General features: G+C 49.8%; 2 protein-coding genes and 1 non-coding gene across 3 annotated transcripts; 2 read left to right on the top strand and 1 right to left on the bottom strand.

Moving 5' to 3' along the window:
• Window positions 1–63,821: 63,821 nt before the first annotated feature.
• Window positions 63,822–134,413, bottom strand: LOC140904471 (uncharacterized). Its single transcript, XM_073326852.1, has 3 exons — window positions 133,904–134,413; window positions 85,382–85,473; window positions 63,822–64,350 (listed from the first exon to the last, which is right to left on the bottom strand). The coding sequence occupies exons 1-3, from the start codon at window positions 134,411–134,413 to the stop codon at window positions 63,822–63,824; spliced, it is 1,131 nt and encodes a 376-aa protein (XP_073182953.1).
• Window positions 100,727–101,773, top strand: LOC140904470 (uncharacterized). Its single transcript, XM_073326851.1, has one exon. The coding sequence runs from the start codon at window positions 100,727–100,729 to the stop codon at window positions 101,771–101,773; it is 1,047 nt and encodes a 348-aa protein (XP_073182952.1).
• On the top strand, window positions 107,798–107,869 carry TRNAA-UGC (transfer RNA alanine (anticodon UGC)). The gene has a single exon. It is a non-coding gene; the product is annotated as a tRNA-Ala (tRNA).
• Window positions 134,414–143,500: the final 9,087 nt, after the last annotated feature.

The following is a 143,500-nucleotide window of genomic DNA, read 5'->3' as shown; positions in this document are numbered from 1 at the left end:
AGTGGTGACTATGGGGCTTCCAGGGTGCTGCTTTGAGCACAGCCTGCCACCCCTGGGCTGACACTGCAATGGAGACGTCCCCGTAGAGTCCCTCTCTCCCGGGATAAAGATGGCAGCAGGGCTGGCCTGGGTCACCTGATGTGGGCTTCTGGAGCTCAAGCTGTGGGGCTGAAAAGTGGCGTGCAGATACTGGTGTTCCTGCTGAAGCCTGGGTTTGGAAACCCTCACCCCTCATGGGACCTCAGAGATTGAGCTCAAGCCCATCTGTCTCCACTGTCATTTTATAGCCCTGCAGCCCCAGCCCCAGAAGCCTGAGTCAGCTGCCCCGGGCTCTGAGACAGGTGCCCTGGGTGTTTTAATCGCTGTGGAGACATAACGTTGGGATATGTCTACAGTGCAATGAATCACCCATGGCTGGCTGGTGTCACATTAATCAGGGTCATGTGGCTTGGGCTGAAAAGTTGCAGTGTACAAATACAAAGAAACAAGAGCAAAAACCGGTTGCCTTTATAGCTAGATAGCTATAGATACATGGCAAATAGCAACAAGAATCAGCGTAGAGCTGGATCTAAAAAAATGAAAGATTAATCTTTGCTCTACGAATAATAACGACTGATAAATGGTAATATGAAAAAGGACCTGGAATTCCTTCATAATTTGACGGTTCTTGGAAGTTCCAGGCATATTGGCTAGAATTTTCGAGACACAGATTGTCAGAAAAACGTAACACGCTGAGTGCTCCACCTGAAACAACAGCAAATACTGTTGCCAAGATAGATAGATACATTGCAAAGAGCAACAAGAATCAATGTGGAGCTGAATCTGCAAAACGGAAAGATTAATCTTGCAATACAAATAATAATGTATTAATTATTAATTATTATTATGTCATAAAGGACCGTGAATTCCTTCATACTTTTATCATCCTCAGGATGTTGCTGTGAATTCAGAGACATGATCGTTTTCTGGAGCAGCCATTGCAGTTTCAAAAGGAAATGCAGGCAGAAAACAAAGCAGGGAGGGTTGTGATGGGGGCGCATGAAAGGAGAGGAGGCTTGTTCCTCTTGAGTTTTCTTTCAGTTTCTCTTGTGATCGTGATGGAGGAAGCGGAAGCTTAATTTGAGTTTGTCCCCACTCCCCTCCTTCTGTCGGCGGAGTGTGTCTTCACCAGGAGTGCTTCCACCGAATGAAGAGGGGCAGTGTGGGGGGGCTGAGAAACGGGGTTCTTCACTCTGCGCAGCTGCCCACTGGGAGCCCAGCTGCCCCCTGGGCTCTTGACTCCCCACCTCCTCCCTGGAGTGGGAGCCGGCCACCTGGGCTTCTTGCCTGCCTGCTCCCAGCCAGGAGTGGGGGCGGGGGCCAAGGGCTCAGGCTTCTCGGCTCCCTGCGCTGGGAGCCGGGAGCTTTCGTGCAGCAGCCCTGCGAGGAGCCAGGCAGGTGCAGCCCCGCTGGGATCAGGGAGCGGAGGGCAGCCATGAAGGGAGCCAGCCGGAAGCCATGACATTGGCAAGACAGCCAGCAGCCCCTGTGAGTAAGGCAGTGTCTACACAGACACTGGGTTGTCCTAAGGACCCCAACACAATCCCCGTGCCTCTTGAGGAGCTGGAGTTACTATGTGGGTGTAGCAGGGCACTTACATAGATGGGACAAGGCTGTAGCGTGCACCGTGAGGTAATTAGGACAACGTAAAATGCTGTCGGCGGGCCTAACTGTGTAGTGTAGCCCAGGTTTTAATCTCCTGCTGATGGGTTATATGCTGGGTGCCTTGTTTCCTTTGCTTAGGAGTTCTTGTTCTCACACCTATCTCCTCGCTTTCCATTCCAGTTCAGGGAAGGAGAGAATAACCAAGTCTTCAGGTATGAAAAGGCAAAACATTTCTACATGACCCTTCGCAGTCAGTGAAACCTGTGGTGGGAAACGTGCCCTTGATTTTACTGCATTTTGGTTTCTTGTCTTGTTGGTTGCTCCCGAGGAGCTGGCAGGGAAATGTCCATGGAGAAGTGGAGTGGATGTGAGGTTTCTTGCTTACGAGATTTGCCTGCGTTTTGGCCTCATTGTGAGAAGGGCAAATTGGATGAGACATTGCAGCTTTTCTGATGCCTGTCTGAGTTTGGAAAGTAAGTTCTTTGTTGTCCTGTTCTTCAAAGGGGAACTGAGGGAGCGGATATACACTGGCAGCTGAGAAAGCCTTAGAAGGGGACATCCAAAGCTGGGCACAACTGGTTTCTGCAATGGATTGTAGTGTAGTGTGGTGGTTATCAAGTTTGCTTCACACGCAAAATATCCCTGACTTAAAACTAGGCAAAAACAGTGCCTTTTCCCCCGACTGATCACTTTTGGTCTTCCTCCATTCCAAGTCCTTTGCTGAAATACACCCGTATTTCCCACACTTTTTGTTCCTTTTTCTTTCCTTTTACGATATTTTAGGGTTGTAATTTAATGGCCACACAATTTTGCTCATGAATTAAAGTTTAACACAACATTTGACAGCCTTTTCCCATGCCCTCCTTTCTGTCACTTACAGGAGTTTACTTATGGGAATATTCACTGATTTATTGCACCGAGCATTTCAAAGGAAAGGTCAGAATCATTTACCTTGGATTCACTTTCCTTACTTCTTTCTAATTCTTTCTCTCACATAGATGGGGAAATCGCTGTTGGAGCAATTTAGCTTACCACTCTCTCTTTCTAGACGGAAGCTGACACAATTTAAAACTTCCCAATTTGCAAATATCTATGCGAAAATATTTTCTAAACCAATGCAGAGATCCTGGGCAAGGCTAGGGGTGAGGCAGATTAATAATTGGCTGTTCTTTATTTTGGTGCTTGCTAATTGACCATTTGGAATTTTAATACAGGATGGCATTACAGTCAAAAGATAATCTCAACAGGTGGAGAAGAAATGGTTATACGGGCTAATAAATAATTTCTTGGTGTCACACCAAAAGTGATGCATTCCAGTGTGAAAGAAGAACTAATTCATGGCTTATGAGCATTTGCTATGTAGTTGTAGCCATGCAGGTCCCAGAAAAGCTTGTCTTTGTCCCCAACAGAAGCTGGCCCAGTCAAAGATATTATCTCACCCACCTGCGCGTTTGCTCGCCACACTACCTGAGACAAGCGGAAAGAGACTCAAAGCAGAGAAAAGGGAACAAAGAAGTTGAATTCCTAGCTGAAAAATGGGCCCTTTGTCAGCTGGAGGCAATCTCAGATGATTCTGGGACCTCTCGTGGCTATTGCTGGTTTTGAAAAAAGCCAGGTGTTATTTAGGCAATATCGCTTCTACTATATCCACTGAAGCAGATTTATGCTTCACGATTGCTGTATATCCAAAGAGATTCATTCAATTCAGCACACAAGTGAATAGAGATAGGCAGCTGGAGTCAGCCAGTTCGCCCCCATCTCAAAGTCTTTGGTTTTTAAAAAGGCCCCTTTTGGTGTTTATACAGGACAGGGCAGAAAACGGCCAGATAATAAGCTATTGGGGTGAAAGTTCTGAGGTTTTTTTTAATTTGCAGTGAAGACTGAATGGAGAATTGTGTCGAGAAGTTTCTTTCCCTGACTGAGGATGGAACCAAGGCAGCATCAAGGAGACTCCTAACCAGTAGACCAAGGGTACTCAACAGGTGTACCATGGGCCAACTCAAGACAGCCAGAAATTTTTAATGGACCCTGAAATCTTTTTAAAAATCATAATAATAAGTAAATAAAATTATTTTCTCTGGAGTCTGGACCTTGATCGTATCTTGACAGAGATTTTGGACCTTGACAAAAAATAGTTGACTATCCCTGCAGTAAACCATAAGGGGGGGGTAATGTAGGGATTTTTGGTTCAGCTCCTCTATGCTTTCTAAGGCTACTTGCTCTCCAGTTAAAGAAATCCATTCCAACCCTGATATTCTATGATTCTGTGAAATGGTCCATTCCCCATTTCAGAGGGGACAGGAACAGAGAGTGAAGGAACCCCTGTGCTCATAACCTGAGCTCAAGGAAAAGCATTGAAACAAGCTCGAATTATGATTTAGGTTCCTCCATCAGAATCCCAAGAGGAACACAAAAGAGGAACAATCCTCCTCTGCTTTCATTTACCCCACCGCATCCCTCTCCGCTTCTTCTTCTGCCTACCTAGTGGCTTGATTTCCTTTCAGAGTGGTAGCCGTGTTAGTCTGTATCAGCAAAAACAATGAGGAGGACTTGTGGCACTTTGGAGACTAACAAATTTATTTGGGTGTAATCTTTCCTGGGCTAAAACCCACTTCATCACATGCATGGAGTGGAAAATACAGCAGGAAGAGATATATACAGAGTCCATGAAAAGATGGGGGTTGCCTTAAAATCATAGAAGATCAGGGTTGGAAGGGACCTCAGGATGTCATCTAGTCCAACCCCCTGCTCAAAGCAGGACCAACCCCAACTAAATCATCCCAGCCAGGGCTTTGTCAAGTCCCCTGCCCTCTGACATGTCCTTTCACAGAATCACAGAGTTGGAAGGGACCTCAGGAGGTCATCTAGTCCAATCCACTGCTCAAGGCAGGACCAATCCCAAATTTTTGCCCCAGATCCCTAAATGGCCCCCTCAAGGATTGAACTCACAGAGAACTGTTTGAAATGGGCCACCCTGTTTACCACTACAAAAAGTGATTTTTCCTCCTACTGCTAATAGCCCATGACATGCTAACAAAGAAACAGCCGTGATTTAAAATCTCCACTCAGAAATGGTGAACAACAGCAGAACCCAAAGTAACTGAAGGAAGGGCGGATGATCACAGTTAGTTCAATTGTTTAAGTCAATATTGTCTCAGATGTTCTGTGGAGAGAATTCCACTGTAAGTGATTTTGTATTTTTGCAGGACATCAGACCCCCTGGGGAGAAGCTCCTCAAAGAAAATGTGGCCCCAGGAGTGTCAGAGAAGGGAATCACTCTTTGCCTTACAAGGTGGGTGAGGGAAACCTGCAGGGACTTAGATTCCTCCAGAGTCTGATGAAAGCATTGGTGGGGAAAGTCTGGGGAAGCCGAGTAGGACAAGGAGAGGTAAAAAGGGCTTGCAGCTCTTGTACAATCCCCATGCTCCCAGCAGAAGGGTCCAGGGGGTTCAGCACTTCGGCTGCTTGTTGAGGACACAGAATTCAGAAGATGGCAAAGCTCAGAGCCCCGTTACATGGAGTCAGAATGCAATCAGCTCACACCGAGGGAGAGCAAACTCCCTCCCTTGCTCTCTATGCCAAAGTTCCTGTCAGCTCAATGTCCAGGTCGGCTGCTGAGAGGGTTGCAATGGGGTGAATGAAGGCAGAGGAGGATTGTTCCTCCTGGGTTTTCTTTGTGTTGCTCTGTGATCCTAGTGGAGGAAGCTGACGCATCATTTGAGTTTGTTTCAGTGGCTTGGGTTGGGCTCAGGTTGTGACCCTGAGCACAGGGGTTCCTGCCCGCTCTGCTCTTAGCCGCTCAGGGAATGGACAAAGGAGCAGCTTCAGCAATTGGAGAGAAAATAGCCTAAGGAAGTGTAGCACAGCTGAGAAGAACAACAGCCCCATCTTCTCCCTGGTGGTCTAGTGGTTAGAATTTGGCGCTCTCACCACCACAGCCTGGGTTCAATTCCCAGTCAGGGAAAAGTGACTTTACAGCAAAACACCTTAATTTATTCTTCTCTTGCAATTTGAACAAATTGACGGTTTTTCCCTGACTCCCCCATCTTCTACGTGATCTTGGCAAGGGCTTTGGAGACCATATCAAAATCAAAGCTTCCCATTGACTAGGAGCAGAATGTGGGCATGTTTCCACTGTGTACTTCGTTGTCCACAAATAGACAGGTGCAAATTCTTGTTCCCCCTTGCTAGCTAGCCTAACCAATGTTGTAACAACAGTAATAGACACTCACGTTGACCCAAGATGTCAGTTTTCTTGCTGAAACAAAACCAAAAAATCATTTGGGGTCAACCAAATTCTTTCAGCAAATAAAATATTCACTCAAAAAACTTTCATCCCACTCTATATACCAATCTTTGGAAGTAACCATCTCAGCAAAACTGACCATTAGCCTCTTCCATTCCTGAGGGCTAGCTGCTGTCGTGTTCTAAGCATAGACGATGGGCCTTTCACCTGTTGGCCACTGGTTTCTACCTTGCTCAGGTAGCTACTGATGAAAGGCAATGTGGTTTAGTGGCAGACCTACTTCTATCCCTCTGTCCAACTAGGCGTGTTTGTTTCACACTGCTTGTAAAAATACAATCAATGCATTTTGTTGATACCTAAATCTGGGATCAAGATGAAACATTGTGATTGTAAGTCAATGAGAAAATCTCTGCTGAGTTCGACAGAAGGAAGGTTTTCTCATCAGGTTCTAGCACACGATAAAAGTTCTGAAGGTTCTTAGAGTTTCCAGACACATGGGCCAGAATTTTCAGAAGGTCTCACCCCCACCCCTAGAGCCAGATTTTCAGAAGAACTCAGCTCCCATTTGGGCAATAAACATTTTGGCCAGATTTTCAGAAAGGCTCAACACACTGAGGGCTGAGCTATTTTGGAAACAAAAGGTGGTAGAAGTTGTGGGTGCTGGTTGCTTGGCCGTCTGGCCCACCAGGCAGGAGTTTGAGGTTCAACATTACTTTCTCAGAATGGTAGCAATCATCTTTTATACCCTTAAAAAGGGAGCAGGGAGATGACATATAAAAATCGCTTGTGCTTTAGAAAGTCTCTAGAAGTTGAAAGAGATATGCCATCTCCACCTCCCTGGAAAGTTCACAACAAGTTAAAGAAAACTGTGATTGATAAGTGGCTTGACTAACAGTGACAGGCTGGCCGAGTGGTCTAACGTGTCAAACTCAAGGCTGTGTCTTTCCGTCATTTGTGTTCTGGGCTCCATATGCAGGTGGGCGTTCAAATCCCCTTCCTGACACAATCATTGCCTTCTACATGAGAAATAGACTCATTTCAACCTCTCCTGTAACATTACAACACCAACTGCTTCGCATTTCTATGCTAGAAATGGGAGGGAATTCAAAAGTGGTGCATTCAGGGCACCTAGTTGAGGTCACGGGTGGTCTAGTTATAAGCTAAGGTTGTTCAGTCCTGTCTGGGAGGGTAAGCTCTGGAGAACACGGATCATCTGAAGATTACTGAGGGGAAGCAGGAACATCTGATCCAGCCAGTGGAAGACAGCCATCTAGAATCCTAAGGAGATATTTTGGCATCTAGGGAGTGAGAAGTAAATCTCAGAACGGAGAGCTGAGGTGGTGCTGATGACTATTTCCTGCGGCTAAGGCTAAACGGGAGCGTGTACATCTAGGAACAAGGAATGTCAGCCACGTATACAGCAACAGTGGGATCTCAGCTAGGAGTCGAAAGGTCTTTTTATCTCTGTATTTGTTGTGCCCACTTCATCCAGTTCTGAGGTCCCCAGTTCAAGAAGGAGGATGAAACATTTGAGAGGAGAAAGAAGAGCCATGAGAAGGATGAAAGGCTTAAAACCCCCGCCTTGCTGTGATAGTCACAAAGAGCTCAGAAAAGGTTTAGGGGATGACGCTCTCACTCCCTAAGTACCTACATGGGGAACAATACTTACAAACAGGCTCTTCAATCTAACAGACAAATGTATAATGTGAGCCAATGGCTGGAAGTGAAGCTAGACATATTCAGATTGGAAATAAGGCATGCTTTCTGACAGGGAAGGGAATTAACCATTGAAAATCTTACCCAGAGTCCTGGTGGAGTCTCCATTCCTGGAAATTTTCAAATCAAAATTGGATCTATTTTTTTTTTAAACGGATCTGTTCTAGTTGAAAAGGAATTCTTCAGGGGCAGGTATCGGGCCCGTGCTAGACAAGAGGTCAGACTGGGTGTTTACGAAGACCCCTTGTGCTTTTAAAATATGGGAAACAAACCCTTAAATGACAAACGCTTTATTCTGTGAATCAAAAGGAAGTGCTTCCCCTGGCTCTTTTTCTCATTTTGTAAACAAGGGCTTGGAATTTCAACTCTCAGTGAAGCTTTGCCTTTAAACTGAATTAGGTGAATTTTCCAGCTCTTGATCCTCTGAGTCTAAGGAAGAATCCCTGAAAAGCAGGTGAGGTTTCAGTTCAGAATTTCATAGGTTAATTTGATGCCATCCAAGAGTGAACGCTTCGGTAGGGAACAAGTGAGAATTTGTTGACTGAGAAAAATTCCTGGTGAAAATTGGCAAAGCTGTGGATATTTTTAAACATTCCAGTGAATTTACACATGAAGATACAAACAGAGAGAGAAAGAGAAAATCACACACTGAACAACCCCTTGTAGGCATTAACAAAAATCAGACCCACACAGCACACAGAGAATCATAGAATCATAGAATATCAGGGTTGGAAGGGACCCCAGAAGGTCATCTAGTCCAACCCCCTGCTTGAAGCAGGACCAATTCCCAGTTAAATCATCCCAGCCAGGGCTTTGTCAAGCCTGACCTTAAAAACTTCTAAGGAAGGGGATTCCACCACCTCCCGAGGTAACCCATTCCAGTGTTTCACCACCCTCCTAGTGAAAAAGTTTTTCCTAATATGCAACCTAAACCTCCCCCACTGCAACTTGAGACCATTACTCCTTGTCCTGTCATGTGCTATCACTGAGAATAGTTTAGATCCATCCTCTTTGGATCCACCTTTCAGGTAGCTAAAAGCAGCTATCAAATCCCCCCTCATTCTTCTCTTCTGTAGACTAAACAATCCCAGTTCCCTCAGCCTCTGCTCATAGGTCATGTGTTCCAGTCCCCTAATCATTTTTGTTGCCCTTCGTTGGACTCTCTCCAATTTCTCCACATCCTTCTTGTAGCGTGGGGCCCAAAACTGGACACAGTACTCCAGATGAGGCCTCACCAATGTCGAATAGAGGGGAACGATCACGTCCCTCGATCTGCTGGCAATGCCCCTACTTATACAGCCCAAAATGCCATTGGCGTTCTTGGCAACAAGGGCACACTCTTGACTCATATCCAGCTTCTCGTCCACTGTCATCCCTAGGTCCTTCTCTGCAGAACTGCTGCCTAGCCATTCGGTCCCTAGTCTGTAGCGGTGCATTGGATTCTTCTGTCCTAAGTGCAGGACTCTGCACTTGTCCTCAGAAGTTGAACCTCCTCAGATTTCTTTTGGCCCAATCCTCCAATTTGTCTAGGTCCCTCTGTATCTACCACTCCTCCCAGTTTAGTGTCATCTGCAAACTTGCTGAAGGTGCAATCCACACCATCCTCCAGATCATTAATGAAGATATTGAACAAAACCGGCCCCAGGACCGACTCTTGGGGCAGTCCACTAGATACCGGCTGCCAACTAGACATGGAGCCATTGATCAGTAGACATATGTACATAAGGGAAAGCCACACAAAACATACAGAAAAAGCACACAAGACGAAAGCACAAAAACCACATACCAAAAGAATACGAAGCAAAAAACAATTTGCCTGCAAAAATCAGACACACGCACACAAAACTATGCAAGGCATCCACAGAAATCACACAGGACCCACATGCTCATCAACCTGACAGACAAAAACCACATGAACATATCGAAAGCCAGGCAGGGTTTGAGTCTCACAGCCAAGAGGGAGTGCAGGAAGGTGGTTTGGGGAGCAAAGGTTGAGGGGGAAGTCAGGGGCTCAAGAATCACAGGATGGGCAGTGCTCTGGGCTCTGCTTGATGCCTCCTGACACAGGGTGCAGGTGGAGAATGGAGCCTTGTAGATCTGTGGAATCTGTCCTGCACTCTGCAGAGGAAGAGAACCTGGGTGTCTTCTGAGCCGGAATTGTATTTTCCGACGGGCAAGATGAATGGCAGAAGCCATTGCTTAAAGAAAGCTGATGCTTGAACTCACAACCTCAGCATCTGAGTGGACCAGATCATACGTCTGAGGGAAGGCAGCAGAAGGAGACTGCGCCAATTGGAAGGCATGAGATGCACTGTGCTAGAGTTGGGGGTTCCACGACCACCGCTCCCAAGAGAAGGAGGCGGGTGGTGGTGGTCGGGACTCTCTCCTCAGGGAGACTGAGTCATCTATCTGCCATCCCAACCGGGAAAACCGAGAAGTCTGCTGCTTGTCAGGAGCTAAGATTCGTGATGTGACGGAGAGACTGCCGAGACTCATCAAGCCCTCGGATCGCTACCCCTTCCTGCTTCTCCACGTGGGCACCAATGATACTGCCAAGAATGACCTTGAGTGGATCACTGTGGACTACATGGCTCTGGGAAGAAGGATAAAGGAGTTTGAGGTGCAATTGGTCTTCTCGTCCATCCTCCCCGTGGAAGGAAAAGTCCAGGGTAGAGACCGTCGAATTGTAGAAGTCAACGAATGGCTACGCAGGTGGTGCCGGAGAGGCGGCTTTGGATTCTTTGACCATGGGATAGTGTTCCAAGAAGGAGGAGAGCTAGGAAGAGACGGGCTCCACCTTACGAAGAGAGGGAAGAGCATCTTCGCAAGCAGGCTGGCTAACCTAGTGAGGAGGGCTTTAAACTAGGTTCACTGGGGGAAGGAGACCACAGCCCTGAGGTAAGTGGGATACCAGGAGGAAGCACGAGCAGGAGTGCAGGAGAGAGGAGGGCTCCTGCCTCATACTGAGAAAGAGGGGCAATCAGCGGGTTACCTCAAGTGCCTATACATAAATGCACAAAGCCTGGGAAACAAGCAGGGAGAACTGGAAGTCCTGGCAAAGTCAAGGAATTATGATGTGATTGGAATAACAGAGACTTGGTGGGATAACTCACATGACTGGAGTACTGTCATGGATGGATATAAACTGTTCAGGAAGGACAGGGAGGCCAGAAAAAGTGGGGGAGTTGCACTGTATGTAAGGGAGCAGTATGACTGCTCAGAGCTCAAGTATGAAACTGCAGAAAAACCTGAGAGTCTCTGGATTAAGTTTAAGATTAAGTTTAGAAGCGTGAGCAACAAGGGTGATGCAGTGGTGGGAGTCTCCTATAGACCACCGGACCAGGGGGATGAGGTGGATGAGGCTTTCTTCTGGCAACTCGCAGAAGCTACAAGATGGCACGCCCTGGTTCTCATGGGGGACTTCAATCACCCCGATATCTGCTGGGAGAGCAATACAGCGGTGCACAGACAATCCAGGAAGTTTTTGGAAACTGTACGGGACAATTTCCTGGTGCAAGTGCTGGAGGAACCAACTAGGGGCAGAGCTCTTCTTGACCTGCTGCTCACAAACCGGGAAGAATTAGTAGGGGAAGCAAAAGTGGATGGGAACCTAGGAGGCAGTGGCCATGAGATGGTCGAGTTCAGGATCCTGACACAAGGAGGAAAGGAAAGCAGCAGAATACGGACCCTGGACTTCAGAAAAGCAGACTTTGACTCCTTCTGGGAACTGATGGGCAGGATCCCCTGGGAGAATAACATGAGGGGGAAAGGAGTCCAGGAGAGCTCGATGTACTTTACAGAATCCTTATTGTGGTTACAGGGACAAACCATCCCGATGTGTAGAAAGAATAGTAAATATGGCAGGCGACCAGCTTGGCTTAACAGTGAAATCCTTGCTGATCTTAAACACAAAAAAGAGGCTTACAAGAAGTGGAAGATTGGACAAATGACCAGGGATGAGTATAAATATATTGCTCGGGCATGTAGGAATGAAATCAAAAAGGCTAAATCACACCTGGAGTTGTAGCTAGCGAGAGATGTTAAGAGTAACAAGAAGGGTTTCTTCAGGTATGTTGGCAACAAGAAGAAAGCCAAGGAAAGTGTGGGCCCCTTACTGAATGAGGGAGGCAACCTAGTGACAGAGGAGGTGGAAAAAGCTAATGTACTCAATGATTTTTTTGCCTCTGTCTTCACGAGGTCAGCTCCCAGACCGCTGCACTGGGCAGCACAGCATGGGGCGGAGGTGGCAAGCCCTCTGTGGAGAAAGAAGTGGTTCGGGACTATTTAGAAAAGCTGGATGTGCACAAGTCCATGGGGCCGGATGCGTTGCATCCGAGAGTGCTAAAGGAATTGGTGGATGTGATTGCAGAGCCATTGGCCATTATCTTTGAAAACTCATGGCGAACGGGGGAAGTCCTGGATGACTGGAAAAAGGCTAATGTAGTGCCAATCTTTAAAAAAGGGAAGAAGAAGGATCCGGGGAACTACAGGCCAGTCAGCCTCACCTCAGTCCCCGGAAAAATCATGGCGCAGGTCCTCAAGGAATCAATTCTGAAGCACTTGGAGGAGAGGAAAGTGATCAGGAACAGTCAGCATGGATTCACCAAGGGAAAGTCATGCCTGACTAATCTAATTGCCTTTTATGATGAGATAACTGGTTCTGTGGATGAAGGGAAAGCATTAGACATGTTATTAATTGACTTTAGCAAAGCTTTTGACACGGTCTCCCACAGTATGCTTGTCAGCAAGTTAAAGAAGTATGAGCTGGATGGATGCACTACAAGGTGGGTAGAAAGTTGGCTAGATTGTCAGGCTCAACGGGTAGTGATCAATGGCTCCATGTCTAGTTAGCAGTCGGTATCTAGCGGAGTGCCCCAAGGGTCGGTCCTGGGGCCGGTTTTGTTCAATATCTTCATAAATGATCTGGAGGATGGTGTGGATTGCACCCTCAGCAAGTTTGCGGATGACACTAAACTGGGAGGAGAGGTAGATACACTGGAGGGTAGGGTAGGATACAAAGGGCCCTAGACAAATTGGAGGATTGGGCCAAAAGAAATCTGAGGAGGTTCAACAAAGGACAAGTGCAGAGTCCTGCACTTAGGATGGAAGAATCCAATGTACCGCTACAAACTAGGGACCGAATGGCTCGGCAGCAGTTCTGCAGAGAAGGACCTGGGGTGACAGTGGATGAGAAGCTGGATATGAGTCAACAGTGTGCCCTTGTTGCCAAGAAGGCCAATGGCATTTTGGGCTGTATAAGTAGGGGCATTGCCAGCAGATCGAGGGATGTGATCGTTCCCCTCTATTCGACACTGGTGAGGCCTCATCTGGAGTACTGTGTCCAGTTTTGGGCCCCACACTACAAGAAGGATGTGGAGAAATTGGAGAGAGTCCAGTGAAGGGCAACAAAAATGATTCGGGGTCTGGAACACATGTCTTATGAGGAGAGGCTGAGGGAACTGGGATTGTTTAGTCTACGGAAGAGAAGAATGAGGGGGGATGTCATAGCTGCTTTGAACTAAATGAAGGTGGATCCAAAAAGGACGGATCTAGACTATTCTCAGTGACAGCAGATGACAGGACAAGGAGTAATGGTGAAGTTGCAGTGGGGGAGATTTAGCTTGGATATTAGGAGAAACTTTTTCACTAGGAGGGTGGTGAAACACTGGAATGGGTTTCCTCGGGAGGTGGTGGAATCTCCTTCCTTAGAAGTTTTTAAGATCAGGCTTGACAAAGCCCTGGCTGGGATGATTTAGTTGGGGATTGGTCCTCCTTTGGGCAGGGGGTTGGACTAGATACCTCCTGAGGTCCCTTCCAACCCCGATATCCTAGGATTCTATGATCATTTGGCCAACAACATGTAGCAAAGCACCCAACTAAGTTGCATGAATGCTCTATAAGCCACTCCTCAATTATACAGAGACACCAGCATATCTCCCCAGCTCTCAGCCTTGCACCTCAGAAATGTACCATCTTACACGGCTCATGGCCTTCTCTTGAAAAGTGTAAGCTCATTAATTAGTTCGCCACTTCATCAAAAATAAAGGGGACATGCACCAGCCTTTGTCATGTGAGCAACTTTCCCAAACACTTTGGACAAACTCAGGAGTAAGTATAAAATATTAAAATAAGTTTATTAACTACAGAAAGTTAGATTTTAACTGAGTCTAACTGTTGGTCACAGAGGTCAAAAGTGGTTACATAACAAATGAAAATAGACTCCCAGTCTACACTCTAATTTGAATATACTAAGCAAGAATTGGATCAAACAGCTTTTCTCACTCACTGGTTGCTCCAGGCAATGTTGAGTTCTTAATACACAGACTGAATTCCCTCTCAGCCTGGGACCAATCTCCGCAGTTCAAATTCTGAGTCTTCCAGACAATCTTCCAGGTGTTGAGATTGGGGAAGATACAGGTCATGTGGGGGTGTCTTTGACTCTCATACATATTTTTTCTCCAGCTGCTAGGTAGATTCTTGCCGTGATGCTGGGGTTAGTTAGCCCCCAATATGGAGCAGCAGTTTGCCTCCTGCACCTTGTGGTAGGCGTGTCACAGCTCCTTTACTTTGACCCCGCACGGCAGTGTGTCCCTGTCATGGCCCCTTTCTATCATGCATCACGAAATCTGCGTGCGCACCTCAGGAGTTACACCACAGAAAGCTGCTTTCCTGTGCAGAAACTTGCCCGTGTAGACAAGGCCGCAGAGGGCTTACATAAGAACGCACGACAGGTCATAGACTGGGTCAGACCAATGGTCCGTCAAGCCCAGTGTGCTACCTGAGAGCGACCAGTGCCAGATGCATTGGATGGAAAGAACAGAACAGGCTTGTTGACCTGCAAGGTGAGGGTCTTTCACCTTTATATTTAACTTCATTGTTGTCAATTCCTACTTATCCTATATCTAACTACCCCTCCTCTGAGGTCTCTGGGCAAATCAGGTGTGAACCACTCCTTTGACACAGACGTGTCCCAATCCAGCTGAACTGAGGCAGAATTTGGGCCAATGTCAGTTTGGAAAAGGCCTGCTTCACCCAGCAGGTTTCTCAAAGTATCCGTTGCTGTGAACCGCATGTCGTGTGGATGTGCGAACTCGGAAGATAGCAAACATGAAAAAAAAAAACGCAAAGCCGGTTCTGAGGTTTCCAGAGCCAGGCCTGAGGGTTAAAGAGCTGTGCTCAAAAGGACAAGGGTCTCAACAGCTATAAAAAGAACTAGTTGCAAAAACAAAACAAAAATTACATGGAAAAAAAACAACCAAACAACAACCACCCAGAAAAGCTCCCATCACTCGCCCATCACCATTGTAGATCTTGACATCTCCTGCCTAATGTGACATCTTTGCTTTGCGAACAAGAGCCCTGGGGAACTCCTGCGAACTCCAAAGATAGCAAACATGAAAAAAAAACCGCAAAGCCGGTTCTGAGGTTTCCAGAGCCAGGCCTGAGGGTTAAAGAGCTGTGCTCAAAAGGACAAGGGTCTCAGCAGCTATAAAAAGAACTAGTTGCAAAAACAAAACAAAAATTACGTGGAAAAAAAACAACCAAACAACAACCACCCAGAAAAGCTCCCATCACTCGCCCATCACCATTGTAGATCTTGATATCTCCTGCCTAATGTGACATCTTTGCTTTGCGAACAAGAGCCCTGGGGAACTCCTGCAAACTCCAAAGATAGCAAACATGAAAAAAAAACCGCAAAGCCGGTTCTGAGGTTTCCAGAGCCAGGCCTGAGGGTTAAAGAGCTGTGCTCAAAAGGACAAGGGGGCTCAGCAGCTATAAAAAGAACTAGTTGCAAAAACAAAACAAAAATTACGTGGAAAAAAAACAACCAAACAACAACCACCCAGAAAAGCTCCCATCACTCGCCCATCACCATTGTAGATCTTGACATCTCCGGCCTAATGTGACATCTTTGCTTTGCGAACAAGAGCCCTGGGGAACTCTCTGGCTCACCTGTGTGGGTGGAAGGGGTCTCACACTACGTGGGAAGGCTGCATCATGAGAAAAACCACCTGTGCTCTACTTTCACACTTTCTAATCTTTCAGAGTAGCAGGAGGCGGAAAAGTGAGACACATGCATTAGACTCAAGAGCAAAACTAAGAGACCAAACCACAAACTCTGGACTCAGCATTCATGTATCCTGCAGTCTGAACTTGGAATCTGTTACATTCCCTCATTGGCTACCATCATTTAACCAACACGGAAGTGCTTCTTGTCCAGCAAGGCAGCCAGTTTGGGACCCATAGGCATGGCATGGCTCTGGAGGAATCAGCTGTTTCTCTCTGTGCTTCAGGAAACTTGGGATCCAAATGGTAAAAGACAGTTGTTCCCAGTTTCATCATGGCATCCCTTAGAAGTGTGAGCAATTCTAAAAACAGTTTACCTTGGCCACAGGTCACCATAGCGTCCATCTCTGGGGTGAAAATCAACCACTCGTACCTCTCATTTCTACCTGAGTTCTTGTCAAATCTTTGACCTTAGTTGTAGCAATTTTACACGGCTCTGGCGTAGAATTCGTCACCAACCACACGACATACCAGTAGCGATACTGAGGTAGAACTCCCCCAAATATGCCCTTTTGTTTCTTTAATCTGGTGCAACAGATTTAAATAAGGGACTAAATTCAGGTGCGGCTTAGAATCCCTCTAAGACACCAAATGTCAGGTATCTACTCAAAATGGGTGTCTTTCTGCAGCTCTATCACATTCCTCATGGATGTCATTTCCTACACATTTACAGCATCTCCCAGGAGTGAGCTGAACAGAAATGTCACTTCCATTTTTCCCATCTCTACCTAGGAAGGGATTGCATTTCCCAAATAAGAGGCAACATGCACCTGATTAGGAAGGGAAGATCTTCAGGAGCAACCTCCTGCAGGGCATGGGCCACAACTGCTTTGGGAGGCAAATGAATGGGTCTTTTGCTTAGTTCCAAATCATTTACTAGAGAATCCTCTTCCCAGCCCCTTCGGGAAATATTGACCTTACCAATTGAAGAACAGGGGGATAGAGATGGTGATGGAGAATCCCTCTGATTTACCCTATGTTCTTCTGTTGTTACAGAGGGGAAAAGACATTTTTCCCTATCCCTTCCCTATTCCTGCTCTTTGTTATACTTCAATATATTTTAAGGGAGGAAAACAGTAGTAAAAATATCTGCCTTCAGGAAAACCTGAAGCAACAGCGCTCTGATGAACTGTGACAACTGGGAATGAAACAATATGATCCTGGTGGGGGAACTTGATGACTAACAATTGTTTTTAAATGGGGGAACAGTATAACTGTGATGCTCAGGGTTTGTTTAGACTAGGACATGTGATGGAGTTTAGGTCAGGTCAAGGGGAAAGCTAATGCCAACCACTGCACCTCGGCTGCATCTGCACGACAACTGTAATTGTCTTTTAACACCACGATCACTAACTTGAGCAGCCAATGCCATGTACAGTCCTAGTGGATGTAAGGCACGGGTAGTTTTTGCCTCAGTGTAGCTTGTTGGGAACAAACCTCTCTCCCCCACCTGGAGCTGATGAACATTCCTGGCTGGAGGGACACACGCTCCTTTGACCCAAAAGGAAAGGAGTTGATAGAAAACATCTATCATCTAAACATCTATAACTAAGTGGGAATTAGCAAATGTGATTTAAAAGAAAAAAATACCTTTGGCCAGCCCTAGTCAAGGCATTTGTTACAGATCCCTCCCATGTGGATTTTCTGATGTCTAATAAGGGTTGAGCGCTGATTGAAGCTTCTCCCACACTCAGAGCACGTGTAGGGCCTCTCTCCTGTGTGGATTCGCTGATGTGTGATAAGGGCTGAGCTTTGATTGAAGTGTTTGCCACACTCACGGCATCCATAAGGTTTCTCACCCGTATGGATTCGCCGATGTCTAATAAGGTTTGAGCTCTGCTTGAAGTGTTTCCCACACTCAGGGCATCCATAAGGTTTCTCACTCGTGTGGATTTTCCGATGTGTAATAAGGTGTGAGCTCTGCTTGAAGTGTTTCCCACACTCAGGGCATCCATAAGGTTTCTCACCTGTGTGGATTTTCCAATGTGTAATAAGGTGTGAGCTCTGCTTGAAGTGTTTCCCACACTCAGGGCATCCGTAAGGTTTCTCACCCGTGTGGATTCTCTGATGTGTGAGAAGGCCCGAGCTCCCTTTGAAGCTTTTCCCACACTCGAGGCATGTGTAGCGTGTTCCTTCCAAGTTCATTCTCTCACGTGTAATAAGGTCTGACTGGCTACCGAAGTTTTCCTCTGGCCTCTGCTGACTCTCACAGGCTTTTGTTTTTTCTGGGCGTGCACAGCTCCCAGAATCATTCCCTTTGGACCTTCCTGACAACATGCCATGGGCTTCTACTCGCTCAGCATCTTCCTGCTGGGGTTCCTCCTCGTTTTCACTCACCACCCCAACACCTGATGGGAGACCGAGAGAATCCAGACGTAAGTCTCTGCCTGCGCCAGAGAGAAAGGAAATCTCAGAGAGAAGAATGGGAAAAGGGATGAAGGAACCAAAATGTGTACAGGACAGATCAAACCTATCAGGAGCTTATTTTCCCTTCAACCTTCCCCAGAGGAGAGAAAGGAAGGGATCAGTTCTGGGTCCGTATCTCAGAAGAAATCTCAGGGGACAGCGAGATTGGGGAGGGACCTGCTGCCAGTTGTCAGTCAGGATAGGTGGGAAGCCATGAGTGACCTCTGCCTAACGATTCTACATCTGCAGGGAACAATCCAGAACTTGGAGAGCTCACAAGGTCTTTGTAGGGCATCCCAAATGTTTCCTGTATTCACCGACAGTTTTGGGGTTGGTTTAACCAATGCCTCACCTATGCAGGGAGCTCTCGGGAGCACTTTTTTCTTAGAGCCATGAAGGTCTGGGACGCACGACTCCTCCCCTCGTTCCAGCTGCGAGATCACATCAGTTCTGGAAACTGGAAACCCTGCTCAAGGCAAAGAAAACAAGGGAGGTCAGTGGAATTTGTGGGATACTTGTCACAAAGAATATTCCATGCTTTTAAGCCCAGCTCACTTTTAAGTAGTAACGTCCCAAGGCCGGCTTCCTTGGCTCAAAGGGCCAGGAGATGATTATTATAAATCATATTCATTACCTTAGTGCCTAAGGGCCAACTAACAGTGGGTCCTCATTTTGCTAGGCACAGTACAAACCGAGAAGCGTCGATGGCCCATGCCCTGAAGAAGTTACAATCTAAATAGACAAGGCAGACACAGAATGGGGAAAGGGGTAGAACCCACCAGCAGAGTGAACTCCGTGAAGGCAGAGTGGCAGATCTGATCAACACAGGCCTAGATCTTGAGAGTATCGGATTTAATGTTACAACCAGGGCCAGTGTTTTCCGGAAATTGTCGCTAGGTCTGCATTTTTTCCCAAAATTACTCTTTGTTTCTGGAATCACCGTTAATATCCGGAATTGCTGATCAGAGGGTGGGTGGGGCATGCAAGGTCACAATCCCCCAGATTTCTCCCTGGAGACACCCGTCTCCTCCCCAGGGCACAGGCTGGCTGCGGTTGAGACTTGATGCCGATTTCTTCCCTCCTCATACAAGTCTGGGATCGGCAGTGGGACGCCAGGCTCTCTCATCATGCTGCAGAGAGGACGGCAGTCACAGCTGCTCGCGGCCGTGTCCACAGCACCTCTCCCCTGCTCATCTGCCCTGTACACAGCTGGTTCATGCCCCGTCTCTCCAGCGCACAGCTGGCTCTAGGCTCTCAATGCCCAGTATCTGAGCCCCACCGCCCCCACACAGCCGGCTCCTGTCCCCTCCCCCCAAGGCACTTTCAGGCTTTAAAGGATTAGATATTGCTCACGTTTGTCAATTACTCTCTTTTCATTGCCTGCAAACTCTTGCCCTAATTATGACTGTTATCTGTATATCTAAGCCAGCCCTTGAAAGCATGAATTCTTCACAGACTATGATGCCGAGATGCGCCACATGATACCAGGAAGGGCTGCGGGATGGGTTTCCTGTGCAAGCTGGTATCGCTACGGGGTGATGAATGCCAGATCTCAAGGCTGGTTATGCAGAGCTCCACCTTTTGAAGCTTTACCCAACGCAGAAAGGGGTAGTGACGGATTTCCCCTCATTCAGGAGACTCAAGACAACAGACTTTTGGGGGATAAACAGCTGAGTTTGAGCTGACTGAGGGGGGTCTTTCTGGGCTACAAACTCACAGGACCTGATAACCACCAGGAGGTAACCCTTTAAGAAAGGTTTTAATACACTTTGGAACTGATCAGGGATTCCTATGAGGACCGCTGAGGGAATGAAGGTAAACACACATTTGGATGCTCTTCTTGTTTTATGAGAACGGGAACAGGAAGGGCAGGGATATCACTGAATGCAGGATCTCAGCAGGACGAGGTGTCAGGATAGCACCATATTGCAGCCCATTGGAAAACATAATCCCAACTACACATACAAAATGATGGGCTCTAAATGAGCTGTTTCCACTCAACAGAGGGATCTTGGAGTCACTGGGCACAGTTCTCTGAAAACATCAACTCAGTGTGCCACGGCAGTCAAAAAGCAAAGAGAATGTTGGGAATCATTCTGAAATGGATAGATAAGACGACAAAAATATCATATCGCCTCTATATAAACCCATGGTACACCCACATCTCGAATACTGCCTGCAGATGTGGTTGCCCCATCTCAAAAAAAGATATATTGGAATTGGAAAAGGTTCAGAAAAGGGCAACCCAAATGATTACAGGTATGAAACTCTTCTGTACGGGGAAAGATTAAAAAGACCGGGACTATTCAGCTTGGAAAACAGACAAAGGGGGAATATGAGAGAGGTCTATAAAATCAAAACTGCCGTGGAGAAAGTAAATAAGGACGTGTCATTTACTCCTTCTCATAACACAAGGACTAGGAATCACCCAATCAAATTAATAGGCAGCAGGTTTATAAGAAACAAAAGGAAGTATTTCTTCACACAACGCACAGTCAACCTGGGGAACTCTTTGCCAGAGGACGTTGTGAAGGCCAAGATTATAATAGGGTTACAAAAACAAAAAACAAAAAACACCATGAGAAATCTATTGAGGACAGGTCGTGAATGGTTATTAGCCAGGATGGGCAGGGATGGTGTCCCTAACTTCTGTTTGTCATAAGCTGTGAATGGGTGACAGGAGATGAATCACTTCATGATTCCCTGTTCTCTTCATTCCCTCTGGGACACCCGGTGCTGGTCACTGTCGGAAGACAGGACACTGGGCTAGATGGACCTTTGGTCTGTCCCAGTGTGGCCGTTCTTAAATAAAAGGGAACCTAGTGAGTTCAGTGCAATGGGAGGGAGTAGGAAAATCCCTGGGTGTGGAGAACACTGGGAAATTAGAAACTATCATTCACAAGCAACAGACTCTAAATAGTCTAGAAAAGCAGAATGTGAAAAATAAGAATCGGGGTCATGTGACTTCAGGAATGAGGGACTCAAAAAACCAAGTCTGCAGAGAAGAGAGATTGTGGCTATTGCACATGCGGATGGGGGAGCAACTCTCCAGGTCTCAAGGATTTTCACCAGCAACCAAGGCCATTGTCCCATGCACGGGGCAATCCGGAGCAGTGAGGAGTTGTGTCATCTGTAATCCTGGCTGAGTTTCAATGCTCTGCTGCTGGAGCTCCCTTGTCTGGATTCCCCCAGATTCTCGGAGATGCTGCCCCGAGCAGGGTCTAGGGAGAGATCTCTTGTAGGAAGCCCAACACCCTCCTCCTTGTGAAAAGGAAAGGAGGACTTGTGGCACCTAAGACTATCCAATTTATTTGAGCATAAGCTTTCGTGAGCTACAGCTCACTTCATCCGATGCAAACTGTGGAAAGTGTAGAAGAGCTTTTTATATACACACAAATCATGAAAAAAATACCACCTCCCACCCCACTCTCCTGCTGGTAATAGCTTATCTAAAGTGATCACTCTCCTTACAATGTGTATGATAATCAAGGTGGCCCATTTCCAGAACAAATCCAGGGTTTAACAAGAACGCGGGGGAGGGGGGGGACGGAAAAAACAAGGAGAAATAGGTTACCTTGCATAATGACTTAGCCACTCCTAGAGCTGGATATAAAGCAGGGGAATCTCCCCTAAGCCTGACTGGTGGCTTCCCCCTTCGTATTTCAAGGCACCCGCTGGTTAGTTGGGTCAAGCTCCAGCACTACGAGTCTGGTCCTTTTTCCCAGCCCCATCTAAGTAGGTTATTTTCTGTTCACCAGATTGGAGCATTTCCACCTCCGAACCTTATGGGTCTCTTCCCAGAATCTAGGCCACTTATTAAACAACTCCCAGCAGGACTGCCACCCCCTGGCCTCCTCCCTTTCTCCACCCTGTGCATTTCCTGCCCCACTCCAACCTCCAAACCAGATGGTGCAAACCTTCCCCTCTCCCGTGTATTTGCTGTCCCTCTCCCTCCTGCAGGAACAGATCAGAACCCCCCACAATAATCCCTACCTGAGCTGGCTCCTCTACAGCCATGTCGCTCCCTTGTCCCATGGGAGGACGGGATGAACCGGAAAGAAACATGAGCGTCGTTCTGCAACCTGGCCGGGCAAGAAGGGCTGTTGTGGAAGTTTAGGAACGGGCATTAGATCATTTCACATCACGCTTCCCCCAGGCTCTTTCCCTGCAGAGTGAGATCCGAGATTCTGCCGTGCTGAGAAAATGCTCAATCTCTGGATTACAGCAGGGACCTGGCCCCTCCTGCCAGGCTAAGCCCACAGACACACTTTTAACCTCCTTTCTCCCTCCCGCATCCCAAAACAAAGTCTCTGAACGCAATCCTAGAAAAAAGCAGAACCAAAGGAGTCCCTTTCGAGGATTCCCTCTGACACTGACCCCACGGCAGCCACACCCCACCAGGAGGGACATGGAGTCAGGAACTGGGTTTTCCTCTCTCTCATCCTCGTCTTGTCCACAGGAAAGTGATTCTCCCCACAGTGCAGTAATACATCTGTCTGGGCAGATGAGAGAGCTCAAAATCTCTTTCAAAACTCTTTTATCCCACGGACCCTGTCAGTCTCTCTGTCTCCTTTTCCCTGTGCCCTCTCCATGCCTGTCTGCTAGGAAACTCTCATTCCTGGGTTGTTTGCTCCCCCATGGCTGGATTTGCTCCTGCAAATGGCAGGAGAAATGGGGTGGGGGGCTGTTTGTGTAGAGTCATTTTATAGTCCCTCACTGCCTGCCTGGGATTTCCCCATTGCCTGCCTAGGACCCCCACCTGCCCTCCACCAGGATCTGACAGCCCATTTGCCTGGGACCCCCTCCTCCGGCCAGGACCCCCTGACACTTTACATGTGGACCCCTCACTCTGCGCCAGGGACCGCCCCACCACAGCGCTGTGCACTGGGCATGGCAATGGTCCCAGGAGCCAGCTGGGCAATCCCAGGCAGAGCCCCTGGCACAGCACCGGGCAGCGTCTAATCCCCTGCCCCACCTGCCCAAGAGACCCCCACCCCCACTGGTCTGCAGCCAACAGGCCCCCAGCGATACCCACCTCCAAGACCCATAGCCTTAGGGCTGGGCACATCAGAACTACCCCCCGAAACCCCAAACCCTCCAGAACCCACCAACCTGACTAGGGCCCCCCCTGCCCAGCCACTCAGAGGCCTCCCCGTACCACAATGTCCCTTCAGCTCCCGCTGCAATCTCCCCACACAGACATGCACCCCCCAGCAACAATGTTCCCTCACAGTGTCTGACAAGTGGACAGAAAGTTATCACAACCCCCTGCTGGCCAGTCACACAGGCAGGGGGAGCCCAGGGGGCGCCTCTTTAACAGGAGAAGGGAAGCCATGGAGGGCCAAAATAAGTAAGACATTTCCATACTCTGTCACTAGCAAATAATGGCCACCATGGATCCACCCCAGAGGTGGCTACATCTTTGCACTGCGGGAAGCCCCCCCTCACGGAGACCCTTTGTCATGGGGTTTGGTATATTTCTGAACCACGCTGCACTCAGAGGGACCTCCTCATCCCGTGCCAGCTGGAGAAAAGAAAAGGGTCCAGCCAACTCTCCTGTTACCAACTGGGAACCACCCATCCCCCAAACAGGGGGAGGCCCCTGGCTTTGATGGGTATTGAATCTATGGCTAGTCTCTTTTATCAGCCAACATTTTTAACAGAGAGAAAGGAGGGAACAAATGATTCTCAAAGGAGAGGGAAAGATGATCATTGTTGCAGGGGGGTTAATTTCCCAACCAGGACGGAGAAGGACTCAGGGCGACAGGTTCCCCCCAAAGAAGGACAAGTTGCTAGGATTTAGAGACATGGGGAACAGCCCCAAACCCAAGAGGATTTTTAATTGACATTTGATAATGACATCGTAAGAGGGAAACCTGAGATTTGAGATCAGTGTTCAGAAATGAAAGAGAAAGGGTGGAAATCTGAGGGATTTTGGATCCATTTATGCAAATTATAGAGAGGAAAGTGGAAAATGAGAGGGATTTTATCGCAGTTGTTGATAGGAGGTAAAAGCTGAGTGTATTTCCCACCACTATTTGGTCAATGAATAGAGCGGAAATGGGCAACATTGGCAAACGTTTGAGATCCATATTCAGGAATCTGAGAAAAGGTGTAAATCTGAGATTTTCGTCGTAATTTATAATTACAGAGACAGGGAAAGCTCTCAGGGGCATATTCAATTAGAAGTAGACAACGAGAGTAAAAGTGGGGCAAACGTTGAGGGTATTTTTGAGGAATCTTTGAGACGTACAGAGAAAACGTGTCACAAACTACGCAACTGAGAACATGGGATAAACGCCAAGACCGGGGGGGCTTTTATGTGGCTATTAAAGAACGAGCTGGAAAAGGGGGGACCGTTTGTGATATAAAATCCAGCCTGTCCAATACAGAAGCAGAAAGTGATGGTCCCCCCCCCACGACCCCGTTCACCTGGGCAGCAGGGAGCCCTCTGAGGGGCTGACTGAAGGGGGCAGGGAGGGGGCGGCAGTGGGGGATGGGCAGGTAGGGGGCAGAGAGTCACTTTCCTGCCCCCCCCGCCCAGCGCTCCCCCCCCGGGGTCTCCCACTCACCGGAGCACGGGGGGGTTAATGACGGGCCCCACCCCGCACAGACCCCGGAGGGGAGCCGCAGCTGCTCCTCCTACAGATCCGACACGAGGCAGCGCCTGGTCTGCTCCGGGCTCCGCCCCCCGACGCTGCCCCGCCCCCGGTCTGCTCTAGGCCCCGCCCCCAGGCGCTGCCCCGTCCCCGGTCTGCTCCAGGCCCCGCCCCCAGGCGCTGCCTCGCGTCGGGTCTCTCGGAGGAGCAGCTGCGGCTCCGCTCCGGGGTCTGTGCTGGGGGGGCCCGTCATTAACCCCCCCGTGCCCGGCCGGGGGGGGCTTTCTCCAGCTGGGACCAGCCCCGGCTCTGCCCGCCCCCGACCCGGTGAGTGGGAGACCCCGCGGGGGGGGGAGCGCTGGTGGGGGGGCAGGAAAGTGACTCTCTGCCCTCGGCACGGCTGGGATTGGGGGGGGCAGAGACTGGGGCCCGGCGGGCGGGGTCCCTTGGGGGGTGTTGGGGGGAGAAGCCGGAGTTGCGGGGGGTGAGGGTTGAACTGTCTCTGTGCAGCCAGGAAATTCCCGGGGGGAAGCGGGGGGCGGCGGGGGAGTTAATTGGATCCCCTCCCCCCCACGGGCACAAATGCCCCCCAGTTTTCCCCTTTTCCCTCTCGGTAGCTCCCACCTGGTTGTAAACTCCCCCCCACCCCCCATTGATCCGCTCTCTGGTCTCCCCGATCCCCCCCCCCGTCTCTCCCTCCTCCTCACATGTCCATTGAAACTCCCCTCCCGTGGGGGGGGGGCGGGATTTCCCTCCCCCCCCCGTTTTATCCGCAGCGATTTGTCCCGGTGTCGGTGGGAAGTTGGAGCCCGGAGCCATCCCCGAACCTGGCTGCCCCGGCGTGGGGGTGGGAGGAGACGCCCGGTCTCTGCCGGGGCAGGGAAGGGAGGGGACGTGTCCCCCATGGGGCTGCCCCCGATCCCGGCTTCCCAGTCCCACTTGATGCCCCCAACTCCCCACCGTTGCCCCCAGCCCCAACCTGCCCCCCACCTGCCCATCCCCCACTACCGCCCCCTCCCCTCCCCCAGGGAGCCCTCCAGCTCCCCCCCCCCGCCCCCTTCAGTCAGCCCCTCAGAGGGCTCCCTGCTGCCCAGGTGAACGGGGGCCGGGGGGGGGGACCATCACTTTCTGTTTATGTATTGGACAGGCTGGATTTTATATGACAAACGGTCCCCCCTTTTCCAGCTCGTTATTTAATAGCCACATAAAATCCCCCCCCCCCCCCCCGGTCTTGGCGTTTATCCCATGTTCTCAGTTGCGTAGTTTGTGACACGTTTCTCTGTACGTCTCAAAGATTGATAAAAAAAAGTTTGCCCCACTTTTACTCTAGTTGTCTACTTCTAATTGAATATGCCCCTGAGAGCTTTCCCTGTCTCTGTAATTATAAATTACGACGAAAATCTCAGATTTACACCTTTTCTCAGATTCCTGAATATGGATCTCAAACGTTTGCCAATGTTGCCCATTTCCGCTCTATTCATTGACCAAATAGTGGTGGGAAATACACTCAGCTTTTACCTCCTATCAACAACTGCTATAAAATCCCTCTCATTTTCCACTTTCCTCTCTATAATTTGCATAAATGGATCCAAAATCCCTCAGATTTCCAACCTTTCTCTTTCATTTCTGAACACTGATCTCAAATCTCAGGTTTCCCTCTTACGATGTCATCATCAAATGTCAATTAAAAATCCTCTTGGGTTTGGGGCTGTTCCCCATGTCTCTAAATCCTAGCAACTTGTCCTTCTTTGGGGGGAACCTGTCGCCCTGAGTCCTTCTCCATCCTGGTTGGGAAATTAACCCCCCTGCAACAATGATCATCTTTCCCTCGCCTTTGAGAATCATTTGTTCCCTCCTTTCTCTCTGTTAAAAATGTTTGCTGATAAAAGAGACTAGCCATAGATTCAATACCCATCAAAGCCAGGGGCCTCCCCCTGTTTGGGGGATGGGTGGTTCCCAGTTGGTAACAGGAGAGTTGGCTGGACCCTTTTCTTTTCTCCAGCTGGCATGGGATGAGGAGGTCCCTCTGAGTGCAGCGTGGGTCCAGAAGTATCCCAAACCCCATGACAAAGGGTCTCCGTGAGGGGGGGTTTCCCGCAGTGCAAAGCTGTAGCCAACTCTGGGGTGGATCCACGGTGGCCATTATTTGCTAGTGACAGAGTATGGAAATGTCTTACTTATTTTGGCCCTCCATGGCTTCCCTTCTCCTGTTAAAGAGGCGTCCCCCCGGGCTCCCTCTGCCTGTGTGACTGGCCAGCAGGGGGCGGTGATAACTTTCTATCCACTTACCAGACACTGTGAGGGAACACTGTTGCTGGGGGGGGCAGGTGTCTGTGTGGGGAGATTGCAGCGGGAGCTGAAGGGGCATTGTGGTAGGGGGAGGCCTCTGGGTGGCTGGGCAGGGGGGGCCCTAGTCAGGTTGGTGGGTTCTGGAGGGTTTGGGGTTTCGGGGGGTAGTTCTGATGTGCCCAGCCCTAAGGCTATGGGTCCTGGAGGTGGGTATCGCTGGGGGCCTGTTGGCTGCAGACCAGTGGGGGTGGGGGTCTGTTGGGCAGGTGGGGCAGGGGATTAGACGCTGCCTGGTGCTGTGCCAGGGGCTCTGTCTGGGATTGCCCAGCTGGCTCCTGGGACCATTGCCATGCCCAGTGCACAGCGCTGTGGTGGGGCGGTCCCTGGCGCAGAGTGAGGCGTCCTCCTGTAAAGCGTCAGGGGGTCCTGCTGGGAGGAGGAGGGGGTCCCAGGCCAATGGGCTGTCAGATCCTGGTGGAGGGCAGGTGGGGGTCCTAGGCAGACAATGGGGAAATCCCAGGCAGGCAGTGAAGGACTATAAAATGACTCTACACAAACAGCCCTCCACCCCATTTCTCCTGCCATTTGCAGGAGCAAATCCAGCCATGGGGGAGCAAACAACCCAGGAATGAGAGTTTCCGAGCAGACAGGCATGGAGAGGGCACAGGGAAAAGGAGATAGAGAGACTGACAGGGTCCGTGGGATAAAAGAGTTTTGAAAGAGATTTCGAGCTCTCTCATCTCCCCAGACAGATGTATTACTGCACTGTGGGGAGAATCACTTTCCTGTGGACAAGACGAGGATGAGAGAGAGGAAAACCCAGTTCCTGACTCCATGTCCCTCCTGCTGGGGTGTGGCTGCCGTGGGGTCAGTGTCAGAGGGAATCCTCGAAAGGGACTCCTTTGGTTCTGCTTTTTTCTAGGATTGCGTTCAGAGACTTTGTTTTGGGATGCGGGAGAGAGAAAAGAGGTTAAAAGTGTGTCTGTGGGCCTAGCCTGGCAGGAGGGGCCAGGTCTCTGCTGTAATCCAGAGATTGAGTAAAGAGTTGTCACTTTGGATGGGCTATCACCAGCAGGAGAGTGAATTTGTGTGGGGGGCGGAGGGTGAGAAAACCTGGATTTGTGCTGGAAATGGCCCAACTTGATGATCACTTTAGATAAGCTATTACCAGCAGGACAGTGGGGTGGGAGGAGGTATTGTTTCATATTCTCTGTGTGTATATAAAGTCTGCTGCAGTTTCCACGGTATGCATCCGATGAAGTGAGCTGTAGATCACGAAAGCTCATGCTCAAATAAATTGGTTAGTCTCGAAGGTCCCAGAAGTACTCCTTTTCTTTTAGCATTTTCTCAGCACGGCAGAATCTCGGATCTCGCTCTGCAAGGAAAGAGCCTGGGGAAGCGTGATGTGAAATGAACTAATGCCCGTTCCCTAACCTCCACAACAGCCCTTCTCGCCCGATCAGGCTGCAGAACGACGCTCACGTTTCGTTCCGGTTCATCCCGTCCTCCCATGGGACAGGGGAGCGACATAGCTGCAGGGGAGCCAGCTCAGGTAGCGATTATTGGGGGGGTTCTGATCTGTTCCTGCAGGAGGGAGAGGGACAGCAAATACACGGGAGAGGGGAAGGTTTGCACCGTCTGGTTTGGAGGTTGGAGCGGGGACAGGAAATGCACAGGGTGGAGAAAGGGAGGAGACCAGGGGGTGGCAGACCTGCTGGGAGTTGTTTAATAAGTGGCCTAGATTCTTGGAACAGACCCATGAGGTTCGGAGGTGGAAATGCTCCAATCTGGTGAACAGAAAATAACGCACGTAGATGGGGCTGGGAAAAAGGACCAGACTCCTCGTGCTGGAGCCTGACCCAACTAACCAGTGGGTGCCTTTAAATATGAAGGGGGAAGCCACCAGTCAGGCTTAGGGGAGATTCCCCTGCCTCATATCCAGCTCCTCATAAGGAGGAGGGTGTTGGGCTTCCTACAAGAGATCTCTCCCTAGACTCTGCTCGGGGCAGCATCTCCGGTATCAGTCTGTGGCTAGTAGGTGTGTGATGGATCTGCTGGGAGAGAGGAGGGGTGTCTCTTCGCCCCCTCACCCTGGTGTTTCCTGGGTGGTCTGAGTGGGGTGGGGGTGGGACTCTGTTGGCTGCGGTCCACCCAGAGTTTCCGTTGGATTGGCTCCTCTCCCCCGTGAATAGTGGGGATGTGAGTGGGGCAGCAGGTCCTGAGTGTGGGGCTCTGGCTCTTTCAGGGGCCGGTGACCTTCGAGGAGGAGGCTGTGTATTTCACCAGGGAAGAGGGGGCTCTGCTGGACCCCGCTCAGAGAGCCCTCTCCAGAGACGTCATGCAGGAGACCTATGAGACTGTGACCTCGCTGGGTAAGGATTCCTGTCCCCTCGGTTCTTGGAAGGGGAACTGAAGAGATGAGGTTCACGCCACCCCCACAATGCCACCTCTGCTCTGTCCTGTTCCAGCATCACCCCAGCATGCCAGTGACACACACACGACCAGAGACCCTCCCCTGCTGCTGAACGCTGTGGGAAGAGAGCACAGGAGCAGAATCGCACAGTGTCAAATATCTCCTGTTTGCACAAGTAAAACGGGGGTTAGGTCCAGCATAACGAGCAGAAGCTTCCTACCCCTGGCCTTCTCTCAAACCCTGAGCCTTTCCACCCAGACCAGAAAGTGCTTGGGGTGTAAGAAGCAGGCTGCTGGGGTCAGAGCGGCTGGTCCAGGGTTACTGATCACACAGACCTTGAATGCTGGCTGGGGGAATCCAGACAAGGGAGCTCCAGCAGCAGAACATTGGAACTCAGCCAGGATTACAGATGACACAACTCCTCACTGCTCTGGATTGCCCCGTGCATGGGACAATGGCCTCGGTTGCTGGTGAAAATCCTTGAGACCTGGAGAGTTGCTCCCCCCATCCCCATGTGCACTAACCACAATCTACCTTCTCTGCAGACTTGGTTTTTTGAGTCCCTCATTCCTGAAGTCACATGACCCCAATTCTTATTTTTCACATTCTGCTTTTCTAGACTATTTAGAGGCTGTTGCTTGTGAATAATAGTTTCTAATTTCCCAGTGTTCTCCACAGCCAGGGATTTTCCTACTCCCTCCCATTGCACTGGACTCACTAGGTTCCCTGGTATTTAAGAACGGCCACACTGGGACAGACCAAAGGTCCATCTAGCCCAGTGTCCTGTCTTCCGACAGTGACCAGCGCCGGGTGTCCCAGAGGGAATGAACAGAACAGGGAATCATGAAGTGATTCATCTCCTGTCACCCATTCACAGCTTATGACAAACGAAGTTAGGGACACCATCCCTGCCTATCCTGGCTAATAACCATTCACGGACCTGTCCTCAATAGATTTCTCATGGTGTTTGTTTGTTTTTTTTGTATCCCTATTATAATCTTGGCCTTCACAACGTCCTCTGGCAAGGAGTTCCCCAGGTTGACTGTGCGTTGTGTGAAGAAATACTTCCTTTTGTTTCTTATAAACCTGCTGCCTATTAATTTGATTGGGTGATTCCTAGTCCTTGTGTTATGAGAAGGAGTAAATGACACGTCCTTATTTACTTTCTCCACGGCAGTTTTGATTTTATAGACCTCTCTCATATCCCCCCTTTGTCTCTTTTCCAAGCTGAATAGTCCCGGTCTTTTTAATCTTTCCCCGTACAGAAGAGTTTCATACCTGTAATCATTTGGGTTGCCCTTTTCTGAACCTTTTCCAATTCCAATATATCTTTTTTTGAGATGGGGCAACCACATCTGCAGGCAGTATTCGAGATGTGGGTGTACCATGGGTTTATATAGAGGCGATAGGATATTTTCTGTCTTCTTATCTATCCATTTCAGAATGATTCCCAACATTCTCTTTGCTTTTTGACTGCCGTGGCACACTGAGTGGATGTTTTCAGAGAACTATCAACAATGACTCCAAGATCCCTCTCTTGAGTGGAAACAGCTAATGTAGACCCCATCATTTTACATGTATAGTTGGGATTATGTTTTCCAATGGGCTGCACTAGGTGCTATCCTGACATCTAGGACTGTTGAGATCCTGCATTCAGTGATATCCCTGCCCTTCCTGTTCCCTTTCTCCACTGAACCCCACCAGCCCATTCTTAGTGTTCCCAGCTTCCCCAAGACTCTCTCATTGTGTCTGGACCTCTCTCTCTCTGCAAGAAGCAGTTCCAGGGAGACTTGTCCTCTGTCTGGAGTCTTCAACTTCTGGGACATGGATTTACTTTCTCTGTGTTTTAGGAGATGCTTTGAAATTGAGTGTCTGTGACATTAATCACAGTGCAATCTTGACTGGTTGAACAGCTGTTTCCCCTCAGTTGCCCAAGCTGGGGTGGCTTTTACACTGCTTTACTGTGAGAACAGCCACTCCTGGGCAGTTAACACCCAGTCTCCAGCATGTAACTCGCTGCCAGCTACACAGTATTGAGCGCTGTTAGTCAGCGACTCACGAATTACAGTGCACCACAGGAGAACCCCAGAAAATTCTCTGGTCTTGGACTTTTGTGCATCTTTCACTGTCCAGCACACTACTGAACGACGCAAGGTCATATGAAGTCTGTCATTTCATCAGTGGAAAATGACACGTGCCAGCCTTGTTATCCCAAATGGATTTTCCAACACACTTTAATCCCAACACACTGGTTAGATGAAACAATAAAATGAGATGGCTAACTACCGGCAAAAAAACCATATTAATTGACTACAGGTAGTGAGGTATAAAAGCCAGAATTGTTTACAAAAGAAATGCAAGATAAAACCCAAACTAACATCTAAGTTAACAAGCTAAAACGGATACAAAGCAAATGTTTCTCTCACTATATCCTGAGGCAGGCAGGCTGTCCTTTCAGCCAGAAGTCCCCCTAATTCGCCCCTGCTGCCAAGTTCAGTTTCTTCAGGAGCTGTCATGAGCAGAGGAAAAGGGGGAGAGAGAGAGTCTCAAGCATTTTCCTCCCCTCTTTTTATAATTCAGTCCTTTGTAGGACAAACAACTTCAGTTCTCAGCTGAGTCCTGGTGAGCGGCTGTCTGCTGTAGATATGAGCTTCAAGTGGTCCCTGTGAAGGAATGTAAATGTCTTCTTCACACCTTCCCCCTCCTGGAGAATGGCAATTTGACCAGCTGCTTGCCTTGCTGTCTCTGAGGAACTGGTCTGAGGGTGTTCCACAGAATTGTAACTTTTTCACTAATATGATACAGTAAAATCTCATAATTTTACATAGTGTTGCTACACATATTTTAACAGGAGGATAATATTCTGTAGATTATGCATTTTCAAATGATACCTCAAACAAGCCATACTATGTAAATAACTGATCATAGTTTTCTAGAAGAGTGAACATAGGGGTTGTGACAGGGTCAGGCCAGATGGCTTCAAGTAACCTTCAAGTAGCATTTCTTTAATGAATTCTAATTTCAATATAATTCATTCTATTTTCACAGAAACAAGGACTTTCAGGCTGTAGAAATGATGGAAACCAATGAGGCAACGAACGTGTCCGGTTCCAGTTTCAGACTTCCAGATACTCGCATGTAGAGTCCTGATTCTTTGGTTTTGTGTCTGATGCTCCGGCTTCACAATAAAGCTGATGTTGGCACAGCTGCCCCCATGTAGCTGCACTGGTGTAGCATGCTATTACAGATGCTCTAAGCCAATGGGAGAGATCTCTCCCGTCGGACTTCATTAGTCCAGCCCCCTCAAGCTATATGTCCTGCTGACATAGCGCTATCTACACAGGGCGTTAGGGCTCTGTAACTACGTTGCTCAACTCTGGATTTTTCACACCCCTGAGCAATATAGTTATACCGATAAATGCCTTTAGTGTAGGACAGTTTTCTCTTGTGTTTTATGCATTTACATCCCTTCTCCTCTACCTCCTCCTACTTTGAAAGATTAAAAAGTGTGAAAAGAGAGATTTTTTTTTTCCTCGTGATGCAAACATTCCCACATAGGAGACCCCTTCCACCAACACACATGGCAGAAGAACCAGCGATATATGAACTCAGAGAATTGGTTGGGACCTACGTTGGGACAAACCAGAACTAGAGCCAAGGTTCAGTTGTTGGCAATGGGGATTAAAAGAAAATGAACTCATATGATAAGAATTTGAGCTCTTTGAATATGTTATTCTTTCCAATGAAAATGAATTTATTGGTTAAAGAGTAGGAGACTAATTGTGTGATAATCTGAATCACTTTGTAAAACAAAGTGTCTCATTTTTTTGTTTTGTTAGTCATACAGGAAGTGAAGGCTGATCTTGAAAAGTTAATTTGCTTTAATTTACCCCCTGTAGTGTAAGAAGTTCTGGTAGAAAACCTCACTCCAATAGATGTGAGGTTTTTCTGGTAGAAAACCTCACTCCAATAGATTTTAAATTTTTGTGTTTCAAATAGAACTTATTTTGCTTAGTTTCAAAGTCTATTTCTAGTGAAAGCAAAATTATTCGAAGAGACAATTTGTAGAAGTTTTTACAAGTTCTTACACCTAGACTGTAAGGGTCACTGACTTCCCCACTTCTCTAATTTGCAAAGGAAAGTCATCTGTCATAGGATGTGTTCAGCAGGTAGGAAAGTTGCAGTCCTCAACCACCAAGGAAAAGGCTGAAGTCCATTACCTTTTAGGTCAATAAGCCATCTAAAGTCTGGTCTATGCTGAAAAGCGATGTTGATGTAGCCACCTCTCTCAGGGGTGTGAAAAGTCCACTCCACTGAGAGAAGTAGTTAATGTGACCTCAGCCCCAGCGTAGACAGTGTTAGGTTGTCAGAAGAATACTTCCAGTGTTTGAAGTATAGACAGAGCCTGAGACAGACTGATCCCCTATGGGAAGTGAGTCATGACATGAATTCCAATTTTGACCCATTTCCCTATATGTGAGAGAGGTACTAGTATGGAGGGCTGGGCCAGCTGTCCGATCGCCTGGTTCCTCAACTGTAGCTACAGCTCTTCGTACCCATCCACCCAAAGACTGAGAGAAATGGAGAGTTCCAACTGTTGTTATTTTAGTATCTTATTGTTCCTTTCTCTGTTTTTTGTGCTGGTCTTTCTATTATACCAGGGTGTGAGGGTATAGCTCAGTGCATGTTGTGACAAAGCTCTGTCCTTGTCTCTATGGGTCCCACGTTTCCTGGTGGATTTTGCTAGCCTCAGAGACTCACTGTGACCGTCCACATAGCCCTTCTCTCTCTCTAGAGGCAAGGGCCACAGCTTACTGAGCCATCATAAGCCAGCAAGGGAGGTGAGGAGAAGCAACCCTCCCTCGCACAGTCTCTGTTTCCCAGTATCCATGATTAATCAGGGAGGGGAGGGAAGGGGAGGAGAGGGGAGGGGGGAGCCCGGGCCCACCCTCTACTCTGGGCTCCAGCCCAGGGACCCTAATAGTAGCAGCTATGGTAGCTGACTTTTGGGAAATAGGACGTGTACAATTCCCTGGGCCGCTTCCCCACAGCAGCCCCCACTCAGTATCTCCTTCGCTGTTACCTCAGGGCCTCCTTCCTTGCACCTGATGTGGATTTGCACTGCTTGGTTCCTCCAACAGCACGGCTTCCTCCTACAGATCCTGACACATGCGCCTCACTGACGAACTGGGAGGCTTTTCACTAGTTCCAGCCAGGCCTTGATGGGCTTCAGGTATTCCAATCAACCTAGCTATCTCCACTGCTTTCTAGAAGGATCTTAATTGGCCCCAGGTGTCTTGATTAACCTGAAACAACTGCCATTTGGTTACCATAGTACCAAGGATTTGTTTAGCCTGGGGCTAAAATACTTGTTCCGCACTACTTAACTATAGCCGTCTTGCCTTGCCCCGTCGCAATGTGTGACAAAAGCTTATTGGTGCCAATTGGCAAAGGGGTCACTGTCATTCACAAGCAACTCCTGTCTCAGACCTGTTGGGGACACTGGGGCATGGCCACTAGGTAACTCGAGCAGATGGAAGACCATGAGTGTCTATGAAGCCCACTTGCACTAGGCCCAGGTGTCCTTGCCCCCCCTCCCCCGCCTGGAGGCACACACAGCAGTTATGCTGAGAATCTGCAACAGTATGTTGCAGAGTCAGACTGCCTGAAACTAAGCAAGGCCAAACAGGGGAGATATGGAAGAACAATGCTGAATAAAGCAGCTTTATGTATAGTTTAACAAATGATACAGAGAATCAGGGAACTAGCTGGGAACTGGATTGGCTGGCTATATGGATACTTGGGGCAGCTTGCTATTGGATAAGTATGCTGGGAAAAAGGATGTATAAAAGCCTGTGTAACTTCCTGCTCTGTTGTGCAGGATTTGAGATTTTATTCTCCCTGTACCTTTTTGCAGCTGCAAATAAACTTTTCTGCTTCTCCACCCCGTTGTGATTATTGGGTGTAGCACACCGGGTAACGAACCAACTCAAGCTGTTGTTCAGCCTCTCGGCACTGGGTGCCGGCAACAGACCTGACAAATTCACCACACCTAGGACCCAGAGCAGGGGTGGTGGAATATTCCTTACAGTGGGGGGGCCACCGGCGTCCGAACTGTGACGCCCCCATGACACCCCTTTTCCCCCAGCCCTCACTCACTCCGCCCCTTCTCCCTGAGGCCCCAATCTCACACCGCCCCTTCTCCCTGATGCCACCCCTCCCTCCGAGGCCACACCCACAGAACGCCTCTTCCCCCAAGGCTCCACCTTGTTCCCCCCTCCGTCGTCCGTTCTTAGGGCTGCTAAAAAGTGCTGGGCCCATGGCCCTCTAAACCCCCCTCGTCCTGCACCCTGACACACAGCCAGGCAGGCAGCAGTCTGTGTGAGTGTGTGTATGTGACAGAGACTGCTGGGCTGTGCTGAGCCAGTGCGGGAAGTGGGGGCTGATGTCGGGGCTGTCCCGCTCCCCCTGACTCAGGACTGGGGTGTCCCCCTCCGCCTGACTCAGGACTGGGGTGTCCCCCTCCGCCTGACTCAGGACTGGTTGCTTCCAGCAGCTGTCTGAACTTAGGGACAGCGTGCCAACACACTCACTCTTCCACAACACACACGCTCCCCGAACACACACACTGTCTGTCCCCAACGCACACACACTCTCTGCCCACCACGCCCACGGCAGCTGAAAAGCAGCTGGCCATCGAGTCGGATGCCCATGGAACAATGGGATAGAGAAACCTGCCTCGTGTGGCTGCCCACGAGGCATTGCAAACCCTTCCCAAAGCACCCTGCGGCCAGTTGCACAGTGGGATAGCGACCCACAATGCACTGCTCTCTGTGGCGATCCAAGAGCTGCTAGCCTGGATGCGCTCCGGTGACACAAGCAGCCTAGTGTGGACATGCAACAGCGGCTTAATTAAAATGCTTTAACTAAAGCAGCATAACTCTCTCGTGTAGACGTAGCCTGGCTCCCACTGGGGCCAAGGATGCTCAGGCACTGAAACTAAAGAGCCACAACTTCCTCCGTAGTTGGCAGGATTCAAACCTGCACAGGGAGACCCCCCCCCCCCCGAAGGGATTTCGAGTCCACCACCTTAACCACTCAGCCACAACTACTTGCTTTATAGAGCGCTCTCACGACGCTCTAGTTCTTTTCTCACTGAGTGATCGTTTCCAATTGTTTCCTCAGACCAGCGTCCACAACACACTCACTGCTGTGCTGTTGTGTAAGTGTGCCCAGGGCTGAACAAGAATTCCTGCTCGTTTCCCTTCTGGCTGGAGCATGAGGAGAGTGTGTTTATGGCCAGTGATGTTGCTGTAGATTGTTGTAAAATTCCTGCCTCGATAATTCAGACAGTCCCTTTCCCGTCATATCCCCAGTACATCAGTGACTGTAATAGCAGGGGGCAGGTTTTCTGTGCGGCACAGAGCTTTGCCAGGGGGTTGGTGTCTCCTTCCTTTCCTCACCCTGGAGGAAACTCAGCTTTTCATTCCATCTTTAATGTGTCATGGAATAACAACAGTGGCATGAAGAAAGAGGTGGGCAGGGTGGGTCTCCGGGGAGGGGCACAGAGGTGCAAGTGGTGGGCAGGGCAGGACGGAGAGGCACGGGTGGCAGGCTGGGTGGGTCTCATGGGTGGGGCTGAGAGGTGGGAGCGGCGGCCATGGTGGGTCTCAGGGGAGGGGTCAGAGAGGTGTGGGTGGCGGGCAGACCTTGGGGTAGGGGGCGGAGAGGAATGAGCAGCCGGCAAGGAGGCCTCGGGGAGAGAGGAGCGAGTGAAAGGTGGACCAGCAGGCCTCAGCCGAAGAGGCAGAGTGGGGTGGGAAGAAGTCCTCCTGTTAACCCAGTGCTATCTACACCGGGATTAGGCTGATATAACTGCATTGCTCAGGGAAGGTAAAATTTTTAACAGCCCAAAGTAATGCTGTTACTGACTTAATTTTGTAAGATAGACCTGTCCAAAGAATCACACACACACCTTGGGAGTAAAACTTCACCCGCTTCTCTGCTTTACAGATTCGAAACACAAGAAACGCTTGTCAGGGCCCAGTGCGGGTTGGCAGGGAGTCAGGTGTGGGCAGACACCATACATTAGCCAGAGGAAAGCACCATGGATTAGCTGGTTTAAGGCACCTGTTTTCTAAACAGGAGATCCTGGGTTCAACTCCCAGTAGTGGCTTTTAAGGCACCTGATACTGGCTCCTATCAGAAGACAAATAACAGAGTTAGATGGACCTTTGGTCTAGCCCAGTGTAGCCGTTCTTGTTGTTTAAATTACACTCATAGGCACTGATAATAGAGTGACTGAAAGTTTGGGTGTGAAGGGCTGATAGGCCAGTGTTCCAGTCCCCTCGCAGATGACCCCCTCCCTCTGGGACAGGGGCAGGTCCGAGCTCTCACACCAAGTGGCTCATTAGGGCTGCCAGAATCTGTGGGCGGCTCATTCAGTTTATGCTGAGGGTTGAGTCCTGCTTTGTGCACCGTGTCTGAGAATGAAAATCCTAAACCTCCCTTTGAAATAACGAATGCAGCAGGACCTGTTTTGTCACTGCTCCGAAGCAGACAGAGAAATGGAGAAATGCCATTGAGTCCAGGGGAATACTTCACTGCGGTTTTACCTTTTTCACTTGCCAAACTCCCTCCCAACCTTCTGGGCTCCTAGAGCAGGGTCCTGAGCCTGAGCCGAGACACGTGCCCTGCAACTTTACAGCCCAAGCCGCTGTCCTGGATTAATGTGACACGGGCCAGGCGTGGGTGATTCATTGCACTGTAGACGTATCCTAATGTTATGTCTATACTGCAATTAAAACACCCAGGGCACCTGTCTCAGAGCCCGGGGCAGCTGACTCAGGCTTCTGGGGCTGGGGCTGCAGGGCTACAAAATGACAGTGGAGACAGATGGCCCAGTAAAGGTATCCACGCTCCCAAGGACTCTCCCAGGAACCGTGTACAATGCGGACACCTCCGAGAAAGCCCGGAGACAATGGACACTGCTTGACTCACATCAAGGCAGCGGAACTTCCTAGCAAGTTGGAAGAGGGGAAGAGACGTCATGACTTGGCCTCACTCCCACTCTGCTCAACACCTGGCAACACATCTGGAGGACAAAGACTGAACTGAAATAATTCAGAGATCAGAAGAGAATAATAATAATCCATTCAAATGAAAGTCCCCAAACAGACTAGAATTGGTTTCCCAGCAGAAAATTTTCAATTTTGTTTTCCCAGTCAGACCTCGCCAAGGGAAGCAGAGAGAAAACGTTTGAGTTGCTTCCTCCAGAGCACCTTGACCTAGACACGCTAGCTGTGGGTCACTGTCGTGGCTGAGGTGGGGGCATTTTAATTATTTGGGCTGGTCCCAGGGTCTTTGGGGGACGTTATGAGGCTGTTACCTTTTGAGATAAATACTAAGAAACAAAGAACTCTTTGAGAAATCTGGGATTTAGACGTGTTTTATTGACAGCAAGGGAGGTCTGAGTTCCTGAGAAGGTTTTTGTTTCCAGGAAGCAATGTGGCTTGTACCAAAGGGGAGATGGTTGTTTGTGAAGGAGGGGAGAAGACAAAATGCACACAATGAGGATGGGATTCAAACCCATGCATGCAAAGCACAATGATTAGCAGCCCACCACTTTAACCACTTGGCCACCTCTTACGAGCTGCCAAAGAAGGGACAGAAGGAGAAATCTAAGGCCAGCAGAGGTAGGAACAATAAGGAGTTTTTAAATACGAAGTGTAAGGAAGGCCTGAATGACCTCCCCCCTCACATCTAGTGATGAGCTGGGGGAAAGACTTCAGGAACAGACCGTGTTTACATAGACAGGCCTCCTCTGCCTAGGTATGCAGCAAGTATCCTTTGAATGAAAAAACAAACAAACAAAATATAAAGGTAATTTTTTGGTTTTCCTGCAGTCAGTCAAAAAAATGTGAAAAGAAAGGGGCATTTTTAAGCAATCATCTGTCCCCACCCAGGGGCTGGGGAATGTTTATTTTCTTTTTCAGACACTTTCTGGGCAAGCTGGTGCCAGTGGAAGAAAACCCAGAACGCCGTGGGTCCCCTGTCGCAACAAAACATTGTGTTCTGTGTTTGTCTTGTTGTTACTGTTATTTTGGTGGATATTGTAAATTCTTCAGGCGTGACACCCCCTTTTAATTGGGCATGTCGTGCTGCCCCTTTCGGGGCCAAGGGAAAATGTACCCTAATTCAACCTCTTCCACCCTCTACTCCGCCACCTCCCTCCAAATTCTCTGTGACACTCCCATCCCCACGGTGGTCTACCCCCATCCAGAGACCTGTGGTTCTTAATGCAACTGGTTTACAAATGACTATCGCTCTGTTCCCCACTGACTGGTCTCTCAGTACAACATTTGATAACTGTTCTGTTTACCAAAGTAGGTGAAAGAATGTTGCCGTGAGTAATTTCAAACTCATTTGAATTGGATGGAGGGGAAATAAACAAGAACATCCGAAAATGGCGAGCCCCCACAAATTACCTCTGGGAAGGCTGAAACTCACTGCAGGAAGCTGACTCAGTGTCTCGAATCCAACGCTTGGAATGTGCCTGGGGCTACTGGACGGAGTGGGATTACGTCAGGGATTTGAATCATAGACTCATAGAATCATAGAATAACAGAGTTGGAAGGGACCTCAGGAGGCCATCTAGTCCAACCCCCTGCCCAGAGCAGGACCAATCCCCACTAAATCATCCCAGTCAGGGCTTTGTCAAGCCTGACCTTAAAAACTTCTAAGGAAGGGGATTCCACCATCTCCCTAAGTAACACATTCCAGTGTTTCACCACCCTCTTAGTAAAAAAGGTTTTTCCTAATATCCAACCTAAACCTCCCCCACTGCAACTTGAGACCATTCCTCCTTGTCCTGTCATGTGCTATCACTGAGAATAGTTTAGATCCACCCTCTTTGGATCCACCTTTCAGGTAGCTAAAAGCAGCTATCAAATCCCCCCTCATTCTTCTCTTCTGTAGACTAAACAATCCCAGTTCCCTAAGCCTCTGCTCATAGGTCATGTGTTCCAGTCCCCTAATCATTTTTGTTGCCCTTCGCTGGACTCTCTCCAATTTTTCCACATCCTTCTTGTAGCGTGGGGCCCAAAACTGGACACAGTACTCCAGATGAGGCCTCACCAATGTCGAATAGAGGGGAACGATCACGTCCCTTGATCTGCTGGCAACGCCCCTACTTATACAGCCCAAAATGCCATTGGCTTTCTTGGCAACAAGGGCACACTGCTGACTCATATCCAGCTTCTCGTCCACTGTCACCCCTAGGTCCTTTTCCACAGAACTGCTGCCTAGCCATTCGGTCCCTAGTCTGTAGCGGTGCATTGGATTTTTCTGTACTAAGTGCAGGACTCTGCACTTGTCCTTGTAGAACCTCATCAGATTTCTTTTGGCGCAATCCTCCAATTTGTCTAGGTCCCTCTCTTTCCTATCCCTACCCTCCAGCGTATCTACCACTCCTCCCAGTTTAGTGTCATCCGCAAACTTGCTGAGGGTGCAATCCACACCATCCTCCAGATCATTAAAGAAGATATTGAAGAAAACCGTCCCCAGGACCGACCCTTGGGGCACTCCGCTAGATACCGGCTGCCAACTAGACATGGAGCCATTGATCACTACCCATTGAGCCCGACAATATAGCCAGCTTTCTACCCACCTTGTAGTGCATCCATCCAGCCCATACTTCTTTAACTTGCTGACAAGAATACTGTGGGAGACCATGTCAAAAGCTTTGCTGAAGTCGAGGAATAACATGTCCACTGCTTTCCCTTCCTCCACAGAACCAGTTATCTCATCATAGAAGGCAATTAGATTAGTCAGACATGACTTGCCCTTTGTGAATCCATGCTGACTGTTTCTGATCACTTTCCTCTCCTCTAAGTGCTTCAGAATTGATTCCTTGAGGACCTGCTCCATGATTTTTCCGGGGACTGAGGTGAGGCTGACTGGCCTATAGTTCCCAGGATCCTCCTTCTTCCCTTTTTAAAAGATTGGCACTATATTAGCCTTTTTCCAGTCTTCCGGGACTTCCCCCAGTCGCCATGAGTTTTCAAAGATAATGGCCAATGGCTCTGCAATCACATCCGCCAATTCCTTTAGCAATCTCGGATGCAACGCATCCGGCCCCATGGACTTGTGCACGTCCAGTTTTTCTAAATAGTCCCGAACCACTTCTTCCTTCACAGAGGCTGGCCACCTCCTCCCCATGCTGTGCTGCCCAGTGCAGTAGTCTGGGAGCTGACCTTGTTCATGAAGACAGAGGCAAAAAAATCATTGAGTACATTAGCTTTTTCCACATCCTCTGTCACTAGATTGCCTCCCTCATTCAGTAAGGGGCCACAATTTCCTTGGCTTTCTTCTTATTGCCAACATACCTGAAGAAACCCTTCTTGGTTCTCTTAACATCCCTCGCTAGCTGCAACTCCAGGTGTGATTTAACCTTCCTGATTTCATTCCTACATGCCCGAGCAATATTTATATACTCATCCCTGTTCATTTGTCCAATCTTCCACTTCTTATAAGCCTCTTTTTTGTGTTTAAGGTCAGCAAGGATTTCACTGTTAAGCCAAGCTGGTCGCCTGCCATATTTACTATTCTTTATACACATCGGGATGGTTTGTCCCTGTAACCTCAATAAGGATTCTTTAAAATACAGCCAGCTCTCCTGGACTCCTTTCCCCGTCATGTTATTCTCCCAGGGGATCCTGCCCATCAGTTCCCAGAGGGAGTCAAAGTCTGCTTTTCTGAAGTCAAGGGTCCGTATTCTGCTGCTCTCCTTTCTTCCCTGTGTCAGGATCCTGAACTTGACCATCTCATGGTCACTGCCTCCCAGGTTCCCATCCACTTTTGCTTCCCCTACTAATTCTTCCCGGTTTGTGAGCAGCAGGTCAAGAAGAGCTCTGCCCTTAGTTGGTTCCTCCAGCACTTGCACCAGGAAATTGTCCCCGACAGTTTCCAAAAACTTCCTGGATTGTCTGTGCACCGCTGTATTGCTCTCCGAGCAGATATCAGACATACATGACCCTGAATTCTCTCTCAGTCCTCAAGGAGACACCTCAAGAAGGAGACTCCCTGCAGCAAAGCCTTGGGGGTCTCTGAGATCCCCCTGCCCTGCAGCCTGTCCTCCCTGGCCGTTGTCGTGGACTCTCTGTGAGGTCACCGCCTCCCAACCGCCTTTCACCAATCAGCTGAGTGCTGCAAAAGGCCCTTGTGATGTCACTGCCACCCCCACCCCTGCCCTGCAGGGCTCATGTCCTGCCCCGAGCCGGCTCCTGTGCGTGTTTGAGCTGCTCCCCCTGGGTCACCCTCACACACTCAGTGGTCATGCAAGGGTTCACGCAGGCCACACGTGGAACCATCAGAGGATGCTCAATGTGCCGCACCCAGTTTTGCAGAGATTTGGAGACTTGAAGGCCAGAAGAGACTGTTAGATCATCTCATCTGGCCCCCCTACACATCACAGGCCTCCTGCATGGTGCAGTCGCGAGTTTTGGACCAAAGCAGACTCGAGAAAGGCATCTCATCAAGGGATGGAGGAAGCACCACTTCCCTTGGGAGTCTGGAGGAAATTGATGCTGTGGGGGGCAGGGAATTGACCCCAAGGCCACGCTTGTGAGTCTGTATCATAACACACATACACAACAGCACTGCGCAAAGTATGTACGTCACCTTAACTCTGATGTTTCCTAACATTTAAAGGCCTGGTCTCCAGGGTGTTCTCTGTGCTTATAGATCTCTTTTGGGGAGAGATGCAATCATTTAGTTCAGAGTGGGAGCCGTGTTAGTCTGTATCAGCAAAAAAAACCCAAAAACAAAAAACAAAACGAGGAGTAGTTCTGGCACCTTAGAGACTAACAAATGTATTTGGGCACATTTGACGGTGTGGCTGATGTGATTAGGTCCGAGGATGGTGTCCCTAGACTAGATATGTGGACAGAGTTGGCAATGGGTTTGTTGCAAGGATAGGTTCCTGGGTTAATGTTTTTGTTGTGTGGTTGCTAGTGATTATTTGCTTCAGGTTGGGGGGCTGTCTGTAAGCGAGGACTGGCCTGTCTCCCAAGATCTGTGAGATTGAGGGATCGTCCTTCAGAATAGATTGTAGAATCTTGATGCCTAAGGAACTCCACTGGTAACCTCCCTCCAGCCTGACAGTTTACCTTTCAGCAGGACCCGCTATAATCTCCCTGTTTTTAATTCATAGATTCATAGATATTGAGGTCAGAAGGGACCATCATGATCATCTAGTCTGACCTCCTGCACAAAGCAAGCCACAGAATCTCACTCCTGTGCAAAACCTCTCACCTATGTCTGAGCCATCGAAGTCCTTAAATCAGGATTTGAAGAGCTCAAGGAGCAGAAAATCCTCCAGCCAGTGACCCGTGCCCCATGCTATAGAGGAAGGCGAAAAACGTCCAGGGCCTCTTCCAATCTGCTGCAGAAAAATTCCTTCTTGATCCCAATTATGGCACCAGCTAAACCCTAAGCATTTGGGCAAGATTCACCAGCCAGATACCCAGGAAAGAATTCTCTTTAGTAACTCAGATGCCACCCCATCTAACATCGCATCACAGCCATTGGGCCTATTAACCATGAATATTTACAGATCAATTAATTGCCAAAATCATGTTATCCCATCATACCATCTCCTCCATAAAATTACCGAGTTTAATCTTAAAGCCAGATAGGTCTTTTGCCCCCATTGCTTCCCTTGGAAGGCTATTCCAAAACTTCACTCCTCTGATGGTTAGAAACCTTCATCTAATTTCAAGTGTAAACTTCCCAGTGACCAGTTTATAGCCATTTGTTCTTGTGTCCACATTGGTACTGAGCTTAAATTTTAATTCCTCTCCCTCTCTGGTATTTATCCCTCTGATATATTTATAGAGAGCAATCCTATCTCCCCTCAACCTTCTTTTAGTTAGGCTAAACAAGCCAAGCTCCTTGAGTCTCCTTTCATAAGACAGGTTTTCCATTCCTCGGATCATCCTAGTAGCCCTTCTCTGTACCTCTTCCAGTTTGAATTCATCCTTCTTAAACATGGGAGACCAGAACTGCACACAGTATTCCAGGTGAGGTCTCACCAGTGCCTTTTAGAATGGTTCTAAAACCTCCTTATCTCGACTGGAAATACCTCGCCTGATGCATCCCAAGACCGCATTAGCTTTTTGCACGGCCATATCACATTGGCGGCTCATAGTCATCCTATGATCAACCAATACTCCAAGGTCCTTCTCCTCCTCCGTTACTTCTAACTGATGTGTCCCCAGTTTATAACTAAAATCCTTGTTATTAATCCCTAAATGCTTGACCTTACACTTCTCATGATTCAATTTCATCCTATTACTATTACTCCATTTTATAAGGTCATCCAAATCTTCCTGTACGATATCCCGGTATCTCTCTAAATTAGCAATACCTCCCAGCTTTGGATCATCGGCAAACTTGATTAGCACACACCCACTTTTTGTGCTGAGATCAGCAATAAAAAGATGAAATAAGATTGGTCCCAAAGATTGATCCCTAAGGAACTCCACTTGATCCTGCCCTGGAGATCTTTTAGTTTGGGGCTGAAGGTGATAGCTGGTGGTGTTCTGTTCCTTTCTTTGTTGGGCCTGTCATGGAAGACACAATGAAGATGACTGGATGTGGAAGCTGCCGTATGTCCATGATCCTGGAGGGGGGACCTGGTAAGAGTTTTGTCTGCATGAAATGCCATCTGCTCGAGCTGATGGAGGAGAAGATCTGAGGTTTGGAGATGCAGATGGAAAGTCTGGTTGAGTTTAGAAAGGGGTTTGAGCAGATGATGGAGCAAAGACATGAGGTATCTGAAGGGAAAAGCTCAGACTTGCAGATGGAAGCAGGACTGGGGAATTCTGAGGGGAGACTGCTGGGTGAGGAAAGTGGTCAGTGGAAGCATGTGATGAGAAGAACCAGGCAGAGGAAAAGACGGGCTGGTGAAGGAGAAATAGAGCTCAGGAATAAGTTTTGAGAGTTGGAAAATGAAGAAGGGGCTCAGCAGGTAGTCACTGAAGCTGGAGGGGCAAGGAAGAAGAGAAGAGCGGCTAGTCCTATAGGAAAAGGGGAAAAGTCAATGGAGACTACACCAAATATGAGCCCCAGGAGGATACAGGATGGGTTGAAGAGGATTACAAGGGAGAATAGCAATGGAAAGAACTTGCAGCCAGAGGGAACAGGGGATAGACTGGAGAATAGAACTGTCACCAGGGAAAGGCAGGTCTACGTGATCGGGGACTCTTTACTGAGAAGAGTAGACAGGCCTGTAACCAGGCCTGGAGAAGGGCAACAAAGGCGTGACAAGATTATGACTGTCAACAGATGGCTCAGGCAGTGGTGCTAGAAGGCGGGCTTTGGGATGTATGGCCACTGGGAGGCATTCCTGGACAGAGGACAGTTCTCTCGGGATGGACTTCATCTGAGTAGGGAAGGAAATAGACTTCTAGGATGGAGGCTGGCACAACTGATTCAGAGAGCTTTAAACTAGGAATCTGGGGGAGATGGTTGGTTGGGGGATGTCCAGGTAATCTCCATGCCGGATTTTAGCCTTGAGAGGGAAGAAAAGAAAGTAAGAAAGGATACAGCCGTGGGTAGGAGAATGGCTATAAGGAGGAAGGGCAGTGTGGATACCAGTCTAATAGGTTCTGCTGGCTGTAGAATGACCGTGCCTCATTGGGTAAAGAATGTGAGTGAGGCCAAACAGCAAAAATGAAGATGTTTGTACACCAATGCGAGGAGCCTAGGTAACAAAATGGAGGAATTAGAGGTACTGGTGCAGGAAGTGAAACCAGATATTCTAGGGATAACAGAAACAGGGTGGAATAGTCGTCATGACTGGACTATGGGTATTGAAGGGTATGTGCTGTTTAGGAAAGACCGAAATAAAGGTCAAGGTGGTGGAGTAGCATTGTCTATCAATGAGGAGGTCGAATGTAAAGAAATCAGCGATGGAATGGAGAAGACAGAGTCCATCTGGGCAAAAATGACATTGGGGAAGAAATCTACTCGAGCCTCCCCTGGGATAGTGCTTGGAGTGAGCTAGAGACCGCCGGGATCTAATGTGGATATGGATCGAGCCCTCTTTAATGTTTTTAATGAAGTAAATACTCATGGAAACTGCGTGATCATGGGAGACATTAACCTCCCAGATCTAGACTGGAGGACGAGTGCTAGTAATAATAATCGGGCTCAGATGTTCCTAGATGCTGTTAGATGGATTCCTTCATCAAGTAGTTGCTGAACCAACAAGAGGGTGTGCCATTCTAGATTTGGTTTTGGTGAGAAGTGAGGACCTCCTAGAAGAAATGGTTGTAGGGGACAAGCTTGGTTCTAGCAATCATGAGCTAATTCAGTTCAAACTGAACGGAAGGATCAACAAAAAATAAATCTGCAACTAGGGTTTTTGATTTCAAAAGGGCTGACTTTGAAAAATGAAGGAAATGAGTTAGGCAAGTGGATTGGACTGAAGAACTTCAGGGATCTAAAGGCAGAGGAGGCCTGGGATGACTTTAAATCAAAGCTGCAGAAGCTATCAGAAGCCTGCATCCCAAGAAAGGGGGGAAAATTCATAGGCAGGAGCTGTAGACCAAGCTGGATGAGCAAGCATCTCGGAGAGGTGATTAAGAAAAAGGAGAAAGCATACAGGGAGTGGAAGATGGGAGGGATCAGCAAGGAAAGCTATCTTACTGAGGTCAGAACATGAAGGGATAAAGTGAGAAGGACCTTGCAAAGAGAATTAAAACCAATTGTAAAAGGTTCTATCACCGTGTCAATAAGAACAAAACCAAGAAAAAAGAAGTGGGACCGGTAAGCACTGAGGATGGAGTGGAGGTCAAGGATAATCTAGGCATGGCCCAATATCGAAACAAATCCTTTGCCTCAGTCTTTAATAAGGCTAAGGAGGATCTTAGGGATAATGGTAGCATGACAAATGGGAAGGAGGAGATGGAGGTAGATATTACCATATCTGAGGTAGAAGTGAAACTCAAACTGCTTAATGGGACTAAATCGGGGGCCCAAGATAATCTTTGTCCAAGAATATTAAAAGAACTGGCACATGAAATTGCAAGCCCATTAGCAAGAATTTTTAATGAATCTGTAAACTCAGGGGTTGTACCCTATGATTGGAGAATTGCTAACATAGGTGCTATTTTTAAGAAAGGGGGGAAAAAAGTGATCTGGGTAACTACAGGCCTGTTAGTTCGACATCTGTAGTATGCAAGGTCTTGGAAAAAATTTTGAAGGAGAAAGTAGTTAAGGACATTGAGGTCAATGGTAAATGGGTCAAAATACAAGATGGTTTTACAAAAGGTAGATCATGCCAAACCAACCTGATCTCCTTCTTTGAGAAAGTAACAGATTTTTTAGACAAAGGAAACGCAGTGGATCTAATTGATCTAGATTTCAGGAAGGCGTTTGATATGGTGCCACATGAGGAATTATTAGTTAAAGTGGAAAAGATGGGGATCAATATGAAAATTGAAAGATGGATAGGGAAATGGTTAACAGGGAGATTATAGCGGGTACTGCTGAAAGGTGAACTGTCAGGCTGGAGGGAGGTTACCAGTGGAGTTCCTCAGGGATCAGTCTTTGGGACCAATCTTATTTCATCTCCCTCCCTCAGCTCAGTGATGGCCTGAATTGCCCCTTCTCCCGGCAGAGCCAGAGGATTGGAAGCAGCAACATCAGACCCCTGTGTGGCTCGCAGGAATGAACACAAACACGCCCTTGTAGCTGGACAGATGGTGAGTTTTACCCCTGGGATACGACAAGGCTCAAGAGAAAGGTGGTGGCCCCACATCTAAGGAATGAAACACAACACAGTCATCATCGTTACGCCCGTCCTTGCCCCTTTATACGTCTACTGTCTCGCTCCCGCCACCCTCACCCTCTGTGGGTTCAGTGAGAGCCGCACTCAGTGCTTCCGACACACACAGACTCATACACACATCTTGCAAGGAAACCTCACCACGGAGCCACATGCACCTGTTGCTTCCCTGCCCCCCTGCTCTCCAGAATCCAATCCCAAGGAAAGCTTGTCGGGCCCAGAGCTGGCAGGGCGTCCGGTGCTGGAGCATTGAAGCTACTGTGACGGCACTCAGAGGAAAGATGCGGAGAGATGCTAGTTAAGAATTGGCCGGTCAGGTTTCCAGTCCCCTCACAGGTCATTCCCTCACTCGAGCACAGGGGCACATCTCAATTCTCAGCTGGCTCAGTCGAGCTGCATCGTTCTTGTTTCCACTCAGTCAGGTTTGAGGCCTGTTTCGCACCCTGTCTTTGAGAAGACAGTCAGAAACTACTCTCTGAAACAGCCAATGCAGGAGGACGTGTTATCGCTCCTGCCCCAACTCAGACGGACAAAGAGAGAAATGTTCTCGCTTTGAGGGTGGGACTCCCTGCCCTGGGCCAAAGACGAGCACCTCTCTTTGACCTTGGTCGCTCCTTCAGCTTTTCTTTCAGCAGGGAGCCCGAGAGCTCAGGTGCTGGAGCGCTGTGTTGGTCAGTGAAGCTCGGTGAGCTCCAATGTCACTCGGCTCTTCTACCAGCAAGTCAAAACACAGGAAGGATTTCCTCATTTGACAATACTGGGGCTGTCTGAGGGTCTGGCCACACTGCACACTGAGCCTGTCTCTATGTGGCCTGGGCTTGCTGACTTGTGTTGCCAAGCCGGTGTTTGAGCATCCAGACTGCAGGGGAAACTCAGGCCTCACACTGTGTCTATCTGTCAAGGCTCCTTCCCCGCTCTGAACACTAGGGTACAGATGTGGGGACCTGCATGAAAACCTCCTCAGCTTACTTTTACCAGCTTAGGTTAAAACTTCCCCAAGGTACAAACTATTTTACCTTTTGCCCTTGGACTTTCGCTGCTACCACCAAAATTCTAACCGGGTTTTTAATTAGGAAAGAGCCGTTTGGAAACGTCTTTCCCCCCAAAATCCTCAACAAAATATTGCACCCTCGTTCCTGGGGAAGGTTTGGTAAAAATCCTCACCAATTTGCATAGGTGACCACAGACCCAGACCCTTGGATCTTAAGAACAATAAAAAAACATTCAGTTTCTTAAAAGAAGAATTTTAATAGAAGAAAAAGTAAAAAGAATCACCTCTGTCAACTCAGGATGGTAAATACCTTACAGGGTAATTAGATTCAAAACATCGAGAATCCCTCTAGGTAAAACCTTAAGTTACAAAAAGACACAAAAACAGGAATATCCATTCCATTCAGCACAGCTTATTTTCTCACCCATTTAAAGGAATCAGAATCTAACGCATATCTAGCTAGATTACTTACTAAGTTCTAAGACGCCATTCCTGTTCTGTCCCCGGCAAAAGCATCACACAGACAGATCCCGACCCTTTGTTTCTCCCTCCCCCCAGCTTTTGAAAGTATCTTGTCTCCTCATTGGTCATTTTGGTCAGGTGCCAGCGAGGTTACCTTTAGCTTCTTAACCCTTTACAGGTGAGAGGATTTTTCCTCTGGCCAGGAGGGATTTAAAGGTGGTTAGCCTTCCCTTTCTATTTATGACTCTCTCCTACCGCAGGAAGTCATCCTAAGTTACGCTGCTCCCGCTGCGTGAATAACAGAGCTGGATTTGACGTCGCTTCGTTCGACTTACTGCTGTGTCTACACTGGGCTGGGTTGACGGGAGACGCTCTTCGGTCGACTTCCCTTCCTCCTGCCGTTCCCGGCGCAGTCCCAACGGCGACCGGAGAGCGCTCTGCTGTCAATTTAGTGGGTCTTCACTCGACCCCCACGACATCAACCCCCAGTGGATCCACCGCAGCAAACAGAGCCTCCCAAACATGCTGCCCCATCCACACGGCACCACTTAGACCCGAGTGGGAAATTCAGCTCTTGTGGGGTGTATCACCCTCATCCGCTGAAGATGCTCCCCGAGTCTCCAGGGATTCCTGCCCTAACTGCTCTCCAGCTGGTTTGTGTCCATACGCTCCCCGCGGGGAGGCTGTGAGTGGCCTGGTTACAAGCGCTGGTTGCTCAGGCCTGGCAGGGAAGGGAAGCTCCGGGCAGCATTGACAGTCTGGAGATCCCTCTGGGGAAGCACAGGCGGTGGGTGGAACAGGCGGGGAGGCGAAGCTGCGGGGTCCTGCAGACGCCCTGAAACCAGCTCACAGACCCCGGGGGTCACGCTGCCCTACACGCTGTTGCAGTAATGTTTGTACAAGGCGTGACGCTGAAAGAGCAGCTTGTGTCAGAGTGTCTTCAGGCCAACCGATGTGTGTGTTAGTAGAGATCAAAGCGACTGTTCAATGTTCAAATGTATTGGGTGTTTAAACCTCCTGAAAACTCGTCGAATGTTGTTTGCACTGTTTTCACGTCTCTGTGTCCTGTTACGCTGTGATAGCAAAGAGTTGCCTTGTGTGGACACCTGTCACTAAATAACCCCTCAAAGGAGAATGAAGGTGTGTGGGATGCAAGTGAAGAAAAGGTTCATTTCCAAAGAAGGGGTGGTAAGAAGCAGGATCCCTGGGCGGGGGGCAGGAGGGTGGTTTGCACTGTTGTTGCCCAGGGTGGGAATGGGGAACTGGGCTCTGGCTTAAAGCGGTGTCAGGCTTCGAGGGGCTGGGTTCAGAGCTGGAGGTTCGGGTTGGGGTGAGGGTTGGGCTACAGTTTTGGTTCAGGGGTTTCGAGTTGGGGGGCAGGTTATGGGGTCAGGGTTCCAGTTGGGTTCTGGGTAGGGGGTGGGGTTTAGATTTTGGGGGGAGGGTTTGGCCAGCAGCAGCATAGAAGTGCGGGTGGCAATGGGGTGCAGCCAATAGTGATAAGTCGGGGGTCTTTTAGGTCGTTTTAGTGTCAGTAGCACCCTGGGGGAGGGTCATGTTTACGACAGGGGGCTAAAGTGTTGGGGAAGGGGGTGGCAAGTTGACCCATCCCACTTCGCACTTCCCACACGGACACGCACAATACGGCGAACGCGCGGACGCACACACGTCACACACACACACGATGACACAAAACAGCACACAACGCGACACACAAAGTAACACACGACACAGACACACACACAACACGACATGGAAAGCATCACACACATGACCCACAACATGTCTCACACACACACACGCTCAACACAACACGACCCACAACATGTCACAGTCACACACTCAACGACACACAGCACGTTGCACGTACGTCGCACACACACAACGTCGGACCCAGAGTTTGTTGCATGTCGCACGTATCACGTCACACGACACACAAGACGGCAGAGGACACGACACCGAAATCACACCCCCCGCGGGGGCGAGAGCAGAGCGGGGACGGTCGGGGGAACTCGGTCTCTGGGCGGCGCGTGGGGCCGGTGTGGGCGGGAGGGAAGAGGGCGGCAGGGCCGAGGGCGAGATTCCCAGCCCCCGTCGAGCGCTGTGGAGCGAGGGCTCCGGCTCGGCTCTCGCAGCGGCTCTGGCGAGGAATGGTGCCGGAGCTCTCGCCGGAGGGGAATGCGGCAGGAGGGGCCTGAGCCGCTTGGGCCTCTTTCCAAGGAGGCGGAACCAGGCCTCCGCTCTCTGCCCGCTGCAGACCCGGCTGCCAGGTCGGCGCTGCCAGTTCCTCGTCCGCACTCGCCGTCTTCTCGTGTGTTCGCCAACTCGCTCTCTCCCCTCTGCTCTCCTGGTGCCGTCTCCCTTTGTAGGACACGGGTAGGTGTGCATTCCCACAGGTGAGGTCTCGGGAGCCATGGAGAAGTCGGAGCGGAGGAAAATCATGCAGGGCAGTAGAAAGGCTGCAGAAAGTACCTGAAGAGACAAAGGAAATGAGAAGGGGGAAGTCCAGACTAAGACAGGAGTCTAGTCTGTAAAGAGAAACAACGGGAAGTCTAAGCTACAGAAACTCTTCAAGTTGCCAAAAGACCTTTAGGATGGGAAATGACTTCTTGAATCCAGTCTCTTTAAGATCTTAGGCTTAGTATGTGTGTGTATTTGTATTTGCTTAGCAATCTGCCTTCTTCTGTTTGCTATCCCTTATAATCACTGAAAATCTGCCTTTTCTAGTGAAACTATTTGTTGTTTATTATTATTATTAAACTCAGTTTGTGCAACGGGTGCTCCGGGAGGAAATGATTTGTGTGTTACTCCAAGGGGCCGCCCGGTGTCACTCTTGCTCCATGAGGGAAATGCTTTGTGCAATACCTGGTTTAGCCACCCACTGTCACTGTTGGGCCAGGAGGGAAATGATTTGTGCAATACCTGAATTGGCCACACAGTGTCCCCATTGCTCCGTGAGGAAATGCTTTCTGCATTACTCCAAGTGGCCACCCGGTGTCACTGTTGGTCCAGGAGGGAAATGGTTTGTGCATGACCTGAATTGGCCACACACATCACTGTTGCTCTGGGGGGGGATTGTTTGTGTGTTACTCCTGAGTGGCCACGTTGTGTCACTGTTTCTCCATGAGGGGAATGCTTTGTGCCTTACCCTGTGTGGCCACCCAAGACAACACACACAACAAACACAAAACATCACACACACAAAACACGACAGACGACACTCACACACACACACACAACGCGACACCGACACACACAGAGAGAACACGTCACACATACAGAAACATGTCTCTCACACACACACAACACAGGACACCGACACACACAAACAACATGACACACAAATAAAATGACACACAAAACAGCACACAACACGACACACAAAAATCACACACAATACACGACACCGACACATACACACACACACACACGAGACGAGGCACAAAACGGCAGACATGACACAGAAATCACACATGACACAGACACCCACACACAATACGACACACAACACCTCACATGACACACAAAACGGCACACGTGACACACACACACACAACACGATGCACAAAACATAGCTCACAAAATATCACACACCCACACACATGACACACACACAGAACAACATGACACATGACACACAAAACGGCACACAACACGAGACACAAAAATCTCACACAACACATGACACCAACACACACAACATGCACACAAAATGGCACACAACACAGCACACACCGTCACACGCACACAACACAGCATACAACATGGCACACAAACACTCAAAATGGACCACAACACGCACACATAAACACATCTCATACACACAAAACGACACACAAGTCACACACACAACACGTCACACGACACATGCAACACGACACACACAACACGGCACACAGCAGAAGGTTTCATCGAGGAGGAGGATGTCCCGGGGTCCCCGGGCGATGCTCTGGGACTGCTCCCCAGGAAGCCAGGCAGGACTCTGGGGAAGTCTCCTCTCGGGGAGCAGCCTGTCTGCAGGACACACAGCTCCCCCGGCTCCACCTTCCTGGCTCTGACCTCGGAGCCTTCAGCCTCCTCTGCCCCTCCCTGCGCTTCCCACAGCCAGTCCGCCCAGGCGGGGTCCTGGGGGGGGCAGAGGGTCCTGCCCCCCAACTCCGCAGTCAGACGGGACTCTCAGCCAGCCAGGAAAACAGAGGTTTATTAGACGACAGGGACATGGTCTGACACAGAGCTTGCAGGTGCAGAGAACAGGACCCCTCAGCCGGGTCCATTTTGGGGGGGGCAGTGAGCCAGACAACCCCGTCTGCCCTTCACTCCATGTCTCCAGCCAGCCCCCAACTGAAACTCCCCCCAGCCCCTCCTCCTCTGGGCTTTGTCCCTGTCCCCGGCCAGGAGGGCACCCGATTCCTTTGTTCTCCAACCCTTTAGCTCTCACCTCGCAGGGGGGAAGGGCCCAGGGCATCAGGTGCCAGGAAAGAGGGTGTCGGCCATTCTCTGTGTCCAGACCCCTGCACACACCTGCCCTCCAGAGCTCTGCAACGATCATACACCTTACCCCACCCCCTAGATCCTTAAGAACTGCATAGGGGAAACTGAGGCACCCCCACACGATTCAGAGGAAACATGAAGTCCCGCTTCATCACAGATGACTCCAGGAGGTGAGTTGCTTGCTATCCTACCATGTTTTTCTGTCTCTCTCCTCTAGTATGTTGGCCAACACACACATTCTGTCTCTGTCTCTCTCCTCTCCTGGTGCCAACGATGACCAGACCCCAGGTGCCTGGGCCCCAGTGCCCCGCCTGTGCTCCATCTCTTCCTGTATCTGCCTCGCCCCTTCTCCCAGCCCACACTGCCCACCGCTGCCTGGATGATTTCCCCCTCTCCTCCACTGCACCCCCCTCTGTGGGGTCCCTGCCACTCACCGTCTGCCTCCTCTCCTCCACCCCCTCCCCCGCTTCCCCACGGGTCACTCTGGGGGCCGGTTTTCTTCACCATCTTTGTGCATGATCTGGAGGACGGGATGGATTGCACCCTCAGCAAGTTCGCAGATGACACTAAGCTGGGGGGAGAGGGAGATACGCTGGAGGGTCGGGATAGGGTTCAGAGTGACCCAGACAAATTAGAGGATTGGGCCAAAAGAAATCTGATGAGGTTCAGCAAGGACAAGTGCTGAGCCCTGCACTTAGGAGAGAAGAATCCCATGCAGTGCCCCAAGTGTGCCATGTCCCCGCCCCGAACCGACCCTCCCGGAGCATCCTCAATTCCATGAAACAGCTGTTCTGTGGTGGGCAGGAAGTGCTGGGAGGGAGAGTGGGGAGTTGCTCAGTGGGGGTGTGTCTCTCTGGGTGGGGTCTGTGTGTGTTTATGCACAAGCTGATTGTGATGTCACGGAGCCAACAGCAAAGAGTGTTGGGGGTCAGCATTCTTGCCCTGCCGTCAGTCTGCCAACTGGCTTGGTTGACAATGGCTGGTGACCCAAGGAGCTGCTGAGAGACGCGGACCATCCCTCTGTCAACCACTTCTTGAATCAGCTATTTCCACAGGTGTTTGAGGAACAAAAGGATGAGTTTTTACAGAAGGTAATTCCCAGATTCTTTCCCTGCTCATTAGATCGCACACGACAGGTCGGTGCCTCCTTCTCCTGGGGACGGGTGGGGGCGGGTGTGGCAACAGGCAGGTCTCAGCGTTCCCTTTTGATTTGAAAGTGGCCATCTCTCAGGTCTCCTCCTGCTTCAGCCGGTCAGGTTCTTTGGAGGCAGATTTAGATGATTTTATCTTTCAGCAGACTAGTCGGGGGGAATTTCCAGGGATAGAACCAAAAGGGAAGATAACAAAACTCGTGTAGAATTTAGATTGAGATCTCCATCAATAGTCTTTCCCTTGGAGTTGCCCCTAATGCACTCCTTGCCTTCAAGTTGGGAATAGAAACCCTTTGTCTCCTGTCATGACTGCCAAAGAAATGTGTAAATGAGGATATTCTATGATTCTATGATTTACACCCATCAGGGGACACTGTCTTTTTGAGGCGGGTGCAGCTGGCTTGGGATGGTGCTGATGATGGATAGAAAACAGGCTGGAGTCAATGACAGATGGGACCACAGAAGGGGAAGGGGAAGGGCATCTCCATAGAAGGTCCTGGGTGCTCAGATACCCCAGTTCTAGGTACCCTGGCCTGTCCCAGAGAGAAAAGACAAAGAGGGGCCCAGCCCCCCGACAGTCATGCCATGGACAAGAATCTGGTTGGGAGTGGGCTGAAGGTTCCCGCTGGACAAAGGGGAGCTGAAGTCCCCCAGCGTCCTGGAATTTAAGCAATGCAAGCTTCAAACCCTGCACGGGTGGGGCCTGAGGGGCACCCGCAGAAGGTTGGGCTGGACAGGGGCGGCAGGTTTCTACAATTTTTGGTGGTTTCCAGAATGGGACCAAGTCCTGCCTCCCCGTCCACCTCCCCCCACATCTGCCTAAGGCTCTGGGAGTTTGGGTATGGGAGGGAGAGGGAAAGGGGTTGGGCTCTGGGAGGGAGTTTGGGTGTGGGCTGTGGTTTGCGGCAGGGTGTTGGGGTGCAGGAGGGAATGAAGGGTGCGGGGTCTGGGCTGGGGCAGGGGGTTGGGGTGCAGGAGCAGGTGTGGGGGCAGGCTCTGGGAGTGAATTAGATGTGTGGTGTGGGCTCTGGGCTGGGGCAGGGGATTAGGGTGTGGGAGGGGGTGAGGGGTACAGGCTCTGGGAGGCAGTTTGGGTGCAGGTGTGGGGTCTTGGCTGGGGCAGGGCATTGGGTGCAGGAATGGGTGGGGTGGCCAGGTTCTGGGAGGGAGTTCAGGTGTGGGCTCTGGGCTGGGGGAGGGGGTTGGGGTGCAGGAGAGGGTGCAGGTCGGGCTCTGGGAGGGAGTTGGGTGCAGGGGGTGGGCTCTGGACTGGGGAAGAGGGTTGGGGTGCGAGAGCAGGTGTGGGGGGAGGCCTGTGGGAGGAACTTTGGGTGCGGGATCTGGGTTGGGGTTGGGGGTTGGGGTGCAAGAGGGGGTGCGGGCGCAGGCTCTGGGAGGGAGTTTGGGTGTGGGGTGTGGGCTCTGGGCTAGGGCATGGGGATAGGGTGGAGGAGGGAGTGCAGGGGGTGGACTCTGGGAGGGAGTTTGGGTGCAGGGGGTTGGGGTCTGGGCTGGAGCTTGGGGTGCGGGAGAGAATGAGGGTGCAGCTCTTACCTCAGGGATCTCCCAAAAGAGACCCACACCCCCATCTGGCAGCAGCTCCTAGGTGGGGTGTCTCTGCCCATCGCTGCCCACGGACACCACCCCAGCAGCTCCCATTGCCACAGATGGCAGAGTCGGCCCTCGGGGCGGGGGCAGCGTGTGGAGATCCCCCCATCCCCGGGGCTGCAGGGACGCGCCAGCCGCTTCCGAGACTGGCAGGCCACACGGAGTGTAAGCAGTGTCAGGGTGAGCCTCACCCTGACATCTGGTGGTGAGGTATGGCAAGTTGTGGAAAAGAACTTCAGGGGCCGATCTCATTTGCATAGGCACACCCACCCCGCCTAGAACGAGGCCATAGCTGCCCAAATGCTCACTTTGGCTGCTGTGGGATCCCCAGTGTCTCTGTTATTGGGGCAGGAAGAATAAATTGTTATTACCCTGATTATGGGAACTGTGCTGGGAACTGTACTTGGCCTTTTGTTATGATGGAGGGACTCACCATCAACTAAGCAGCACTCGCTAGGCAAGGGTCATGGGTTCCAAAACTCTGTGAATTGAGAGAGGGTGGGGACAAGTATTAATACTTGGTGGCATGGGTCCCTTGGTGATGGTCTTATATGCTAATTGCTCTTTCTTTTTTCTTCACTGTGGAATCTCAGAGCTAATTTTGATTCCATTAGGACTCTAGTTACAGGCTGCTAAGCTCATTTCGGGCTAATGGTGTCCCAGCACTGAGGCTCCCCTACTACAAGCTGACTTCACCAAAGAGCTGAACTGAGTAAGAGCCGAAATCACTGAGCGTTGTGTTCAGTAGTGGGGGAGCCTGAAGATCTATTGTGGAGCAGTTCGTGGGACGGCGGGAGCTGCTGGTGGGCTGCGGAGCGGAGCTGAGCGAAGCAGTTTGTGGGGCGGCTGGTGGAGTGGAGGGGCAGTGGAGTGCTGTGGGGCAGTCAGTTTCAGATCATGTAAGGTGCCTTTTACCCCCGCCCCCATCTCCAACCAGGTTGGGAGGTAAAGCTCTGCAGATAAATTTTTTAACTTTGGGGCTGCCCTGACCAGGGACAGAGACTTTTGGGTCATTGGACTTTTGGGACTTTTGCTACACTCAGACTAGGTGCTTGCGAGAGGGGAAGTATTGCCTCTGGGAGGCGCCCAGCGGGGGTGGTACATATTTGTCCCAGGTCACTGGGTGGGGGCTCGAGCCGGTTTGCATTGTGTTATTGGAATGGATCCCCTAGATACTGAACCCGGTCCTTGTTGCTGCCAACTCTGACGGGCAGAAGGGTTACACGGAGCGAGGGTGGGCAGGAAGCCGCCTTAGCCCCCTTGTGCTGCCGGTGATGGCGGTGGGGGTTTCCGGGCCCTTTTAAATTGCCCGGGGGCAGCAGGTGGGGCTGGGGGAGACACCGGGCCCCGGACTTGGGTGGAGCCAGGCCCCCGTGGTCTTATGTTGCTGGAGCACAGGCACCAGGGGCCCAGATGAGGCGCCTCCCCTGCGGCTGGAGGAGCATGGGTGCTAATCCACGTTTCGGCGGGTTGGTTTTTGGAGGGTTAAATGAAGGCAGCCTCTGCTCTGGGCTCGCCCAGTTTCAGGGCCTGACGCTGCTTTGCACAACGATGAATCTCGGAACAGGCCAGCACTGAAATGACGGCAGAACCTGAGGAAGGAAAAGCCTCTGGGTTCGTCTGTGGGCCTTGACGCCGAACGGGAGCCGTAATTTGACTCGCTTTGTGGCTGCGGCCGGTAAAATGTCAGGACAAAGTCGTCCCAGTGACTGTGACACTGGGTTTGAGGCGGCTTTGGTCTTATTAAAATGTAACTAGCATGGAACACTTGTGTTTTTAAAGGTGGCTTCCCCAAGCAATCCCAAGTTGTTCTTCCCAGAGCTGGGTGATGGTGGGCAGCAGGGGATCTCCCCAGTCTGTGGGGGAATCTCTCTGGGCCCTACTGTTAGTTCTCCAGACTTTCTCCCCCTAACCACGCACACCCCTCCCCCACCCATTATCAATGCTTTACAGCGACCCCTCCCTCCCCTTATGGGATACAGCCTCTCGGTGCCAGAGACTGACTGGGGCTCCCCTCTGCATGGCCCCAATGGGGAAGGAAAGGGACCAATGGGGGAGGAAGAAGACGGGCAGAAGGAGTCAAATGGGGCTAAACCAGAATAGAGGAGATTTGCTTCCTGTTAAAATGGACTGGAGTCTCATTGCTGGAAAGCCACACCTTGAGTGAGGTTTGAACCGGCAGCCTTTCAATTGCCAGGCAAAGGTGCGAACCACAGAGACGGATCACGGCCGACTTCCCAGCGCTGTCCACGGAGCCCCTGCAGGGGTGCAAGTGGTTAGTGCAAAGGGCAATATTGCTGGGGTTGTGAGTTCAAACCTTCCCTGCAGCCCTGGTTTCTATTACCCCATGGAGCTTCCCCAGCTTGCTTGTCCTAATTCACATGGAAAGTGCCATGAGAGGAAGGTCTGAAATGTGGACGTTGGTGCAAAGCTTGGGACCCCCCACCAATGCTGCCATTAGCTGTGGGTGGGTTGCTCAGGGGCAGGGAGAATTGATTTCTTTGCTGCTGAGAAAGCTGCCAGGACAGGTCCGTGGGCACCAGAGCTCCCCGCTTCTTCCAGCACACGCCAGGCTCTGTCACTCCTGGAGGAGGGTCATAGAATCATAGAAGATCAGGGTTGGAAGGGTCCTCAGGAGGTATCTAGTCCTACCCCCTGCCCAAAGCAGGACCAACCCCAACTAAATCATCCCAGCCAGGGCTTTGTCAAGCCTGACCTTAGAAACTTCTAAGAAAGGGGATTCCACCACTTCCCTAGGTAATGCATTCCAGTGTTTCACCACCCTCCTAGTGAAAAGGTTTTTCCTAATATCCAACCTAAATCTCCCCCACTGCAACTTGAGACCATTCCTCCTTGTCCTGTCATCTGCTATCACTGAGAATAGTCTAGATCCATCCTCTTTGGGTCCACCTTTCAGGTAGTTAAAAGCAGCTATCAAATCCCCCTTCATTCTTCTCTTCCGTAGACTAAACAATCCCAGTTCCCTCAGCCTCTCCTCATAACTCATGTGTTCCAGTCCCCTAATCATTTTTGTTGCCCTTTGCTGGACTCTCTCCAATTTATCGACATCCTTCTTGAAGTGTGGGGCCCAAAACTGGACAGTGCTCAAATAAATCGGTTAGCCTCTAAGGTGCCACAAGTCCTCCTGTTTTTTTTTTTTAGTTATTAAAGAAGTGTCAGTAAAAGGTCAGAATGCGATCGTCTCAGTCCTTCTCTTGAAAAGTGTAAGCTCATTAATTAGTTCGCCACTTCATCAAAAATAAAGGGGACATGCACCAGCCTTTGTCATGTGAGCAACTTTCCCAAGCACTTTGGACAAACTCAGGAGTAAGTATAAAATAGTAAAATAAGTTTATTAACTCCAGAAAGTTAGATTTTAACTGAGTATAAGTATTGGTCACAGAGGTCAAAAGTGGTTACATAACAAATGAAAACAGACTCCCAGTCTAAACTCTAATTTGAATATACTAAGCAAGAATTGGATCAAACAGCTTTTCTCACTCACTGGTTGCTCCAGGCCATGTTGAGTTCTTAATACACAGACTGAATTCCCTCTCAGCCTGAGACCAATCTCTGCAGTTCAAATTCTGAGTCTTCCAGACAATCTTCCAGGTGTTGAGATTGGGGAAGAGACACGCCACGTGGAGGTGTCTTTGACTCTCATTCATATTTTTTCTCCAGCTGCTAGGTAGATTCTTGCCGTGATGCTGGGGTTAGTTAGCCCCCAATATGGAGCAGCAGTTTGCCTCCTGCACCTTGTGGTAGGCATGTCACAGCTCCTTCATTTTGACCCCGCACGGCAGTGTGTCCCTGTCATGGCCCCTTCCTATCATGCATCACGAAATCTGAGTGCGCACCTCGGGAGTTACACCGCAGAAAGCTGCTTTCCTGTGCAGAAACTTGCCCGTGTAGACAAGCCCGCAGAGGACTTCCATAAGAACGCACGACAGGTCATAGACTGGGTCAGACCAATGGTCCGTCAAGCCCAGTGTGCTACCTGAGAGCGACCAGTGCCAGATGCATTGGAGGGAAAGAACAGAAAAGGCTTGTTGACCTGCAAGGTGAGGGTCTTTCACCTTTATATTTAACTTAATTGTTGTCGATTCCTACTTATCCTATATCTAACTACCCCTCCTCTGAGGTCTCTGGGCAAATCAGGTGTGAACCACTCCTTTGACACAGACGTGTCCCAATCCAGCTGAATTGAGGCAGAATTTGGGCCAATGTCAGTTTGGAAAAGGCCTGCTTCACCCAGCAGGTTTCTCAAAGTATCCGTTGCTGTGAACCACATGTCGTGTGGATGTGCGAACTCCAAAGATAGCAAACTGAAAAAAAAAAAACCTCAAAGCCCGTTCTGAGGTTTCCAGAGCCAGGCCTGAGGGTTAAAGAGCTGTGCTCAAAAGGACAAGGGGGCTCAGCAGCGATAAAAAGAACTAGTTGCAAAAACAAAACAAAAATTACATGGAAAAAAAACAACCAAACAACAACCACCCAGAAAAGCTCCCATCGCTCGCCCATCACCACTGTAGATCTTGACATCTCCTGCCTAATGTGACATCTTTGCTTTGCGAACAAGAGCCCTGGGGAACTCTCTGGCTCTTTCCCTCTCACTGGGGAAAAGGTTCCACATCTTCTCTCAAGTAGTTTTCCTCCAAACAGAAGATTTATTTTAAAATTTACCAAATAAATTCCATTTGAAATAGAAATCATTCCAGTCTATACTGGGTCTCTATTCTCGTACATGCTATTTCTCTCACATTTTCCCCCAAACCTGATTCCTTTGGAGTCAGGTTTTTATTGCAGGATTAGCCACCTTTTGCTATTTTGTAGGAGGGGGCTAGAAGAAAACCTGAATTATACTGTAACACTGAAAGTGATCACAGAATCAGCCTCTTACCTTACACTAATAAACTTCGTGTGCAATTTCCTTGTTGCTGGTAACAATTTCTTCAAAGATTACAAACTATAAACCTTTAGGGCAGTTTTCTCTTAATTCCCATTTTCACCCAGTGAGCTCTGTGTGAAGTCACATTCGACCATAACCTAGGAGCCTTCCATTTCTGAGGGTTCATTTCTCCCTGGGTCTTCTCCCAGAAGTGTGGGTGGAAGGGGTCTCACACTACGGGGGAAGGCTGCATCATGAGAAAAACCACCTGTGCTCTACTTTCACACTTTCTAATCTTTCAGAGTAGCAGGAGGTGGAAAAGTGAGACACATGCATTAGACTCAAGAGCAAAACTAAGAGACCAAACCACAGACTCTGGACTCAGCATTCATGTATCCTGCAGTCTGAACTTGGAATCTGTTACATTCCCTCATTGGCTACCATCATTTAACCAACACAGAAGTGCATCTTGTCCAGCAAGGCAGCCAGTTTGGGACCCATAGGCATGGCATGGCTCTGAAGGAATCAGCTGTTTCTCTCTGTGCTTCAGGAAACTTGGGATCCAAATGGTAAAAAACAGTTGTTCCCAGTTTCATCATGGCATCCTTTAGAAGTGTGAGCAATTCTAAAAACAGTTTACCTTGGCCACAGGTCACCATAGCATCCATCTCTGGGGTGAAAATCAACCACTAAAACCTCTCATTTCTACCTGAGTTCTTGTCAAATCTTTGACCTTAGTTGTAGCAATTTTACACGGCTCTGGCGTAGAATTCTTCACCAACCACACGACATACCAGTAGCGATACTGAGGTAGAACTCCCCCAAATATGCCCTTTTGTTTCTTTAATCTGGTGCAACAGATTTAAATAAGGGACTAAATTCAGGTGCGGCTTAGAATCCCTCTAAGACACCAAATGTCAGGTATCTACTCAAAATGGGTGTCTTTCTGCAGCTCTATCACATTCCTCATGGATGTCATTTCCTACACATTTACAGCATCTCCCAGGAGTGAGCTGAACAGAAATGTCACTTCCATTTTTCCCATCTCTACCTAGGAAGGGATTGCATTTCCCAAATAAGAGGCAACATGCACCTGATTAGGAAGGGAAGATCTTCAGGAGCAACCTCCTGCAGGGCATGGGCCACAACTGCTTTGGGAGGCAAATGAATGGGTCTTTTGCTTAGTTCCAAATCCTTTACTAGAGAATCCTCTTCCCAGCCCCTTCGGGAAATATTGACCTTACCAACTGAAGAACAGGGGGATAGAGATGGTGATGGAGAATCCCTCTGATTTACCCTATGTTCTTCTGTTGTTACAGAGGGGAAAAGACATTTTTCCCTATCCCTTCCCTATTCCTGCTCTTTGTTATACTTCAATATATTTTAAGGGAGGAAAACGGGAGGAAAAATATCTGCTTTCAGGAAAACGTGAAGCAACAGCGCTCTGAACTGTGACAACTGGGAATGAAACAATATGATCCTGGTGGGGGAACTTGATGACTAACACTTGTTTTTAAATGGGGGAACAGTATAACTGTGATGCTCAGGCTTTGTTTAGACTAGGACATGTGATGGAGTTTAGGTCAGGTCAAGGGGAAAGCTAATGCCAACCACTGCACCTCGGCTGCATCTGCACGACAACTGTAATTGTCTTTTAACACCAAGATCACTAACTTGAGCAGCCAACGCCATGTACAGTCCTAGTGGATGTAAGGAACGGGTAGTTTTTGCCTCAGTGTAGCTTGTTGGGAACAAACCTCTCTCCCCCACCTGGAGCTGATGAACATTCCTGGCTGGAGGGACACACGCTCCTTTGACCCAAAAGGAAAGGAGTTGATAGAAAACATCACAGGATTGACCCCAAAGAAGGGTGAGTTGCAAAAGGCAGGAGCAGGCAACTCATCTGGGGGAGCTGAGTAACCACGGTGAAGATGGGGCACAGATCACTAAGTGGGAATTAGCAAATGTGATTTAAAAGAAAAAAATACCTTTGGCCAGCCCTAGTCAAGGCATTTGTTACAGATCACTCCCATGTGGATTTTCTGATGTCTAATAAGGGTTGAGCGCTGATTGAAGCTTCTCCCACACTCAGAGCACGTGTAGGGCCTCTCTCCTGTGTGGATTCGCTGATGTGTGATAAGGGCTGAGCTTTGATTGAAGTGTTTGCCACACTCACGGCATCCATAAGGTTTCTCACCCGTATGGATTCGCCGATGTGTGATAAGGTGTGAGCTCCGATTGAAGCGTTTCCCACACTCAGAGCATCCGTAAGGTTTCTCACCCGTGTGGATTTTCCGATGTGTAATAAGGTGTGAGCTCTGCTTGAAGTGTTTCCCACACTCAGGGCAGCCATAAGGTTTGTCATCTATGTGGATTCTCTTATGTGCAATGAGATGCGAGCTCCGCTTGAAGCATTTCCCACACACACAGCATGCGTAAGGTTTCTCACACATGTGGATTCTCTGATGTGTGAGAAGGTCCGAGCTCCCTTTGAAGCTTTTCCCACACTCGAGGCATGTGTAGCGTGTTCCTTCCAAGTTCATTCTCTCACGTGTAATAAGGTCTGACTGGCTACCGAAGTTTTCCTCTGGCCTCTGCTGACTCTCACAGGCTTTTGTTTTTTCTGGGCGTGCACAGCTCCCAGAATCATTCCCTTTGGACCTTCCTGACAACATCCCATGGGCTTCTACTCGCTCAGCATCTTCCTGCTGGGGTTCCTCCTCGTTTTCACTCACCATCCCAACACCTGACGGGAGACCGAGAGAATCCAGACGTAAGTCTCTGCCTGCGCCAGAGAGAAAGGAAATCTCAGAGAGAAGAATGGAAAAAGGGATGAAGGAACCAAAATGTGTACAGGACAGATCAAACCTATCAGGAGCTGATTTTCCCTTCAACCTTCCCCAGAGGAAAGAAAGGAAGGGATCAGTTCTGGGTCCGTATGTCAGAAGAAATCTCAGGGGACATCGAGATTGGGGAGGGACCTGCTACCAGTTGTCAGTCAGGATAGGTGGGAAGCCATGAGTGACCTCTGCCTAACGATTCTACATCTGCAGGGAACAATCCTGAACTTGGAGAGCTCACAAGGTCTTTGTAGGGCATCCCAAATGTTTCCTGTATTCACCGACAGTTTTGGGGTTGGTTTAACCAATGCCTCACCTATGCAGGCAGCTCTCGGGAGCACTTTTTTCTTAGAGCCATGAAGGTCTGGGACCCACGGCTCCTCCCCTCGTTCCAGCTGCGAGATCACATCAGTTCTGGAAACTGGAAACCCTGCTCAAGGCAAAGAAAACAAGGGAGGTCAGTGGAATTTGTGGGATACTTGTCACAAAGAATATTCCATGCTTTTAAGCCCAGCTCACTTTTAAGTAGTAACGTCCCAAGGCCGGCTTCCTTGGCTCAAAGTGCCAGGAGATGATTATTATAAATCATATTCATTACCTTAGTGCCTAAGGGCCAACTAACAGTGGGTCCTCATTTTGCTAGGCACAGTACAAACCGAGAAGCGTTGATGGCCCGTGCCCTGAAGAAGTTACAATCTAAATAGACAAGGCAGACACAGAATGGGGGAAGAGGTAGAACCCACCAGCAGAGTGAACTCCGTGAAGGCAGAGTGGCAGATCTGATCAACACAGGCCTAGATCTTGAGACTATCGGATTTAATGTTCCAACCAGGGCCAGTGTTTTCCGGAAATTGTCGCTAGGACTGCATTTTTTCCCAAAATTACTCTTTGTTTGTGGAATCACCGTTAATATCCGGAATTGCTGATCAGAGGGTGGGTGGGGCATGCAGGGTCACAATCCCCCAGATTTCTCCCTGGAGACACCCGTCTCCTCCCCAGGGCACAGGCTGGCTGCGGTTGAGACTTGATGCCAATTTCTTCCCTCCTCATACAAGTCTGGGATCGGCAGTGGGATGCCAGGCTCTCTCATCATGCTGCAGAGAGGACGGCACTCACAGCTGCTCGCGGCTGTGTCCACAGCACCTCTCCCCTGCTCATCTCCCCTGTACACAGCTGGTTCATGCCCCGTCTCTCCAGCGCACAGCTGGCTCTAGGCTCTCAATGCCCAGTATCTGAGCCCCACCGCCCCCACACAGCCGGCTCCTGTCCCCTCCCCCCAAGGCACTTTCAGGCTTTAAAGGATTAGATATTGCTCACGTTTGTCAATTACTCTCTTTTCATTGCCTGCAAACTCTTGCCCTAATTATGACTGTTATCTGTATATCTAAGCCAGCCCTTGAAAGCATGAATTCTTCACAGACTATGATGCCGAGATGCGCCACATGATACCAGGAAGGGCTGCGGGATGGGTTTCCTGTGCAAGCTGGTATCGCTACGGGGTGATGAATGCCAGATCTCAAGGCTGGTTATGCAGAGCTCCACCTTTTGAAGCTTTACCCAATGCAGAAAGGGAGTCACCCTCATTCAGGAGACTGAAGACGACAGACTTTTGGGGGATAAACAGCTGAGTTTGAGCTGACTGAGGGGGGTCTTTCTGGGCTACAAACTCACAGGACCTGATAACCACCAGGAGGTAACCCTTTAAGAAAGGTTTTAATACACTTTGGAACCGATCAGGGATTCCCATGAGGACCGCTGAGGGAATGAAGGTAAACACGCATTTGGATGCTCTTCTTCTTTTATGAGAATGGGAACAGGATAGCACCATATTGCAGCCCATTGGAAAACATAATCCCAACTACACATATAAAATGATGGGCTCTAAATGAGCTGTTTCCACTCAACAGAGGGATCTTGGAGTCACTGGGCACAGTTCTCTGAAAACATCAACTCAGTGTGCCACGGCAGTCAAAAAGCAAAGAGAATGTTGGGAATCATTCTGAAATGGATAGATAAGAAGACAGAAAATATCCTATCGCCTCTATATAAACCCATGGTACACCCACATCTCGAATACTGCCTGCAGATGTGGTTGCCCCATCTCAAAAAAAGATATATTGGAATTGGAAAAGGTTCAGAAAAGGGCAACCCAAATGATTACAGGTATGAAACTCTTCTGTACGGGGAAAGATTAAAAAGACCGGGACTATTCAGCTTGGAAAAGAGACAAAGGGGGGATATGAGAGAGGTCTATAAAATCAAAACTGCCATGGAGAAAGTAAATAAGGACGTGTCATTTACTCCTTCTCATAACGCAAGGACTAGGAATCACCCAATCAAATTAATAGGCAGCAGGTTTATAAGAAACAAAAGGAAGTATTTCTTCGCACAATGCACAGTCAACCTGGGGAACTCCTTGCCAGAGGACGTTGTGAAGGACAAGATTATAACAGGGTTACAAAAAAAAAAAAAACACCATGAGAAATCTATTGAGGACAGGTCCGTGAATGGTTATTAGCCAGGATGGGCAGGGATGGTGTCCCTAACTTCTCTTTTTCATAAGCTGTGAATGGGTGACAGGAGATGAATCACTTCATGATTCCCTGTTCTGTTCATTCCCTCTGGGACACCTGGCGCTGGTCACTGTCGGAAGACAGGACACTGGGCTAGATGGACCTTTGGTCTGTCCCAGTGTGGCCATTCTGAAATACCAGGGAACCTAGTGAGTCCAGTGCAATGGGAGGGAGTAGGAAAATCCCTGGCTGTGGAGAACACTGGGAAATTAGAAACTATCATTCAGAAGCAACAGACTCTAAATAGTCTAGAAAAGAATAGGCAGAATGTGAAAAATAAGAATAAGAATCGGGGTCATGTGACTTCAGGAATGAGGGACTCAAAAAACCAAGTCTGCAGAGAAGAGAGATTGTGGCTATTGCACATGGGGATGGGGGAGCAACTCTCCAGGTCTCAAGGATTTTCACCAGCAACCGAGGCCATTGTCCCATGCACGGGGCAATCCGGAGCAGTGAGGAGTTGTGTCATCTGTAATCCTGGCTGAGTTTCAATGGTCTGCTGCTGGAGCTCCCTTGTCTGGATTCCCCCAGCCAGCATTCAAGGTCTGTGTGATCAGTAACCCTGGACCAGCCGCTCTGACCCCAGCAGCCTGCTTCTTACACCCCAAGCACATTCTGGTCTGGGTGGAGAAGGCTCAGGGTTTGAGAGAAGGCCAGGGGTAGGAAGCTTCTGTTCGTTATGCTGGACCTAACCCCCCATTTTATTTGTGCAAACAGGAGATATTTGACACTGTGCGATTCTGCTCCTGTGCTCTCTTCCCACAGCGTTCAGCAGCAGGGGAGGGTCGCTGGTCGTGTGTGTGTCACTGGCATGCTGGGGTGATGCTGGAACAGGACAGAGCAGAGGTGGCATTGTGGGGGTGGCGGGAACCTCATCTCTTCCGTTCCCCTCCCAAGAAACGAGGGGACAGGAATCCTTACCCAGCGAGGTCACATTCTCATAGGTCTCCTGCATGACGTCTCTGTAGAGGGCTCTCTGAGCGGGGTCCAGCAGAGCCCACTCTTCCCTGGTGAAATACACAGCCACCTCCTCGAAGGTCACCGTCCCCTGAAAGAGCCAGAGCCCCACACTCAGGACCTGCTGCCCCACTCACAGCCCCACTATTCACGGGGGAGAGGAGCCAATCAAACGGAAACTCTGGGTGGACCGCAGTCAACAGAGTCCCACCCCCACCCCGCTCAGAGCAGCCACGAAACACCAGGGTGAGGGGGCGAAGAGACACCCCTCCTCTCTCCCAGCAGATCCATCACAAACCTACTAGCCACAGACTGATACCGGAGATGCTGCCCCGAGCAGGGTCTAGGGAGAGATCTCTTGTAGGAAGCCCAACACCCTCCTCCTTGTGAAAAGAAAAGGAGGACTTGTGGCACCTTAGAGACTATCCAATTTATTTGAGCATAAGCTTTCGTGAGCTACAGCTCACTTCATCCGATGCAAACTGTGGAAAGTGTAGAAGAGCTTTTTATATACACACAAATCATGAAAAAAATACCTCCTCCCACCCCACTCTCCTGCTGATAATAGCTTATCTAAAGTGATCACTCTCCTTACAATGTGTATGATAATCAAGGTGGCCCATTTCCAGCACAAATCCAGGGTTTAACAAGAACGTCGGGGGGATGGGGGGGCAGGAAAAAACAAGGGGAAATAGGTTACCTTGCATAATGACTTAGCCACTCCTAGAGCTGGATATGAAGCAGGGGAATCTCCCCTAAGCCTGACTGGTGGCTTCCCCCTTCGTATTTCAAGGCACCCGCTGGTTAGTTGGGTCAGGCTCCAGCACTACGAGTCTGGTCCTTTTTCCCAGCCCCATCTAGGTAGGTTATTTTCTGTTCACCAGATTGGAGCATTTCCACCTCCGAACCTCATGGGTCTCTTCCTAGAATCTAGGCCACTTATTAAACAACTCCCAGCAGGTCTGCCACCCCCTGGCCTCCTCCCTTTCTCCACCCTGTGCATTTCCTGCCCCGCTCCAACCTCCAAACCAGACGGTGCAAACCTTTCCCTCTCCCGTGTATTTCCTGTCCCTCTCCCTCCTGCAGGAACAGATCAGAACCCCCCACAATAATCCCTACCTGAGCTGGCTCCTCTGCAGCCATGTCGCTCCCTTGTCCCATGGGAGGACGGGATGAACCGGAAAGAAACATGAGCGTCGTTCTGCAACCTGGCCGGGCAAGAAGGGCTGTTGTAGAAGTTTAGGAACGGACATTAGTTCAATTCACATCACGCTTCCCCCAGGCTCTTTCCCTGCAGAGCGAGATCCGAGATTCTGCCGTGCTGAGAAAATGCTCAATCTCTGGATTACAGCAGAGACCTGGCCCCTCCTGCCAGGCTAGGCCCACAGACACACTTTTAACCTCCTTTCTCCCTCCTGCATCCCAAAACAAAGTCTCTGAACGCAATCCCAGAAAAAAGCAGAACCAAAGGAGTCCCTTTCGAGGATTCCCTCTGACACTGACCCCACGGCAGCCACATCCCAGCAGGAGGGACATGGAGTCAGGAACTGGGTTTTCCTCTCTCTGATCCTCGTCTCCTCCACAGGAAAGTGATTCTCCCCACAGTGCAGTAATACATCTGTCTGGGCAGATGAGAGAGCTGGAAATCTCTTTCAAAACTCTTTTATCCCACGGACCCTGTCAGTCTCTCTATCTCCTTTTCCCTGTGCCCTCTCCATGCCTGTCTGCTCGGAAACTCTCATTCCTGGGTTGTTTGCTCCCCCATGGCTGGATTTGCTCCTGCAGATGGCAGGAGAAATGGGGTGGGGGGCTGTTACTGTAGAGTCATTTTATAGTCCTTCACTGCCTGCCTGGGATTTCCCGATTGTCTGCCTAGGACCCCAACCTGCCCTCCACCAGGATCTGCCAGGCCATTTGCCTGGGACCCCCTCCTCCTCCCAGCAGGACCCCCTGACGCTTTACAGGAGGACCCCTCACTCTGTGCCAGGGACCGCCCCACCACAGCTCTGTGCACTGGGCATGGCAATGGTCCCAGGAGCCAGCTGGGCAATCCCAGGCAGAGCCCCTGGCACAGCACCAGGCAGCATCTAATCCCCTGCCCCACCTGCCCAAGAGACCCCCACCCCCACTGGTCTGCAGCCAACAGGCCCCCAGCGATATCCACCTCCAGGACCCATAGCCTTAGGGCTGGGCACATCAGAACTACCCCCCAAAACCCCAAATCCTCCAGAACCCACCAACCTGACTAGGGCCCCCCCTGCCCAGCCACCCAGAGGCCTCCCCCTACCACAATGTCCCTTCAGCTCCCGCTGCAATCTCCCCACACAGACACCTGCCCCCCCCAGCAACAGTGTTCCCTCACAGTGTCTGACAAGTGGACAGAAAGTTATCACCGCCCCCTGCTGGCCAGTCACACAGGCAGGGGGAGCCCGGGGGGACGCCTCTTTAACAGGAGAAGGGAAGCCATGGAGGGCCAAAATAAGTAAGACATTTCCATACTCTGTCACTAGCAAATAATGGCCACCGTGGATCCACCCCAGAGTTGGCTACAGCTTTGCACTGCGGGAAGCCTCCCCTCACAGAGACCTATACTATAAAGCTGCAAATAATACTTAAAAAAATAGCCTTAAAATTAAAAAAACTCAATTAATAATTTAAAATCAACAATAAAAACATTAAATAAAAAAATATAGCAGCTCAAAACATTTTCCCTCCAAAACAGGCTAGCTTTAAACTATCTCTTAGCATCCCCCAAAAAAAATTATGCTCTCATCGGGCCCCAATATTATATATATATAAATAATAGCAATTATAAAATCTATAAAAAAATAATACAGGCTAAAACCCATGCCCAAGCCAAAGCACAGGTTGCCTATACTGCCCCAAAAAACAATTGGTTATAACCCTTGTTTTCAGGCTAAAGTTGGTCATCTTGGCTTGGTGGTTTATTTAGCCTGCTATTAAAATTTCTCTTTCCTATATTGCTTGTATTACTAGTATTATGCTGTGCAATATCATATATCAGGGCCCTTTTGCAAAAATTAATAAATCATTCTCTTCAGGGCTATCACAAAATGCTTATAAAAAATCATATTATAAAAAAATAAATAGCCCAAATAAAAAAACTCAAAGCCAAGGCTGTTAAATGTTCTCAAAGGGGGGAGTTGTTGGGAACACTGGGGCATGGCCACTAGGTAACTCGAGGGGATGGAAGACCAGGAGTGTCGATGAAGCCCCCTCGCACTAGGCCCCTGTGTCCTTGCCCCCACCCCCCGCCTGGAGGCATTCGCAGCAGCTCTGCATACTAGGCCCAAGTGTCCTTGGCCCCCCCGCCTGGAGGCACACACAGCAGTTATGCTAAGAATCTGCAACAGTATGTTGCAGAGTCAGACTGCCTGAAACTAAGCAAGGCCAAACAAAAACAATATAAAAAAACAATGCTAAATAAAGCTGCTTTATATATAGTTTAACAAATAATACAAAAAATCAGGGAACTAGCTGGGAACTGAATTGGCTGGCTATATGAATACTTGGAGCAGCTTGCTATTAAATAAGTATGCTAAAAATATATATATATAAAAGCCTGTGTAACTTCCTGCTCTGTTGTGCAGGATTTAAGATTTTATTCTCCCTGTACCTTTTTGCAGCTGCAAATAAACTTTTCTGCTTCTCCACCCCGTTGTAATTATTGGGTGTAGCACACCGGGTAACAAACCACTCAAGCTGTTGTTCAGCCTCTCGGCACTGGGTGCCGGCAACACTAGCAAATAATGGCCACCGTGGATCCACCCCAGAGTTGGCTACAGCTTTGCACTGCGGGAAGCCCCCCCTCACGGAGACCCTTTGTCATGGGGTTTGGGATACTTCTGGACCCACGCTGCACTCAGAGGGACCTCCTCATCCCGTGCCAGCTGGAGAAAAGAAAAGGGTCCAGCCAACTCTCCTGTTACCAACTGGGAACCACCCATCCCCCAAACAGGGGGAGGCCCCTGGCTTTGATGGGTATTGAATCTATGGCTAGTCTCTTTTATCAGCAAACATTTTTAACAGAGAGAAAGGAGGGAACAAATGATTCTCAAAGGAGAGGGAAAGATGATCATTGTTGCAGGGGGGTTAATTTCCCAACCAGGATGGAGAAGGACTCAGGGCGACAGTTTCCCCCCAAGGAAGGACAAGTTGCTGGGATTTAGAGACATGGGGAACAGCCCCAAACCCAAGAGGATTTTTAATTGACATTTGATCATGACATCGTAAGAGGGAAAGCTGAGATTTGAGATCAATGTTCAGAAATGAAAGAGAAAGGTTGGAAATCTGAGGGATTTTGGATCCATTTATGCAAATTATAGAGAGGAAAGTGGAAAATGAGAGGGATTTTATAGCAGTTGTTGATAGGAGGTAAAAGCTGAGTGCATTTCCCACCACTATTTGGTCAATGAATAGAAATGGGCAACATTGGCAAACGTTTGAGATCCATATTCAGGAATCTGAGAAAAGGTGTAAATCTGAGATTTTCGTCGTAATTTATAATCACAGAGACAGGGAAAGCTCTCAGGGGCATATTCAATTAGAAGTAGACAACTAGAGTAAAAGTGGGGCAAACGTTGAGGGTATTTTTGAGGAATCTTTGAGACGTACAGAGAAAACGTGTCACAAACTACGCAACTGAGAACATGGGATAAACGCCAAGACCGGGGGGGATTTTATGTGGCTATTAAAGAACTAGCTGGAAAAGGGGGGACCGTTTGTCATATAAAATCCAGCCTGTCCAATACATAAACAGAAAGTGATGGTCCCCCCCCACGGCCCCCGTTCACCTGGGCAGCAGGGAGCCCTCTGAGGGGCTGACTGAAGGGGGCGGGGGGGCGCTGGAGGGCTCTTTGGGGGCGGGGAGGGGGCGGCAGTGGGGGATGGGCAGGTAGGGGGCAGAGAGTCACTTTCCTGCCCCCCCCGCCCAGCGCTCCCGCACCGGGGTCTCCCACTCACCGGAGCACGGGGGGGTTAATGACGGGCCCCACCCCGCACAGACCCCGGAGGGAGCCGCAGCTGCTCCTCCTACAGATCCGACACGAGGCAGCGCCTGGTCTGCTCCTGGCCCCGCCCCCAGACGCTGCCCCGCCCCCGGTCTGCTCCAGGCCCCGCCCCCTGGCGCTGCCCCGCCCCTGTCTGCTCCATGCCCCGCCCCCTGGCGCTGCCCCGCCCCCGGTCTGCTCCAGGCCCCGCCCCCAGGCGCTGCCTCGTGTCGGGTCTCTCGGAGGAGCAGCTGCGGCTCCGCTCCGGGGTCTGTGCTGGGGGGGCCCGTCATTAACCCCCCCGTGCCCGGCCGGGGGGGGCTTTCTCCAGTTGGGACCAGCCCCGGGCTCTGCCCGCCCCCGACCCGGTGAGTGGGAGACCCCGCGGCGGGGGTAGCGCTGGTGGGGGGGCAGGAAAGTGACTCTCTGCCCCCGGCACGGCTGGGATTGGGGGGGGCAGAGACTGGGGCCCGGCGGGCGGGGTCCCTTGGGGGGTGTTGGGGGGAGAAGCCGGAGTTGCGGGGGGTGAGGGTTGAACTGTCTCTGTGCAGCCAGGAAATTCCCCGGGGGGGAAGTGGGGGGCGGCGGGGGAGTTAATTGGATCCCCTCCCCCCACGGGCACAAATGCCCCCCAGTTTTCCCCTTTTCCCTCTCGGTAGCTCCCACCTGGTTGTAAACTCCCCCCCACCCCCCCATTGATCCGCTCTCTGGTCTCCCCGATCCCCCCCCCCCCCGTCTCTCCCTCCTCCTCACATGTCCATTGAAACTCCCCTCCCGTGGGGGGGGGCGGGATTTCCCTCCCCCCCCGTTTTATCTGCAGCGATTTGTCCCGATGTCGGTGGGAAGTTGGAGCCCGGAGCCATCCCCCAACCTGGCTGCCCCGGCGTGGGGGTGGGAGGAGACGCCGGGTCTCTGCCGGGGCGGGGAAGGGAGGGGACGTGTCCCCCATGGGGCTGCCCCCGATTCCGGCTTCCCAGTCCCACTTGCGGCCCCCAACTGCAGCACCGTTGCCCCCAGCCCCCACCTGCCCATCCCCCACTGCCGCCCCCTCCCCTCCCCCAGGGAGCCCTCCAGCTCCCCCACCCCCGGCCCCCTTCAGTCAGCCCCTCAGAGGGCTCCCTGCTGCCCAGGTGAACGGTTGGCGGGGGGGGGGGACGACGATCACTCTCTGTTTATGTTTTGGACAGGTTGGATTTTATATGACAAACGGTCCCCCCTTTTCCAGCTAGTTCTTTAATAGCCACATAAAATCCCCCCCGGTCTTGGCATTTATCCCATGTTCTCAGTTGCGTAGTTTGTGACACGTTTTCTCTGTACGTCTTAAAGATTGATAAAAAAGTTTGCCCCACTTTTACTCTAGTTGTCTACTTCTAATTGAATATGCCCCTGAGAGCTTTCCCTGTCTCCGTAATTATAAATTACAATGAAAATCTCAATTTTACACCTTTTCTCAGATTCCTGAATATGGATCTAAAACGTTTGCCAATGTTGCCCATTTCTATTCATTGACCAAATAGTGGTGGGAAATACACTCAGGTTTTACCTCTGTGACAAAGTGGGACTGTTCTTAATGTTTCCTCTGAATAGTGTGGGGGTGCCTCAGTTTCCCCTATGAAGTTCTTAAGTATCTAGGTGGTGGGATAAGGGTGTATGATCGTTGCAGAGCCCTAGAGGGCAGGTGTGTGCAGGAGTCTGGACACAGAGAATGGCCGACACCCTGTTTCCTGGCCACTGATGGCCTGGGCCCTTCCCCCCTGCAAGGTGAGAGCTAAAGGGTTGGAGAACAAAGGAATCAGGTGACCTCCTGGCCCCGGAAAGGAACAAAGCCAAGAGGAGGAGGGGCTGGAGGGAGTTTCAGTTGGGGGCTGGCTGGGACATGGAGTGAAGGGCAGACGGGATTGTCTGGCTCACTGCCCCCCCCAGAATGGCCCAAGCTGAGGGGTCCTGTTCTCTGCACCTGCAAGCTCTGTGTTAGACCATGTTCCTGTCATCTAATAAACCTCTGTTTTACTGGCTGGCTGAGAGTCACGTCTGACTGCGAAGTTGGGGTGCAGGACCCTCTGGCTTCCCCAGGAGCCCTGCCTGAGCGGACTTGCTGTGGGAAGCGCATGGAGGGGCAGAGGAAGCTGAAAGGTCCGAGGTCAGACCCAGGAAGGTGGAAGCTGGGTGAGCTGTGTGTCCTGAAGACAGGCTGCTCACGGAAAGGCGACTGCCCCAGAGTCCTGCCTGGCTTCATGGGGAGCAGCTCCAGAGCATCGCCCAGGGACTCCGTGACAACTGGTGGCAACGGTGGGATATACTGCACCCCGTGGACGGCGCTTCCTGCAGTAAGTGACTGGGGATCAGTAAGTCCTCTTCTGGAGTACTGTGTCCAGTTTTGGGTCCCACGCTACAAGAAAGATGTGGAAAAATTGGAGAGAGTCCAGCGAAGGGCAACAAAAATGATTAGGGGACTGGAACACATGAGTTATGAGGAGAGGCTGCGGGAACTGGGATTGTTTAGTCTACGGAAGAGAAGAATGAGGGGGGATTTGATAGCTGCTTTTAACTACCTGAAAGGTGGACCCAAAGAGGATGGATCTAGACTATTCTCAGTGATAGCAGATGACAGGACAACGAGGAATGGTCTCAAGTTGCAGTGGGGGAGGTTTAGGTTGGATATTAGGAAAAACTTTTTTACTAAGAGGGTGGTGAAACACTGGAATGCGTTACTTAGGGAGGTGGTGGAATCCCCTTCCTTAGAGTTTTTAAGGTCAGGCTTGACAAAGCCCTGGCTGGGATGATTTAGTGGGGATTGGTCTTGCTCTGGGCAGGGGGTTGGACTAGATGGCCTCCAGAGGTCCCTTCCAACTCTGTTATTCTATGGTTCTATGAGTCTTTGATTCAAATCCCTGACGTAATCCCACACCGTCCAGTAGCCCCAGGCACATTCCAAGCGTTGGATTCGAGACACTGAGTCAGCTTCCTGCAGTGAGTTTCAGCCTTCCCAGAGGTAATTTGTGGGGGCTCACCCTTTTCGGATGTTCTTGTTTAATTCCCCTCCATCCAATTCAAATGAGTTTGAAATTACTCACGGCAACATTCTTTCACTTACTTTGGTAAACAGAACAGTTATCAAATGTTGTACTGAGAGACCAGTCAGTGGGGAACAGAGCGATAGTCATTTGTAAACCAGCTGCATTAAGAACCACAGGTCTCTGGATGGGGGTAGACCACCGTGGGGATGGGAGTGTCACAGAGAATTTGGAGGGAGGTGGCGGAGTAGAGGGTGGAAGAGGTTGAATTAGGGTACATTTTCCCTTGGCCCCGAAAGGGGCAGCACGACATGCCCAATTAAAAGGGGGTGTCACGCCTGAAGAATTTACAATATCCACCAAAATAACAGTAACAACAAGACAAACACAGAACACAGTGTTTTGTTGCAACAGGGGACCCACGGCGTTCTGGGTTTTCTTCCACTGGCACCAGCTTGCCCAGAAAGTGTCTGAAAAAGAAAATAAGCATTCCCCAGCCCCTGGGTGGGGACAGATGATTGCTTAAAAATGCCCCTTTCTTTTCACATTTTTTTTGGCTGACTGCAGGAAAACCAAAAAATTACCTTTATATTTTGTTTGTTTTTTTATTCAAAGGATACTTGCTGCATACCTAGACAGAGGAGGCCTGTCTATGTAAACACGGTCTGTTCCTGAAGTCTTTCCCCCAGCTCATCACTAGATGTGAGGGGGGAGGTCATTCAGGCCTTCCTTACACTTCGTATTTAAAAACTCCTTATTCTTCCTATCTCTGCTGGCCTTAGATTTCTCCTCCTGTCCCTTCTTTGGCAGCTCATATGATGTGGCCAAGTGGTTAAAGTGGTGGGCTGCTTATCATTGTGCTTTGCATGCATGGGTTTGAATCCCATCCTCATTGTGTGCATTTTGTCTTCTCCCCTCCTTCACAAACAACCATCTCCCCTTTGGTACAAGCCACATTGCTTCCTGGAAACAAAAACCTTCTCAGGAACTCAGACCTCCCTTGCTGTCAATAAAACACGTCTAAATCCCAGATTTCTCAAAGAGTTCTTTGTTTCTTAGTATTTATCTCAAAAGGTAACAGCCTCATAACGTCCCCGAAACACCCTGGGACCAGCCCAAATAATTAAAATGCCCCCACCTCAGCCACGACAGTGAACCACAGCTAGCGTGTCTAGGTCAAGGTGCTCTGGAGGAAGCAACTCAAACATTTTCTCTCTGCTTCCCTTGGCGAGGTTTGACTGGGAAAACAAAATTGAAAATTTTCTGCTGGGAAACCAATTCTAGTCTGTTTGGGGACTTTCATTTGAATGGATTATTATTATTCTCTTCTGATCTCTGAATTATTTCAGTTCAGTCTTTGTCCTCCAGATGTGTTGCCAGGTGTTGAGCAGAGTGGGAGTGAGGCCAAGTCATGATGTCTCTTCCCCTCTTCCAACTTGCTAGGAAGTTCCGCTGCCTTGATGTGAGTCAAGCAGTGTCCATTGTCTCCGGGCTGTCTCGGAGGAGTCCGCATTGTACACGGTTCCTGGGAGAGTCCTTGGGAGCGTGGATACCTTTCCTGGGCCATCTGTCTCCACTGTCATTTTGTAGCCCTGCAGCCCCAGCCCCAGAAGCCTGAGTCAGCTGCCCCGGGCTCTGAGACAGGTGCCCTGGGTGTTTTAATTGCAGTATAGACATAACATTAGGATACGTCTACAGTGCAATGAATCACCCACGGCTGGCCCATGTCACATTAATTCAGGACAGCGGCTTGGGCTGTAAAGTAGCAGGGTACGTGTCTCGGCTCAGGCTCAGGACCCTGCTCTAGGAGCCCAGAAGGTTGGGCGGGAGTTTGGCAAGTGAAAAAGGTAAAACCGCAGTGAAGTATTCCCCTGGACTCAATGGCATTTCTCCATTTCTCTGTCTGCTTTGGAGCAGTGACAAAACAGGTCCTGCTGTATTCATTATTTCAAAGGGAGGTTTAGGATTTTCATTCTCAGACACGGTGCACAAAGCAGGACTCAACCCTCAGCATAAACTGAATGAGCCGCCCACAGATTCTGGCAGCCCCAATGAGCCACTTGGTGTGAGAGCTCGGACCTGCCCCTGTCCCAGAGGGAGGGGGTCATCTGCGAGGGGACTGGAACACTGGCCTATCAGCCCTTCACACCCAAACTTTCAGTCACTCTATTATCAGTGCCTATGAGTGTAATTTAAACAACAAGAACGGCTACACTGGGCTAGAGCAAAGGTCCATCTAACTCTGTTATTTGTCTTCTGATAGGAGCCAGTATCAGGTGCCTTAAAAGCCACTACTGGGAGTTGAACCCAGGATCTCCTGTTTAGAAGACAGGTGCCTTAAACCAGCTAATCCATGGTGCTTTCCTCTGGCTAATGTATGGTGTCTGCCCACACCTGACTCCCTGCCAACCCACACTGGGCCCTGACAAGCGTTTCTTGTGTTTCGATTCTGTAAAGCAGAGAAGCGGGTGAAGTTTTACTCCCAAGGGGTGTGTGTGATTCTTTGGACAGGTCTATCTTACAAAATTAAGTCAGTAACAACATTACTTTGGGGTGTTAAAAATTTTACCTTCCCTGAGCAATGCAGTTATATCAGCCTAATCCCGGTGTAGATAGCACTGGGTTAACAGGAGGACTTCTTCCCACCCCACTCTGCCTCTTCGGCTGAGGCCTGCTGGTCCACCTTTCACTCGCTCCTCTCTCCCCGAGGCCTCCTTGCCGGCTGCTCATTCCTCTCCGCCCCCTACCCCAAGGTCTGCCCGCCACCCACACCTCTCTGACCCCTCCCCTGAGACCCACCATGGCCGCCGCTCCCACCTCTCAGCCCCACCCATGAGACCCACCCAGCCTGCCACCCGTGCCTCTCCGTCCTGCCCTGACCACCACTTGCACCTCTGTGCCCCTCCCCTGAGGCCCACCCTGCCCACCTCTTTCTTCATGCCGCTGTTGTTATTCCATGACACATTAAAGATGGAATGAAAAGCTGAGTTTCCTCCAGGGTGAGGAAAGGAAGGAGACACCAACCCCCTGGCAAAGCTCTGTGCCCCACAGAAAACCTGCCCCCTGCTATTACAGTCACTGATGTACTGGGGATATGACGGGAAAGGGACTGTCTGAATTATCGAGGCAGGAATTTTACAACAATCTACAGCAACATCACTGGCCACAAACACACTCTCCTCATGCTCCAGCCAGAAGGGAAACGAGCAGGAATTCTTGTTCAGCGCTGGGCACACTTACACAACAGCACAGCAGTGAGTGTGTTGTGGACGCTGGTCTGAGGAAACAATTGGAAACGATCACTCAGTGAGAAAAGAACTAGAGTGTCGTGAGAGCGCTCTATAAAGCAAGTAGTTGTGGCTGAGTGGTTAAGGTGGTGGACTCGAAATCCCTTGGGGGGGCGTCTCCCTGTGCAGGTTTGAATCCTGCCAACTACGGAGGAAGTTGTGGCTCTTCAGTTTCAGTGCCTGAGCATCCTTGGCCCCAGTGGGAGCCAGGCTACGTCTACACGACAGAGTTATGCTGCTTTAGTTAAAGCGTTTTAATTAAGCCGCTGTTGCATGTCCACACTAGGCTGCTTGTGTCACCGGAGCGCATCCAGGCTAGCAGCTCTTGGATCGCCACAGAGAGCAGTGCATTGTGGGACGCTATCCCACTGTGCAACTGGCCGCAGGGTGCTTTGGGAAGGGTTTGCAATGCCTTGTGGGCAGCCACACGAGGCAGGTTTCTCTATCCCATTGTTCCATGGGCATCCGACTCGATTGCCAGCTGCTTTTCAGCTGCCGTGGGCATGGTGGGCAGAGAGTGTGTGTGTGTTGGGGACAGACAGTGTGTGTGTTCGGGGAGCGTGTGTGTTGTGGAAGAGTGAATGTGTTGGCACGCTGTCCCTAAGTTCAGACAGCTGCTGGAAGCAACCAGTCCTGAGTCAGGCGGAGGGGGACACCCCAGTCCTGAGTCAGGGGGAGCAGGACAGCCCCGACATCAGCCCCCACTTCCCGCACTGGCTCAGCACAGCTCAGCAGTCTCTGTCACATACACACACTGCTGCCTGCCTGGCTGTGTGTCAGGGTGCAGGACGAGGGGGGTTTAGAGGGCCATGGGCCCAGCACTTTTTAGCAGCCCTAAGAACGGACGACGGAGGGGGGAACAAGGTGGAGCCTTGGGGGAAGAGGCGTTCTGTGGGTGTGGCCTCGGAGGGAGGGGTGGCATCAGGGAGAAGGGGCGGTGTGAGATTGGGGCCTCAGGGAGAAGGGGCGGAGTGAGTGAGGGCTGGGGGGAAAGGAGTGTCATGGGGGCGTCACAGTTCGGACGCCGGTGGCCCCCCCACTGTAAGGAATATTCCACCACCCCTGCTCTGGGTCCTAGGTGTGGTGAATTTGTCAGGTCTGTTGCCGGCACCCAGTGCCGAGAGGCTGAACAACAGCTTGAGTTGGTTCGTTACCCGGTGTGCTACACCCAATAATCACAACGGGGTGGAGAAGCAGAAAAGTTTATTTGCAGCTGCAAAAAGGTACAGGGAGAATAAAATCTCAAATCCTGCACAACAGAGCAGGAAGTTACACAGGCTTTTATACATCCTTTTTCCCAGCATACTTATCCAATAGCAAGCTGCCCCAAGTATCCATATAGCCAGCCAATCCAGTTCCCAGCTAGTTCCCTGATTCTCTGTATCATTTGTTAAACTATACATAAAGCTGCTTTATTCAGCATTGTTCTTCCATATCTCCCCTGTTTGGCCTTGCTTAGTTTCAGGCAGTCTGACTCTGCAACATACTGTTGCAGATTCTCAGCATAACTGCTGTGTGTGCCTCCAGGCGGGGGGGTGGGGGTAAGGACACCTGGGCCTAGTGCAAGGGGGCTTCATAGACACTCGTGGTCTTCCATCTGCTCGAGTTACCTAGTGGCCATGCCCCAGTGTCCCCAACAGGTCTGAGACAGGAGTTGCTTGTGAATGACAGTGACCCCTTTGCCAATTGGCACCAATAAGCTTTTGTCACACATTGCGACGGGGCAAGGCAAGACGGCTATAGTTAAGTAGTGCGGAACAGGTATTTTAGCCCCAGGCTAAACAAATCCTTGGTACTATGGTAACCAAATGGCAGTTGTTTCAGGTTAATCAAGTCACCTGGGGCCAATTAAGATCCTTCTAGAAAGCAGTGGAGATAGCTAGGTTGATTGGAATACCTGAAGCCCATCAAGGCCTGGCTGGAACTAGTGAAAAGCCTCCCAGTTCGTCAGTGAGGCGCATGTGTCAGGATCTGTAGGAGGAAGCCGTGCTGTTGGAGGAACCAAGCAGTGCAAATCCACATCAGGTGCAAGGAAGGAGGCCCTGAGGTAACAGCGAAGGAGATACTGAGTGGGGGCTGCTGTGGGGAAGCGGCCCAGGGAATTGTACACGTCCTATTTCCCAAAAGTCAGCTACCATAGCTGCTACTATTAGGGTCCCTGGGCTGGAGCCCAGAGTAGAGAGTGGGCCCAGGCTCCCCCCTCCCCCCCTTCCCTCCCCTCCCCTCCTTGATTAATCATGGATACTGGGAAACAGAGATTGTGCGAGGGAGGGTTGCTTCTCCTCACCTCCCTTGCTGGCTTATGATGGCTCAGTAAGCTGTGGCCCTTGCCTCTAGAGAGAGAGAAGGGCTATGTGGAGGGTCACAGTGAGCCTCTGAGGCTAGCAAAATCCACCAGGAAACGTGGGACCCATAGAGACAAGGACAGAGCTTTGCCACAACATGCACTGAGCTATACCCTCACCCCCTGGTATAACAGAAAGGCCAGCACAAAAAACAGAGAAAGGAACAATAAGATACTAAAATAACAACAGTTGGAACTCTCCATTTCTCTCAGTCTTTGGGTGGATGGGTACTAAGAGCTGTAGCTACAGTTGAGGAACCAGGCGATCGGACAGCTGGCCCAGCCCTCCATACTAGTACCTCTCTGACATATAGGGAAATGGGTCAAAATTGGAATTCATGTCATGACTCACTTCCCATAGGGGATCAGTCTGTCTCAGGCTCTGTCTATACTTCAAACACTGGAAGTATTCTTCTGACAACCTAACACTGTCTACGCTGGGGCTGAGGTCACATTAACTACTTCTCTCAGTGGAGTGGACTTTTCACACCCCTGAGAGAGGTGGCTACGTCAACATCGCTTTTCAGCATAGACCAGACTTTAGATGGCTTCTTGACCTAAAAGGTAATGGACTTCAGCCTTTTCCTTGGTGCTTGAGGACTGCAACTTTCCTACCTGCTGAACACATCCTATGACAGATGACTTTCCTTTGCAAATTAGAGAAGTGGGGAAGTCAGTGACCCTTACAGTCTAAGTGTAAGAACTTGTAAAAACTTCTACAAATTGTCTCTTCGAATAATTTTGCTTTCACTAGAAATAGACTTTGAAACTAAGCAAAATAAGTTCTATTTGAAACACAAAAATTTAAAATCTATACTGGGCCAATATTCACTTATACACTCTCACACACATTCTTCCACCCCAACCATTGGAGTGAGGTTTTCTACCAGAACTCCTTACACTACAGGGGGTAAATTAAAGCCAATTAACTTTTCAAGATCAGCTGTCACTTCCTGTATGACTAACAAAACAAAAAAAAACAAGACACTTTGTTTTACAAAGTGATTCAGATTATCACACAATTAGTCTCCTACTCTTGAACCAATAAATTCATTTTCATTGGAAACAATAACATATTCAAAGAGCTCAAATTCTTGTCATATGAGTTCATTTTCTTTTAATCCCCGTTGCCAACAACTGAACCTTGGCTCTAGTTCTGGTTTGTCCCAACGTAGGTCCCAACCAAATCTCTGAGTTCACATATCGCTGGTTCTTCTGCCATGTGTGTTGGTGGAAGGGGTCTCCTATGTGGGAATGTTTGCATCACGAGGAAAAAAAAAATCTCTCTTTTCACACTTTTTAATCTTTCAAAGTAGGAGGAGGTAGAGGAGATGTAAATGCATAAAACACAAGAGAAAACTGTCCTACACTAAAGGCATTTATCGGTATAACTATATTGCTCAGGGGTGTGAAAAATCCAGAGTTGAGCAATGTAGTTACACAGCCCTAACGCCCTGTGTAGATAGCGCTACGTCAGCAGGACATATAGCTTGAGGGGGCTGGACTAATGAAGTCCAACGGGAGAGATCTCTCCCATTGGCTTAGAGCATCTGTAATAGCATGCTACACCAGTGCAGCTACATGGGGGCAGCTGTGCCAACATCAGCTTTATTGTGAAGCCGGAGCATCAGACACAAAACCAGAGAATCAGGACTCAACGTGCGAGTATCTGGAAGTCTGAAATTGGAACCGGACACGTTCGTTGCCTCATTGGTTACCATCATTTCCACAGCCTGAAAGTCCTGGTTTCTGTGAAAATAGAATGAATTATATTGAAATTATAATTCATTAAAGAAATGCTACTTGAAGGGTTTGTTGAAATATAGTTGTCAAGAAGAGAAACATTAAGGAGTGTGAGACAATGGGTCCTCAAACTAATTAACTTAGAGCTCCTACTGAGCTGGGAGATTGGTAAACATTAGTATGCAAGTAAGATATGTATGTATATTTGTCAGTTTCTGCTTCCTTTTGTCTCTTATGTTAAATTGGCTTATCTGTATAAATAAGTTAGCTTGAGCCTTTGCAGGGGGCTCACATATCTGTGTGCACTGGCAAAGTGCTTTGCTAATAAACAGAATGGTCTGACAAATTATGTGAGTCCTGAATCTGACTTTGACATTACCCAATGAGGCACCCAGTTTGGAATCCATGAGGAGGGAATGTCCTATGAAGCACTCTCTCTCTTTGGATCCAAATGGTGAAGGATGATTGTTCTCAATCTAACCCTGGCATGCTTTGGATCTGTAATCAGTGAGTTGTACAAACAAACAATTTTCCTTGGGGCTTTGGTCACCATAGCTTCTTTTACTGGGATGGAAACCAAGAACGGAGCGTGTACTCATTCAACCCCAGTTCTTTCCAAATCCTTGGCCTTGGTTAGGGTAAATGTACACTTCAGAATCCTTTACAAAAGCACTCAAAATCTCAGCAGTGTTAGTGAGGAATGGCTTCCTGAAACATGCCCAGCTTTTCTTTAATTTGGTGGCACAATTCCAGGCAAGGGACTGGATACAGGCCTGTTAGTTATCAGAGCTGGAGTTTCTATTCAAAACTAGCTATTTTTCTGCAGCTATTAGATTTCCAACACTGATTTCATTTCATACACTTTTTTTTAGCACCTACAAAGGATAAATTCAATAAAAAACCCACTTCTATTTCCTCAACATCTGCATCATGAAGGGGACCATTCCCCATGCCATAGAAGTAGTTAGGTTATTTAAAAACTTTTTAGTAACCTAGCATCCCCCATAATGGGGGACAAAACAGCCCCCTTGCCAGAAGTGGCTCTACCAATTGATGGAACCTGGGATTTAAACTCCAAATGATCACACGGTGCTTGGGATCCATCTGAATTCCCCTTCCAGGTTTTTGACACTTTCATCTCCAGGCATAGCGACTCTGATATAGGATTAAAGAAGTCAAAGCATCGTCTCCAAGCACAGACAGCTGAGAACGCTTCATCACGTGACACTTTGAGAAGTGGAGGGATAGAATGTGATGAAGATCCCTCCTGTCTGAGCCATGCAGAGTTAACAGGTCTGGAGTGATGGGGAAGGAGGGAATCTCTGAGTCACCCCATCTCCTTCCAGTGTCACAGAGGCTGAAATGACACTTCTTTTCCTGCCCCTGCTCCTCTTCCTTTAAATATAATTGGGAAAGTTCCCAATATAACTGCTCTTCAGCACAACCCAGAGCAACGTGAGAACAACTGGCAATGATATAATCTGAATCATTGGTGATTCCGAACAATAATTTTGCAATAGGAGGAATGGTATAGATGTGATGCTCCCTGGTTCCTAATAGGAAGGGCACACTCAAATTATTCGTGAGACAATGGAGTAGATAGGAAGGACAAATGGGTCCACCTCAAAACAGGGTGAACTGCAAAAGGCAAAAATGGGCCACTCATTTGGACACGCTGAGGGATAACGGTGCTGCAAACAGTTCAAACAACTTTAAAAGTTACTATGTGGGAATCAGGAAAAGTATTAAAGAAAAAAAAGTACGGATAGCCCTAGAGGTTTTTATGGTGTTGATCTCCTGTGCAGATTCTTTGATGGCTAACATGGGCTGAGTGCCAAGAGAAGGTTTTCCCACACTCACGGCATTCATAGGGCCTCTCCCCTGTGTGGTTCTCTGATGAGTAACAAGGTTTGAGCTGCGATTGAAGGTTCTCACACTCACGGCATTCATAGGGCATCTCTCCTGCGCGGATTCTCTGATGCTTTATAAGGGCTGACTGGTCATATACGTTTTTCCCACACTCAGTGCATGCATTTTTTGTCTTTCCCCTGAGGATTTCCTGCTGTGTTGTGCTTTCCTTGAGGTCCTTCTGAGTTCCCCGACAGGAAATTAATTTACCCACTTTATCCCTTGGCCGATTTCCCTGCTCTCTCTCTGGTCTGTGCTGAATCTCACAGGATTTTCCCTGCTCATGACTCCTGGACACGTTCCTTTCCGATCTTTGTGATAATGCTCTGTGTTTATCCACTTGCCCAGCATCTTCCTGCTGAGAATTCTGCTCCTCTTTCTCACATGCCATCGCATCACCTGCTGCGGTAGAGACAGAAACCTCAAACAGGGATGGAAAGGGGAAGGCCAACGAAAAAAAGTGCTGGAGACAGGTCAAATAAAAGCAGGAACTGAACTCCTCCAAACACTTCCCCTAACTGGGAGAGAGGAGGGGATCAATTCAGCCTTCACATCCCATCAAATTCATGGGGGGAAGGGAGGAAGCTACTGCCTGATGTCTGCTCGGATCTACAGGAAGCCATGAGCTCTGGTTACCCTGAGGTTATGACCCCTGCTCGGGACAATAATGAACTGAGTGACCTCCCAAGGGCTTCGTAGGGCAGCCCAGATGTTTCCTTCAGGCACTTACAGATTCTGAGTTGGTTTCATGTTTCCTCACCTTTGCAGGGAGCTCTCAGGGTCTGTCTTTCCTCTGAACCCTGGAGCTCTGAGACCCATGGCTCTTCCCCTTCTTCCAGCTGGGAAAACACATCAGGTTTGGAAATGGGAAACCCTGCTCAGATGAAAGAAAACAAAGGAGTTCAGGTGATTGCATAAGACTTTGTCATAAAAAAACAAAACATTCTATTAATTTCACTTCAGTGCTTAGTGTGACCCGGTGTGCCTTGGGGAGTCCTGACTGAAAACGCTAAGGTCAGGGCAGGCTAAAAAAGGGAGAGAAGATGCTCCCAGAACTGATGGCTAACACTGAAGTTAAAATCACCGACCACTCACAAACTATGCTTCTGATCCCCCACACTGGTTATTGAGAAGCTGAAAAAGATCACACAGCCCCCTTTATTGCATTCCAGTTCTCTGACTCCCAATCAGCACCTGTGTTCGGTACAGTGAGAGCTTATTTAAAAATTCTGGTCACAGAAACACAATGTTCTGACCCCAAAGGGTCAGCCATATGACCAGGTCAGCACAGGTTTGAATCATAGAATCTCAGGGTTGGAAGGGACCTCAGGAGGTCATCTAGTCCAACCCCCTGCTCAAAGCAGGACCAATCCCCAATTAAATCATCCCAGCCAGGGCTTTGTCAAGCCTGACCATAAAAAAAAGGTTTGGATCTTACCCAAAATACCAGGCTGCCAGCCAATCCTTTAGCCTCTAAACTAAAGGCAAGAAGGAAAGGTCAGATACATTCAGAAATCTATATATCGGGTTCTTCACAGTATTGGTGAGTTCCTGGCTTGAAAGTCCGTCTGGAACACAACCACAGCTTGGATGGGTCATTCAGTCCTTTGTTCAAGGCTTCAGTTTGCAGAGAAGTTGCTCCAGAGGTAGGAAGAGGGATTGAAGAGAAAATGAAGATGATGCAGCTGCCCTTTCTATTCCCTTTGCCTTGTGGCTTGTACTTCCTGTGTCCCAAACACAAGCTTCACAGCACATGGCATGGAAAAGCCCTGGAGTTCTCAGTACACAGGCATACCCCTGCATGTCTTGCTGACTCAATAGGCGTATCCCCTTGGTTCTTTTCATGGGCTCATTGTACAGCTGATGACCCTTGACAGGCCAGTGAAGAGGCTCAGCAGTGCTGATGCCAGTCTGTCCGGGGGTGTCACCCAGAAACACTGCACAAGTCTGGAAATACAGATATACCCTACATCTCTATAACTCACAACACAAAGGAGGTACAAAACATAGAAACAAAATGATCATACTTGGAAAATCATAGCATTTTCACTGACACCTTACACGGCATATCTAGCATGATTCATTGCAATTTCATCATATTGGTATTTTATTATTAATTATTATTATTGAAGTGTCTCACAATTCCCTACAGTGTCATGCCTAGTAAACCAGTGAATTCCCAGGACCAGCTCCCTGGGTCCCTGAAGATGCTGAGCACTCTGCTTATGAGGGATTGAAATACCCACATATCTGCTGGGGACACACACAGACAGGCACAGTCTGTACCCTGTGACGAAGTTCCTGCTCTACCTTGGTGGGTCTTGCGCTTATTGGCGGGTTTGCTCAACTTGGAGCTTCACGGCAGCCCTCAGCTTGGCCGTTTTTCTGAACCCACAGTCCAGGCTGACGACTCCTGCGTCTGACCAGGAGTTGGGAGGATTTGGGGGGAACCCGGGCCCGCCCTCTACTCCGGGCTCCAGCCCAGGGCCCTGTGGAATGCACCTGTCTAGAGTGCCTCCTGGAACAGCTCTGCGACAGCGACAACTCCCTGGGCTACTTCCCCATGGCCTCCTCCCAACCCCTTCTTTATCCTCACCATAGGACCTTCCTCCTGGTGTCTGACAATGCTTGTACTCCTCAGTCCTCCAACAGTCCGTGTTCTCACTCTCAGCTCCTCGCGCCCCTTGCTCCCAGCTCCTCACACGCACCTCACTAACTGAGGTGAGCTCCTTTTTAAAACCCAGGTGCCCCGATTAGCCTGCCTCAATTGATTCAAGTAGCTTCTTGATTGGTTGCAGGTGTTCGAATCAGCCTGTCTTACTGGTCTCCAGGAGGTTCCTGATTGTTCTGTTACTTTACCCAAGGAAAAGGGACCTACTTAGCCATCTGGCCTGACCCTGTCACAACCCCTATGTTCACTCTTCTAGAAAACTATGATCAATTATTTACATAGTATGGCTTGTTTGAGGTATCATTTGAAAATGCATAATCTACAGAATATTATCCTCCTGTTAAAATATGTGTAGCAACACTATGTAAAATTATGAGATTTTACTGTCTCATATTAGTGAAAAAGTTACAATTCTGTGGAACACCCTCAGACCAGTTCCTCAGAGACAGCAAGGCAAGCAGCTGGTCAAATTGCCATTCTCCAGGAGGGGGAAGGTGTGAAGAAGACATTTACATTCCTTCACAGGGACCACTTGAAGCTCATAGCTACAACAGACAGCCGGTCACCAGGACTCAGCTGAGAACTGAAGTTGTTTGTCGTACAAAGGACTGAATTATAAAAAGAGGGGAGGAAAATGCTTGAGACTCTCTCTCTCCCCCTTTTCCTCTGCTCATGACAGCTCCTGAAGAAACTGAACTTGGCAGCAGGGGCGAATTAGGGGGACTTCTGGCTGAAAGGACAGCCAGCCTGCCTCAGGATATAGTGAGAGAAACATTTGCTTTGTATCCGTTTTAGCTTGTTAACTTAGATGTTAGTTTGGGTTTTATCTTGCATTTCTTTTGTAAACAATTCTGGCTTTTATACCTCATTACCTGTAGTCAATTAATATGGTTTTTTTGCCGGTAGTTAGCCATCTCATTTTCTTGTTTCATCTAACCAGTGTGTTGGGATTAAAGTGTGTTGGAAAATCCATTTGGGATAACAAGGCTGGCACGTGTCATTTTCCACTGATGAAATGACAGACTTCATATGACCTTGCGACGTTCAGTAGTGTGCTGGACAGTGAAAGATGCACAAAAGTCCAAGACCAGAGAATTTTCTGGGGTTCTCCTGTGGTGCACTGTAATTCGTGAGTCGCTGACTAACAGCGCTCAATACTGTGTAGCTGGCAGCGAGTTACATGCTGGAGACTGGGTGTTAACTGCCCAGGAGTGGCTGTTCTCACAGTAAAGCAGTGTAAAAGCCACCCCAGCTTGGGCAACTGAGGGGAAACAGCTGTTCAACCAGTCAAGATTGCACTGTGGTTAATGTCACAGACACTCAATTTCAAAGCATCTCCTAAAACACAGAGAAAGTAAATCCATGTCCCAGAAGTTGAAGACTCCAGACAGAGGACAAGTCTCCCTGGAACTGCTTCTTGCAGAGAGAGAGAGGTCCAGACACAATGAGAGAGTCCTGGGGAAGCTGGGAACACTAAGAATGGGCTGGTGGGGTTCAGTGGAGAAAGGGAACAGGAAGGGCAGGGATATCACTGAATGCAGGATCTCAGCAGTCCTAGATGTCAGGATAGCACCTAGTGCAGCCCATTGGAAAACATAATCCCAACTATACATATAAAATGATGGGGTCTACATTAGCTGTTTCCACTCAAGAGAGGGATCTTGGAGTCATTGTTGATAGTTCTCTGAAAACATCCACTCAGGGTGCAGAGGCAGTCAAAAAGCAAACAGGGTGTTGGGAATCATTAAGAAAAGGATAGATAATAAGACAGTACATAACTTGCCTCTATATAAATCCATGGTACGCCCACATCTTGAATATTGTGTGCAGATGTGGTCGGCCCATCTCAAAAAAGATACATTGCAATTGGAAAAGGTTCAGAAAAGGGCAAAAAAACCCGGACTAGGAGTATGAAACAGCTTCTGTATGAGGAGAGATATGTAAGACTGGGACTTTTCAGCTTGGAAAAGAGACAAGAGGGCATATGAGAGAGGTCTATAAAAGCATGTCTGCTGTGGAGAAATTAAAGAAGGAAGTGTTATTTACTCCTTCTCAGAACACAAGGACTAGGAATCACCCAATCAAATTAATAGGCAGAGGTTTATAAGAAACAAAAGGAAGTATTTCTTCACACAAGGCACAGTCAACCTGGGGAACTCCTTGCCAGAGGACGTTGTGAAGGCCAAGATAATAATAGGGATACAAAAAAAACAAACAAACACCATGAGAAATCTATTGAGGACAGGTCCGTGAATGGTTATTAGCCAGGATAGGCAGGGATGGTGTCCCTAACTTCGTTTGTCATAAGCTGTGAATGGGTGACAGGAGATGAATCACTTCATGATTCCCTGTTCTGTTCATTCCCTCTGGGACACCCGGCGCTGGTCACTGTCGGAAGACAGGACACTGGGCTAGATGGACCTTTGGTCTGTCCCAGTGTGGCCGTTCTTAAATACCAGGGAACCTAGTGAGTCCAGTGCAATGGGAGGGAGTAGGAAAATCCCTGGGTGTGGAGAACAGGAGATATTTGACACTGTGCGATTCTGCTCCTGTGCTCTCTTCCCACAGCGTTCAGCAGCAGGGGAGGGTCGCTGGTCGTGTGTGTGTCACTGGCATGCTGGGGTGATGCTGGAACAGGACAGAGCAGAGGTGGCATTGTGGGGGTGGCGTGAACCTCATCTCTTCAGTTCCCCTTCGAAGAACCAAGGGGACAGAAACCCTTACCCAGCGAGGTCACAGTCTCATAGGTCTCCTGCATGACGTCTCTGGAGAGGGCTCTCTGAGCGGGGTCCAGCAGAGCCCCCTCTTCCCTGGTGAAATACACAGCCACCTCCTCGAAGGTCACCAGCCCCTGAAAGAGCCAGAGCCCCACACTCAGGACCTGCTGCCCCACTCACAGCCCCACTATTCACGGGGGAGAGGAGCCAATCAAACGGAAACTCTGGGTGGACCGCAGCCAACAGAGTCCCACCCCCACCCCACTCAGACCACCCAGGAAACACCAGGGTGAGGGGGCGAAGAGACACCCCTCCTCTCTCCCAGCAGATCCATCACACACCTACTAGCCACAGACTGATACCGGAGATGCTGCCCCGAGCAGAGTCTAGGGAGAGATCTCTTGTCGGAAGCCCAACACCCTCCTCCTTGTGAGGAGCTGGATATGAGGCAGGGGAATCTCCCCTAAGCCTGACTGGTGGCTTCCCCCTTCATATTTAAAGGCACCCACTGGTTAGTTGGGTCAGGCTCCAGCACTAGGAGTCTGGTCCTTTTCCCCAGCCCCATTTACGTGCGTTATTTTCTGTTCACCAAATTGGAGCATTTCCACCTCCGAACCTCATGGGTCTGTTCCAAGAATCTAGGCCACTTATTAAACAACTCCCAGCAGGTCTGCCACCCCCTGGTCTCCTCCCTTTCTCCACCCTGTGCATTTCCTGTCCCCGCTCCAACCTCCAAACCAGACGGTGCAAACCTTCCCCTCTCCCGTGTATTTGCTGTCCCTCTCCCTCCTGCAGGAACAAATCAGAACCCCCCCAATAATCCCTACCTGAGCTGGCTCCTCTGCAGCCATGTCGCTCCCCTGTCCCATGGGAGGACGGGATGAACCGGAACGAAACGTGAGTGTCGTTCTGCAGCCCGGCCGGGCGAGAAGGGCCGTTGTGGAGGTTTGGGAATGGGCATTAGTTCATTTCACATCACGCTTCCCCCAGGCTCTTTCCCTGCAGAGCGAGATCTGAGATTCTGCCGTACTGAGAAAATGCTAAAAGAAAAGGAGTACTTGTGGGACCTTAGAGACTAACCAATTTATTTGAGAATAAGCTTTCGTGAGCTACAGCTCACTCCATCGGATGCATACCGTGGAAACTGCAGCAGACTTTATATACACACAGAGAATATGAAACAATACCTCCTTCCGCCCCACTGTCCTGCTGGTAATAGCTTATCTAAAGTGATCATCAAGTTGGGCCATTTCCAGCACAAATCCAGGTTTTCTCACCCTCCGCCTCCCACACAAATTCACTCTCCTGCTGGTGATAGCCCATCCAAAGTGACAACTCTCTACTTAATCTCTGGATTACAGCAGAGACCTGGCCCCTCCTGCCAGGCTAGGCCCACAGACACACTTTTAACCTCCTTTCTCCCTCCTGCATCCCAAAACAAAGTCTCTGAACGCAATCCTAGAAAAAAGCAGAACCAAAGGAGTCCCTTTCGAGGATTCCCTCTGACACTGACCCCACGGCAGCCACACCCCAGCAGGAGGAACATGGAGTCAGGAACTGGGTTTTCCTCTCTCTCATCCTCGTCTCGTCCACAGGAAAGTGATTCTCCCCACAGTGCAGTAATACATCTGTCTGGGCAGATGAGAGAGCTGGAAATCTCTTTCAAAACTCTTTTATCCCACGGACCCTGTCAGTCTCTCTATCTCCTTTTCCCTGTGCCCTCTCCATGCCTGTCTGCTCGGAAACTCTCATTCCTGGGTTGTTTGCTCCCGCATGGCTGGATTTGCTCCTGCAAATGGCAGGAGAAATGGGGTGGGGGGCTGTTTGTGTAGAGTCATTTTATAGTCCTTCACTGTCTGCCTGGGATTTCCCCATTGCCTGCCTACGACCCCCACCTGCCCTCCACCAGGATCTGCCAGCCCATTTGCCTGGGACCCCCTCCTCCTCCCAGCAGGACCTCCTGACACTTTACAGGAGGACTCCTCACTCTGCGCCAGGGACCGCCCCACCACAGTGCTGTTCACTGGGCATGGCAATGGTCCCAGGAGCCAGCTGGGCAATCCCAGACAGAGCCCCTGGCACAGCACCAGGCAGCGTCTAATCCCCTGCCCCACCTGCCCAAGAGATCCCCACCCCCACTGGTCTGCAGCCAACAGGCCCCCAGCGATACCCACCTCCAGGACCCATAGCCTTAGGGCTGGGCACATCAGAACTACCCCCCGAAACCCCAAACCCTCCAGAACCCACCAACCTGACTAGGGTCCCCCCTGCCCAGCCACCCAGAGGCCTCCCCCTACCACAATGCCCCTTCAGCTCCCGCTGCAATCTCCCCACACAGACATGCCCCCCCCAGCAACAGTGTTCCCTCACAGTGTCTGACAAATGGACAGAAAGTTATCACAACCCCCTGCTGGCCGGTCACACAGGCAGGGAGAGCCCGGGGGGATGCCTCTTTAACAGGAGAAGGGAAGCCATGGAGGGCCAAAATAAGTAAGAAATTTCCATACTCTGTCACTAGCAAATAATGGCCACCGTGGATCCACCCCAGAGTTGGCTACAGCTTTGCACTGCCGGAAGCCCCCCCTCACGGAGACCCTTTGTCATGGGGTTTGGGATACTTCTGGACCACGCTGCACTCAGAGGGACCTCCTCATCCCGTGCCTGCTGGAGAAAAGAAAAGGGTCCAGCCAACTCGACCTATTCGACATTGGTGAGGCCTCTATTCGACATTGGTGAGGCCTCATCTGGAGTACTGTGTCCAGTTTTGGGCCCCACACTACAAGAAGGATGTGGATAAATTGGAGAGAGTCCAGCGAAGGGCAACAAAAATGATTAGGGGTCTGGAACACATGAGTTATGAGGAGAGGCTGAGGGAGCTGGGATTGTTTAGCCTGCAGAAGAGAAGAATGAGGGGGGATTTGATAGCTGCTTTCAACTACCTGAAAGGGGGTTCCAAAGAGGATGGCTCTAGACTGTTCTCAATGGTAGCAGATGACAGAACGAGGAGTAATGGTCTCAAGTTGTAGTGGGGGAGGTTTAGATTGGATATTCGGAAAAACTTTTTCACTAAGAGGGTGGTGAAACACTGGAATGCGTTACCTAGGGAGGTGGTAGAATCTCCTTCCTTAGAGGTTTTTAAGGCCAGGCTTGACAAAGCCCTGGCTGGGATGATTTCACTGGGAATTGGTCCTGCTTCGAGCAGGGGGTTAGACTAGATGACCTTCTGGGGTCCCTTCCAACCCTGATATTCTATGATTCTATGAACTCTCCTGTTACCAACTGGGAACCACCCATCCCCCAAACAGGGGGAGGCCCCTGGCTTTGATGGGTATTGAATATATGGCTAGTCTCTTTTATCAGCAAACATTTTTAACAGAGAGAAAGGAGGGAACAAATGATTCTCAAAGGAGAAGGAAAGATGATCATTGTTGCAGGGGGGTTAATTTCCCAACCAGGATGGAGAAGCTCTCAGGGCGACAGGTTCCCCCCAAAGAAGGACAAGTTGCTAGGATTTAGAGACATGGGGAACAGCCCCAAACTCGAGAGGATTTTTAATTGACATTTGATAATGACATCGTAAGAGGGAAACCTGAGATTTGAGATCAGTGTTCAGAAATGAAAGAGAAAGGTTGGAAATCTAAGGGATTTTGGATCCATTTATGCAAATTATAGAGAGGAAAGTGGAAAATGAGAGGGATTTTAGAGCAGTTGTTGATAGGAGGTTGTCACGGAGTCCCTGGGCGATGCTCTGGAACTGCTCCCTACGAAGCCAGGCAGGACTCTGGGGAAGTCGCCTTTCTGTGAGCAGCCTGTCTGCAGGACACACAGCTCACCCGGCTTCCACCTTCCTGGGTCTGACCTCGGACCATTCAGCATCCTCTGCCCCTCCATGCGCTTCCCACAGCGAGTCCGCTCAGGCAGGGCTCCTGGGGAAGCCAGAGGGTCCTGCCCCCCAACTCCGCAGTCAGACGGGACTCTCAGCCAGCCAGTAAAACAGAGGTTTATTAGATGACAGGAACATGGTCTAAAACAGAGCTTGCAGGTGCAGAGAACAGGACCCCTCAGCTGGGGCCATTTTCGGGGGGGCAGTGAGCCAGACAACCACGTCTGCCCTTCACTCCATGTCCCAGCCAGCCCCCAACTGAAACTCCCTCCAGCCCCTCCTCCTCTGGGCTTGGTTCCTTTCCCGGGCCAGGAGGTCACCGGATCCCTTTGTTCTCCAACCCTTTAGCTCTCACCTTGCAGGGGGGAAGGGCCCAGGCCATCAGTGGCCAGGAAACAGGGTGTCGGCCATTCTCTGTGTCCAGACTCCTGCACACACCTGCCCTCTAGGGCTCTGCAATGATCATACACCCTTATCCCACCACCTAGATACTTAAGAAGTACCTAGGGGAAACTGAGGCACCCGCACACTATTCAGAGGAAACATTAAGAACATTAAGAACAGTCCCACTTTGTCACAGAGGTAAAAGCTGAGTGTATTTCCCACCACTGTTTGGTCAATGAATAGAAATGGGCAACATTGGCAAACGTTTTAGATCCATATTCAGGAATCTGAGAAAAGGTGTAAATCTGAGATTTTCGTCGTAATTTATAATTACGGAGACAGGGAAAGCTCTCAGGGGCATATTCAATTAGAAGTAGACAACTAGAGTAAAAGTGGGGCAAACTTTTTTATCAATCTTTGAGACGTACAGAGAAAACGTGTCACAAACTACGCAACTGAGAACATGGGATAAACGCCAAGACCGGGGGGGCTTTTATGTGGCTATTAAAGAACTAGCTGGAAAAGGGGGGACCGTTCGTCATATAAAATCCAGCCTGTCCAATACATAAACAGAGAGTGATCGTCGTCGTCCCCCCGGCCCCGGTCACCTGGGCAGCAGGGAGCCCTCTGAGGGGCTGACTGAAGGGGGTGGGGGGGGGAGCTGGAGGGCTCCCTGGGGGAGGGGAGGGGGCGGTAGTGGGGGATGGGCAGGTGGGGGGCAGGTGGGGGCTGGGGGCAACGGTGCGGCAGTTGGGGGCATCAAGTGGGACTGGGAAGCGGGGATCGGGGGCAGCCCCATGGGGGACACGTCCCCTCCCTTCCCCGCCCCGGCAGAGACCCGGCGTCTCCTCCCACCCCCACGCCGGGGCAGCCAGGTTGGGGGATGGCTCCGGGCTCCAACTTCCCACCGACACCCCGGGACAAACCGCTGCGGATAAAACGGGGGGGGAGGGAAATCCCGCCCCCCCCACGGGAGGGGAGTTTCAATGGACATGTGAGGAGGAGGGAGAGACGGGGGGGGGATCAGGGGAGACCAGAGAGCGGATCAATGGGGGGGTGGGGGGGAGTTTACAGCCACGTGGGAGCTACCGAGAGGGAAAAGGGGAAAACTGGGGGGCATTTGTGCCCGTGGGGGGGAGGGGATCCAATTAACTCCCCCGCCGCCCCCCACTTCCCCCCCGGGAATTTCCTGGCTGCACAGAGACAGTTCAACCCCCACCCCCCGCAACTCCGGCTTCTCCCCCCAACACCCCCCAAGGGACCCCGCCCGCCGGGCCCCAGTCTCTGCCCCCCCCAATCCCAGCCGTGCCGGGGGCAGAGAGTCACTTTCCTGCCCCCCCACCAGCGCTCCCCCCCTGCGGGGTCTCCCACTCACCGGGTCGGGGGCGGGCAGAGCCGGGGCTGGTCCCAGCTGGACAAAGCCCCCCCCGGCCGGGCACGGGGGGGTTAATGACGGGCCCCCCCAGCACAGACCCCGGAGCTGCTCCTCCAAGAGACCCGACACGAGGCAGCGCCTGGGGGCGGGGCCTGGAGCAGACCGGGGGCGGGGCAGCGCCTGGGGGCGGGGCCTGGAGCGGATCAGGGGCGGGGCAGCGCCTGGGGGCGGGGCCTGGAGCAGACCGGGGGCGGGGCAGCGCCTGGGGGCGGAGCCCGGAGCAGACAGGGGCGGGGCAGCGTCTGGGGGCGGGGCCTGGAGCAGACAGGGGCGGGGCAGCGTCTGGGGGCGGAGCCCGGAGCAGACCAGGCGCTGCCTCGTGTCGGATCTGTAGGAGGAGCAGCTGCGGCTCCCCTCCGGGGTCTGTGCGGGGTGGGGCCCGTCATTAACCCCCCCTGTGCTCCGGTGAGTGGGAGACCCCGGTGGGGGAGCACTGGGCGGGGGGGGCAGGAAAGTGACTCTCTGCCCCCTACCTGCCCAACCCCCACTGCCGCCCCCTCCCCGCCCCCAGGGAGCCCTCCAGCTCCCCCCCCGCCCCCTCCAGTCAGCCCCTCAGAAGGGCTCCCTGCTGCCCAGGTGAACGGGGGCCGTGGGGGGGGGACCATCACTTTCTGCTTATGTATTGGACAGGCTGGATTTTATATCACAAACGGTCCCCCCTTTTCCAGCTAGTTCTTTAATAGCCACATAAAAGCCCCCCCGGTCCTGGCGTTTATCCCATGTTCTCAGTTGCGTAGTTTGTGACACGTTTTCTCTGTACGTCTCAAAGATTCCTCAAAAATACCCTCAACGTTTGCCCCACTTTTACTCTAGTTGTCTACTTCTAATTGAATATGCCCCTGAGAGCTTTCCCTGTCTCTGTGATTATAAATTACGACGAAAATCTCAGATTTACACCTTTTCTCAGATTCCTGAATATGGATCTCAAACGTTTGCCAATGTTGCCCATTTCCGCTCTATTCATTGACCAAATAGTGGTGGGAAATACACTCAGCTTTTACCTCCTATCAACAACTGCGATAAAATCCCTCTCATTTTCCACTTTCCTCTCTATAATTTGCATAAATGGATCCAAAATCCCTCAGATTTCCACCTTTCGAAAGGTCCATCTAGCCCAGTGTCCTGTCTTCCGACAGTGACGAGCGCCAGGTGTCCCAGAGGGAATGAACAGAACAGGGAATCATGAAGTGATTCATCTCCTGTCACCCATTCACAGCTTATGACAAACAGAAGTTAGGGACACCATCCCTGCCCATCCTGGCTAATAACCATTCACGGACCTGTCCTCAATAGATTTCTCATGGTGTTTTTTGGTTTTTTCTTTGTAACCCTATTATAATCTTGGCCTTCACAACGTCCTCTGGCAAGGAGTTCCCCAGGTTGACTGTGCATTGTGTGAAGAAATACTTCCTTTTGTTTCTTATAAACCTGCTGCCTATTAATTTGATTGGGTGATTCCGAGTCCTTGTGTTATGGGAAGGAGTAAATGACACGTCCTTATTTACTTTCTCCACGGCAGTTTTGATTTTATAGACCTCTCTCATATCCCCCCTTTGTCTGTTTTCCAAGCTGAATAGTCCCGGTCTTTTTAATCTTTCCCCGTACAGAAGAGTTTCATACCTGTAATCATTTGGGTTGCCCTTTTCTGAACCTTTTCCAATTCCAATATATCTTTTTTTGAGATGGGGCAACCACATCTGCAGGCAGTATTCGAGATGTGGGTGTACCATGGGTTTATATAGAGGCGATAGGATATTTTCTGTCTTCTTATCTATCCATTTCAGAATGATTCCCAACATTCTCTTTGCTTTTTGCTTGCCGTGGCACACTGTGTTGATGTTTTCAGAAAACTGTGCCCAGTGACTCCAAGATCCCTCTGTTGAGTGGACACAGCTCATTTAGAGCCCATCATTTTATATGTGTAGTTGGGATTTTGTTTTTCAATGGGCTGCAATATGGTGCTATCCTGACACCTAGTCCTGCTGAGATCCTGCATTCAGTGATATCCCTGCCCTTCCTGTTCCCGTTCTCATAAAACAAGAAGAGCATCCAAATGCGTGTTTACCTTCATTCCCTCAGCAGTCCTCATGCGAATCCCTGATCGGTTCCAAAGTGCATTAAAACCTTTGTTAAAGGGTTACCTCCTGGTGGTTATCAGGTCCTGTGAGTTTGTAGCCCAGAAAGACCCCCCTCAGTCAGCTCAAACTCAGCTGTTTATCCCCCAAAAGTCTGTCGTCTTCAGTCTTCTGAATGAGGGGAAATCCGTCACTACCCCTTTCTGCGTTGGGTAAAGCTTCAAAAGGTGGAGCTCTGCATAACCAGCCTTGAGATCTGGCATTCATCACCCTGTAGCGATACCAGCTTGCACAGGAAACCCATCCCGCAGCCCTTCCTGGTATCATGTGGCGCATCTCGGCATCATAGTCTGTGAAGAATTCATGCTTTCAAGGGCTGGCTTAGATATACAGATAACAGTCATAATTAGGGCAAGAGTTTGCAGGCAATGAAAAGAGAGTAATTGACAAACGTGAGCAATATCTAATCCTTTCAAGCCTGAAAGTGCCTTGGGGGGAGGGGACAGGAGCCGGCTGTGTGGGGGCGGTGGGGCTCAGATACTGGGCATTGAGAGCCTAGAGCCAGCTGTGCGCTGGAGAGACGGGGCATGAACCAGCTGTGTGCAGGGAGATGAGCAGGGGAGAGGTGCTGTGGACACGGCCGCGAGCAGCTGTGAGTGCCGTCCTCTCTGCAGCATGATGAGAGAGCCTGGCGTCCCACTGCCGATCCCAGACTTGTATGAGGAGGGAAGAAATTGGCATCAAGTCTCAACCGCAGCCAGCCTGTGCCCTGGGGAGGAGACGGGTGTTTCCAGGGAGAAATCTGGGGGATTGTGACCCTGCATGCCCCACCCACCCTCTGATCAGCAATTCCGGATATTAACGGTGATTCCAGAAACAAAGAGTAATTTTGGGAAAAAATGCAGTCCTAGCGACAATTTCCGGAAAACACTGGCCCTGGTTGTAAGATTAAATCCGATAGTCTCAAGATCTAGGCCTGTGTTGATCAGATCTGCCACTCTGCCTTCACGGAGTTCACTCTGCTGGTGGGTTGTACCCCTTCCCCCATTCTGTGTCTGCCTTGTCTATTTAGATTGTAACTTCTTCAGGACACGGGCCATCAACGCTTCTCGGTTTGTACTGTGCCAAGCAAAATGAGGACCCACTGTTAGTTGGCCCTTAGGCAGTAAGGTAATGAATATGATTTATAATAATCATCTCCTGGCACTTTGAGCCAAGGAAGCCGGCCTTGGGACGTTACTACTTAAAAGTGAGCTGGGTTTAAAAGCATGGAATATTCTTTGTGACAAGTATCCCACAAATTCCACTGACCTCCCTTGTTTTCTTTGCCTTGAGCAGGGTTTCCAGTTTCCAGAACTGATGTGATCTCGCAGCTGGAACGAGGGGAGGAGTCGTGCGTCCCAGACCTTCATGGTTCTGAGAAAAAAGTGCTCCCGAGAGCTGCCTTCATAGGTGAGGCATTGGTTAAACCAACCCCAAAACTGTCGGTGAATACAGGAAACATTTGGGATGCCCTACAAAGAGCTTGTGAGCTCTCCAAGTTCAGGATTGTTCCCTGCAGATGTGGAATCGTTAGGCAGAGGTCACTCATGGCTTCCCACCTATCCTGACTGACAACTGGCAGCAGGTCCCTCCCCAATCTCGCTGTCCCCTGAGATTTCTTCTGAGATACGGACCCAGAACTGATCCCTTCCTTTCTCTCCTCTGGGGAAGGTTGAAGGGAAAATCAGCTCCTGATAGGTTTGATCTGTCCTGTACATGTTTTCGTTCCTTCATCCCTTTTTCCATTCTTCTCTCTGAGATTTCCTTTCTCTCTGGCGCAGGCAGAGACTTACGTCTGGATTCTCTCGGTCTCCCGTCAGGTGTTGGGATGGTGAGTGAAAACGAGGAGGAACCCCAGCAGGAAGACGCTGAGCGAGTAGAAGCCCATGGGATGTTGTCAGGAAGGTCCAAAGGGAATGATTCTGGGAGCTGTGCACGCCCAGAAAAAACAAAAGCCTGTGAGAGTCAGCAGAGGCCAGAGGAAAACTTCGGTAGCCAGTCAGACCTTATTACACGTGAGAGAATGAACTTGGAAGGAACACGCTACACATGCCTCGAGTGTGGGAAAAGCTTCAAAGGGAGCTCGGACCTTCTCACACATCAGAGAATCCACATGGGTGAGAAACCTTACGCATGCTGTGTGTGTGGGAAATGCTTCAAGCAGAGCTCGCATCTCATTGAACATAAGAGAATCCACACGGGTGAGAAACCTTATGGATGCCCTGAGTGTGGGAAACACTTCAAGCAGAGCTCACACCTTATTACACATCGGAAAATCCACACGGGTGAGAAACCTTACGGATGCCCTGAGTGTGGGAAACACTTCAAGCGGAGCTCACAACTTATTACACATCGGAAAATCCACACGGGTGAGAAACCTTACGGATGCCCTGAGTGTGGGAAACACTTCAAGCAGAGCTCACACCTTATTACACATCGGAAAATCCACACGGGTGAGAAACCTTATGGATGCCCTGAGTGTGGGAAGCACTTCATTGACAGTTCATCCCTCCTCTCACATCAGCGAATCCACACAGGGGAGAGGCCCTACACATGCTCTGAGTGTGGGAAAAGATTCAATCACAGCTCTACCCTAATCACACATCAGAGAACGCACACAGGAGAGACCCCCTACATGTGCTCTGAGTGCGGGAAAAGCTTTAATCGGAGCTCTGTACTGACCACACATAGAAGAATCCACACAGGTGAGAAGCCTTATGGATGCTCTGAGTGTGGGAAACGCTTCAATCGGAGCTCATACCTTATCATACATCGGCGAATCCATATGGGTGAGAAACCTTATGGATGCCGTGAGTGTGGCAAACACTTCAATCAAAGCTCAGCCCTTGTCACACATCAGCGAATCCACACAGGAGAGAGGCCCTACACGTGCTCTGAGTGCGGGAAAAGCTTCAATCAGAGCTCTACCCTAATCAGACATCAGAGAACGCACACCGGAGAGAGGCCCTACACGTGCTCTGAGTGTGGGAAACGCTTCAATCGGAGCTCAACCCTTATTAGACATCAGAAAATCCACATAGGAGTGATCTGTAACAAATGCCTTGACTAGGGCTGGCCAAAGGTTTTTTTTTTCTTTCAAATCACATTTGCTAATTCCCACTTAGTGATCTGTGCCCCATCTTCACCGTGGTTACTCAGCTCCCCCAGATGAGTTGCCTGCTCCTGCCTTTTGCAGCTCACCCTTCTTTGGGGTCAGTCCTGTGATGTTTTCTATCAACTCCTTTCCTTTTGGGTCGAAGGAGCGTGTGTCCCTCCAGCCAGGAATGTTCATCAGCTCCAGGTGGGGGAGAGAGGTTTGTTCCCAACAAGCTACACTGAGGCAAAAACTACCCATGCCTTACATCCACTAGGACTGTACATGGCGTTGGCAGCTGAAGTCACTGATCTTGGTGTTAAAAGACAATTACAGTTGTCGTGCAGATGCAGGCGAGGTGCAGTGGTTGGCATTAGCTTTCCCCTTGACCTGACCTAAACTCCATCACATATCCTAGTCTAAACAAACCCTGCACATAACAGTTATACTGTTCCCCCATTTAAAAACAATTGTTAGTCATCAAGTTCCCCCACCAGGATCATATTGTTTCATTCCCAGTTGTCACAGTTCATCAGAGCGCTGTTGCTTCAGGTTTTCCTGAAGGCAGATATTTTTACTCCCGTTTTCCTCCCTTAAAATATATTGAAGTATAACAAAGAGCAGGAATAGGGAAGGGATAGGGAAAAATGTCTTTTCCCCTCTGTAACAACAGAAGAACATAGGGTAAATCAGAGGGATTCTCCATCACCATCTCTATCCCCCTGTTCTTCAATTGGTAAGATCAATATTTCCCGAAGGGGCTGGGAAGAGGATTCTCTAGTAAATGATTTGGAACTAAGCAAAAGACCCATTCATTTGCCTCCCAAAGCAGTTGTGGCCCATGCCCTGCAGGAGGTTGCTCCTGAAGATCTTCCCTTCCTAATCAGGTGCATGTTGCCTCTTATTTGGGAAATGCAATCCCTTCCTAGGTAGAGATGGGAAAAATGGAAGTGACATTTCTGTTCAGCTCACTCCTGGGAGATGCTGTAAATGTGTAGGAAATGACATCCATGAGGAATGTGATAGAGCTGCAGAAAGACACCCATTTTGAGTAGATACCTGACATTTGGTGTCTTAGAGGGATTCTAAGGCGCACCTGAATTTAGTCCCTTATTTAAATCTGTTGCACCAGATTAAAGAAACAAAAGGGCATATTTGGGGGAGTTCTACCTCAGTATCGCTACTGGTATGTCGTGTGGTTGGTGAAGAATTCTACGCCAGAGCCGTGTAAAATTGCTACAACTAAGGTCAAAGATTTGACAAGAACTCAGGTAGAAATGAGAGGTACGAGTGGTTGATTTTCACCCCAGAGATGGACGCTATGGTGACCTGTGGCCAAGGTAAACTGTTTTTAGAATTGCTCACACTTCTAAAGGATGCCATGATGAAACTGGGAACAACTGTCTTTTACCATTTGGATCCCAAGTTTCCTGAAGCACAGAGAGAAACAGCTGATTCCTTCAGAGCCATGCCATGCCTATGGGTCCCAAACTGGCTGCCTTGCTGGACAAGAAGCACTTCTGTGTTGGTTAAATGATGGTAGCCAATGAGGGAATGTAACAGATTCCAAGTTCAGACTGCAGGATACATGAATGCTGAGTCCAGAGTCTGTGGTTTGGTCTCTTAGTTTTGCTCTTGAGTCTAATGCATGTGTCTCACTTTTCCGCCTCCTGCTACTCTGAAAGATTAGAAAGTGTGAAAGTAGAGCACAGGTGGTTTTTCTCATGATGCAGCCTTCCCCTGTAGTGTGAGACCCCTTCCACCCACACTTCTGGGAGAAGACCCAGGGAGAAATGAACCCTCAGAAATGGAAGGCTCCTAGGTTATGGTCGAATGTGACTTCACACAGAGCTCACTGGGTGAAAATGGGAATTAAGAGAAAACTGCCCTAAAGGTTTATAGTTTGTAATCTTTGAAGAAATTGTTACCAGCAACAAGGAAATTGCACATGAAGTTTATTAGTGTAAGGTAAGAGGCTGATTCTGTGATCACTTTCAGTGTTACAGTATAATTCAGGTTTTCTTCTAGCCCCCTCCTCATGATGCAGCCTTCCCACGTAGTGTGAGACCCCTTCCACCCACACAGGTGAGCCAGAGAGTTCCCCAGGGCTCTTGTTCGCAAAGCAAAGATGTCACATTAGGCAGGAGATGTCAAGATCTACAATGGTGATGGGCGAGTGATGGGAGCTTGTCTGGGTGGTTGTTGTTTGGTTGTTTTTTTTCCATGTAATTTTTGTTTTGTTTTTGCAACTAGTTCTTTTTATAGCTGCTGAGCCCCCTTGTCCTTTTGAGCACAGCTCTTTAACCCTCAGGCCTGGCTCTGGAAACCTCAGAACCGGCTTTGCGTTTTTTTTTCATGTTTGCTATCTTTGGAGTTCTCACATCCACACGACATGCAGTTCACAGCAACGGATACTTTGAGAAACCTGCTGGGTGAAGCAGGCCTTTTCCAAACTGACATTGGCCCAAATTCTGCCTCAATTCAGCTGGATTGGGACACGTCTGTGTCAAAGGAGTGGTTCACACCTGATTTGCCCAGAGACCTCAGAGGAGGGGTAGTTAGATATAGGATAAGTAGGAATCGACAACAATGAAGTTAAATATAAAGGTGAAAGACCCTCACCTTGCAGGTCAGCAAGCCTGTTCTGTTCTTTCCCTCCAATGCATCTGGCACTGGTCGCTCTCAGGTAGCACACTGGGCTTGACAGACCATTGGTCTGACCCAGTCTATGACCTGTCGTGCGTTCTTATGGAAGCCCTCTGCGGCCTTCTCTACACGGGCAAGTTTCTGCACAGGAAAGCAGCTTTCTGCGGTGTAACTCCCGAGGTGCGCACACAGATTTCGTGATGCATGATAGAAAGGGGCCATGACAGGGACACACTGCCGTGCGGGGTCAAAGTGAAGGAGCTGTGACATGCCTACCACAAGGTGCAGGAGGCAAACTGCTGCTCCATATTGGGGGCTAACTAACCCCAGCATCACGGCAAGAATCTACCTAGCAGCTGGAGAAAAAGTATGAATGAGAGACAAAGACACCCCCACGTGGCCTGTCTCTTCCCCAATCTCAACACCTGGAAGATTGTCTGGAAGACTCAGAATTTGAACTGCGGAGATTGGTCCCAGGCTGAGAGGGAATTCAGTCTGTGTATTAAGAACTCAACATGGCCTGGAGCAACCAGTAAGTGAGAAAAGCTGTTTGATCCAATTCTTGCTTAGTATATTCAAATTAGAGTTTAGACTGGGAGTCTGTTTTCATTTGTTATGTAAACACTTTTGACCTCTGTGACCAATACTTATACTCAGTTAAAATCTAACTTTCTGCAGTTAATAAACTTATTTTACTATTTTATACTTACTCCTGAGTTTGTCCAAAGTGCTTGGGAAAGTTGCTCACATGACAAAGGCTGGTGCATGTCCCCTTTATTTTTGATGAAGTGGCGAACTAATTAATGAGCTTACACTTTTCAAGAGAAGGCCGTGAGCCGTGTAAGATGGTACATTTCTGAGGTGCAAGGCTGAGAGCTGGGGAGATATGCTGGTGTCTCTGTATAATTGAGGAGTGGTTTATAGAGCATTCATGCAACTGAGTTGGGTGCTTTGCTGCATGTTGTTGGCCAAATGATCATAGAATCCTAGGATATCGGGGTTGGAAGGGACCTCAGGAGGTATCTAGTCCAACGCCCTGCCCAGAGGAGGACCAATCCCCAACTAAATCATCCCAGCCAGGGCTTTCTCAAGCCTGACCTGAAAAACTTCTAAGGAAGGTGATTCCACCACCTCCCGAGGTAACCCATTCCAGTGTTTCACCACCCTCCTAGTGAAAAAGTTTTTCCTAATATCCAACCTAAATCTCCCCCACTGCAACTTGACCATTACTCCTTGTCCTGTCATCTGCTGTCACTGAGAATAGTCTAGATCCGTCCTCTTTGGATCCACCTTCATTTCGTTCAAAGCAGCTATGACATCCCCCCTCATTCTTCTCTTCCGTAGACTAAACAATCCCAGTTCCCTCAGCCTCTCCTCATAAGGCATGTGTTCCAGACCCCGAATCATTTTTGTTGCCTTTCGCTGGACTCTCTCCAATTTCTCCACATCCTTCTTGTAGTGTGGGGCCCAAAACTGGACACAGTACTCCAGATGAGGCCTCACCAGTGTCGAATTGAGGGGAAGGATCACATCCCTCGATCTGCTGGCAATGCCCCTACTTATACACCCCAAAATGGGACTTATACACCCCAGTCGTCTGGGACTTCCCCCGATCACCATGAGTTTTCAAAGATATTGGACAATGGCTCTGCAATCACATCCGCCAACTCCTTTAGCCCTCTCGGATGCAACGCATCCGGCCCCATGGACTTGTGCTCGTCCAGCTTTTCTAAATAGTCCCGAACCACTTCTTTCTCCACAGAGGGCTGGTCATCTCCTCCCCATGCTGTGCTGCCCAGGGCAGCAGTCTGGGAGCTGAGCTTGTTCGTGAAGACAGGCAAAAAAAGCATTGAGTACATTAGCTTTTTTCACATCGTCTGTCACGAGGTTGCCTCCCTCATTCAGTAAGGGGCCCACACTTTCCTTGGCTTTCTCCTTGTTGCCAACATACCTGAAGAAACCCTTCTTGTTACTCTTAACATCTCTTGCTAGCTACAACTCCAGGTGTGATTTGGCCTTCCTGATTTCACTCCTGCATGCCCAAGCAATATTTTTATACTCATCCCTGGTCATTTGTCCAATCTTCCACTTCTTGTGAGCTTCTTTTTTGTATTTAAAATCAGCAAGGATTTCCCTGTTAAGCCACAGTAATGTCCCGAGGTCCCCAAGTCCCATTGACAGCTGAGCTCTTCCTGCCCATTGAGCCCAGCAGAGACAGTGGGTGGGGGGTGAGTTTGTACCCAAATAACTGACAGAGCCAAGCAAAGAGCAAAGAAATGTTTCCTTCAGTCACTAGGTCTCTGTTTCTGTGGCTCACTCTCTCTCCCCTTCTCTGATAACGAGCAACGGTAAGAGAGGAAGAGGTTCAAACATGTGCTAGGTGGTGGCTAAGGTGGGATGAAAACCATCACAGAGCCCTCTACTGTGACACTGAGACGATCCCATTCTGACCTTTTACTGACACTTCTTTAATAACTAAAAAAAAAGAACAGGAGGACTTGTGGCACCTTAGAGGCTAACCGATTTATTTGAGCATAAGCTTTCGTGAGCTACAGAATGCATCCGATGAAGTGAGCTGTAGCTCACGAAAGCTTATGCTCAAAGAAATTGGTTAGTCTCTAAGGTGCCACAAGTCCTCCTTTCCTTTTGGCAGATACAGACTAACACGGCTGCTACTCTGAAACCTGAAGTCATTAATAACGGTTCCCCTGACGTACGTTGCTAAGATTATTTCAATAGCTCCTACACCGATACCTCCTGCCCCTTCTGGCTGGTTCATTGCGCTGTTTGGAACCTGCACCTAAAATTACACCCTCCCTGGGAGCAAGATTCAAAACTGCCCAAGGAAACCCCATTGGGTTTCAAGTGCCGCACAAGCAAGGAGGCAAAGGGACAGTACAGGGTCGCAGAGCTTCTCCTTTGTCCCAGGAAGAAGGGTCTAGTGGGCTAGATTAAGGGGGCTAATAGTCATGACTCCTGGGTTCTATTCCTGGCTGTGGGAGGAAAGGGGTGTCGAGTGGATTAGAGTGTGGGGGGGACCTAGGAGTCAAAGAGAAAACACCTCCCTTGTGTTCAGCTTCAATGCCTTTCAGCAGGGGCTGGCAGCTCCAGCCAGTCAATGCAGGGGAGAGGGCCGAGTGTATCTCTGCACCCTGAGTCCAGGGCAGGCCCTCTCTCTCCCCCACATAGAGAAACTGGCCCTGCTGCAAAGTGACCCCTGAGAACCAGCAACCTCCAGGACAGAGGGTTTGGCCCTCAGAGCAGGGAATGTGTCCCCCATGCTGCCGTTAGGCCCCTGGAGGCTCTGGAAACAGGAGGGCTCTGAGCGTAACCCATCCCAAACAGCCCCCGTCTGGGGATGTAGCTCAGTGGTAGAGCGCATGCTTTGCATGAATGAGGCCCTGGGTTCGATCCCCAGCATCTCCAAGTTCTCTTTTCACCCTGCTGCTTTGCTCAGGCCCAGAGGGGATGTGGCCCACATGTGGTCTCCCTGCAGGAGTTTCAGTCCTGCTCAGTGCGTGGCAGGTGCCAATTGCACGGAAGGTCTGTGGGAGTTTCTGCTCCTAAGTCACCTTGGTACATTTAAGATTCCCACCCAAGGGGTGGCTTGGGACAGTCGCAGATGAGAAGGGGGAATCCTCCAGCCCTGGAGGGAAAGGTCCCATCTGCCCAGACTGAGGGGCAAGGAGACGGAGGGGCAGTCCGTGCTCAGAGAGGAGAGAGCTCAGTGATTTACACCCACCAGGGGACACTGTCTTTTTGAGGCGGGTGCAGCTGGCTTGGGATGGTGCTGATGATGGATAGAAAACAGGCTGGAGTCAATGACAGATGGGACCACAGAAGGGGAAGGAGAAGGGCATCTCCATAGAAGGTCCTGGGTGCTCAGATACCCCAGTTCTAGGTACCCTGGCCTGTCCCAGAGAGAAAAGACAAAGAGGGGCCCAGCCCCCCGACAGTCATCCCATGGACAAGAATCTGGTTGGGAGTGGAGTGAAGGTTCCCGCTGGACAAAGGGAAGCTGAAGTCCCCCAGCATCCTGGAATTTAAGCAATGCAAGCTTCAAACCCTGCACGGGTGGAGCCTGAGGGGCACCCGCAGAAGGTTGGGCTGGACAGGGGCAACAGGTTTCTACAAGTTTTGGTGGTTTCCAGAATGGGACCAAGTCCTGCCTCCCCATCCACCTCCCCCCACATCTGCCTAAGGCTCTGGGAGGGAGTTTGGGTATGGGAGGGAGAGGGAAAGGGGTTGGTCTCTGGGAGGGAGTTTGGGTGTGGGCTGTGGGTTGCGGCAGGGGGTTGGGGTGCAGGAGGGAATGCAGGGTGCGGGGTCTGGGCTGGGGCAGGGGGTTGGGGTGCAGGAGGAGGTGTGGGGGCAGGCTCTGGGAGGGAATTGCGTGTGTGGTGTGGGCTCTGGGCTGGGGCAGGGGGTTAGGGTGTGGGAGGGGGTGAGGGGTACAGGCTCTGGGAGGCAGTTTGGGTGCAGGTGTGGGGTCTTGGCTGGGGCAGGCCGTTGGGTGCAGGAATGGGTGGGGTGGCCAGGTTCTGGGAGGAAGTTTGGGTGCGTGGTGTGGGCTCTGGGTTGGGGTCGGGGGTTGGGGTGCAGGAGAGGGTGCAGGTTGGGCTCTGGGAGGGAGTTTGGGTGTTGGGTGTGGGCTCTGGGCTGGGGGAGGGGGTTGGGGTGCAGGAGAGGGTGCAGGTCGGGCTCTGGGAGGGAGTTTGGGTGCATGGTGTGGGCTCTGGGCTGGGGGAGGGGGTTGGGGTGCAGGAGAGGGTGCAGGTCGGGCTCTGGGAGGGAGTTGGGTGCAGGGGGTGGGCTCTGGGCTGGGGAAGAGGGCTGGGGTGCGAGAGCAGGTGTGGGGGGAGGCCTGTGGGAGGAAGTTTGGGTGTGGGCTCTGGGCTGGGGCATGGGGGTAGGGTGCAGGAGGGAGTGCAGGGGGCGGACTCTGGGAGGGAGTTTGGGTGCAGGGGGGTGGACTCTGGGCTGGGGCTTGGAGTGTGGGAGAGAGTGAGGGTGCAGCTCTTACCTCAGGCATCTCCCAAAAGCGACCCACACCCCCCTCTGGCAGCAGCTCCTAGGTGGAGGGTCTCTGCCCATCGCTGCCCACGGACACCACCCCAGCAGCTCCCATTGCCACAGATGGCAGAGTCGGCCCTCGGGGCGGGGGCAGCGTGTGGAGATCCCCCCATCCCCGGGGCTGCAGGGACGCGCCAGCTGCTTCCGAGACTGGCAGGCCACACGGAGTGTAAGCAGTGTCAGGGTGAGCCTCACCCTTACATCTGGTGGTGAGGTCTGGCAAGTTGTGGAAAAGAACTTCAGGGGCCGATCTCATTTGCATAGGCACACCCACCCCGCCTAGAACGAGGCCATAGCTGCCCAAATGGTCACTTTGGCTGCTGTGGGATCCCCAGTGTCTCTGTTATTGGGGCAGGAAGAATAAATTGTTATTACCCTGATTATGGGAACTGTGCTGGGAACTGTACTTGGCCTTTTGTTATGATGGAGGGACTCACCATCAACTAAGTAGCACTCGCTAGGCAAGGGTCATGGGTTCCAAAATGCTGTGAATGGAGAGAGGTTGGGGGTAAGTATTAATACTTGGTGCCATGGGTCCCTTGGTGATGGTCTTACATGCTAATTGCTCTTCCTTTTCTCTCCACTGTGGAATCTCAGAGCTAATTTTGATTCCGTTAGGACTCTAGTTACAGGCTGCGAAGCTCATTTCGGGCTAATGGTGTCCCAGCACTGAGGCTCCCCTACTACAAGCTGACTTCACCAAAGAGCTGAACTGAGTAAGAGCCGAAATCACTGAGCGTTGTGTTCAGTAGTGGGGGAGCCTGAAGATCTATTGTGGAGAAGTTTGCGGGACGGCTGGAGTGCCTTGTGGACAGGCTGGTGGAGCAGTTCATGGGACGGCGGGAGCTGCTGGTGGGCCGCGGAGCTGAGCGAAGCAGTTTGTGGGGCGGCTGGTGGAGCGGAGGCCTATGGAGCTGTGGGGCAGTCAGCTTCAGATCATGTAAGGTGCCTTTTACCCCCGCCCCCATCTCCACCCAGGTTGGGAGGTAAAGCTCTGCAGATAAACTTTTGAACTTTGGGGCTGCCCTGACCAGGGACAGAGACTTTTGGGTCATTGGACTTTTGGGATTTTGGGTGATTTGGGGTTGCTGGACTCAAGAACCAAAGGGAAAGGGCATGCCCCAATTTGCTTGGGGTGGGTTTTTTTTTGCTCGTGGGTTGTGTTATGAATCCTGTTGGTGCTGTTTCCTCAACATAATGCCACATCGTTTCTCTCTGTTATAAAAAGGCTTTTTGCTACACTCAGACTATGTGCTTGGGAGAGGGGAAGGATTGGCTCTGGGAGGCGCCCAGCGGGGGTGGTACATATTTGTCCCAGGTCACTGGGTGGGGGCTCGAGCCGGTTTGCACTGTGTTATTGGAATGGATCCCCTAGATATTGAACCCGGCCCTTGTTGCTGCCAACTCTGACGGGCAGAAGGGTTACACGGAGCGAGGGTGGGCAGGAAGCCGCCTTAGCCCCCTTGTGCTGCCGGTGATGGCGGTGGGGGGTCCCCGGGCCCTTTTAAATTGCCCGGGGGCAGCAGGCGGGGCTGGGGGAGACACCGGGCCACGGACTTTGGTGGAGCCAGGCCCCCGTGGTCTTATGTTGCTGGAGTATGGGCACCAGGGGCCCAGATGAGGCGCCTCCCCTGCGGCTGGAGGAGCATGGGTGCTAATCCACGTTTCGGCGGGTTGGTTTTTGGAAGGTTAAATGAAGGCAGCCTCTACTCTGGGCTTGCCCAGTTTCAGGGCCTGACGCTGCTTTGCACAACGATGAATCTCGGAACAGGCCATCAATGAAATGACGGCAGAACCTGAGGAAGGAAAAGCCTCCGGGTTCGTCTGTGGGCCTTGATGCCGAACGGGAGCCGTAATTTGACTCGCTTTGTGGCTGCGGCCGGTAAAATGTCAGGACAAAGTCGTCCCAGTGATTGTGACACTGGGTTTGAGGCGGCTTTGGTCTTATTAAAATGTAACTAGCATGGAACACTTGTGTTTTTAAAGGTGGCTTCCCCAAGCAATCCCAAGTTGTTCTTCCCAGAGCTGGGTGATGGTGGGCAGCAGGGGATCTCCCCAGTCTGTGGGGGAATCTCTCTGGGCCCCACTGTTAGTTCTCCAGCCTTTCTCCCCCTAACCACACACACCCCTCCCCTCTCCATTATCAATGCTTTACAGCGACCCCTCCCTCCCCTTATGGGATACAGACTCTCGGTGACAGACACTGACTGGGGCTCCCCTCTGCATAGCCCCAATGGGGAAGGAAAGGGACCGATGGGGGAGGAAGAAGACGGGCAGAAGGAGTCAAATGCGGCTAAACCAGAATAGGGGAGATTTTCTTCCTGTTAAAATGGACTGGAGTCTCATTGCTGGAAAGCCACATCTTGAGTGAGGTTTGCCCTAGTTTCCATTACCCCATGGAGCTTCCCCAGCTTGCTTGTCCTAATTCACATGGAAAGTGCCATGAGAGGAAGGTCTGAAATGTGGACGTTGGTGCAAAGCTGTGCTGCCCAGTGCAGTCGTCTGGGAGCTGACCTTGTTCGTGAAGACAGAGGCAAAAAAAGCATTGAGTATGTTAGCTTTTTCCACATCCTCTGTCACTAGGTTGCCTCTCTCATTTAGTAATGGGCCCACAGTTTCCTTGGCTTTCTTCTTATTGCCAAAATACCTGAAGAAACCCTTCTTGTTACTCTTAACTTCGCTCGCTAGCTGCAACTCCAGGTGTGATTTGGCCTTCCTGATTTCACTTCTGCATGCCTGAGCAATATTTATATACTCATCCCTGGTCATTTGTCCAATCTTCCACTTCTTGTAAGCCTCTTTTTTGTGTTTAAGATCAGCAAGGATTTCTCTGTTAAGCCAAGCTGGTCGCCTACCATATTTACTATTCTTTCTACACATCGGGATGGTTTGTCTCTCTAACCTCAATAAAGATTCTTTAAAATACAGCCAGCTCCCCTGGACTCCTTTCCCCCTCATGTTATTCTCCCAGGGGATCTTTCCCATCAGTTCCCTGAGGGAGTCAAAGTCTGCTTTTCTGAAGTTCAGAGTCCGTATTCTGCTGCTTTCCTTTCCTCCTTGTGTCAGGATCCTGAACTCGACCATCTCATGGTCACTGCCTCCCAGGTTCCCATCCACTTTTGCTTCCCCTACTAATTCTTCCCGGTTTGTGAGCCACAGGTCAAGAAGAGCTCTGCCCCTAGTCGGTTCCTCCAGCACTTGCACCAGGAAATTGGCCCCTACACTTTCCAAAAACTTCCTGGATTGTCTGTGCACCGCTGTATTGCTCTCCCAGCAGATATCAGGATGATTGAAGTCGCCCATGAGAACCAGGGCGTGCGATCTAGTAGCTTCTGCGAGTTGCCGGAAGAAAGCCTCATCCACCTCATCCCCCTGGTCTGGTGGTCTATAGGAGACTCCCACCACTGCATCACTCTTGTTGCTCAGGCTTCTAAACTTAATCCAGAGACTCTCAGGTTTTTCTACAGTTTCATACTTGAGCTCTGAGCAGTCATACTGCTCCCTTACATACAGTGCAACTCCCCCACCTTTTCTGGCCTCCCATGGGGAGGATGGACGAGAACACCACTTGCACCTCAAACTCCTTTATCCTTCTTCCCAGAGCCACGTAGTCCGCAGTGATCCGCTCAAGGTAATTCTTGGCAGTATCATTGGTGCCCACGTGGAAAAGCAGGAAGGGGTAGCGGTCCGAGGGCTTGATGAGTCTCGGCAGTCTCTCCGTCACATCGCGAATCTTAGCCCCCGGCAAGCAGCAGACTTCTCTGTTTTCCCGGTCAGGGCGGCAGATAGATGACTCAGTCCTCCTGAGGAGAGAGTCCCCGACCACCACCACCCACCTCCTTCTCTTGGGAGTGATGGTCGTGGAACCCCCAACCCTAGGACAGTGCATCTCATGCCTTTCAACTGGTGGAGTCTCTTTCTGCTCCCTTCCCCCAGACGTATCATCTGGGTCACTCCCCGCAATGGTACCTGTGGAGAGAACATGAAAATGGTTACTTACCTGTGTCCGCTTTGCTGGTACATGGACTTTCCCCCTTCTTCTGGAGGTCACATGTTGCCAGATTTCTTCACACTCCTCCTGTCCCTGCTGCGCAGCCTGCTCTGAATCTTCAGAACCTTGTGCCCATAGAAGCATATCCTGACGTCTGTCCAGGAAATCTTCAGTTTCTCTTATGCAACGCAGGGTCGATACCTGTTGCTCCAGACCTTGAACCTTCTCTTCCAATATGGAGACCAGCTTGCACTTTGTACAGACAAAGTCGCTTCTGTCCTCTGGAAGAAAGACAAACATGGCACATCCAGTGCAGGTCACAACAGTTGAACACTCCCCATCCATATTACCTTCCTACTATGAGCTTCCTCCGGAGATGCAGTAATTCCTCAGAGAAGTCGTTAGGGTGTAAGCCTCAGTGGGCTCACTCCAGGTGAACTCCCAGGCAAACTCCTGCTGTTTGCTGCTCAGCTGGTTCCCCGCTGCTCAGCTGGTTCTTTAAGCACCGAGCCTAAAGCTCTTCCAAGCCTTCTTAGCGCAGCAGGCAGCACATCAATCTCATAATCTGAAGGTCCTGAGTTCAAGCGTCAGAGAAGGCAACTCTTCTTGCTCTCTGCTTTAGATTTTCTAACGTAAATCAGAGAAAAAAAGACTAGAACTGAGTGGTTTCTAGACACCCTCCCATCCATCTAACACACACACACAGACTTTTCTAACGGTACGTGTACAGTATGAAATTAGTTCAAAATTATTCGATTCGAAATTTCGGGAGCTATTTTAGACATTCAGGCTTCGGTGTCCCCACTAAAGCACGTGAATTCAGCAGAGTGCGTCCACAGTACCGAGGCTAGCATCGAACGTCAGAGCGGGTGCACCGTGGGTCGCTATCCCACAGTTCCTGCAGTCCCTGCCGCCCACTGGAATTCTGGGTAACGCTCCCAGTGCACGATGGGGCAAAAACATTCTTGCGGGTGTTTCTGGTGCGTGTCATCAGGAACCTATGGCGGACAATCGTTTCACGCCTTTTTGGCATGCAGACAGCATACTGCTTTCAGCAGACGGTGCACCGCTTGCTCTCCTGCAACTATGAATCCGCCTCTCATTTCCTCTCCCCTTCTCTACTATCTGCTCTTTCTCTTCCTCATCGAACTCTTCTGCCTCCAACTCTGCTCTCCCGCTGGTGCCACGCTTCCGAGCTTCTCCGGGTTGTCTGTCCTGGGCTCCTGCCTCCGTGAAAACCACGGAAGACAACCATTTCCCGCCTTTGTTCGGCTACCACGAACCAAACAGCACCTCTTCCCCTGCCACTCTGCTCTCCTATATTTCGCGCCCGTTTTCCAGGATTACCGGTGCAGGCGCCATGGAGCCCGCTCAGATCTCCGCTGCAGTTTTGAGCATTGTAAATACCTTGCGCATTATCCAGCAGTATGTGCAGTCCCTGCAAAACGGGGCGAGGAAACGACGACCGTGCGATTACTATACTGATGAGGACATGGACAAAGATGGCACGGCGTGTGGCAATTGGGAGATCATGGTGGCGCTGGGCCAGGTTCATGCCGTGGCACGCCGATTCTGGGCCCAGGAAACAAGCACAGACTGCTGGGGCCTCATCGCGTTGCAGGTGTGGGATGATTCCCAGTGGCTGAGAAACTTTTGTATGCGTAAGGGCCACTTTCATGGAGCTTTGCGACTTGCTGTCTCCTGCCCTGAAGTGCAAAGACACCAAAATGAGAGCCGCCCTCACAGTTCAGAAGTGAATGGCCATAGCCCTGCAGAAGCTTGCAATGCCCGACATCTAGCGGTCAGTCGGGAATAAGTTTAGAGTGGGCAAATCTTCTGTGGGGGTTGCTGTGATCCAAATAGCCAACACAATCATTGATCAGCTGCTATCAAGGGTCGTGACTTTGGGAAATGTGCAGACCAGTGTGGATGGCTTTAATGCGCTGGAGTTCCCTGACTGCGGCGGGGTGATAGACATAATGCATATCCCTCTCTTGGCCCCGGAACAGCGGGGCGGCCACTACATAAACCGCAAGGGGTACTCTTCCATGGTGCTGCAAGCCCTGGTGGATCACAAGGGACGTGGCGAAAGGGATGCACAAACAATCCAGTTGGGCCATTGCCCACAAGCTCACCCCAAGCAGCTTCGACTCCTGATGACTGTGATGCTGAGGTTCCTTAGACCCCTGTTCATATTTCAGACCCCAGCCGGTGCACCATCCCTGCCCAACCACTCACCATCTGCCCCAGGAGAACCAGCTGGTGGGCTGCATCCACAGGCAGGTAGTTTATGCCGCTCCCCTCAGAGCAGCAGCCACAGCTGTGCAGCTAATCCCCACATCTGGTTGCCGGGGATCCAGCTGGATTGTTTGGGCATCCCTTTCAAGACTTGCCCTCAACAACCTGGCAGCCCCCAGCTTTCTCATTGCTCTGTGGTTGTTTGCTCTGTGAAAGGGGCCTCTAGGAATTGGTATTTCCAGAGGCATTAAAGAATCATAAAGGAGAAGGAAAAGTTAATGCCTTAGAAAAGTCTGTGTGTCTGTGTTAGATGGATGGGAGGGTGTCTACAAAACACTCTGCTCTCGTTTTTTTTCTCGGATTTCCAGTGGTAATCAAGGTCAGCCTTTGCCAGCAGTTGACAAGAACATGTGAGAACAGTGGGGGCGGGAAATAAACATGGGGAAATAGTTTTACTTTGTGTAATGACCCATCCACTCCCATTCAAGCCTAAGTTAACTGTATCTAGTTTGCAAATTAATACCAATGATCACTACAAAAGGTTCCCCCCACCCCACCCGGCTCTCCTCCTGGTAATAGCTCACCTTACCTGATCACTCTCGTTACAGTGTGTCGGGTAACCCCCATTGTTTCATGTTCTCTGTGTATAGGAGTCTCCCCACTGTATTTTCCACTGCATGTATCTGATGAAGTGAGCTGTAGCTCACGAAAGCTCATGCTCCAATAAATTTGTTCGTCTCTAAGGTGCCACAGGTCCTCCTGTTCTTACTCATGGTGTTGTATCCCCATAGTGTGGCCATTTGGTGTCAGTCCTTTTAAATAAACAATGAGTTTTTTTCATAGAAACCATATTTTCCTCATACAGACACAGGAGTAGATTCATCTACAAAGGGAAGGTGATTCCAAGGCAGTTCCGGAGGGAGAAGGGAACGTTTTCAGCATCACTAAATTATTGTGTTGTACCTCACACACACACAGAGTGACAATAAACTCAATTAACTGAGCTACCAACACACTGCACAGGAATGAAATAAACAACTTTATGTTCAAGGAGTTCGGTGCATTTAAATAATATTAAAAAATATGTTTTGGGCAACGCATGGAAAAGTCATTGTATTGTACAACCCACTTGATATAGTTAATACACCACATAATATTTAATGAAGTTTAGAACGACGTGCTTATAAATTAACGTGTTGTGCCATTTACACACGCACGAGACATAGAAAAAACGGAATTATTTGAGCTTCCAACATTTCCACTTTCTCACAGCATGTTAGACCCCCTGCTTTAAATGAAATATGTCTAAAGGCCAGATGTATGAAAGAATTGTCTCGTTCTGTATTTCTTAGCTTTTATCTCAAAAGGTAACAGCCTCATAATCTTCCCCCAAACACCCTGGGACCTCCCCAAATTATTAACATGCCCCTGTCCTCAGCAAGGCCACGACAGTGACCCACAGCTAGAGTGTCTAGGCCAAGCTGTTCTGAAGGAGGCAAGTCAAAGATTTTCTCTCTGCTTCCCTTGGCAAGGTCTTAGTGGGAAAGCAAAGTCCCCCACATAGAAAGTTTTCTGCTGAGAAACCAATACTAGTCTGTTTGTGGACTTTGATTTGAATGGATTATTATTATTCTCTTCTAATCTCTGAATTATTTCAGTTCAGTCTTTGTCCTCCAGATGTGTTGCAAGGTGTTGAATTGCGGGGGAGAGAGGCCAAGTCATGACGTCTCTTCCCCTCTTTCATAATTTCTTCCAACTTGTTAGGAAGTTCCTCTGCCTTGATGTGAGTCAAGCAGTGTCCATTGTCTCCGGGCTGTCTCGGAGGAGTCCGCATTGTACACGGTTCCTGGGAGAGTCCTTGGGAGCGTGGATACCTTCACTGGGCCAGCAGCGAGTCTGGCTCCTCCAGCGTCACACCGGAAAGGCTGGCGGTGGGCATTTCCCAGCCTCATCACATATTTCAGTGACGCACCCAGAGCAAAACTCCACCACTTCCCAGACAAGCCTAGCACACACCATCCACCCAGGTATTAGCCTTCAACAGATCACAACTTTTACAATGATAGTTCACCAGGCCGACTCTGTACAAATCGTACCTTAATTCTATGAGAGTGGTGACTATGGGGCTTCCAGGGTGCTGCTTTGAGCACAGCCTGCCACCCCTGGGCTGACACTGCAATGGAGACGTCCCCGTAGAGTCCCTCTCTCCCGGGATAAAGATGGCAGCAGGGCTGGCCTGGGTCACCTGACGTGGGCTCCTGGAGCTCAAGCTGTGGGGCTCAAAAGTGGGGTGCAGATACTGGTGTTCCAGCTGAAGCCTGGGTTTGGAAACCCTCACCCCTCATGGGACCTCAGAGATTGAGCTCAAGCCCATCTGTCTCCACTGTCATTTTATAGCCCTGCAGCCCCAGCCCCAGAAGCCTGAGTCAGCTGCCCCGGGATCTGAGACAGGTGCCCTGGGTGTTTGAATCGCTGTGCAGACATAACGTTAGGATACGTCTACAGTGCAATGAATCACCCATGGCTGGCCGGTGTCACATTAATCAGGATCATGCGGCTTGGGCTGTAAAGTTGCGGTGTATAAATACAAAGAAACAAGAGCAAAAAACCAGTTTCCTTTATAGCTACATAGCTATAGATACATGGCAAATAGCAACAAGAATCAGAGTAGAGCTGGATCTAAAAAAATGAAAGATTAATCTTTGCTCTACGAATAATGACTGATAAATGGTAATATAAAAAAGGACCTCGAATTCCTTCGTAATATGACGGTTCTTGGAAGTTCCAGGCATATTGGCTAGAATTTTCGAGACACAGATTGTCAGAAAAACGTAACACGCTGAGTGCTCCACCTGAAACAACAGCAAATACTGTTGCCAAGATAGATAGATACATTGCAAAGAGCAACAAGAATCAATGTGGAGCTGAATCTGCAAAAGGGAAAGATTAATCTTGCAATACAAATAATAATTTATTAATTATTATTATGTCATAAAGGACCATGAATTCCTTCATACTTTTATCATCCTCAGGATGTTGCTGTGAATTCAGAGACATGACCGTTTTCTGGAGCAGCCATTGCAGTTTCAAAAGGAAATGCAGACAGAAAACAAAGCAGGGAGGGTTGTGATGGGGGCGCATGAAAGCAGAGGAGGCTTGTTCCTCTTGAGTTTTCTTTCAGTTTCTCTTGTGATCGTGGTGGAGGAAGCGGAAGCTTAATTTGAGTTTGTCCCCATTCCCCTCCTTCTGTCGGCGGAGTGTGTCTTCACCAGGAGTGCTTCCACCGAATGAAGAGGGGCAGTGTGGGGGGGCTGAGAAATGGGGCTCTTCACTCCGCGCAGCTGCCCACTGGGAGCCCAGCTACCCCCAGGGCTCTAGACTCCCCACCTCCTCCCTGGAGTGGGAGCTGGCCACCTGGGCTTCTTGCCTGCCTGCTCCCAGCCAGGAGTGGGGGCGGGCGCCAAGTGCCCAGGCTTCTTGGCTCCCTGCGCTGGGAGCCGGGAGCTTTCGTGCAGCAGCCCCACAAGAAGCCAGGCAGGTGCAGCCCCGCTGGGATCAGGGAGCAGAGGGCAGCCATGAAGGGAGCCAGCCAGAAGCCATGACATTGGCAAGACAGCCAGCAGCCCCTGTGAGTAAGGCAGTGTCTACACAGACACTGGGTTGTCCTAACGACCCCAACGCAATCCCCGTGCCTCTTGAGGAGCTGGAGTTACTTTGTGGGTGTAGCAGGGCACTTACATAGATGGGACAAGGCTGTAGTGTGCACCGTGAGGTAATTAGGACAACCTAAAATGCTGTCGGCGGGCCTAACTGTGTAGTGTAGCCCAGGTTTTAATCTCCTGCTGATGGGTTATATGCTGGGTGCCTTGTTTCCTTTGCTTAGGAGTGCTTGTTCTCACACCTATCTCCTTGCTTTCCATTCCAGTTCAGGGAAGGAGAGAATAACCAAGTCTTCAGGTATGAAAAGGCAAAACATTTCTACATGACCCTTCGCAGTCAGTGAAACCTGTGGTGGGAAACGTGCCCTGGATTTTACTGCATTTTGGTTTCTTGTCTTGTTGGTTGCTCCCGAGGAGCTGGCAGGGAAATGTCCATGGAGAAGTGGAGTGGATGTGAGGTTTCTTGCTTACGAGATTTGCCTGCGTTTTGGCCTCTTTGTGAGAAGGGCAAATTGGTACAATTGGTTTCTATCATAGATTGTAGTGTAGTGTGGTGGTTATCATGTTTGCTTCACACGTAAAATATCCCTGGTTTAAAACTAGGCAGAAACAGTGCCTTTTCCCCTGACTGATCAGTTTTGGTCTTCCTCCATTCCAAGCCCTTTGCTGAAATACACTCGTATTTCCCACACTTTTTGTTCCTTTTTCTTTCCTTTGACGATATTTTAGGGTTGTAATTTAATGGCCACACAATTTTGCTCATGAATTAAAGTTTAACACAACATTTGACAGCCTTTTCCTATGCCCTCTTTTCTGTCACTTACGGGAGTTTACTTATAGGAATATTCACTGATTTATTGCACCGAGCATTTCAAAGGAAAGGTCAGAATCATTTACCTTGGATTCACTTTCCTTACTTCTTTCTAATTCTTTCTTTCACATAGATGGGGAAATCTGTGTTGGAGCAATTTAGCTTACCACTCTCTCTTTCTAGACGGAAGCTGACACAATTTAAAACTTCCCAATTTGCAAATATCTAAGTGAAAATATTTCCTGAACCAATGCAGAGATCCTGGGCAGGGCTAGGGGTGAGGCAGATTAATAATTGGCTGTTCTTTATTTTGGTGCTTGCTAATTGGCCATTTGGAATTTTAATACGTGATGGCATTACAGGCGAAAGATAATCTCAACATGTGGAGAAGAAACGGTTATACGGGCTAATAAATAATTTCTTGGTGTCACACCAAAAGCGATGCATTCCAGTGTGAAAGAAGAACTAATTCATGGCTTATGAGCATTTGCTACGTAGTTGTAGCCATGCAGGTCGCAGAAAAGCTTGTCTTTGTCCCCAACAGAAGCTGGCCCAGTCAAAGATATTATCTCACCCACCTGCGCGTTTGCTCGCCACACTACCTGAGACAAGCGGAAAGAGACTCAAAGCAGAGAAAATGGAACAAAGAAGTTGAATTCCTAGCTGAAAAATGGGCCCCTTTGTCAGCTGGAGGCAATCTCAGAGGATTCTGGGACCTCTTGTGGCTATTGCTGGTTTTGAAAAAAGCCAGGTGTTATTTAGGCAATATCGCTTCTACTATATCCACTGAAGCAGATTTATGCTTCACGATTGCTGTGTAGCCAAAGAGATTCATTCAATTCAGCACACAAGTGAATAGAGATAGGCAGCTGGAGTCAGCCAGTTCGCCCCCATCTCAAAGTCTTTGGTTTTTAAAAAGGCCCCTTTTGGTGTTTATACAGGACAGGGCAGAAAACGGCCAGATAATAAGCTATTGGGGTGAAAGTTCTGAGGTTTTTTTTAATTTGCAGTGAAGACTGAATGGAGAATTGTGTCGAGAAGTTTCTTTCCCTGACTGAGGATGGAACCAAGGCAGCATCAACGAGACTCCTAACCAGTAGACCAAGGGTACTCAACAGGTGTACCATGGGCCAACTCTAGACCGCCAGAAATTTTTAATGGACCCTGAAATCTTTTCAAAAATCATAATAATAAGTAAATAAAATTATTTTCTCTGGAGTCTGGACCTTGATCATATCTTGACTGAGATTTTGGACCTTGACAAAAAATAGTTGACTACCCCTGCAGTAGACCATAAGGGGGGGTAATGTAGGGTTTTTTGGTTCAGCTCCTCTATGCTTTCTAAGGCTACTTGCTCTCCAGTTAAAGAAATCCCTTCCAACCCTGATATTCTATGATTCTATGAAATGGTCCATTCCCCATTTCAGAGGGGACAGGAACAGAGAGTGAAGGAACCCCTGTGCTCATAACCTGAGCTCAAGGAAAAGCATTGAAACAAGCTCAAATTATGATTTAGGTTCCTCCATCAGAATCCCAAGAGGAACACAAAAGAGGAACAATCCTCCTCTGCTTTCATTTACCCCACCGCATCCCTCTCCGCTTCTTCTTCCGCCTACCTAGTGGCTTGATTTCCTTTCAGAGTGGTAGCCGTGTTAGTCTGTATCAGCAAAAACAATGAGGAGGACTTGTGGCACTTTGGAGACTAACAAATTTATTTGGGCGTAATCTTTCCTGGGCTAAAACCCACTTCATCACATGCATGGAGTGGAAAATACAGCAGGAAGAGATATATACAGAGTCCATGAAAAGATGGGGGTTGCCTTAAAATCATAGAAGATCAGGGTTGGAAGGGACCTCAGGATGTCATCTAGTCCAACCCCCTGCTCAAAGCAGGACCAACCCCAACTAAATCATCCCAGCCAGGGCTTTGTCAAGTCCCCTGCCCTCTGACATGTCATTTCACAGAATCGCAGAGTTGGAAGGGACCTCAGGAGGTCATCTAGTCCAATCCACTGCTCAAGGCAGGACCAATCCCCAATTTTTGCCCCAGATCCCTAAATGGCCCCCTCAAGGATTGAACTCACAGAGAACTGTTTGAAATGGGCCACCCTGTTTACCACTACAAAAAGTGATTTTTCCTCCTACTGCTAATAGCCCATGACATGCTAACAAAGAAACAGCCGTGATTTAAAATCTCCACTCAGAAATGGTGAACAACAGCAGAACCCAAAGTAACTGAAGGAAGGGCGGATGATCACAGTTAGGACACAGAATTCAGAAGATGGCAAAGCTCAGAGCCCCGTTACATGGAGTCAGAATGTAATCAGCTCACAATGAGGGGGAGCAAACTCCCTCCCTTGCTCTCTATGCCAAAGTTCCTGTCAGCTCAATGTCCAGGTCGGCTGCTGAGAGGGTTGCAATGGGGTCAGTGAAGGCAGATGAGGATTGTTCCTCCTGGGTTTTCTTTGTGTTGCTCTGTGATCCTAGTGGAGGAAGCTGACGCATCATTTGAGTTTGTTTCAGTGGCTTGGGTTGGGCTCAGGTTGTGACCCTGAGCACAGGGGTTCCTGCCCGCTCTGCTCTTAGCCGCTCAGGGAATGGACAAAGGAGCAGCTTCAGAAATTGGAGAGAAAATAGCCTAAGGAAGTGTAGCACAGCTGAGAAGAACAACAGCCCCATCTTCTCCCTGGTGGTCTAGTGGTTAGGATTTGGCGCTCTCACCACCACGGCCTGGGTTCAATTCCCAATCAGGGAAAAGTGACTTTACAGCAAAACACCTTAATTTATTCTTCTCTTGCAATTTGAACAAATTGACGGTTTTTCCCTGACTCCCCCATCTTCTACGTGATCTTGGCAAGGGCTTTGGAGACCATATCAAAATCAAAGCTTCCCATTGACTAGGAGCAGAATGTGGGCATGTTTCCACTGTGCACTTCGTTGTCCACAAATAGACAGGTGCAAATTCTTGTTCCCCCTTGCTAGCTAGCCTAACCAATGTTGTAACAACAGTAATAGACACTCAGGTTGACCCAAGATGTCAGTTTTCTTGCTGAAACAAAACCAAAAAATCATTTGGGGTCAACCAAATTCTTTCAGCAAATAAAATATTCACTCAAAAAACTTTCATCCCACTCTATATACCAATCTTTGGAAGTAACCATCTCAGCAAAACTGACCATTAGCCTCTTCCATTCCTGAGGGCTAGCTGCTGTCGTGTTCTAAGCATAGACGATGGGCCTTTCACCTGTTGGCCACTGGTTTCTACCTTGCTCAGGTAGCTACTGATGAAAGGCAATGTGGTTTAGTGGCAGACCTACTTCTATCCCTCTGTCCAACTAGGCGTGTTTGTTTCACACTGCTTGTAAAAGTACAATCAATGCATTTTGTTGATACCTAAATCTGGGATCAAGATGAAACATTGTGATTGTAAGTCAATGAGAAAATCTCTGCTGAGTTCGACAGAAGGAAGGTTTTCTCATCAGGTTCTAGCACACGATAAAAGTTCTGAAGGTTCTTAGAGTTTCCAGACACATGGGCCAGAATTTTCAGAAGGTCTCACCCCCACCCCTAGAGCCAGATTTTCAGAAGAACTCAGCTCCCATTTGGGCAATAAACATTTTGGCCAGATTTCAGAAAGGCTCAACACACTGAGGGCTGAGCTATTTTGGAAACAAAAGGTGGTAGAAGTTGTGGGTGCTGGTTGCTTGGCCGTCTGGCCCACCAGGCAGGAGTTTGAGGTTCAACATTACTTTCTCAGAATGGTAGCAATCATCTTTTATTCCCTTAAAAAGGGAGCAGGGAGATGACATATAAAAATCGCTTGTGCTTTAGAAAGTCTCTAGAAGTTGAAAGAGATATGCCATCTCCACCTCCCTGGAAAGTTCACAACAAGTTAAAGAAAACTGTGATTGATAAGTGGCTTGACTAACAGTGACAGGCTGGCCGAGTGGTCTAACGTGTCAAACTCAAGGCTGTGTCTTTCCGTCATTTGTGTTCTGGGCTCCATATGCAGGTGGGCGTTCAAATCCCCTTCCTGACACAATCATTGCCTTCTACATGAGAAATAGCCTCATTTCAACCTCTCCTGTAACATTACAACACCAACTGCTTCGCATTTCTATGCTAGAACTTGGAGGGAATTCAAAAGTGGTGCATTCAGGGCACCTAGTTGAGGTCACGGGTGGTCTAGTTATAAGCAAAGGTTGTTCAGTCCTGTCTGGGAGGGTAAGCTCTGGAGAACACGGATCATCTGAAGATTACTGAGGGGAAGCAGGAACATCTGATCCAGCCAGTGGAGGACAGCCATCTAGAATCCTAAGGAGATATTTTGGCATCTAGGGAGTGAGAAGTAAATCTCAGAACGGAGAGCTGAGGTGGTGCTGATGACTATTTCCTGCGGCTAAGGCTAAATGGGAACGTGTACATCTAGGAACAAGGAATGTCAGCCACGTATACAGCAACAGTGGGATCTCAGCTAGGAGTCGAAAGGTCTTTTTACCTCTGTATTTGTTGTGCCCACTTCATCCAGTTCTGAGGTCCCCAGTTCAAGAAGGAGGATGAAACATTTGAGAGGAGAAAGAAGAGCCATGAGAAGGATGAAAGGCTTAAAACCCCCGCATTGCTGTGATAGTCACAAAGAGCTCAGAAAAGGTTTAGGGGATGACGCTCTCACTCCCTAAGTACCTACATGGGGAACAATACTTACAAACAGGCTCTTCAATCTAACAGACAAATGTATAATGTGAGCCAATGGCTGGAAGTGAAGCTAGACATATTCAGATTGGAAATAAGGCATGCTTTCTGACAGGGAAGGGAATTAACCATTGAAAATCTTACCCAGAGTCCTGGTGGAGTCTCCATTCCTGGAAATTTTCAAATCAAAATTGGATCTATTTTTTTTTAAACGGATCTGTTCTAGTTGAAAAGGAATTCTTCGGGGGCAGGTATCGGGCCCATACTAGACAAGAGGTCAGACTGGGTGTTTACGAAGACCCCTTGTGGTTTTAAAATATGGGAAACAAACCCTTAAATGACAAACGCTTTATTCTGTGAATCAAAAGGAAGTGCTTCCCCTGGCTCTTTTTCTCATTTTGTAAACAAGGGCTTGGAATTTCAACTCTCAGTGAAGCTTTGCCTTTAAACTGAATTAGGTGAATTTTCCAGCTCTTGATCCTCTGAGTCTAAGGAAGAATCCCTGAAAAGCAGGTGAGGTTGCAGTTCAGAATTTCATAGGTTAATTTGATGCCATCCAAGAGTGAACACTTCGGTAGGGAACAAGTGAGAATTTGTTGACTGAGAAAAATTCCTGGTGAAAATTGGCAAAGCTGTGGATATTTTTAAACATTCCAGTGAATTTACACATGAAGATACAAACAGAGAGAGAAAGAGAAAATCACACACTGCACAGCCCCTTGTAGGCATCAACAAAAATCAGACCCACACACAAACCCACACAGCACACAGAGAATCAGAGAATCATAGAATAACAGAGTTGGAAGGGACCTCTGGAGGCCATCTAGTCCAACCCCCTGCCCAGAGCAGGACCAATCCCAACTAAATCATCCCAGCCAGCCCAATGCCCCTACTTATACAGCCCAAAATGCCATTGGCCTTTTTGGCAACAAGGGCACACTCTTGACTCATATCCAGCTTCTCGTCCACTGTCATCCCTAGGTCCTTCTCTGCAGAACTGCTGCCTAGCCATTCGGTCCCTAATCTGTAGCGGTGCATTGGATTCTTCTGTCCTAAGTGCAGGACTCTGCACTTGTCCTTGTTGAACCTCATCAGATTTCTTTTGGCCCAATCCTCCAATTTGTCTAGGTCCCTCTGTATCTACCACTCCTCCCAGTTTAGTGTCATCTGCAAACTTGCTGAAGGTGCAATCCACACCATCCTCCAGATCATTAATGAAGATATTGAACAAAACCGGCCCCAGGACCGACCCTTGGGGCAGTCCACTAGATACCAGCTGCCAACTAGACATGGAGCCATTGATCAGTAGACATATGCACATAAGGGAAAGCCACACAAAACATACAGAAAAAGCACACAAGACGAAAGCACAAAAACCACATACCAAAAGAATACGAAGGAAAAAACAATTTGCCTGCAAAAATCAGACACACGCACACAAAACTATGCAAGGCATCCACAGAAATCACACAGGACCCACATGCTCATCAACCTGACAGACAAAAACCACATGAACATATCGAAAGCCAGGCAGGGTTTGAGTCTCACAGCCAAGAGGTAGTGCAGGAAGGTGGTTTAGGGAGCAAAGGTTGAGGGGGAAGTCAGGGGCTCAAGAATCACAGGATGGGCAGTGCTCTGGGCTCTGCTTGATGCCTCCTGACACAGGGTGCAGGTGGAGAATGGAGCCTTGTAGATCTGTGGAATCTGTCCTGCACTCTGCAGAGGAAGAGAACCTGGGTGTCTTCTGAGCCGGAATTGTATTTTCCGACGGGCAAGATGAATGGCAGAAGCCATTGCTTAAAGAAAGCTGATGCTTGAACTCACAACCTCAGCATCTGAGTGGACCAGATCATACGTCTGAGGGAAGGGAGCAGAAGGAGACTGCGCCAATTGGAAGGCATGAGATGCACTGTGCTAGGGTTGGGGGTTCCACGACCACCGCTCCCAAGAGAAGGAGGCGGGTGGTGGTGGTCGGGACTCTCTCCTCAGGGAGACTGAGTCATCTATCTGCCATCCCAACCGGGAAAACCGAGAAGTCTGCTGCTTGCCAGGAGCTAAGATTCGTGATGTGACGGAGAGACTGCCGAGACTCATCAAGCCCTCGGATCGCTACTCCTTCCTGCTTCTCCACATGGGCACCAATGATACTGCCAAGAATGACCTTGAGCGGATCACTGCGGACTACATGGCTCTGGGAAGAAGGATAAAGGAGTTTGAGGTGCAATTGGTCTTCTCGTCCATCCTCCCCGTGGAAGGGAAAGGCCAGGGTAGGGACCGTCGAATTGTGGAAGTCAACGAATGGCTATGCAGGTGATGTCGGAGAGGCGGCTTTGGATTCTTTGACCATGGGATAGTGTTCCAAGAAGGAGGAGTGCTAGGAAGAGACGGGCTCCACCTTACGAAGAGAGGGAAGAGCATCTTTGCAAGCAGGCTGGCTAACCTAGTGAGGAGGGCTTTAAACTAGGTTCATTAGGGGAAGGAGACCACAGCCCTGAGGTAAGTGGGATACCAGGAGGAAGCACGAGCAGGAGTGCAGGAGAGAGGAGGGCTCCTGCCTCATACTGAGAAAGAGGGGCGATCAGCAGGTTACCTCAAGTGCCTATACATAAATGCACAAAGCCTGGGAAACAAGCAGGGAGAACTGGAAGTCCTGGCAAAGTCAAGGAATTATGATGTGATTGGAATAACAGAGACTTGGTGGGATAACTCACATGACTGGAGTACTGTCACGGATGGATATAAACTGTTCAGGAAGGACAGGGAGGCCAGAAAAAGTGGGGGAGTTGCACTGTATGTAAGGGAGCAGTATGACTGCTCAGAGCTCAAGTATGAAACTGCAGAAAAACCTGAGAGTCTCTGGATTAAGTTTAGAAGCGTGAGCAACAAGGGTGATGTCGTGGTGAGAGTCTCCTATAGACCACCGGACCAGGGGGATGAGGTGGATGAGGCTTTCTTCTGGCAACTCGCAGAAGCTACTAGACCGCACGCCCTGGTTCTCATGGGGGACTTCAATCATCGTGATATCTGCTGGGAGAGCAATACAGCGGTGCACAGACAATCCAGGAAGTTTTTGGAAACTGTACGGGACAATTTCCTGGTGCAAGTGCTGGAGGAACCGACTAGGGGCAGAGCTCTTCTTGACCTGCTGCTCACAAACCGGGAAGAATTAGTAGGGGAAGCAAAAGTGGATGGGAACCTGGGAGGCAGTGACCATGAGATGGTCGAGTTCAGGATCCTGACACAAGGAGGAAAGGAAAGCAGCAGAATACGGACCCTGGACTTCAGAAAAGCAGACTTTGACTCCTTCTGGGAACTGATGGGCAGGATCCCCTAGGAGAATAACATGAGGGGGAAAGGAGTCCAGGAGAGCTCGATGTACTTTACAGAATCCTTATTGTGGTTACAGGGACAAACCATCCCGATGTGTAGAAAGAATAGTAAATATGGCAGGCGACCAGCTTGGCTTAACAGTGAAATCCTTGCTGATCTTAAACACAAAAAAGAGGCTTACAAGAAGTGGAAGATTGGACAAATGACCAGGGATGAGTATAACAATATTGCTCGGGCATGTAGGAATGAAATCAAAAAGGCTAAATCACACCTGGAGTTGTAGCTAGCGAGAGATGTTAAGAGTAACAAGAAGGGTTTCTTCAGGTATGTTGGCAACAAGAAGAAAGCCAAGGAAAGTGTGGGCCCCTTACTGAATGAGGGAGGCAACCTAGTGACAGAGGAGGTGGAAAAAGCTAATGTACTCAATGCTTTTTTTGCCTCTGTCTTCACGAGGTCAGCTCCCAGACTACTGCACTGGGCAGCACAGCATGGGGCGGAGGTGGCAAGCCCTCTGTGGAGAAAGAAGTGGTTCGGGACTATTTAGAAAAGCTGGATGTGCACAAGTCCATGGGGCCGGATGCGTTGCATCCGAGAGTGCTAAAGGAATTGGTGGATGTGATTGCAGAGCCATTGGCCATTATCTTTGAAAACTCATGGCGAACGGGGGAAGTCCTGGATGACTGGAAAAGGGCTAATGTAGTGCCAATCTTTAAAAAAGGGAAGAAGAAGGATCCGGGGAACTACAGGCCAGTCAGCCTCACCTCAGTCCCCGGAAAAATCATGGCGCAGGTCCTCAAGGAATCAATTCTGAAGCACTTCGAGGAGAGGAAAGTGATCAGGAACAGTCAGCATGGATTCACCAAGGGAAAGTCATGCCTGACTAATCTAATTGCTTTTTATGATGAGATAACTGGTTCTGTGGATGAAGGGAAAGCAGTAGACGTGTTATTAATTGACTTTAGCAAAGCTTTTGACACGGTCTCCCACAGTATGCTTGTCAGCAAGTTAAAGAAGTATGAGCTGGATGGATGCACTACAAGGTGGGTAGAAAGTTGGCTAGATTGTCAGGCTCAACGGGTAGTGATCAATGGCTCCATGTCTAGTTAGCAATCGGTATCTAGCGGAGTGCCCCAAGGGTCGGTCCTGGGGCTGGTTTTGTTCAATATCTTCATAAATGATCTGGAGGATGGTGTGGATTGCACTCTCAGCAAGTTTGCGGATGACACTAAACTGGGAGGAGAGGTAGATACGCTGGAGGGTAGGGTAGGATACAAAGGGCCCTAGACAAATTGGAGGATTGGGCCAAAAGAAATCTGAGGAGGTTCAACAAAGGACAAGTGCAGAGTCCTGCACTTAGGATGGAAGAATCCAATGTACCGCTACAAACTAGGGACCGAATGGCTCGGCAGCAGTTCTGCAGAGAAGGACCTGGGGTGACAGTGGATGAGAAGCTGGAGATGAGTCAACAGTGTGCCCTTGTTGCCAGGAAGGCCAATGGCATTTTGGGCAGTATAAGTAGGGGCATTGCCAGCAGATCGAGGGATGTGATCGTTCCCCTCTATTCGACATTGGTGAGGCCTCATCTGGAGTACTGTGTCCACTTTTGGGCCCCACACTACAAGAAGGATGTGGAGAAATTGGAGAGAGTCCAGTGAAGGGCAACAAGAATTATTTGGGGTCTGGAACACATGCCTTATGAGGAGAGGCTGAGGGAACTGGGATTGTTTAGTCTACGGAAGAGAAGAATGAGGGGGGATGTCATAGCTGCTTTGAACGAAATGAAGGTGGATCCAAAGAGATCTAGACTATTCTCAGTGACAGCAGATGACAGGACAAGGAGTAATGGTCAAGTTGCAGTGGGGGAGATTTAGCTTGGATACTAGGAGAAACTTTTTCACTAGGAGAGTGGTGAAACACTGGAATGGGTTACCTCGGGAGGTGGTGGAATCTCCTTCCTTAGAAGTTTTTAAGATCAGGCTTGACAAAGCCCTGGCTGGGATGATTTAGTTGGGGATTGGTCCTCCTCTGGGCAGGGGGTTGGACTAGATACCTCCTGAGGTCCCTTCCAACCCCGATATCCTAGGATTCTATGATCATTTGGCCAACAACATGCAGCAAAGCACCCAACTCAGTTGCATGAATGCTCTATAAGTCACTACTCAATTATACAGAGACACCAGCATATCTCCCCAGCTCTTAGCCTTGCACCTCAGAAATGTACCATCTTACACGACTCATGGCCTTCTCTTGAAAAGTGTAAGCTCATTAATTAGTTCGCCACTTCATCAAAAATAAAGGGGACATGCACCAGCCTTTGTCATGTGAGCAACTTTCCCAAACACTTTGGACAAACTCAGGAGTAAGTATAAAATATTAAAATAAGTTTATTAACTACAGAAAGTTAGATTTTAACTGAGTCTAACTGTTGGTCACAGAGGTCAAAAGTGGTTACATAACAAATGAAAACAGACTCCCAGTCTAAACTCTAATTTGAAAATACTAAGCAAGAATTGGATCAAACAGCTTTTCTCACTTACTGGTTGCTCCAGGCAATGTTGAGTTCTTAATACACAGACTGAATTCCCTCTCAGCCTGGGACCAATCTCCGCAGTTCAAATTCTGAGTCTTCCAGACAATCTTCCAGGTGTTGAGATTGGGGAAGAGATAGGCCATGTGGGGGTGTCTTTGACTCTCATATATATTTTTTCTCCAGCTGCTAGGTAGATTCTTGCCGTGATGCTGGGGTTAGTTAGCCCCCAATATGGAGCAGCAGTTTGCCTCCTGCACCGTGTGGTAGGCGTGTCACAGCTCCTTGACTTTGACCCCACAGGGCAGTGTGTCCCTGTCATGGCCCCTTTCTATCATGCATCACGAAATCTGCGTGCGCACCTCGGGAGTTACACCGCAGAAAGCTGCTTTCCTGTGCAGAAACTTGCCCGTGTAGACAAGGCCGCAGAGGACTTCCATAAGAACGCACGACAGGTCACAGACTGGGTCAGACCAATGGTCCGTCAAGCCCAGTGTGCTACCTGAGAGCGACCAGTGCCAGATGCATTGGAGGGAAAGAACAGAACAGGCTTGTTGACCTGCAAGGTGAGGGTCTTTCACCTTTATATTTAACTTCATTGTTGTTGATTCCTACTTATCCTATATCTAACTACCCCTCCTCTGAGGTCTCTGGGCAAATCAGGTGTGAACCACTCCTTTGACACAGACGTGTCCCAATCCAGCTGAACTGAGGCAGAATTTGGGCCAATGTCAGTTTGGAAAAGGCCTGCTTCACCCAGCAGGTTTCTAAAAGTATCCGTTGCTGTGAACCGCATGTCGTGTGGATGTGCGAACTCCAAAGATAGCAAACATGAAAAAAAAACCGCAAAGCCGGTTCTGAGGTTTCCAGAGCCAGGCCTGAGGGTTAAAGAGCTGTGCTCAAAAGGACAAGCGTCTCAGCAGCTATAAAAAGAACTAGTTGCAAAAACAAAACAAAAATTACATGGAAAAAAAACAACCAAACAACAACCACCCAGAAAAGCTCCTATCACTCCCCCATCACCATTGTAGATCTTGACATCTCCTGCCTAATGTGACATCTTTGTTTTGCGAACAAGAGCCCTGGGAAACTCCTGCGAACTCCAAAGATAGCAAACATGAACAAAAAAACGCAAAGCCGGTTCTGAGGTTTCCAGAGCCAGGCCTGAGGGTTAAAAAGCTGTGCTCAAAAGGACAAGGGGGCTCAGCAGCTATAAAAAGAACTAGTTGCAAAAACAAAACAAAAATTACATGGAAAAAAAACAACCAAACAACAACCACCCAGAAAAGCTCCCATCTCTCGCCCATCACCATTGTAGATCTTGACATCTCCTGCCTAATGTGACATCTTTGCTTTGCGAACAAGAGCCCTGGGGAACTCTCTGGCTCACCTGTGTGGGTGGAAGGGGTCTCACACTACGTGGGAAGGCTGCATCATGAGAAAAACCACCTGTGCTCTACTTTCACACTTTCTAATCTTTCAGAGTAGCAGGAGGCGGAACAGTGAGACACATGCATTAGACTCAAGAGCAAAACTAAGAGACCAAACCACAGACTCTGGACTCAGCATTCATGTATCCTGCAGTCTGAACTTGGAATCTGTTACATTCCCTCATTGGCTACCATCATTTAACCAACACGGAAGTGCTTCTTGTCCAGCAAGGCAGCCAGTTTGGGACCCATAGGCATGGCATGGCTCTGAAGGAATCAGCTGTTTCTCTCTGTGCTTCAGGAAACTTGGGATCCAAATGGTAAAAGACAGTTGTTCCCAGTTTCATCATGGCATCCTTTAGAAGTGTGAGCAATTCTAAAAACAGTTTACCTTGGCCACAGGTCACCATAGCATCCATCTCTGGGGTGAAAATCAACCACTAAAACCTCTCATTTCTACCTGAGTTCTTGTCAAATCTTTGACCTTAGTTGTAGCAATTTTACACGGCTCTGGCGTAGAATTCTTCACCAACCACACGACATACCAGTAGCGATAGTGAGGTAGAACTCCCCCAAATATGCCCTTTTGTTTCTTTAATCTGGTGCAACAGATTTAAATAAGGGACTAAATTCAGGTGCGGCTTAGAATCCCTCTAAGACACCAAATGTCAGGTATCTACTCAAAATGGGTGTCTTTCTGCAGCTCTATCACATTCCTCATGGATGTCATTTCCTACACATTTACAGCATCTGCCAGGAGTGAGCTGAACAGAAATGTCACTTCCATTTTTCCCATCTCTACCTAGGAAGGGATTGCATTTCCCAAATAAGAGGCAACATGCACCTGATTAGGAAGGGAAGATCTTCAGGAGCAACCTCCTGCAGGGCATGGGCCACAACTGCTTTGGGAGGCAAATGAATGGGTCTTTTGCTTAGTTCCAAATCATTTACTAGAGAATCCTCTTCCCAGCCCCTTCGGGAAATATTGACCTTACCAATTGAAGAACAGGGGGATAGAGATGGTGATGGAGAATCCCTCTGATTTACCCTATGTTCTTCTGTTGTTACAGAGGGGAAAAGACATTTTTCCCTATCCCTTCCCTATTCCTGCTCTTTGTTATACTTCAATATATTTTAAGGGAGGAAAACAGTAGTAAAAATATCTGCCTTCAGGAAAACCTGAAGCAACAGCGCTCTGATGAACTGTGACAACTGGGAATGAAACAATATGATCCTGGTGGGGGAACTTGATGACTAACAATTGTTTTTAAATGGGGGAACAGTATAACTGTGATGCTCAGGGTTTGTTTAGACTAGGACATGTGATGGAGTTTAGGTCAGGTCAAGGGGAAAGCTAATGCCAACCACTGCACCTCGGCTGCATCTGCACGACAACTGTAATTGTCTTTTAACACCAAGATCACTAACTTGAGCAGCCAATGCCATGTACAGTCCTAGTGGATGTAAGGCACGGGTAGTTTTTGCCTCAGTGTAGCTTGTTGGGAACAAACCTCTCTCCCCCACCTGGAGCTGATGAACATTCCTGGCTGGAGGGACACACGCTCCTTTGACCCAAAAGGAAAGGAGTTGATAGAAAACATCTATCATCTAAACATCTATAACTAAGTGGGAATTAGCAAATGTGATTTAAAAGAAAAAAATACCTTTGGCCAGCCCTAGTCAAGGCATTTGTTACAGATCCCTCCCATGTGGATTTTCTGATGTCTAATAAGGGTTGAGCGCTGATTGAAGCTTCTCCCACACTCAGAGCACGTGTAGGGCCTCTCTCCTGTGTGGATTCGCTGATGTGTGATAAGGGCTGAGCTTTGATTGAAGTGTTTCCCACACTCACGGCATCCATACGGTTTCTCACCCGTATGGATTCGCCGATGTCTAATAAGGTTTGAGCTCTGCTTGAAGTGTTTCCCACACTCAGGGCATCCATAAGGTTTCTCACTCGTGTGGATTTTCCGATGTGTAATAAGGTGTGAGCTCTGCTTGAAGTGTTTCCCACACTCAGGGCATCCATAAGGTTTCTCACCTGTGTGGATTTTCCAATGTGTAATAAGGTGTGAGCTCTGCTTGAAGTGTTTCCCACACTCAGGGCATCCGTAAGGTTTCTCACCCGTGTGGATTCTCTGATGTGTGAGAAGGCCCGAGCTCCCTTTGAAGCTTTTCCCACACTCGAGGCATGTGTAGCGTGTTCCTTCCAAGTTCATTCTCTCATGTGTAATAAGGTCTGACTGGCTACCGAAGTTTTCCTCTGGCCTCTGCTGACTCTCACAGGCTTTTGTTTTTTCTGGGCGTGCACAGCTCCCAGAATCATTCCCTTTGGACCTTCCTGACAACATGCCATGGGCTTCTACTCGCTCAGCATCTTCCTGCTGGGGTTCCTCCTCGTTTTCACTCACCATCCCAACACCTGATGGGAGACCGAGAGAATCCAGACGTAAGTCTCTGCCTGCGCCAGACAGAAAGGAAATCTCAGAGAGAAGAATGGGAAAAGGGATGAAGGAACCAAAATGTGTACAGGACAGATCAAACCTATCAGGAGCTTATTTTCCCTTCAACCTTCCCCAGAGGAGAGAAAGGAAGGGATCAGTTCTGGGTCCGTATCTCAGAAGAAATCTCAGGGGACAGCGAGATTGGGGAGGGACCTGCTGCCAGTTGTCAGTCAGGATAGGTGGGAAGCCATGAGTGACCTCTGCCTAACGATTCTACATCTGCAGGGAACAATCCAGAACTTGGAGAGCTCACAAGGTCTTTGTAGGGCATCCCAAATGTTTCCTGTATTCACCGACAGTTTTGGCGTTGGTTTAACCAATGCCTCACCTATGCAGGGAGCTCTCGGGAGCACTTTTTTCTTAGAGCCATGAAGGTCTGGGACGCACGACTCCTCCCCTCGTTCCAGCTGCGAGATCACATCAGTTCTGGAAACTGGAAACCCTGCTCAAGGCAAAGAAAACAAGGGAGGTCAGTGGAATTTGTGGGATACTTGTCACAAAGAATATTCCATGCTTTTAAGCCCAGCTCACTTTTAAGTAGTAACGTCCCAAGGCCGGCTTCCTTGGCTCAAAGGGCCAGGAGATGATTATTATAAATCATATTCATTACCTTAGTGCCTAAGGGCCAACTAACAGTGGGTCCTCATTTTGCTAGGCACAGTACAAACCGAGAAGCGTTGATGGCCCATGCCCTGAAGAAGTTACAATCTAAATAGACAAGGCAGACACAGAATGGGGAAAGGGGTAGAACCCACCAGCAGAGTGAACTCCGTGAAGGCAGAGTGGCAGATCTGATCAACACAGGCCTAGATCTTGAGACTATCGGATTTAATGTTACAACCAGGGCCAGTGTTTTCCGGAAATTGTCGCTAGGTCTGCATTTTTTCCCAAAATTACTCTTTGTTTCTGGAATCACCGTTAATATCCGGAATTGCTGATCAGAGGGTGGGTGGGGCATGCAAGGTCACAATCCCCCAGATTTCTCCCTGGAGACACCCGTCTCCTCCCCAGCGCACAGGCTGGCTGCGGTTGAGACTTGATGCCGATTTCTTCCCTCCTCATAGAAGTCTGGGATCGGCAGTGGGACGCCAGGCTCTCTCATCATGCTGCAGAGAGGACGGCACTCACAGCTGCTCGCGGCCGTGTCCACAGCACCTCTCCCCTGCTCATCTGCCCTGTACACAGCTGGTTCATGCCCCGTCTCTCCAGCGCACAGCTGGCTCTAGGCTCTCAATGCCCAGTATCTGAGCCCCACCGCCCCCACACAGCCGGCTCCTGTCCCCTCCCCGCAAGGCACTTTCAGGCTTTAAAGGATTAGATATTGCTCACGTTTGTCAATTACTCTCTTTTCATTGCCTGCAAACTCTTGCCCTAATTATGACTGTTATCTGTATATCTAAGCCAGCCCTTGAAAGCATGAATTCTTCACAGACTATGATGCCGAGATGCGCCACATGATACCAGGAAGGGCTGCGGGATGGGTTTCCTGTGCAAGCTGGTATCGCTACGGGGTGATGAATGCCAGATCTCAAGGCTGGTTATGCAGAGCTCCACCTTTTGAAGCTTTACCCAACGCAGAAAGGGGTAGTGACGGATTTCCCCTCATTCAGGAGACTCAAGACAACAGACTTTTGGGGGATAAACAGCTGAGTTTGAGCTGACTGAGGGGGGTCTTTCTGGGCTACAAACTCACAGGACCTGATAACCACCAGGAGGTAACCCTTTAAGAAAGGTTTTAATACACTTTGGAACTGATCAGGGATTCCCATGAGGACCGCTGAGGGAATGAAGGTAAACACACATTTGGATGCTCTTCTTGTTTTATGAGAACGGGAACAGGAAGGGCAGGGATCTCACTGAATGCAGGATCTCAGCAGGACGAGGTGTCAGGATAGCACCATATTGCAGCCCATTGGAAAACATAATCCCAACTACACATACAAAATGATGGGCTCTAAATGAGCTGTTTCCACTCAACAGAGGGATCTTGGAGTCACTGGGCACAGTTCTCTGAAAACATCAACTCAGTGTGCCACGGCAGTCAAAAAGCAAAGAGAATGTTGGGAATCATTCTGAAATGGATAGATAAGACGACAGAAAATATCATATCGCCTCTATATAAACCCATGGTACACCCACATCTCGAATACTGCCTGCAGATGTGGTTGCCCCATCTCAAAAAAAGATATATTGGAATTGGAAAAGGTTCAGAAAAGGGCAACCCAAATGATTACAGGTATGAAACTCTTCTGTACGGGGAAAGATTAAAAAGACCGGGACTATTCAGCTTGGAAAACAGACAAAGGGGGAATATGAGAGAGGTCTATAAAATCAAAACTGCCGTGGAGAAAGTAAATAAGGACATGTCATTTACTCCTTCTCATAACACAAGGACTAGGAATCACCCAATCAAATTAATAGGCAGCAGGTTTATAAGAAACAAAAGGAAGTATTTCTTCACACAACGCACAGTCAACCTGGGGAACTCTTTGCCAGAGGACGTTGTGAAGGCCAAGATTATAATAGGGTTACAAAAAAAAAAAAAAAAAAACACCATGAGAAATCTATTGAGGACAGGTCGTGAATGGTTATTAGCCAGGATGGGCAGGGATGGTGTCCCTAACTTCTGTTTGTCATAAGCTGTGAATGGGTGACAGGAGATGAATCACTTCATGATTCCCTGTTCTCTTCATTCCCTCTGGGACACCCGGTGCTGGTCACTGTCGGAAGACAGGACACTGGGCTAGATGGACCTTTGGTCTCTCCCAGTGTGGCCGTTCTTAAATAAAAGGGAACCTAGTGAGTTCAGTGCAATGGGAGGGAGTAGGAAAATCCCTGGGTGTGGAGAACACTGGGAAATTAGAAACTATCATTCACAAGCAACAGACTCTAAATAGTCTAGAAAAGCAGAATGTGAAAAATAAGAATCGGGGTCATGTGACTTCAGGAATGAGGGACTCAAAAAACCAAGTCTGCAGAGAAGAGAGATTGTGGCTATTGCACATGCGGATGGGGGAGCAACTCTCCAGGTCTCAAGGATTTTCACCAGCAACCAAGGCCATTGTCCCATGCACGGGGCAATCCGGAGCAGTGAGGAGTTGTGTCATCTGTAATCCTGGCTGAGTTTCAATGCTCTGCTGCTGGAGCTCCCTTGTCTGGATTCCCCCAGATTCTCGGAGATGCTGCCCCGAGCAGGGTCTAGGGAGAGATCTCTTGTAGGAAGCCCAACACCCTCCTCCTTGTGAAAAGGAAAGGAGGACTTGTGGCACCTTAGAGACTATCCAATTTATTTGAGCATAAGCTTTCGTGAGCTACAGCTCACTTCATCCGATGCAAACTGTGGAAAGTGTAGAAGAGCTTTTTATATACACACAAATCATGAAAAAAATACCACCTCCCACCCCACTCTCCTGCTGGTAACAGCTTATCTAAAGTGATCACTCTCCTTACAATGTGTATGATAATCAAGGTGGCCCATTTCCAGAACAAATCCAGGGTTTAACAAGAACGCGGGGGAGGGGGGGGGGACGGAAAAAACAAGGAGAAATAGGTTACCTTGCATAATGACTTAGCCACTCCTAGAGCTGGATATAAAGCAGGGGAATCTCCCCTAAGCCTGACTGGTGGCTTCCCCCTTCGTATTTCAAGGCACCCGCTGGTTAGTTGGGTCAGGCTCCAGCACTACGAGTCTGGTCCTTTTTCCCAGCCCCATCTAGGTAGGTTATTTTCTGTTCACCAGATTGGAGCATTTCCACCTCCGAACCTCATGGGTCTCTTCCCAGAATCTAGGCCACTTATTAAACAACTCCCAGCAGGTCTGCCACCCCCTGGCCTCCTCCCTTTCTCCACCCTGTGCATTTCCTGCCCTGCTCCAAACTCCAAACCAGATGGTGCAAACCTTCCCCTCTCTCGTGTATTTCCTGTCCCTCTCCCTCCTGCAGGAACAGATCAGAACCCCCCACAATAATCCCTACCTGAGCTGGCTCCTCTGCAGCCATGTCGCTCCCTTGTCCCATGGGAGGACGGGATGAACCGGAAGGAAACATGAGCGTCGTTCTGCAACCTAGCCGGGCAGGAAGGGCTGTTGTGGAAGTTTAGGAACGGGAATTAGTTCGTTTCACATCACGCTTCCCCCAGGCTCTTTCCCTGCAGAGCGAGATCCGAGATTCTGCCGTGCTGAGAAAATGCTCAATCTCTGGATTACAGCAGAGACCTGGCCCCTCCTGCCAGGCTAGGCCCACAGACACACTTTTAACCTCCTTTCTCCCTCCCGCATCCCAAAACAAAGTCTCTGAACGCAATCCTAGAAAAAAGCAGAACCAAAGGAGTCCCTTTCGAGGATTCCCTCTGACACTGACCCCACGGCAGCCACACCCCAGCAGGAGGGACATGGAGTCAGGAACTGGGTTTTCCTCTGTCTGATCCTCGTCTTGTCCACAGGAAAGTGATTCTCCCCACAGTGCAGTAATACATCTGTCTGGGCAGATGAGAGAGCTGGAAATCTCTTTCAAAACTCTTTTATCCCACGGACCCTGTCAGTCTCTCTATCTCCTTTTCCCTGTGCCCTCTCCATGCCTGTCTGCTAGGAAACTCTCATTCCTGGGTTGTTTGCTCCCCCATGGCTGGATTTGCTCCTGCAAATGGCAGGAGAAATGGGGTGGGGGGCTGTTTGCCTGGGATTTCCCCATTGCCTGCCTAGGACCCCCACCTGCCCTCCACCAGGATCTGCCAGCCCATTTGCCTGGGACCCCCTCCTCCAACCAGCAGGGCCCCCTGACGCTTTACAGGAGGACCCCTCACTCTGCGCCAGGGACCGCCCCACCACAGCTCTGTGCACTGGGCATGGCAATGGTCCCAGGAGCCAGCTGGGCAATCCCAGACAGAGCCCCTGGCACAGCACCAGGCAGCATCTAATCCCCTGCCCCACCTGCCCAAGAGACCCCCACCCCCACTCGTCTCCAGCCAACAGGCCCCCAGCCATACCCACCTCCAGGACCCATAGCCTTAGGGCTGGGCACATCAGAACTACTCCCCGAAACCCCAAACCCTCCAGAACCCACCAACCTGACTAGGGCCCCCCCTGCCCAGCCACCCAGAGGCCTCCCCCTACCACAATGCCCCTTCAGCTCCCGCTGCAATCTCCCCACACAGACACCTGCCCCCCCCAGCAACAATGTTCTCTCACAGTGTCTGGTAAGTGGATAGAAAGTTATCACCACCCCCTGCTGGCCAGTCACACAGGCAGAGGGAGCCCGGGGGGACGCCTCTTTCACAGGAGAAGGGAAGCCATGGAGGGCTAAAATAAGTAAGACATTTCCATACTCTGTCACTAGCAAATAATGGCCACCGTGGATCCACCCCAGAGTTGGCTACAGCTTTGCACTGCGGGAAGCCCCCCCCGAATGGACACCCTTTGTCATGGGGTTTGGGATACTTCTGGACCCACGCTGCACTCAGAGGGACCTCCTCATCCCATGCCAGCTGGAGAAAAGAAAAGGGTCCAGCCAACTCTCCTGTTACCAACTGGGAACACCCATCCCCCAAACAGGGGGAGGCCCTTGGCTTTGATGGGTATTGAATATATGGCTAGTCTCTTTTATCAGTAAACATTTTTAACAGAGAGAAAGGAGGGAACAAGTGATTCTCAAAGGAGAGGGAAAGTTGATCATTGTTGCAGGGGGGTAAATTTCCCAGCCAGGATGGAGAAGGACTCAGGGTGACAGGTTCCCCCCAAAGAGGGACAAGTTGCTAGGATTTAGAGACATGGGGAACAGCCCCAAACCCAAGAGGATTTTTAATTGACATTTGATAATGACATCTTAAGAGGGAAACCTGAGATTTGAGATCAGTGTTCAGAAATGAAAGAGAAAGGGTGGAAATCTGAGGGATTTTGGATCCATTTATGCAAATTATAGAGAGGAAAGTGGAAAATGAGAGGGATTTTATAGCAGTTGTTGATAGGAGGTAAAAGCTGAGTGTATTTCCCACCACTATTTGGTCAATGAATAGAGCGGAAATGGGCAACATTGGCAAACGTTTGAGATCCATATTCAGGAATCTGAGGAAAGGTGTAAATCTGAGATTTTCGTCGTAATTTATCATTAGAGAGACAGGGAAAGCTCTCAGGGGCATATTCAATTAGAAGTAGACAACTAGAGTAAAAGTGGGGCAAACGTTGAGGGTATTTTTGAGGAATCTTTGAGACGTACAGAGAAAACGTGTCACAAACTACGCAACTGAGAACATGGGATAAACGCCAAGACCGGGGGGATTTTATGTGGCTATTAAAGAACTAGCTGGAAAAGGGGGGACCGTTTGTGATATAAAATCCAGCCTGTCCAATACAGAAGCAGAAAGTGATGGTCCCCCCCCCTCCACGGCCCCCGTTCACCTGGGCAGCAGGGAGCCCTCTGAGGGGCTGACTGGAGGGGGCGGGGAGGGGCGCTGGAGGGCTCCCTGGGGGCGGGGAGGGGGCGGCAGTGGGGGATGGGCAGGTAGGGGGCAGAGAGTCACTTTCCTGCCCCCCCCGCCCAGCGCTCCCCCACCGGGGTCTCCCACTCACCGGAGCACGGGGGGGTTAATGACGGGCCCCACCCCGCACAGACCCCGGAGGGGAGCCGCAGGTGCTCCTCCTACAGATCCGACACGAGGCAGCGCCTGGTCTGCTCCAAGCCCCGCCCCCAGACGCTGCCCCGCCCCTGTCTGCTCCAGGCCCCGCCCCCAGACGCTGCCCCGCCCCCGATCCGCTCCAGGCCCCGCCCCCAGGCGCTGCCCCGCCCCCGGTCTGCTCCAGACCCCGCCCCCAGACGCTGCCTCGTGTCGGGTCTCTCGGAAGAGCAGCTGCGGCTCCGCTCCGGGGTCTGTGCTGGGGGGGCCCGTCATTAACCCCCCCATGCCCGGCCGGGGGGGGCTTTGTCCAGCTGGGACCAGCCCCCGCTCTGCCCGCCCCCGACCCGGTGAGTGGGAGACCCCGCGGGTGGGGGGAGCGCTGGTGGGCGGGGGCAGGAAAGTGACTCTCTGCCCCCGTCACGGCTGGGATTGGGGGGGGCAGAGACTGGGGCCCGGCGGGCGGGGTCCCTTGGGGGGTGTTGGGGGGAGAAGCCGGAGTTGCGGGGGGGGGGTTGAATTGTCTCTGTGCAGCCAGGAAATTCAGGGGGGGGAAGTGGGGGGCGGCGGGGGAGTTAATTGGATCCCCTTCCCCCCCCACGGGCACAAATGCCCCCCAGTTTTCCCCTTTTCCCTCTCGGTAGCTCCCACCTGGTTGTAAACTCCCCCCCACCCCCCATTGATCCGCTCTCTGGTCTCCCCTGATCCGCCCCCCCGCATCTCTCCCTCCTCCTCACATGTCCATTGAAACTCCCCTCCCGTGGGGGGGGCGGGATTTCCCTCCCTCCCCCCCCCGTTTTATCTGCAGCGATTTGTCCTGATGTCGGTGGGAAGTTGGAGCCCGGAGCCATCCCCCAACCTGGCTGCCCCGGCGTGGGGGTGGGAGGAGACGCCGGGTCTCTGCCAGGGCGGTGAAGGGAGGGGACGTGTCCCCCATGGGGCTGCCCCCGATCCCGGCTTCCCAGGCCCACTTGCTGCCCCCAACTGCAGCACCGTTGCCCCCAGCCCCCACCTGCCCCCCACCTGCCCATCCCCCACTACCGCCCCCTCCCCTCCCCCAGGGAGCCCTCCAGCTCCCCCCCCCGCCCCCTTCAGTCAGCCCCTCAGAGGGCTCCCTGCTGCCCAGGTGACCGGGGCCGGGGGGACGACGAAGATCACTCTCGATTTATGTTTTGGACAGGCTGGATTTTATATGACAAACGGTCCCCCCTTTTCCAGCTAGTTCTTTAATAGCCACATAAAATCCCCCTCGGTCTTGGCGTTTAGCCCATGTTCTCAGTTGCGTAGTTTGTGACACGTTTTCTCTGTACGTCTTAAAGATTGATAAAAAATTTGCCCCACTTTTACTCTAGTTGTCTACTTCTAATTGAATATGCCCCTGAGAGCTTTCCCTGTCTCCGTAATTATAAATTACGACGAAAATCTCAGATTTACACCTTTTCTCAGATTCCTGAATATGGATCTAAAACGTTTGCCAATGTTGCCCATTTCTATTCATTGACCAAATAGTGGTGGGAAATACACTCAGCTTTTACCTCTGTGACAAAGTGGGACTGTTCTTAATGTTCTTAATGTTTCCTCTGAATAGTGTGGGGGTGCCTCAGTTTCCCCTAGGCAGTTCTTAAGTATCTAGGTGGTGGGATAAGGGTGTATGATCATTGCAGAGCCCTAGAGGGCAGGTGTATGCAGGAGTCTGGACACAGAGAATGGCCGACACCCTGTTTCCTGGCCACTGATGGCCTGGGCCCTTCCCCCCTGCAAAGTGAGAGTTAAGGGTTGGAGAACAAAGGAATCCGGTGACCTGGCCCGGGAAAGGAACAAAGCCCAGAGGAGGAGGGGCTGGAGGGAGTTGGAGTGAAGTGCAGACGTGGTTGTCTGGCTCACTGCCCCCCCCCCAAAATGGCCCCAGCTGAGGGGTCCTGTTCTCTGCACCTGCAAGCTCTGTTTTAGACCATGTTCCTGTCATCTAATAAACCTCTGTTTTACTGGCTGGCTGAGAGTCCCGTCTGACTGCGGAGTTGGGGTGCAGGACCCTCTGGCTTCCCCAGGAGCCCTGCCTGAGCGGACTCGCTGTGGGAAGGGCATGGAGGGGCAGAGGATGCTGAATGGTCCGAGGTCAGACCCAGGAAGGTGGAAGCTGGGTGAGCTGTGTGTCCTGAAGACAGGCTGCTCACAGAAAGGCGACTGCCCCAGAGT

Source organism: Lepidochelys kempii, unplaced genomic scaffold, assembly GCF_965140265.1.
Source record: "Lepidochelys kempii isolate rLepKem1 unplaced genomic scaffold, rLepKem1.hap2 scaffold_119, whole genome shotgun sequence".
Lineage (NCBI taxonomy): Eukaryota > Metazoa > Chordata > Testudines > Cheloniidae > Lepidochelys > Lepidochelys kempii.
The sequence above is the reverse complement of the archived record's forward strand: the minus strand, read 5'-3'. Positions and strand labels throughout refer to the sequence as shown.

Excerpts from the sequence above, each read along its gene's own strand:
- LOC140904470 (XM_073326851.1), top strand. The coding sequence starts at position 100,727 with ATGAACTTGGAAGGAACACGCTACACATGCCTCGAGTGTGGGAAAAGC.
- LOC140904471 (XM_073326852.1), bottom strand. The coding sequence starts at position 134,413 with ATGAACTTGGAAGGAACACGCTACACATGCCTCGAGTGTGGGAAAAGC. Across the intron at positions 85,474-133,903 it reads TTAGACATCAGAAAATCCAC|ACAGGGGAGAGGCCCTATGA; the intron begins ATGGGAGGGATC and ends TCAGAGAACCAC. Across the intron at positions 64,351-85,381 it reads CAAAGAATCTGCACAGGAGA|AACACGCTACACATGCCTCG; the intron begins TCAACACCATAA and ends GAACTTGGAAGG.